The sequence below is a fragment of the Lissotriton helveticus genome, chromosome 1_1 (assembly GCF_964261635.1).
Source record: "Lissotriton helveticus chromosome 1_1, aLisHel1.1, whole genome shotgun sequence".
Classification (NCBI taxonomy): Eukaryota; Metazoa; Chordata; class Amphibia; order Caudata; family Salamandridae; genus Lissotriton; species Lissotriton helveticus.
In genome coordinates this window covers 1,799,468,038-1,799,612,216 of record NC_136057.1, presented here as the reverse complement: position 1 = coordinate 1,799,612,216, position 144,179 = coordinate 1,799,468,038, and the positions used below count along the sequence as shown (strand labels likewise).

Genomic DNA, 144,179 nt, shown 5'->3' with positions numbered 1-144,179 from the left:
CAACATGTGTTAAGGTGTCAGTAATCCAAAACTAGGCGATATGAATTGTCTGGTTTGGAGACCGGAAACAAAGGATTGTTCATTTGTGAGGTGCAAGTTTCAATCACCCCCTGGTATTCTAGCTGATCTAGTATTTCATTTACTTGTTTTTTAGCTTCTTGCTTGATTGGGTACTGCCTTTGTGCAGTTGGTTGTGATTTTAACTGGACTTTGTGAGGAGGAGAATCCTCATCCCATCCTACATGATTTTTATATAAAGCAGGTGCTAAGGCCACTGCCCACTTTCTAGCAAGTGTATATTTTTTATGAATCGGTATTTGATTCGAGAAGGCAGGCATAATTACTTCTTCGCCATGAGGGCACTCCCTGACAAACTCTGGTGGCCAGTCTTTTTCAGCTAGAAGGATGTCATAGCCTTTGGAGAGGTTATCCCAAAATAGTCCCCTAATTTTCCTAGTCTTATCTCCCTCTATACGTAATGTTATCTCGTATATTTTGTGGGGCTTGCTAACTCTGGTATCTGCAGTTTCCACTTGAAGGTATTCATTCGTGTCCACTGTCTCCAGATGATTCATAAGGACTTTGCGAGCTATGCTCACCTCTGCTGCGCTGTCTAGCATTGTCTGAGCCCACTCTCCGTTTTTCAGTTGTGTCCTCAGTATTCTCGGCATTGTTAACTACCTTGATACTGGCTACCTTCTTTTTTGGAAATTGTGATTTCTTTTTCAGTTGAGCAGGTTCCTTGTCTTTGGACTTGGCGTGCTCTTCTGATCGTCCTCTTCTTTCCGATTTCTGCGAGGAATTCTGAAAAGATTGAGAGGGACGTGTATCAATGTCTTGATATCTATCAGGTTTTTTAATATTATCCCTATTTCTAAGGTTATATCTATTCCCAGAGGGGTCACTCTGGGGTGACCTTTGTCTCGGGTTTGGAGATTTCTCTCTTCGCCTAGGAGACCTTCCTCTGGACTGGAATTTCTTTTCTTTAGGATTGGATTGTTTATTTCCATCCCAGTTCTTTTTTGGTGAATTATTATTATTATTAAAAAACATTTTTTCTGGACTTGTAGTCAGTTGCGGTTTTACTGGTATTCCACCTAGATTATCTCTGCCTAGTTCTTCATAGGATTTTTCTATGATTCTGGCAATTTCAGCTGGTTGGTCTGCTATATCTGTCTCTTTTAACCTCTGGCGGATCGCCACGTTTGCTGCTTCACCTTTTATGTTGGCTAATAATATAGCCGAGACCTGCTTGAAGTCTTTCAGTAGTTTCATACCAAGAGTTAAAGCAGGTTCTGGACCGTATTCATCTTGAATTTGTTTTAGCACATCTGGTATTACCGAAATGGATGGAACACCGTGCGTTTTTGTATAGATGGAAGCAAAGACTGTACCCCAAGTGTCACAGTCCTCAATGTGTGGTGCGATTCCCATTGGGAGACATATAGTCAGAATCCTGTGTTTTTCCAGCGGGGTGGTGTCAGGAAACACCGCCTCTATTTGGGTAATTTTCTGTGCCAACCAGAATGGTATCTGTTCCCGTTTAGCTGGAACTTTACCTAGGCAGGATTGGATGTTCTGTGGTGTAATTTTATTTGTGTTCCCCTGGTGAGGGGTCAGCTGTGGAAGTTTAATCGCTGGCTGAATTGTTGAAGTCCGCATTACATACTGAACTAATTGTCTGTGAATTTTTAGTAGTTGTTTTAGCTGTATTAACAGCTCTGCTGCAGGCATTCTTTCGATGTCTGGATGTGGTGTGTATCCGGCTAAGACCGGCCACGTTGCTCCTGGTCTTCCTAAAGGACCGAGCCTTGTAATGTGAATGTTATGTATTAGGGCGCCATCAAATAAGAGCAAATGCTCTTGGAATTTGAGTGGTACTTCCACCTCCTCGAAAGGAGTGTACGTTTCAGGAGGTTCCTCTACTTTGTAATAGTGGAAGTACTTTGTTACAGCATTTGCTGCTGGAAAATGTATCCATGTATAGTATACCTCTGTCTGCCGATATTCGTGTGCCTCAATTACGAATATGACTGTGCCACCTCTAGGTGTCAGTCCATTTTCTATAAGTTTTAAGGTTATAGATCTCCTTTTAATGACCGGAATGAGTATTATATCCGCGTCTGCTGCTTGCATGGTAGCATCAGCATCTGCTATTTCAGTAGCTAATCTAATTGCCTCTCTTTCTCCATCACTGTCTCCCATTTTACTGACAGGATGGTATTATTTTTGTTTGCAGATCAGGTTTCTTATGGAAACAGAGATTAGATGCACAATATTCTGGAACTGTTTTATCCTTCAACGTTGACTAGACCAAGAACCATACATAGGAGTTCCCTCCTGCGAGGTTTTGGAGGATATAATAACCTTTCACCCACTCCAGACGTCTTTGGAGTATTTGGGAAAAGGGGTCTGAGTGAGAAAGCACGACTGAGTTACTCTAAATGTCTTACGTTAGTTTTATCGCCCTTTCCAAACGCGTTGGGCGCCATGTAGTGTAGTTCCTATTTTCCCAATAGGCTCTGCGCATTGGAATAGTACCTACAGCAGTAAAGGCCTAGGCCAGACGTTAACTAGGTCTACTACTGTCGATACTAGACTTAATTTTTGGGTTTGCCAGCTAAGCTCAGAGTTCGCTAGAAACTTTCTCGAATGTTCAAGGAAGGATTAACTCCCCTGATTAGACAAGAAGGGATTTAGTTTCTGACAACCATAGAACATGACAACTTTGCTCTCCCCTAATCAAGAGTCAATCTCCAGAGTCGTGTGAGCACAAGACAATTATTTTACTCAGTCAGTACGTGCATTCTTAGTCTCATCAGAATGTAGAGAAAAGGAAGAGACGGGCGTGTTCAATAAAAGATGTTATTTATTGATCAGTCTCTTTTCTCGTACAAGAGAAATGGATCGATATTATTGCAATACTTATTGTTAAGTAAAGTGCATACATTAGAAGCAATAGTATAAAATAATACTGTAAAAACATTGATATGGTTTCTGAGCCATATGATGTTTAAAATGATTAAAATATATTTACATACACATATACATTTGACTAAACGTACTCAACTGGTGTTTCTAAATACGCCTACCCCGTGTACCTGACCTAAGTCTAATGCGTGGGCGGGAATAGAAAGTTACAGTTTAAGTTAAGTTTGTTTTTGCCAAGTGAATAACTAAAGAATTCTCTGTGAGGGGTTATTCAGTTCTGTACCTGGAAGTTAGGATGAATGAGGAATGGTATCTCTTTCTCTGCTCTCGATATTCCAGGCTGCCTGCGAGGGCTACCCGGAAGCGCCGGTGCTGGGTCTCTCGGCTTGAGATAGCAGCGCGTCTCTCAGCGCGTCAGGAAGGCGGGGCTGTTGCCTGCGGGGTCTGCTTCTGCTCTCGGCTTCGGCAAGTATGGCTGCTCCGTCTTGTCACCACGCGTGTGTTTGCATAGGGCAAGGTCGGCAATATTTATACCTTAAAGGTGCCGGGATTGACGTAAGGATGGACATAGGTACGTCAATAAAGATGTCATACAACTTGCTCGTTAGCACATTCTTTACTAAAGTTCTCTGTGAAATCAAAACAATGGCCGCACGGATTATCCAGGTTGTCATAGGTTTGATTTGTTATGAGAACGTCGTATGCCTTATCAGGGGCTGGAGGAATGTCGCTTGTCTAATTAGATCTCAAGCGTTATGACCTAATCAGATAACACGTTCCTGTGCCGTAGTGTGACTGCGTCAGATAACGGTATCTGCATCATGGGGGTTTTCTTGCCTCATGGGCTGACTGTTAGTTAACTAGCTAGGTAGTTTAACCAGAATAGGGTCAGGAATAGGGGGATCGATTCAGAACCTATAGAAATACACGACAGTCTCTGGGTATCCAGCGGGCTCTCTTCAATGAGTGTCTCAATAACTTCCGAGGGTATCCTCTCTCTTTAAGTTTGTTGAACAGGGCTTCTGTGGTTAAGTCAAAATCCTTTGTACAACAATTTCGCCTCACTCTTAGACATTGTCCATATGGGAGGTTGTTTTTTAAACTCCTAGGATGATAACTCCGGAAATGAAGGGCATTATTCTTGTCTTTGGGTTTCGTGTGTAAGGTGGACATTAGTCCCTCCGATGTGGGTTTCATCTCCACATCCAAGAAAGGTAGACTCTTGGAATCATATGATAGACTAAATTTGATGTCAGGGCTGCGATTGTTGAGCCATTCATGGAACTCCTTCAGCAATGATATCGACCCTTCCCAGATGCACCACACGTCATCGATGTACCTTAGCCACTGTTAATGTGGGTGTGGTAAGGATTGTTTTGGTACAAAAAAAAATCTACGTACTGGGCCATATACAACTTCATTAGTCGCGATCACGTGCCCTAGCACTAACCACTCACGGCCATTTATTTACTTTCACCGCATTTCCGGACTAACACGCCGATCTGCGGTCAGCGTTTCCAGAAACGCTGTGAACCCTGCTAGAAAAGTAAGTTTTGCACGCCACTTTAGAATTTCTGCATTGCTAGCATTGCTAGTATAGCACGCCTTACCTTTGGGGTTTCACTTTCTCCGTATTGAGCAGTATTTCAAGTTAGTTCCATTACAAGCCACCGGTGAACCACGTTATTTTAACGCTTTGCCGAACTCACCCATTAGTTACCCTCAGATCTAGCATCGCGTAGCTGACACCATTTCTTTCACGTTACCTGGTGAACACCTGGAAATAAGGTTTTATCTTCACTATCACTATCATTTTACAATCACCGTCTTTTAATCTCAATTGACAATCAATTACCACCATATGACAGATATGTTCGTCTTTTGTTTGTATAGGCTCCCCGATGAAGGGCTGTTAGCCCGAAATGCATTGGAGCAGCAACATTAATATGGATTTTGAATATTAATATGCATTTGGCAGTGGATATTTTCTTTTGAAATGAAAATAATGAAAAACTGAAAAATGAAAAATGAAAATTAAACTCAGTTGAAAGAACTTATTTTCCATTGAATTTGTTGGAGGATTTCACCTGTTTTGAGTGCCTAAGGGATGTCATCAAAGTTCTTTTGATTGCACATTCTCCACGATTGTTTCCATATACAACACAGCCATCTCCGGCACGAAGGGACAACCTATGGATGTCCCTTTTATTTGCATGAAAAATTCATCCTCAAACTTGAAACAATTGCATCGAAGTGCTAAGGAAGCCATTTTTAGAATCAATTCAGTTGGGACACGGTGAGGTCTCGGTCTTGTTTCAAAGTACACTCCCATGGCATCCAACCCATCCTTTTGGGGAATTTGGTATATAAAGATGACACGTCCATTGTCACAAGAACATGGATCTCTGGGTCAAAGGCAAATCCTTCTACTTTATTGATAAAATCCATGGTATCCCGCAGATATGAAAGAACTTCCGGCAGGAATGGTTTCACACAAGGACTGGTGTCCTCTGAATTTTTAGGAGGACAGTGTTAATGTGAACGGTGTCCACACATTGTATTTGCTTATCTGTAAGCTTTTCCATTTTGTTTTTGCTTTTTTTCGAACTTGTTTGTAGTATATGTTTTTGTAAAATGTGCAACACTGGAAATTTGATGTCTCTTTCCACGACATGATGAAACGTCTTTTCAAAAAAATGTGAACAGTGTTTAAAATCAATGTGAAATAAATCACATGCACTTTGAATTCTTTGTCTAGGTGCCTATTAATAATTGCTGAATATACCTATCTGGTCATTTGTTTGTTTCTGAGAATTAGAGTGGTCCAGGTCAGGTAGTGATAGGACCCAAGCCTCTATTTGTTTTTACTGCAAGCCCACTAGTAGCATTTGAGTTACCAGCCCTTGCACACTCAGTGCACATTACTAGGGACCTACTGGTAAGACAAATATGCCAATCATGGATAACCAATCACAATGACAATTTACACAGAGAGCATATGCACTTTAGCACTGCTCAGCAGTGATAAAATGCCCAGAATTCTATAGCCAACAACCACAGGTCAGGAAAAGCAAAAGAGGAAGAAGCAAAAAGTTTAGGGATAACCCTGCAAAAAGGGCCATTTCCAACAGACATTATAGGAAGTGGCATCACAATCCATGACCTGACAGGATGTGACATCACATGAACTGACATCAGATCTTAAGACCTCACACATATGTTTAGCAGGTCTATCATGAGTACATTTGGGCGCATTATGAAATTTACAAATTTGATTTTGCATCAGGTTTGTGCCCAAAAAGTAATGCAACCCCGAAGCAAAATCGTGACCTTAAATATAAATTGATGTTTTTTAAAACTCTTCAACAAAGAAATTGGCAACAAGAAGAAATGTGGCATTAAATCTATTCTGCTCAATTGTTTGTAAAGTCTGCATATTAAAATATATTATGGGGTTAAGGCATCTACTGTAGAGATCTTTGTGTGCTCAGAAAATCTCAAGGAATAATAATAATGGAAAGAGGTTAGCACATTTGCTAGAGAGATCTGTTTTATCTAGCCCAAGTTTTGAACCAAAGTAGTATAGCAGGTTAATGTGTCTCACACAAAAACCATCATGTAATATGCAGATGACAGAATTGTATTTCTAGGTAAGTGGGTTACTGCTTTTAAGACCAACACTATTTTGTTACCTGCAGCTCATAAATTGTGATCCTTCTAATATAGAACAGTAAGCTATGTAGGACATGTGACTACTACACCTTGTAACCCTCACAGTTTTATGAAACTGATTCCCCTCCATTATGATTGCATTAAGTGGGAGGCTCCAGGTAGCTCTTAGCCAGGAAACTCCAACAAAAGGAGGCCTGAGGGCCCCTTAACTTGAACCTTTGTTATGGGTCCAGCTGGAATTTGATAAGCCTCCTTCCTACCTGCACGCAGCTGCATGGAACAAAAGCATACAACTTGCAGGTGCTGCTCAATGTGTCCTGATGTCTGAAAATAACACCAGGACGATTTCAGCATATTTCTGTGAGGGCCAACTTCTAGTCAGGGTAGACGGGTCTTTACTGTGAAAATAGTGGTTAGACGCCACCTATCCGGAATTACCCTTGACCGGTGCCCTGATTACAACACTGTGTTTTCTACACTTATTACTATCCCAGGATCTTAGGCCACATCAAGCCTAATAACAACTTCAACTTCTCTGCATTAGAAGCTTCCACATCCACACAACAACTTAAAACATCATCGCAACACAGCACGCAATATCAGCAAAACACCACAAGCTAGACATAAGCAATTGCAAAGTGCACCTTATTAAAAACCTCTCCTCTGCTGTTACAACTTCATTCCAAATTGCAGGAAAACTGCAGCTCCTCCGAATCGGGATGTTGGCTTTGGGATCTGTTAGAACTGGGGGTCTCTAGTTGGCAGAGGTAGGTACCACTGTCCAAATAGGGACCCTTGCTTCTAGTCGGGGCAAGGAGATAACCCTCTGAGATAACCCCTGCTCACCCTCTAGGTAGCTTGGCACGAGCAGTCTAGGCTAACCAAAGGCAATGCGTAAAGTATTTGTACCAACACTCACAGTAACACAGTGAAAACACCACAAACTGACTCCACAACAGTTTAGAAAAATAAAGGTATTTTTAATCTAAACTACACAAGACCCAAACGACAAAAAGCCAACATACACAGTTCAAGAATATGGTTTCAAAAAGAGTTCTTAAGGTTGCGTTAAAATTCTTTAGGTTGCGATAGAATTCTCTACGTTGCGATAGAATTCTCTACTGATGCGTGAAAAGTTCACAGTTGCGTCACGTTTACTCACAGTACCTTTTGGTTGCAACAAAGTTCCAAAAGCAGAAGCTGGTGCGGTGGAAAACGAGCGATGCGTTGCTCCTGAGACAGCCCCGCTGCAGCAGCGGGCGTGTTGCGACGAATCCGGTCTGTATGGGGAGGAAGCCACTTGTATGGATTCCGATGCGTAGGTTCCGTAGGAAGTCTGTTCTCGCAAAGGCACGATGCGACGATCTCGTAGGGGCTGCGACGATCTCCGGGGCGACGATGCACGGTCCAGCGGTGATCCTCTCTCTCGCAGCTCCTCGATGCGTTGATTCTGCGACGATGCTCGCAGCGACGTGATGCGGTCCGCAAGCAAGCGGTGCGGCGTTCTCACCCAGCGACAACAGGCTCTGCGACGATACTCGCAGCGATGTTCGATTCTCCCGCACCGGTCTGGTGCGTCCCGCAAACGAAGGATGCGACGACGATCTCGACCTCCGTAGCGGCGGGAAACTTCTCGCACTGTCGGGGATGCGCTCCGCAAGTGAGCGATGCGACACTTTTCAGTTTCAAAAGTCACTCAAGCTTAGTTTCAAGCTTCCCAGCTCAGGTACAACTTCCAGAGGCCCCACAACTGGATCAAGCACTCTATGAAGGACAGAACTCTCTCAGCAGAGTCCAGGGAAGCTGGGGGCGAAGTCCTTTTGTTCCTGGGACTTCAAAACAGGGAGCCAGCTCTACTCAGGCCCTTGGAGATTCCTTCAAGACAGGGGACACAGCTCAGCAGCAAAGTCCTTCCCCTCTCCTTGGCAGCAAAGCAACAGGTCAGTCCAGCAGAGCAACAGCAGGACAGTCTTCCTTCTTCAGTTCAGCTTTCTCCTTGGCAGAGGTTCCTTCTTGATTTCCAGGATGATCTAATTTTCTGTTGTCAGGGGTCCTGTACTTATACCCCTAAAGTCTTTGTTCTCTTGGTGCATGTGGGCCCTGAGCCTGGTCTGAACCAGTTCTGGGTGGATCCTGAGCACTTTATTTTGCTGGCTGCATCTTTCCTTTCAGAGTGAGGGGCAGGGTGCTCAGCCGCCCAGCAGGGGGGTGGAGCTAGCATTGTGGAAGGCAGGCACAGCCCTATTCAGCCCAGGTGCTAACTCCTCCCACCACTCCAGTTGCAATTGCAGTCATTCAGCCTAGTGCTGACTCATCCAGCCTCCTGGGGAATCCCCCAGCCCCTGTCACTCTCAACCAGACAGTCAATACACAAACAGGCCCAGGCACACAGAAGGGTCAGACAAGAGAACAGCAACTTTCTAAAAGTGCTGTTCTCAAACACAGGATTTAAAAACAACCTTTCCTAAAAGATGTGTTATTAAATTCTGAGTTCAGGGATACTAGATATTTATGTCCTATCTTGTTCCTATGGGAAGAAATGCTGTTAACCACTGTAGCCAGCATCCCCATGTTAACCTATGGAGCAAGATAGCCTTACAATAGTGAAAAACGAAAATGGCTGTAATTCACTACCAGAGCATGTCACCTGGACTAGTACTTGCTCAACCTTTTACATACACTTCACCCTGCCCAGGGGGGTACCTTGGGCCTTCCATAGGGGTGGCTGATGTGCACGAAAAGGGATGGGTTAGGCCTGGTCAGTGGGGACACTGACCAGGAGGACATGGCAGTTCTAAACTGCACACAGGCACTGCAGTGTCAGGCCTGAGGCATCATTTTAGGGCTACTCCTGTGGGTGGCACAATCAGTGATGCAGGCCCACTAGTAGCATTTGCCATCACCAGCCCTGGCACACCCAGTACACTTTACTAGGGACTTCATGGTGATACAAATATGCCAAACATGTATATTCAATCAGAATAACAATTTACACAGAGAGCATATGCACTTTAGCACTGATCAGCAGTGGTAAAGTGCGCAGAGTCCTATTGCCAACAGCCACGGGTCAGGAAAAATAAGGGAGGAAGAAGCAAAAAGTTTGAGGATGACCCTGCAAGAAGGGCCAGTTCCAACAGGATCAAACTGGGCTTGGGCACATCTGGGGCTCTCACAGGGATACAGTAACTCTTTCTATCTCAATAACCAAACCATCCAACAAGCTACCATCTGAGAGTATGGAGGTGCATGATTTAAAATATCTCCTCTGATGGATGTTTTCAAGTTGACTGAGACAACATGGGAGTTACCAATAACAAAACAATTCAATCTTTGTGACGCCCATTTGGTCACAGGATAAGGACCAGTAATCAGTGATCGAGGTTAAGGGATTTTGTTTTCAATTAATAGTCAATCCAAGATATCTGCATGTCAGTAAAATGTTATAAAAATACAAGATTACAGTGGCAAGCTGAAATATCGTAGTTGGTTCAGTCTCAGTAAAATAAGATACAAATTAATCATAGCAATACAAAAAATAAGAATTAGAAACAGGTGCTCCTTAAAGAAGCTCTGGTTTTCCTCCTCAATCATAATTACATTCTAAAATCATCTAATTGTGATTCTAGGTTTAGAATATTTGGATGGGTGGGTTCTAGAGTGGGTTCTCAAGGAAATTTGGATATGCGAGAAGGTGTCAGCATAATGAAGACTCCAGTAGAAGTCTTTCAGAATTAGAAACATTGTTTAATCTAAAGCTTTACACTGGCAAGAATGCAGGAAGCAGAGAGGTCTGTACCCCTCAAAGTCCAAGGAAATCTGCCCTAACTCCTAAGAGCATGAACATTAATAAGCATTTACCATGCAATAGGTCTCGCATTAGCAAGAGTTTGAGCTACTGGCATTGTAAATGACAATGCCTTTTTAGGTCGAGGACTCTGTCGCACTGCGTAAGCAGTGGGCGGAGCTCCGAAGATTTAATGTTTCTTAGAGGGGACTTGGAACCCGCCCCTCTTCTCCATTGGCTGGCTTCCTAAACGGAGGCCAGCCATTGGAGGAGAGGGGCGTCACTCGGTTCAAACCCCGTCTTTTTCTGATTTGTGGGTGTTTTTTTAAGCTTCTTTCTATTTGCTTTCACTCCTCTTCCCATTGGCTGGAATTTTACCTTCCAGCCAATGGGAAGAGGAGAGAACGAAAACACGCCCCTCAATCCGAAAAATGACCGTGCTTTCTCCGAGGCATTTCTGCTTTGCCTCGGAGAAAGATGGTGGTGCTTCAGCCCCTTCCAATGCCCGCCCCCATTTCAGCCGACCCCGTCATCAGAGGCTTGTAATCTGCAGTGAATCTCTGCTCTCCCAGGTCATTTGTCCTGTTTTCGCCACTTCAAAACCTGTCAGTGTTTGCATTCTGTAGGAAGCTTGGAGCCGCTAATGAGCTCGTAAATTGTTAGTGATCCGGGCCGGTGGCCGCTTTGTCTCCCCCAGTTCTCGCGGGATGCTGCATTCCTCCGTCTGTAACGCGAGCCCCCGGGCCTCTCGCCCCCTCTTGAGTTCAGGTCCAGAGCGCTTTCCCTTCAAAAGATTTACGGCATTTGTACTCAAGTGGAAAGAAATGACCCTGCTTACTCCACCAGAAGAAAAGTTCTGTATGTAAGTAGAAAACAAAATGTACCCTTAGTTTAGGCTGAGCTAAGAATTTCTCGGTTTACTCCTCATAAGTTTAAAAACATCCTTTGGGCTTACCATGCTGTGTATCAGCTTCATTATTACCCAAAACGTGACTGTTTTTGTGTCGGATTGCTGACCATGCGGGCAAATTTTTTCTTAAGTGTTCACATTTTCGTGTGTGTATTTATGCCACCCCTACTGGTGGTAAATATTAATTTGTGTCCATGTTTTTGCTGTCGCCTTTAGAGAGCTTTTACCACTGCCGTGACTTCGCAGCGCTGGAATATTCCCTGATTAGAGGCAGCCTGGGGTGGGTCGCTCAGGTTTGATTTGTTGTGGGGTTGTCGTGCATTGGCGTGCGTGAGATTTTGAGTGTGCACTGAGCATGTAGAATAGCTCGGTGAACAGGCATGGGGGTGCGAAGATCATTTGGAGGATACATGTTTGCGCCGTTTTACTTACCTCATGACGTATAAGGAGGGAGTTGAAGGATGTTAGGACTGACTTATCTGGGTCCACTGAATGTTGTCCCGCCGTGACAGGAGTGCAACGAGCGGTAGAAAAGGTGATAGATACGTCTTACATGACAAGGAGTCCAGGCCAGTGGCGTAACACAAAATTATGGGGCCCCTGCAGAATGTGATGAGGGGCCCTCGCGTCTCCCATACCTCGCAGATATGCTTGGCCTGCATGGTGTCCCCTGAATGGTGGGGGGGCTCTTAATTGGGACCACCCCTGCGCCCCTTGTCGAGGGAAAGTACTGTGTGGTTGTTGTGTTTGCTTGAACGTGGAGCCAGGAAGTGACACAATGAGAGAGAAAGCAGCTTCGATCATATTGGGTGTGATGTGTTAAACCATGGGCGATCGAGCCTCAACAGGCCAATCCTCCGCATTTTCTCATGCCTGGGGGCTGTAGTTCCAGATAAGCAGCTGACGTCTGCAAACATCCTCCTCCGAGTCCAGTCAGATGAATTATCACCACTTTACCATTGGTTGTAGACAGAGACTGTCTATAATGGCTGCAGTAATACGTACCTGAGCCTAACACTCAAAAGCCAAGAATCGGAGCGTGAGAGGTGCAGATCTGACAGGTCGTTAGTGGCTATATGGCAGTGTTTTCCCCTTCAAACCGACCCTATACACGGCATTTATTGCATGAAGCATGCCAAACCCCGTAACTGCCTCTCAACTGATCTGCTCTGTGGAAGTTGAGCAAGGGCTTGTTTACCTCACACTACATTTCAGGACACTAAGCACCAGTGACAGTGACGGTGGGGGTCTGTGGAAGGATTTTTTTTGTCAAATATGTGGGGCTCTGTGTGTGTGTGTGTGGGGCTCTGTGTGTGTGTGGAGAAGTGTGGCTCACTGGTTAGAGGAGGCAGACCTGGAAGCAGAGGTCAGCCCGGGACCAGGGCTCAATTCCCGGCTCGGCGGGGTCTTGAGTCCTAAAATGTCCATGGACTCGACAATTCTCGCTCCGGTGCCTACTCGATTCACGGGTTCACACTCTGCGACTCTGGGCAATAGCTTGCTTAATCTCCACAATGGCCCCTCGCGGCGGGATGCCTGGCTTTCACCTTGCGGATACCCTGCCGGGGTTATCTCACAGGGGAATACCAGGACGGGTTCTCTAAGCACGCGCTTAGAAACCGCTTGGTGATTTGCGCTACATAAATTTCTGTACATTTACATTTACATTTACATGTGTGAGTGGCTCTGTGTGTGTGTGTGTCTGTGGCTCTGTGTGGGTGGCTCTGTATTTGTGTGTGGGTGGCTTTGTGTGGGTGGATCTGTCAATCAATCAATCAATCATGACACTTGTATAGCGCGCTACTCACCCGGAAGGGTCTCAAGGCGCTTGGGGAAGGGGTCCGCTACTGCTCGAACAGCCAGGTCTTGAGTTGTCTCCTGGGTCAGCCGAAGGTGGATGGGGAGGGAGTTCCATGTCTTGGCCGCCAGGTAGGAGAAGGATCTGCCTCCGGCGGTGGCTCTACGGATGCGTGGTACGGCGGCGAGGGCGAGGCTAGCAGACCGTAGCTGGCGGGTGGGCGTGTGGAAGGTCAGGCGGTCGTTGAGGTGTTTGGGGCCCAGGTCGTGGAGAGACTTGTGTGTGTGGGTGAGGAGCCTGAACATGATCCTCTTGTTGACGGGGAGCCAGTGCAGGTCCCTCAGGTGGCCGGAGATGTGGCTGCGTCGGGGGATGTCCAGGATGAGTCGGGCGGAGGCGTTCTGGATGTGTTGGAGTCTTCTCTGTAGCTTGGCTGTGGTTCCGGCGTAGAGGGTGTTTCCATAGTCCAGTCGGCTGGTGACGAGGGCCTGGGTGACCGTCTTCCTGGTTTCGGTCGGGATCCATCGGAAGATCTTGCGGAGCATGCGGAGGGTGTGAAAGCATGAAGAGGAGACGGCGTTGACTTGTCTGGTCATCGAGAGGGAGAAGTCCAGGATGAAGCCCAGTTTGCGTGCGTGGTCCGTTGGCTTGGGGGCGGTGCCCAGGGCTGGGGGCCACCAGGAGTCGTCCCAGGCGGAGGGCGAAGGTCCCAGGATGAGGACTTCCGTCTTGTCTGAGTTCAGTTTCAGGCGGCTGTTCTTCATCCACTCGGCGACGTCTTTCATCCCTTCGTGGAGGCTGGTTCTGGCGGTGTCGGGGTCTCTGGTGAGGGAGAGGATCAGCTGGGTGTCGCCGGCGTAGGAGATGATGTTGAGGTTGTGTTGGCGTGCGATGGTGGCGAGATGTCTCATGTAGACGTTGAAGAGGGTGGGGCTGAGTGATGATCCTTGCGGGACGCCGCAGATGTGTGGGTGTAAATGCAATAGGTCATGCATTTGCGAGCGATTAAGCTATTGGCATTGTAAATGACAATGCCATTTATTTAACGATTAAGCTATTGGCAATGTAAATGACAATGCCATTTATTTATGATTTTTAAAAAAAAATGTCATGAGCAATGCCAATAGCTCTACCTTTAATAATGCCGAGACCATTGCATTGTAAATGCTTGTTTTCATGTGTTTTGAAAACCTGCAAGCAGTGCGTAAACATGCACTTTGTAATTATAGTTGTTGCTTCCGAGAAGCTCGGCTGGCAGTGACTGTGCCTCTTTTACTGCCAGCCATGCTTCTCGTAGGCAAGGACTATAAATACAAAGTGTGTGTTTACGCACCGCTTGCACGTGTTCAAAACACATAAGGAAAAGGCATTGCAATTTACAATGCCAATAGCCCAAACACTTGCAAATGCGAGGCCTATTGCATTGCAAATGCTTGTTCTGAAATTTGAGAAGAAAGTTTCCCTATGGGAAAAAAGTGACGCATGAGTAACAGCAGAAAGGAAGGCTTGTGATGACCCCTGTGAAAACATAGGTGTTCATATAACAGCTGTCACTCTTCACACGCCTCGTTGTGCTCAAGCACCTCCCTCCCCTCCACCACCAGCAAACTGAAAGGCACTTCAGAACTGTTAACCAGCATTCTGCCCCTTGTGTGCATGCTCAGTTAAGGTGCCCCTTGCAAAAAAGTCAGTGTCTGTCCTGAAATTGAAACATGTACGTAGGGCGTCTCCCCCTTAAGCCCCTCCGATGTGTACACTTCATGGAGCAGCTGGATTGCAACACCACGTTCTACGTTCATATAAGGAGGCATGTGTCACAATGCCTCGGGCCAACAAAAACACCCATTGGCACAACGGAAATGTTTTCATCAGAGCCTGAGAGAGCCGGAGGGTTGTCTAATAGAAATATGGGAGCTTGCCCACTGTGTGCGGGTCCCTGAAAGGTATATAGTGGGTAAATCTTCTGTACCCTGAGACATGCCATTCCATCTGAAAACTGGTACATTTTTAATACTGATAACGAGCATAAATACAAACAATATGTGTGCCGGAAAATACAGGGATTTCGCTTGTTTTTACAATATATTTCCACTGTGACACCCACAACCGCCACCTCTCTCACAATAACTTAGCAGGCCCACCTAGACATTCAGTGGTAGGGAGAGGGGCACAGCTGGCAAGTGGCTCCGCATATATTGAGTCAGCCTGACTTCTTAGCCAACAGTGCACTGCATTGTGGGACTTGTAGTTTCGCCTTTAACACGAAGTATGGTTAAAAAAACCTGAGGGTGCAAAGTGCTATTAAGCTAACGGAGCCAGGAAATGAGGGCACTTGGCTGCTATCAGCATTTAGTACATAGGCTCTTTAAAGTTGCTTGTGGGTACTGATATTCGCCTTCTTAGCAAACACAGCTCTCAGATACCTAAGGCATCTTTCTGCCTTTTCAGCTTTTGAATCCTTCTCACTCGGGTGTCTGTTTAGAGTGCAACACCCCTAAGAGCAGTAGCTCTGCACTCTTCACCACCCTCTCACCTGGTGCAGGGAGGTCAGTCCATCCACACTGGCAGTGTTGATGTCAATCCCACGAGCCAAGAAGCCGCTTCCCATCCTCTGTATCCCCACTGGAGCAGGAAGCCAGAAATACGGGCCATCCTCAAAACGCACCTGGGGCCTCAGCTCCAGTGTTCAAACATCAGATGCCGATGCTGCCCCGATCTAGGTTTTGGAATGGGGAATACTTCCATCTGGAGACCTGTTAAAGTTTCCTTCTCATAACCTATGAACCCTCTTTGTAATCAGTTCTTTAAATTGTATCAAGTTCCTTCTAATGTTACAGGTATGATGTGCTAATTGCACATTTACTATCACTGCAATAGACTGGACTTGTTTTGGCCTCTTTCTTGCGTCTGCTGGAGAGGACCGCGGTGAGGTTCCCGGACCTTCGCGTTTGCCGCTGAGGCTGTTGGTGCCGTTGGTGCTGTCGCCGTTGCTAAAGTTCCCGAGCCGTGAAGTGGTCATCCTGCTGGGCCGGTCTCGCCCGCCACTGCGTGAGACTTGGGATGGCCGGAGCCGCGCTTAAAGAGTGCGGGGAAGATCCTGGTGGCCTGCTGTACTCGCGTTGCTGCCAGGGCCGGACTGAGAACCAAAACCGGCCCTGGCAAAGTGCTCGGCCGGCCCTCTGGGGGTGCGACCAAGCTCTTTGCCGGGGCCGGTGTATGGCCGATTTTGTTATAGGCCCGATTTTGCAGCTATGCTGCAAAAACGGACCTGTAACAAAAACGGCCCCCAGGGCCCAAAACCGGCCCCCACCCTTGCGGCGCACCGGGGGATTGCCCGGTGCCCACAATGGCCAGTCCAGGCCTGGCTGCTGCCGTTGCTGCGAGAGGAGACCGGCGGGTAACAACACCTCCCTGCCGGAGGCCTATGCGGGTTCCGAAGTGCGGCAGACAACGCAGGAGTCAAGAATGGTGAGTGGGGTTGTGGCCTGGTCTGCGCCCGCGGCTGTGGAGATAGGTGGAGGCCCGGGCGTAAGGCTGACGCCTACGAGCTGCTGGCAGGCGGGAACGGCGTGAAGGGCCCTGCGGCCTGAAGGGGCGGAAGGCACCAAACAGCATGTTAGATGGCTTTTCGGCAGTCCCGAAACTCCGGGATGTGCGGAGAGAAGCGCTGATGAAACTTTAATTAGGGCGCAAAATTGAGAGAAGCGCTGATGAAACTTTTATTGGGGCACAAAATTGAGAGAAGCGCTGATAAAACTTTAATTGGGGCACAAAATTTAGAGCACTCCTCAATACAGCGGGAGGCCTTGTTCACCTAGTTACTAACTGCCACCACAGCTCACAGAGTTCCCTGTAATTTCGGCGGGGATGTGAGGAATACAGGCAGTGTCTTGGGGCTACACAGTTGTGTAAAATAAAACTGAGTTGGTATCATCATCTCAACACCATCAAAATGGCTGATTTCTAAGCAATCCTCTCCATTATTAACCAAGGACTGGCATCCATTTTGTGCTTCCTCTTTCACTATCAGAAATAGAAGAGGTATACAATCTTGACAAATTGGGCATGGAAACAGAAAGAGAAATGTTCTTTCAATCTTTGGTGGCCATCTTGGATTGGGCAACCCTTTTGGTGCTTCCTCTTCTACTATTAGAAATAGAAGAGGTATGCACACATGATACAATGCTGCTTCTCCCCTCTACCTTTCTGCCTGTTTTTAGCCTGGTTAGGTATCTCCCTTTGGTCCTGATTTTACCTCACTCCTATTGGTTTTATTCTCACTTGATTTCTGGAATATGCACACCCCTCTTATTTTACTTCTTTGGGCTATCACTACCCTAGTGGCCCTTTTTTCTATCCACCACACCACGTCTTCACCTCATCTCCTTAACATGGCTTCCAGTCGAATTAAGTCTGGAATCAACTGCTTCAAAGTCATGTATCCCCCTTATCTGTCCAAAGCAGCAGCAAAACGGTTCAAGCATAACACCATTGAGCAATTTCCAGATTCCCTCATTGTTGACCAATTCCATAATGGGCGCCTAGGGAAGATCAAAAATAACTTCATTTTTTTCACTCATGACATCCCTTCCTGGTCCTCTAGCTTCTTCAATTCCTTCAACGTCTCCTCCTCCTCTTCTTTCTCACATGGGAAGCGGTTAAAAATGTCTCCCTCCGCTTGCTTCAATGGCTCTCTCACCATTACACTTTATAACAATAGCACTGTCATGATCCAAGCTTCAGACTCCTGTCTCTTTGACCACCTCTTCCACTTGCTTCGCCCCACCCCTGTGACTACTATCTCTCTAGATTCTTCCTCTTCTTCTTCTTCTAGCTTGTCTACTTTCTCCCTTTCTCCCCCCTTGACCCCCACACATTCCTTCAGACCGCTCTCCCGGGAGTCACAGGTCTACCCCTTATCCTCCCCTTCTCTCGTTCCCTCCCCTCCCATGCTACCCCCTTACCAACTGGATCTCCCCCTTACCTCGTCTGCTTTATACCCAACTTCACCCCTACATCCTGCATCTCCCCATTATTCCACTGCCTTCTCCTGCCTCCTAACTCCCCTATTCCTACCCATTTCCCCCTACTTAATCCACCTTTCTTACAACCTGAACTACTGATCAACTCACCTTACCCTCCCCCCTCCCTCCCCTCTTCTCCTCACCCCTTTCCACTCTTCCCCTTTCCTCGTATCTTCAACTCTGTTCTTACACCTCCTATCTCTCTACAACCTTCACTCCCCCATCCTATGCCTCACACTTCTGCCTCCCCTATGTGTAATTCCCTAATCTTCTCTCCCACTGACCTTACACCTCCCATCTCTCCAGAACTTACACTCCCCTCCTATGCTTCACAACCCTGTTTCCCCTCTTGGTAATTCCTCCCTCGCCCCTCCCTTTGACCGCACAGTCCTTCACTCCTCCCACAACTTTCATTTAGCTCAACCCCCCCACTCTGCCTGGTGCCTGTACCCCTACATTCATTTTTCATTACCCATGGTACCTAGCCAGCACCCTCTCTCTTCTCCCCATTCCTGTGGCCTTCCTTTGACCTCCCTCCCCCCCTCCCTGTACAGCCTTTTCTCCTCTCATCTCACCATATCCATGGCCTTGCCATAACCCCCCTCCCCCCTCCTCCTCTCACCATCCATTTCTACTTCTTAATTTTCTCCTCCTATGTATGATCTCTATTCTTCACCTCTGCTCAACACCAGTAAAAATATCACTGTAACTCCGTCCACTCCTTTCTATCACGATCTTTCCCCGCTCAGACCCTTGCATTACATCTCTCTCCCCAGTCCCCCACAGCCCACAGTCCTCCTTCGCCTACTTCACTTCCTCCCCCACCGTCAAACCCTCACACCCCAACACTCTCACGGTCCCCCACTTCCCCTTGTCCTCATTCGCCTAGGCCACTCCCTCCCTTAACCATTGAGCCACCCTTCACTCCGTGCTCAGCTCACCTCTCTCTGGAAACTAAACTTGATTCTCTCATCTCTTCCATTTCCCAGCTTGAAGCGTCCATTTCACTCTTATGTGCTAAGATATCCCCCTCCCCGAATAACCCCCCGAGGAGTTCCTTGCTCCCGCGCCCCAATAAAGTTAACCCCAGTCTGTCCTCCACAGACATCACCAACTTACTGGCTAGCTACAAGACTACCAACGTCAATTCCCCCCCACTCTCCTCTCATAACAATTCTACTCAATTTACCATTCAGACCATCTCTTCCGTCAGAACTTACCAGCCTCCCCCTCAAGGGGCACCCTCATTCAAGAATCTAATCCCTATCCCCCTTATCAGTCCAGACACTCACATCACCAAAACAGTTGCGTCAGAGCTACACTGTATGCTCCATAACTGCAGATCTGCAACCAAACACAGACTGGAAATCTCTGACACTATCACCCACCACAATCTCGACATGCTCTTTCTCACTGAGACTTGGTTTAATGACTCCTCACACACTTCATATGATTTTGTGATACCTACTGACTACTCTATCCTCAGAAACGACAAAACAGACAAGATCGGGGGAGGTGTTGCGATTATCTTCGGAAACTCCCTTCAAATCAAAGCCTTTCCCACCATCCTCTTTTGTACTTTTGAATGCCTTTCCCTGTAACTCCAAGTTCATCATGGCTCACCCTTCAGGTTCCATGCCATTTACCACCCGCCTGGTAATTGCTCTTCCTTCATGGAGGAACTCATCAACTTCATTAGTGACCAATATTCACAAAGCGACAAGCAGATCTTCCTAGGTGATTTCAATCTCCACTGGGGCTCCGTGGAAGACTCTGCTGCCAACAAGCTTGCAACCTTTCTCTCACCTAACGATCTTGTCCAACACTGTTCAGAAATTACACACGCCAGGGGCTCAATTCTGGACCTTGTTATTTCTAAATCAGACCAGCTTACCACTGCTCCCCCATCCGTGTAGAATGGTCAGATCATTTCCTCATTCCCTTCCGTTTTTACCTCTCGCACATTATAACTCTCGGCCAACCAAAAAGAGCCTCTACTTGGTTCCGCAACACAAAAAACATTGATCATGGGACTCTATGTGATTCTGCTATGCATTCACTTCCTAGTCTAGACCCCAATACGGATGTCAACGATCTCACTCCCCATTGCCTTTCAATCCTTGCAGTCGAAATCTTCAAGGTTGCTCGACTCTAAAGCAAAAGGAAAAGACCCACCCCATCAGCTCCTTGGTTCAATAAAGCTCTCTATGACGAAAGGAAAAATCTTAGAATCTTGGAGAAACATTGGAGACAATCTCCATCCACCTCCAACCTCTGTCTTTTACATTCAGCAAGATCCAAATACCAAAAGCACATTTTCCAGGAAAAAATATCACATTTCAGATCCCTCCTCGATTCAGCTAAAAACAGACCCAAAAAACTTTTCGGCCTCTTCAAAAACCCAAATTGTTCTCCCCAAACCATCAAACCTGAGGATGCTTCAAAGAAAGCAACTGAGTTTGCTATATTCTTTGATCAAAAGGTAAAATCTCTGGTGTAACAGGTCACCCACCCCCATTGAGGAGCAAAAATCCTTAGTCACTTGGCAGAACTTTGCCTCCATCTCGGAAGATGATCTCCTCAAATGCATCCTCGAAACCAAACCCTCCAACCATTCTTCTGACCCCATATCCAGTGTCATCGCCATTGATTTTTATACCAGCACTTTCTCTGATTGGACCAGGCTAGTTAATCTCTTCCTCAGTCAAGGATTCCTCCCAGTTCTCCTAAAAAAAGTTTCAGGTTACCCCTCTTGTAAAAAAAAACTCTGCAGATGCAAACGACCTCAATAACTTCCGCGCCATCACCAATCTCCCTTTTCTTTCAAAGATCACAGAAAAATGCGTTGCAAAACAACATTCCAAACACACTATGGACAATAATCTCCTTGACATGTTCCAGTCTGGCTTTATTCAAAATTGCAGCACTGAAACAGCCCTGCCGCGAGTGATCGATGATGTGCTGCATATACTCAATTCAGGGGAATTGTGCCTGCTGATTCTTCTGCAGCCTTTGACACTGTTAATCACAACACCCTCCTTAACACTCTTCAACAGAGAATGGGCGTGGAAGGCACAGTACTCAAATGGTTTGCCTCATTCCTCTCGGACAGATCCCAAATGATCAAGATTGCGAACAGTCTCTCGACTTCACTGGTGGTTGGTCAAGGCGTCCCTCAAGGTTCTATCCTTGCTCCCACTCTGTTTAATCCCTATCTGGAACCATTGGGGAACCTCCTAAGCAAATCTAGAATCCTCTACCATCTCTATGCGGATGACACCCAAATCTACCTCAAGGTGTCTTCCTCTCATGATCTCTCACTACTCAACTCCATTCACAACTGGATGTTAGTTCACCAACTCATTCTCAATCCCTCCAAAACGGAATTCCTCCGATTATCTAGCTCTCTCTCTCCCCGCCTCCTGTTCAATCCTGGATGGATCAGTTGAATTTACTCAACAGTAAACCCGTCATTGTTGACTGCACTAAATCCTTAGGTGTCATACTTGACAAAAGACTCAACCTAATCTCACACATCAACTCCATTGCCAAGAGTGCACGTTATCAGCTGCGCCTTCTATGGGGGATTCATCGGTTTTTCCCGGAGAATGACCTAAAAACCTTGATCCAATCGCTAGTTCTCTCTAGACTGGATTATTGTAATTCTCTTCTGACTGGCCTTCCCAAATCTCATCTTTCCCCCCTCAAATCCGTCCTCCATTCAGCAGCTCGCTTCATTTCAGGGTCCAAACGAAGTGACCATATCACTCCTATCCTGTCTTCTCTCTGATGGCTTCCCATCGAGGCTAGAGCTATTTACAAAATGGCGTGCATCACCCACAAAGCTTTGCACTCTTCCTCCCCTTGCTATCTGGTGAATAAACTGAAATTGTCTGGAGGCTCAAGACTTTCTCGGAACGCGGAAAAGTTCCTGCTTGAGCCCCCCTCATTCAAAAGAGAAAAATTGATGGTGCAATCGTTCTCAGGTAATGTGATGAGAATCTGGAACTCGCTTCCTCCTTTGCTCCGTGCCATCACCTCCATCCAGATCTTCAAAGTGGACCTCAAGTCTCTTCTATTCCAAAGACACTTTCAGAACTAATTCCCTCCTTCTCAGACCCCGCCAGGAAGTTCTTTAGTCATTGTAAATTTGTCATATATATTTATATTTTTGTTTGTACATTCTGTGCTTGCTGCATTTGATATTGTGTTCCTCTCGCCTGCGTTGTTTTGATTCAATGGCCTGCTATTTTTCACCAAGAAGTTCTTTAGTCATTGTAATTTTGTCATATAGATTTATATTTATGTTTGTACATTGTGTGCCTGCTGTGTTTGATATTGTGTTCCTTTTGCCTGCGTTGTTTTGATTCTATGGCCTGCTATTTTTGTTCGTTCCATTTTTGTAATAGTTCTCTCATGTAACGTAACTGGTTCTATTGTACAGTGCACTGACACCTTCGGGTAAACTCTGCGCTTTATAAAAATGTATTACATAAAATAAATAAATAAAATAAACATCGCCCACAGTTACGGCTGTGCGGGACACTGGTGAGCACGGGAGGGGGGTGTGCTAAAAGGCAACACAAAGTATGGCGGTAGGGGGTGGGAAGAACGGCAACAAGGACAACAGGTTAGGGGGAAGAAAGACAACATAGACAACGGGAGGGGGCGGGAAAAAGGCAACACAAAGTGCAGCTGGAGGGGGGCGGGAACAAAGACAACACGGACAACCGCAGGGGGTGGGAAGAAAGACATAATGGACACCAGGAGTGGGCAGGAAGAAAGACAACGCAAACTACGGCAGGAAGGGGACAGGACAGAGACATCTCGCTAACTCCTGAGCCAGATATGAGCCTAGAGTAGCAACCCATGTGTCTGTGTGTAATTTTACGTATTTTCCAGTATGTCCACGTCCTCATCTTCCATTTCTATGTTACATTAGCTCAGCCACTGCTGCCAGACTTTCCTAAACTTTCTCGGGCAACCCCTCACTTTATATACTCTATTTTTGGCTCCCATGTACATATCCATACCAATCCGCCACTCTTTCAACGTGGGAGGTTCTGGTCTCCCCCAATATTTGGCTATATCACGTTTTGCCACTACAAGGCCTAGGTTACTCAACAGAAGTTGATATCCGGGGATGTCAACATCCCTGTGGATGCCCAATAGCACATATTTAGGTTCCATTGGGATTTGTGCATGCAGTATGTTATTGAGTTCCTGAACTATCCGTGATCAGTAGTTATGGATTTGGCGACAGTCCCATAAAGTGTGATTGAAGGATCCACATTCTATTCTACAACATAGACAGTCCGGCATCTCAGCTCTACCCATCGTATGTAACTTGACCCTGTAGTAGTATACCTTGTGTAGGATTTTAAATTGAACAAGTCATAGCCGCGGCTTAATGGCCACCTCCCTATGATGCAGTAGTGCAGTCTCCCAGTCTGTGTCCTCTAGTGTACCTACCAGGTCCTCCCATTTGCCCCAGAGTGTTAGCAGGTTGTCTGGCACGTTGTTTAGTAGGGTCTTATACGTCCATGAGACTGCTTTCTCCGGTATCTCTTCCTGTAGCAACCGGCCCTTCAGTGGGGCATATTCTGGGAGGTCTATAGTGTCAGGTTTTTGCGCCTGCCATGCGTGACAGAGTTGAATATACTTGTAATACTGCGTATCTGTCAGGCTATAAGCCGTTTGCAACTCCACAAACATTAGCAGGGCACCCTGTAGTGTTATATCCCGAAGGGTGGTAATACCAATAGCATCCCATCTTTGAAACCCCTGTAGCTTTGCTAATTCAGGCCCAAAGAGGTGTAGACCTGGTCAGTCTCATGTCCCATTCATCACTCGTTCAGCCTCCCTCTATGCCTCAATCTTTCTCTGTGTTGCTGGCAGCAAGCCAGCTGCACTCCCGGGACCCCATATATGTAGTGATGGTAAGAATATTTCTGAGATTGGAGCCTCTCCAGGGCGTATGATGGGTGGTCCTGGGGGGCATGACAACCACTAGGTGTGCCGCTCTGTAGCATGCCCAGACATCACGGAAGCGCTATTCCCCCATTATATTGGCTGTGTTGCAGCGTTTGCAGCATCACTCGAGGGGGGCCCCCGTCCCACAGCAAAGTACGTTGTTCATTATTTATGGCCCTAAGGAGAGCCTCAGGTATTCTGTAGTATGTGTTTTGGAATATGTAAAATAACTTGGGTAGCGTGATCATTTTGAACATAGCGGCCCTTACCAGTAAAGTCAGGGGGAGACGCCGTCACCTAGTCGCGTCATTTCGAAAGTCCGCTAAAACGCCCTGGATGTTATGGGTGAGGCAGCTCATTACATTTTCAGAAATGAAGAGCCCTAGATATTTGAAGCGCTCTGTTGCTATGGGAAGGTGTGTCGGTATGGAGCATTCGTCTATGCGGCCCTCTATTGGGTATATGGTTGAGTTCCCCCAATTAAATTTGTGACCCGCCTGCTTACCGTAGTTTTTGACTACCTGGAAAATGATCGGGAGTGTCGTATCAAGGTTAGTTATGTATAGAAGGATGTCGTCTGCATACAGCGAGATTTGTTCATCCCGCAGCTGCGTCTTGGGGTTCCGGAGCCCTGTTAGGTCAGGGTGTGCTCTGATCTGACATGCAAGGGGTTCTAGAACAAGCGCAAAGAGCAGAGGGGAAAGTGGACAACCTTGTCTGGTCCCCGCTGGATGGGAAACTCGGCTGATTTAACGCCGTTGACTCTTACTCTAGTCCTGTGGTTCAAGTATAAGAGATCGACCCATGTCCGGAAGTTATGCCCGAAGCCCAGTTTTACGAGGACCTGCCTCATGAAGGGCCAGTGCACCTTATTGAATGTCTTGTCGGCGTCGAGTGAAAGTAGCAAATGGGGAGTCTCCCTCCCTTGGGCCGCGTCCAGCCAGTTCACCAGCCTACGGAGGTTTAGGTGCGTGGCACGTTTGGGCATACAGCCTGACTGATCCTTATATACCAGGGACATAATAACCATCAAGAGACGTGTGGCGAGTATGGACGCCAAAATCTTGGGTTCAACATTAAGAAGTGAAATTGGTCAATAGGAGCCTGAGTTTTCTGGGGGTTTGACTGATTTTGGTATTACGATGACTGTGCCCTGACAGAAGTCCGGTGGGAGTGCTCCCTCCTCTTTTGCCGCTAGGAACATGGTAAGAGACGTGGAGTTAAACTAGTAGGGTTTAGTTTGAAGAATTCCCCTGGAAGTCCATTTGGCCCTGGGGTTTTTCTCGACTTCTGTTTGGCAATGGCCGTAGAGACTTCTTCTAGACTGATCTCGGTTTCTAGGGCTGCTGAGTCTTCAGCTTGCAGGACGTGCATTTCTACGGCCTTAAAATAATCATCTATGCCATTGTCATTAGTTGTCAACCGGGCAGCATATAAGTTAGTGTAGTAGTCAGAGAATGCTGTTGCAATCGCTTGTGCTGTTGAATGTATTGTCCCTGCCTCTTCTATCTGGTTCACCCAATTTGCTTCCCTTTCCTTCAGGCTTAACCAGGCTAGCAACTTCCCCGCTTTATCCCCAGACTCGTACAGTCTGTATTGAGGGGCCTGAATTTGAATGCATACTTCTCCCTCTGCTAAAGCACGGAGATCCCTCCACGTGACCTCAATTTGCCTTAGCATACTTTCCTCTATATCTGGGGACTGTTTATTTTCTAGTTCGAGCAGTTTGCCTTCTAAATCTTGTATTTGTATTGTTTCTTCTCTACGCTTTCGTGCAATTACATCTTGTAGCCTCCCCCTAAGGACTGCCTTATATGCCTCCCAAAGGGTGGCCTCCGAGGTAACGGAGCCTTCATTATATTGGAAGAATAATTTAGTCTCAATGTCAACAATATCTGCTACTGTCTTGTTCCGTAGCTCCCGAGCATTAAGTTTCCAGTCTGACTTGGGCCTATGTGCATTGCCCCCCACCTTCAACATTAGTGGCGAGTGATCCAAGATACCTCTAGCTAGGTACTCTATATCCACAATCGCTTATATTTCCCCCGCCGGGGCAAAGAGGTAGTCGATTCAGGAGATGGCCTTAAGAGCCCATGAGAAAAAGGAATAGCTACGATCAAGTGGGTAGTGCTGGCGCCAAAGATCTGTCAATCCCAGTGATCTTGCAAAGTTGGCCAATGGGGTGGGTGTCTGGGTACCCGTAGCTACCCGGGACCTATACAAATTTGGGTTCATTACATCCTTGAAGTTGCCCCCTATAATGTGGGTTGAAGAGTTTGAGTCTAACAGGATCCTGGCTACTGCCTGGAGTGTCTGGGACTGTAATCGCGGGGGGCGTAGACACTGGCCAGGGTGATCTCTCTCCGCCCCAAGTACCCCGAACCTCTGCATATGTGCCCCCCAGGTCTACCCAGCTATCCGAAAGTTTTTTTTTTTTTATAAGGACAGCCACTCTATGGGCTCCAGGGAAAAATCCGGCATGGGCCAATGTGACGTAGGCCCCTATCCCAATAAATGCACATCTAGTGCCTCGGAGGTGGGTCTCCTGCAGGAGGACCACGTCCGACTTAATCCATTTTATGTACCTGTTCACTAGGCCCCTCTTAATATTACTGGCCAGTCCGTTGACGTTCCACGTCAACACGGTGTATGGTATGTCATGCATTGCGTACGCGGTTCATTTGGTTTGTATAAGAGGTGCTCCCTAACCTGCCAACCCCAATCCCGCTGTATCCAGTTCTTCAATTGAAGACATCCTACTGTAACTCAGAACCAAAACAAAGAGAATCGAAAAATTCCAAACTCCCTCTTCATCCCCTCCCTTCGCCCCCAACCCACATCCTCTCGTACACTACGTCTAACCCATCAACTGTCAACATGACAACAGGCGTATGAGTCCACTGAGGAGTCTGTTGGACCCTCCCTTTCCCTACCACGTAACCACCAAAGAAAAGGAACAAAGCAACAAAGGATATTATTCCAGTTGAGGAGAGTAAGTCACAGTCTCTCCCTGATACAAACAGGTCTGGGGGGGAGGTGTCTCTCAGCAGTCGCTGGTTGGCCGCCATGTTCTTTGCTCACACCCTCGTTTCAAATTTCTTTGCCACTCTTGTTCGTTTGCGGTTGGTGGTCGGGTACCTTTTCCGGGGTCATTGCCCCAGATCCTTCAACATTATGGATGGCCTTGAGTAGGGGGTGATCACCGTCAGATTCCTCTGTGGAGTTTTGATCCGAATGATCAGCATGGGTGCAGTCCCCCTTGATCGAGCCTCTGGTGGCGGCCCGAGTCCCCCCGCCATGGGGGCTCCTCTCCGCCGTTATGGTGTCCCGGGCTGTATGGTCCCTAAGCGCTTTGGATTTGTCCCAGTGAGGCGCCTCCTTGTTCTTGTTCTCTGTGGTCTAGGCTCCCATCGTGATTGCGAGTCATCAGGTCGCGTCTCACTGCCACTCATCTCGGGTCTGGGCCTCCGGCATTCCTCTATCCAGGCCCAGGCGTCTTCAGGCATTTGAAAGAATTGGGTTGAGTCTTGGAAGATGACTTTCAGTTTGGTCGTAAAGAGAAGCATATATTGGATGTGTAGAGCTCGAGTTTAATTTTCACGGGGTCAAAGGACCTCCGCATCTTCTACACCTCCCTGGAATAGTCAGGGAAGATCATAATTCTAGTGTTTGCCAACTTAAGCTCTCCTATTTTCCGTGCCTCTCTTAGAACCATATCTCGGTCTTGATAGCTCAGGAATTGCACAATCAGGGGACACGAGGGGCCCCACGCGGAGGCCTCATAGACGGCATCCTATGTGCCCCGTTCGATGAAAAAATAGGTGGCAAACTTGGCGCCCGGCAGGGCCTCTCTCAAATGTCAAACGTTCTTGTATAGCATGCAGCTCACCGTGAGGTCTCATGGCGCTAGCAGCTAAAGGAACGGTGGATCATACAGCAATCCGAGACTAGTAGGCTACTAAGGGAAAAGCCAGTTTTGTTAATTTCTTACGGAAACATTGGTAATCAGTTGTGGAAGAAATGTGTTCATGTAATTTATTCCATAACAAGGCGGCGAGATAGGCCACGTTGTCAGGAAGGCGATGCGGTCCTCTTTCTCCTTTCCCTCAGGTACCCCAACAAAGTGTAGATTGTTTCTCTGAGCTCGGTTTTCAGCATCATCAACCTTCTGCATCACCTTTCTCATGCTGGCCTGGAGCTCCTTGATGTCTCCTTGGGATCTGTGTGCCGTGTCTTCAACCTTTGATATGCAAGCCTCTGCTTGCGTGACTCGGTCCGTGATGTTGCGTACATCCTGTCGGAGGAGAGACACCTCGGTTCGTATCTCGGCCATTTTGCCTTTGATTGCTTCTCTTGATGCATGGATCGCCTGGAGGATAGCTGTATTATCCGGTGCACTGGCATTCTCTCCTTCGAATTCAGTGGGCGAGGGGAGGGGAGCACCATAGTATACTTATCCATTTTCCCTGTTTTTGGGTCCTGGGTTCCTTATCTATGGCCATGGTCGGCTATGGCAGTTGAGTATACTCGTCAACACTTCCAGAGACCAGCAGCACCAGCGGGAGGCTCACAAACTTACTGTGAGGGGGCTGTCGTGGAGGGGTAGAGTCTGAGATTTGCGGTCGTATCACCCCTCCTGAGTACAATAGAAGCTGAGGGGCCACCAGTCTGTGTCTTCTTTCCCCACCACAGTGCCACCTCTCTGATTGCTAGATCAGTGCACAATGACGCCTCCTGGCACTTGTTACAGTTTGACTGCTGAGGGCCTCTCCCAAGTGATCACCAGGAGTCTCTTTCCCTGTAGTAGGTCTCCCTGGCCTACCCCACGCTCTCCCACTGGTGTTCTGTTCTCGAGTGCCTCCGCTGGGCCAACTAGCACTCTGGGGCCTCCTCGCCATCTCAGGCTTTGCCAATATCTATAGCGGTGCGGGCACCGAATGGTCCTCTTTGAGGGAGAAGAAATTACTAATTTTAATGCGGAGATATTCAGCTCAAGCACCCCAAGGAACTCACAGATGGCTGGTGTATTCACAGACTCTCAGGAGATCCAGGCTGTTATGATAGCGTTTCCCCAGGGACCATTATTGCAAGCTCTCCCATGGTGTGCCACTATGCTCAGGGACTGGGAGGGCCCAAACAGCATGGGATATCCCCAGGCCCATTTTACACAAAGGAGGGGAGAGGGTCAATAACTAAACTCCACCACCCCAAACCCCCTAATCAAATATATAGACACACAAAGAGGGGTGGGGAGGAGTAAACCCAATAAAGACGAAGAAAAGAGGCTATGAAAAATATATACGTTTTGAAAAACTGCCCTCACTCACACACAAATGTGTGTGACATGCTTCATCATCGGGCCTGCTTACAAAACGCCCCCGCGTAGCCACGCAGGGGGCGGAGCATAGGGAGGGGGAAACACAAAACACAAAAAGAACAGGGACAAACACAAATGTGACTAACAATGATCACAACAACAAGTGTTACCCTTTAAAGACTGGGTAAGTGATAGACAGAAAGTGCAGTTAGGTAGTGCTCATTACAACTGGCTCGTGGATACCTGCTAAACCCTTTATTCATAGGTTCCATGGTCAGGATTAAAATAAGTGAAGGATGAAAAGTGTTTAGGCAGGAGGTCAAGATCCTAAAACACTTTTCCTTAGACTGCGGTGGTCAACATGTTTCGACCGTATTAAGGTGCCCTCTTTTTAATGGGTCACGTTGGTCTTCTTCAGGACAGTCTATCTGTCCCAGTCATTATTTTCCTCTTACCTCAATTTGGCAATTTAAAGGAAACCCACGTGGAGGAAACTTCCACCAACATGGAATATCATTACGAGTCTATTAACTCATAAGGCTCGTACTGGCGTCAGGCGGGGGAGTTGCAAAGAACACAACTGTTCCGAAGGAGACTCCAGCACCACTCGTGCCCGCTCTGTGACCTGCCGCGAATATCCCCAGGACCCTCTTTGCATCTAACAGAACTCACCCCAAGTCCCAGAGTCTTTGTCACCGCTTCATGTCCTCTGCAGTTTGCCCAGCCAGAGGCTGCCCCCCGTCTCCAGGCGCTCTCGGGCCCGCTCGACAAAGGGGCCCGTTCCTGGAATTTTAGCCTCGGGAGGGGTAGCGTGTTCGGACAGGACCATCTGTAGCGTCTTGCTCCCCTGGATCACCACGGGTGCCGACTCTTGGCTCGGACTTGGGGGGGGGAACAGCAAAGAGGAGGGAGGCTCAACCCCCGCTGTGTAGGAGGCCGGCCGCTCCCACGGCCTCTCGGCCTGATGTGGACGGCTCCGGCGTCCCGCTCTAATCGGCCCCGGGCTGCCTGCGGCCCCTCACCAGCTCCGGGTGCATCCACAGGCCAGAGTGCTCGACAGTCAATCGAGACGAGCCTCTCCTCAGCTCGTATGCCGGCAGGATAAATGTGATGCATTCAGCATCGCCGCAGGTCAAGGGGAAAGGAAAGGGGGCTTGCCCTCACAGCACGAGAAAAGGAACAGGAGTAAACTCGTTGACCCAGCTGAGATCGGGTAGGCTATATAACAAACAACAATGTCTCAACTGTTATATCATTCAGGGGGGACTTTTCATAGAAGGTGTAGTAATCACACAGGGGAATCGAGGGAGACCAAGGTAGAGTGAAAGGGTTGTTATTTGCATGTAGTTATAATAGCAATATGATACAAATAGATTGCAGTAACCATAACAACCAATTGTGCACTGGACGTGTTGCTGTGAGTAAACGGCACAGTGACACAAGTGATTAAAGAACAACATGAAGCGGTGAAGAAACAATAAAACAATAAATTGTGGAGGTCAAGCAAATGTTTGTTACAATCACAAATACAATTTCATTTTTGCAAATGACCCTTTGGCGGCCGCGAATGGTGGTGTGGAGTCTACGGCGTTTCGAACTATTTAAATCAAGGTCATCATCAGGACGGTGGTTACTTAAATTCAGGAATAGTGCTATATAGAATCAGAAAAGAAAAGAAAGTAATCAGAATAAGTAGAGCCCAGAGAAAATGGATAAAACATAGAAGGCACTAGATAAGTAATTAAGGAACACCTGATGGCACTTTGAGAGAAGAATAAGCCAGGGGAGAGAATCTGTTGGGCTAGAACTGCTGTAAAAACAGGGGGGACATCAGGTAAGGGTAAGGGAGTGAGGATGCAGTGTGTCGATAAAAAGCCTTCTATGTTTTATACCCTCATCAGTGCCGGGAGCAGCCACAGGGCAACGTCGCTGAGTCACTGGGTCTCGTTGGTCATTTTTGCGGCCGGGCCTGTCGGCTTGTAGGTTACAGTTCCTCCCCACAGGATTTCACTCTAGCGCCAGGGGCAGTGTCTTCCACCGGGCTAGGATTCAAAGCACACTTGGCTTGAAGGAGTGTGTGCTATGTGTGGTTGAAAGACAGGACTTAGCACAGTATTTGTGGCGGGCAAACAGAGCCTCGGCGAGTACGACTACTCAGCCATGCTGCTGGCCGCGCCCCCCAATTTAGACCATTTTTAAAGCATTTTTTGAAACCATGTTGTAATCCATATTTTATTCCATGAGTTTGTCAATATTCTTACAGAGGTAATGCAATTCCACACTTTTAATGCTGCAGAAATGCCCATCTAGGCCTTATTCTGTAACATGTTAGGATTCCTGTTACATCCTTGGGAACCATGCATGTATAACCCCAATGCATTTCGGGCAGATGCGCCCTTCGTCAGGGGTATGGAATGTAAATCAAAATAAAACACATTGGTTAACCCAATTGATCACAAATGTATGACTAAGCATGCATCCATCATTACCTGACTTGCTAGTGTACCCTATCCTACAGTGTGCTCTGTGTTAATATTTAATGTGAAACAAACACCCTTTCACATAACTTTCCTGTTTATACACACCATTGATGTGAACTTGATTTAGTACCCAAACGAATTAATCACCGATCTGAACACATACTGACCTATTTATGTCTCTCTACTACAAACAAAAAAACTGAAACAATCCTAATCCACTCACCATTATCCTTGTATAATTGCAATCTTCATTATTCCGCCCTGCAACCGGCAGTGTGGCTGTTAGTTACCAACCCTCTCGCAAAAAATTCGCTGGTTTAAAAGTGACTGATACTCCCCCTCAGATGCAAACAATTAAATACAATGTTAAAAAAATGAATAAAATATAGATTACAACATGGTTTTAAAAAATGCTTTAAAATTGTCTAGATTGGTTTTTGAGTGTTTATTTCCTTTAATGGAACATTTGTGTAGCTGTAGCGGCTTGAATTCTGGAGGGCGTTCCCCTACCAATTTCAATAGTGAACTTTTTGCTGTGCTACCCGGACAGAGCATGGGTCAAGCCAGCGCGCTAAATTTTCAAAGTCTTTGAGCAGTGGTTGATAGAAGTTCAAAAAACGATTATAATGGAGTACACCATATCGAAAGCATCCATGTAGCAGTGGCAGTCCGCAGGACAGAAACAAAACAGCCACAAGGCAGTACAAATGTACTCTTTTCATGAACAAAAACTATGGAATTTATAAAGGCAGACCAAGCAACTAATGAAAAGCAGCGGGCGAGTGGTGGATGTGTTCAAACTCCACAGAGGGGGATTACAACATGCCTCGCAGCGCATGTACGCTGCCTCTAGGCTAGACCTAAAAACAACAGAGATTTCATCAACAGTCGTATTAGACGTGCCCGGATGGGAGGACGGTCCTTCCGGTACCTGGCGGCATGCCGCTGGAATGAGCTCCCTATTGCCCTTTGTAAAGCCAACAGTCTCCTTTCTTTTAGAAGGGAGCTGAAGACTTGGCTTTTTTCTTCATAATTCTTGTGACTACTGTGAGCTGCCGTGTTGTGTTTTTCGGTTTCAGGTCTCTTTGCCAAAGCGCCGGGACACCCTTCGGGGTAGCCGTGCGCTATAGAAGAGATAGTACATAACATCTCCTCCCACCCCTCCAGGAACCAATCGTTTCAATTTTTTCATTGTGCATTTGCAACATTACCAGACTTTCCCATGCCACAAAACTTTGGCAGTTACTCTAAGCTTGAGCATTCTCTGTTCCTGATACACGATGAATAAGAGGCTTCATCTGCTCATTAAGTCTCCAGGTTTCTTGCCAAGATTTCCTTTCTCCGGCCTTACTATCAAGAAACTAATACCGGCAACAATGCTCATTTCTCTGGCTAATGCAACTTTGAGAATGCACTGGCAAAAGAAAGAGCATGCTAACCAGGCAAAATACATTTCAATAGCCAGGCCTTTAATTAGGCCTACTTAACTAAGCATTTAATGTGCACTTCTATTTCATGGGTTATACATTCTCATGTGTAATTTCTAATAAACTGCAAAACGTGAGCAAAAGAATACATTTTTAGTTAAACATAACTTGAAGTGTAAATGTAAAAAGTGAGTAAATACATGGTCATGTAATGTCGAACTTTAGTGCACACGTTTATAAATCTCCAACTTTTACATTGAATACATTTCAGTAATGCGTGTAAATGTGTGACACAAGTTAATATTAATAAGGCACACAGTGAATATAATGTCAAGTGCACATTTAGAATTGCACTTCCGTGACGTGTAAGGGTGGAGACTCAATAATGCTGATCCAGCAGTATGCAGCACATAGTGGCTTCTCCAACAAGCTCTCTTAGCCAGTTACTGTCTCAGTCCCTCCCGTCATCACATTCCATTCTTCGAAGCAAGATTGGAATGTGATGACATAGGGTCGGAACAAAGCAAATCGCAACATAAGTTAGTAAAGTCATGTGGCATGGTGTTTATTTTTTATTGTTTGCGCGTTATGTTGCCTGCGTGTGTCGCTTACCAAATCAGTTAAGTGTAATGGTTATTTACTTATTAGTTACATGGTATTTTGTCGTTCTATTTGATGCTATTATTGTGACAGGTTATTTGCATTGTTAGTTGTATGTATTTGGGTATGTTGTCCCCAAGTTAAGGGGCGTTTTTGTAATCTATTTTAATAGTGACGTGGCGCGTTGGTTATTTGCTTTGCCAGTTACGGTATGAAGTTTATTAGGGCTTAGTGAGTACATGGGGTGATTTGTGATGGGGCTTGGGCTGCCTGCACAGGTGCACCCCTGGCGTGGCCCCTCTCCTCCACGCCGGGCTTGCCGCTTCTAGTGGCCAGAAGTGCTCGCCTGCGTAACCAAGTGCGCTTCTTCTGAGCACGAGTCGCGCTTCCTGCCTGCACCGGCCCCCCCAAGGCGCTGCTTTTTTTCTCAGCCAACTTCCTTCCTCTTTCAACTGCCGATTGCGAGAGGAGAGCACCAGGGACACCGAGAGGAACGGGGTGTTGAGAGGATCCGGACAACTAAAGGAGCACGAGAGTGCTGCGACGACCCTGCCCCGAGGAGAGCGCCTTCGACCCAGAAAGGAGCACCGCCGAAGAGCGTAAGCCCAGAAACCAGTGGGTATGTACAGCGGGCACAGAACTGTGTCGTAGTTTATTGCTCGTTCGCGGGAAACGGACCCCATCCAAAAGAGTTTATTTTTACAGGCGTTTTGTCGAGTCCCACTGAAAGATTACTAGGCGCTCGGAAATGAGAAAATCCGGAATAAAGTTCAGAAACGGTAGAGGATATGTAGGGTGAGGTCGAATGAGAGGGGCGTGGCGCACCGACTACAGCCCCGTTCTCTGTCGCAGTAAGAGTAATCCCCGTGCCAGCCCAGGGAGTTCTGTCTCTTCTCACTGGGGTGGTTTCATGAAGGCGCGCGGGGGGGGGGGGGGGGGGCTGGTCACCCAGAGATTTGCCGTCATGAGTCTGTCGTTTCGGTGTCCGGTGGGGCTGAAGTGCAGACTACATCCATCTAAACTTCCAGTTTCCAAATATCAATAGTAGTGTATACACTGAAGGCGAGAGGTTTATAGCCGGGCGTAGAAGCGGCGAGGGGGTTTGCAATGCAGGCTTTGAGGGGAGCGTGCAGTAACGAGAGACAGATTATATGTAGGTTTTCGTGTAATATAAATCTCTCCGACCCCCTGGAACCAACTTCGCGCAAATATAAATAAACAAACACATAAATAGCCAGGCGGGCGGCCAGCGGGTTGCTAAATGCACGGAAGTGTGGGACAGGTGGGTGTTACGAACAGCGGGCGGGGCAGGGGCCGTCCTTACAGGCAGCCAGGAGGTTACTGGTAGGTGTGGCTGGGGAACCGGAGTGGCCAAAGGTGGATACACAATTCATGCAGCTGCGATAGGTTAATCACGAAGGCGTGGCTTGGCGCAGGTACAACCAAGGTGGGTGTCTGGTTCCAGGTAGCAAAACAGTGTCTCTGCTTCGCTCATTTAATCCGTCACCGGCCTGAAAATGACAAAAACCTATGTGTAATTGGAAATGCCCTGCTTTGTATGAGTCCTGGTTGGTGAGGGAAGTAAGCCCCCGAGGGCCACTGGTCATGAAGATACAGACTGGAGTCTGTTCCCTCGTGGGGCTGGGCAGGGATCCACGTGCCTGACTGCGAGGGGCGGGGGCTAATTTCACCCCACTAATCCTCTCTGTCTCCGTGTACTTTTCCCTAATGAGATTATCTGGAACCAGCTGCAGAGTTTGGGGGAAGGGAGGTCAGAGGGCGTGGGCAGAGCACCAGCCTCTCTATGTACTTCCTATTCTGAGGGAGGGGGGGCATGTCTCACAGGGATTTAGCTCGAATTATGGTGAACCCGGCATTTTGAAAGGTAATCTGCTGTCCCATTATGGGTGACCTTTGACCTTTGTCCTTCTCAATAAAGTATAACATATATATCTACAGCTTTTTGTGGCTGCACCAGCACAGAAGGGGGTCTGTGAACTTCTTTTTGGTGTCTTGAGAGACTCCATTAGCTGCATGTTTTGCTGAAAGCAGAGCTTGAAACAAACATAAATGCCAACAATTTGTAAAAGTGGAAGATAAAAAAAATAATCGGAGAATGTATTTCTCCAATTGACTTCTATTGCGGCCTGCATTGGGCCTATCAGCGTGTATGTGACTTGCAAGCGTGGCGCTGCAGTATCGGAGATCAGAAATGCAAATATAAGTTGTTTCCATACCTGAACGGAGCAGGGAGAAAGCGCAAAGGCAGGAAGAAAAGGCGTGACAAAAATGTTGTGCGCTTGCTTGCCGGAGCAGATTATTGGTCGTGCATAATCCGAGTCGCACGAGACCAGTCCCTGCCATCTGAAGTCCGCTGAGGAATCGGGTTTTAGATGCAGGAATCAGGAGGTGGGAGACTAGCCTTGAGATCGGTGGTCTCCCGCCGAAATCATGAGATTTGACATGTATGAACAAATGGCAATAATTGCCTGTTTGTGGTTCCAGGCTGTGCTGTCAGACGAACATGCATTTCCTGTCTCATGAGTTCTTGCAAACACCCTCCCAGGGGCCAAAAAGTTTGGTATGTGGTGTGACTGAGTGCCACAATGAGGCCAGCAGGTTGCAGTCGTTGGGAGAGGGTTCTTACGGGCTTGTAAGGGGAGCTTTGGGGAAGTGAAGCAAGAACATCTAGTGGCTGAATTGCACAGTCTGAAACCAGACAATCTGGATCAATCCACCTCCCCCCCTTGACTAAATTGTGTGATCCTAGGCAACTGTTTAATTTCACCTTGCCTCTTTTCCTTAATTATCACATATAAGATGACCTTGAAATACATGACGTTAGGATGTGCGCTACACAAAACCTTGTCTTGGGTTTGTTCATGTATAATAGCAATCCAACCCACCCAAGGGGTACACATAAGAAATTACTTGGCCCATAGTTCACTATTTGCACCGGTGTCAAGGTAGGGGGAGCACAAATGTTTCTGAATTCAAGTTTGAAAACTATCACTTTAAAAAATATATTTTGCAACACGCTCATATAATCTGTGGTATTAAGGTGAAATACTTTTGTATGTAAATGAAATACACTTTTTGAATTTTGAGGAGACTTTATCAGATTTTTTACATATGTGTTGCAAGATGTTTTTAAGAGTGAAGGTGCTGCTAAAGTTAAATGGTGCAGGACACCTTAGTTACTTCCTTTCTATAACTTAATTTAACCTGTAAAAAAAGTTTGCCCGTTCGTCTAACATGTTTCTGAATGTTAGTGTTCAGTCATGGTAATAGCTACCCAGTGTTGCTGTTGACCAGGAGGCCGCAAGTATAGGCTAGGAGGGAGGCCCACAAGCGAGCCCTGGTCCGTACTTTGAATATCACCATCCTATTTGGTCTCCACTGGTCCTCGCCTCTTTTAGTGTGGTACCTGATTCGTAGTCCCCCTCGTCCCTTTCCTTACTGAATGCTGTCAGCAGAGCATGCATGAACTCAAAGGACTGCACAAGTCCATTCTGCGTTGGCGTGATGCCGAAAACAATATTGTTTTGCTGCCGCAATACAGAGCTGAGCTCCTGTTTTACGCGCCAGCTGAGTTTAAAGTCATCTCATTTAACCTGATATTTCTCAGAGTTAGGGCATTATTTTAGACAGCACAGCTTAAAAACCGTGCAAGGCAGAACTTGCTCACAGTTTCTTAGCTGTACTATTGGGAGATACAGCACAAACTCCAAAAGTAGTTTAAATGAATTCACTTTGCTCACTGGAGTTTTCTCCGTAACAGCTCGGATGATATCTAAAATGATATTGCAGTAACTGAATCTATTAACCATTTGCATTTGGTTAACAGGACATTTCCAGAAAGGAAGCCCCTCTACCACTGCATGCCCTTTACTCACAGATTGAGCTCCTTCTAAAACTCTCAAAGTGATTACCCCGCCAATGTCACTGGCACGCACACACTGAGGGGAGCAGAGCCAGGGGGCATAGCTTCCATAGGTGCAGCAGGGGCAGTGGCACTGGGGCACAGAGGCCAGAGGGGGCCACTAAACCCTGGGTATTTCTGTATCTTACCATTCAGACAGCAGCCACAGGACCCATTTCCATCCTAGGGCCCGTGACACACTGGCTAGGCCACTGAGCAGAGCCCGCCTGCCCCAGAGAGCGGGCATTCTACCTGAAAATGCCCCATGGATTTTGAGACCTCCAGGAGAGCAGATACCCCTCCTACAGACGAGAGACCGTCTGTTGCAGAAGTAAGACAGAAGTTCCCTGTGGGTTCTGACACCAGAGCAGAGATCTGCGAGAGAGGACATGCCATCAGGAAGTGCCCCCTGGGCTCTAATACCTGGCAGAGACCAGAGATCACCTTCCACAGAGAGAGGGGGAGTCCACTAGTGAACTTCTAATACCTGCCAGAGAGTAAGCCCCCCCCCCCTCTGCCACAGAAGGAAGGCATCCCCCCACACAGTGCCACATAGATTCCAAGACCCCAGGAGAGGAGATACCCCTTGCAGAGTGGGCATCCCACCAGGGAGTGGCAAAAGAGAGGCCCCTTGACAGACATATAGGACAACCCACTAGGTAGTGCCCATGTATACACAGTTAGAGAAAGGGTGGAAAACCCAATAAACCCTTGCGAGCTTGGGTCAGTGTAAATAATCAAGAAAGGAGTACCAGCAAGGGAATTCGTTTGTCAATTGTTTATCAAAATATTAATTCTGTGTTAAAACTAATCACAGAAAATGTAAGAAATCAATCACGTATTGAAATAATTAAATTGGGGAATGTTATTATTTAAAACATTCAATCAAATAATTTGAGAAACTGCTCTACATAGTAGAGAAAGACACAGAGGAATTATTCTTTTGAAAATAATATTTTTATATATAGATTATTTAATCAATCATAAGGGTACAAATCAACATTGAGGTTGAAATATAGTGCTATACAAATGAAAAAACGAAAAGTGAAAACAACCTGTAGTTCATTTGCAACACAGTCCAATCATGTATCAATAAAAATATGACATCTATTTAAATCCAATAAAAAAAATCTATGAAGGTTTAATCATAAGCAAAGAAAAGGACTGAGTAGTCGATGTTTCGGTCTCCGATGGAACTGATCCTTAAGACCTTCTTCAGGACAATACAGTATGCAAACAGTTTTGACCCTTTTTACTGCGATGTTCGCAAGTGACCTTTAAAGACTTAGAAATGGATAATTTCTTCTGATGGTCTTAGATATTCCTGTTAAAATGGGGCTGTCAGGGGTTCGTGGTAACCAATACCCGCGATGACCTCGAGGTCTTGTTTACCACGAACCCCTGACAGCCTTTGCTGGAGGATAAGACTTTGCAAATCAGAAGAATTTGACGCATACAGTTCATTCAAATTGGACATCTCAAAAAACCACTAGAATAATTCAAAGTGGCCTTGTTCATTTTAACAGGAATATCTAAGACCATCAGAAGAAATCATCCATTTCTAAGTCGGACATTTGTGTGTCAAGTATTCATGCATTTGAGATCGATTACCAAGGACTAGTTCCACCCCGGCGCAGGCCGGCTATTGGTAGGATCTGATTCAATGATTGTCCTGCCTGTGCCCCCAGGAATTGCTGCAATGCCGCCCGGCAACAGAACACCTGTCCGACCCAGGGAGCGTGGCCGGATCAGGATGTTTAATTTCCTTCCTGTGCCCGGGCCCACAGGACTTTTCTTGCGACAGTGCACTGCCGCCCGGCAACTGAACAATCATGTGCTGAGTGACTCAACGACCAGAGAGGTGCGGAGTGACTTTAAAAGGCTCTCTCAACAGCGGAGCCACCGGTTTAACTTCGCCGCTGAGAGCTCCTCTCACCGCGGACTGAGACAGCCAATGTCTCATCTCTACAGCAGCTGAGCCAAGTGTCTGCACCCGGCCGTGAGTCTGATCTAGGTCAATAAAGGAAGCACTAGGTCAGCGCCCATCCATTTCTGGTGCTTTGCAGGAGTTTCAAAATCTCAGACTTTCTCGTTGCTCAAATGGCTGTCATTTCTGATTTTAAGATGTTTCCCTGGTCTTCATTGCTTGATTTTGCTCGCTAGAAGGTGCCACTCTGCAGAGCAGCGCAAGAGTCATTGAGGCCCTCACCAGTGAAGCTCTCTGCCTGGCAGACACACTCCCCCAGGCACTTGTGAACCAGCACCCTGGGTGAGTCACCCACTCTCTCTGACTCTGTACTGAAGTTCAATCTGGCCGCTGCTAGCATATCTTTTAACAATAGTATGCCGTCATTCCGAATCGTTTACATCAAAGTAAGGCAGATTTTTCTTAATTTGTATTTCAGACCTAAGAAACTCACATAGATGTCATGGGGTTAGGTTAACTTGCTCCATCCACAAACAGCGAATGAATCGCATGAAATAATTTTAGATGAACCCTGTGTGTCAATTTCTAACTCCTTGCAGTTGTAAAACCTAAGCTGTCAGTATCCCATGGTCTATGGTGCTGCTCTGATGCCCCACACTAAAGCCAGTCTTCACATAAGTATCTGGCGCAATTTGTCGAGGTCATAAGGCAATAAATGGGCTTTAGGTCTGACAGCTGGAGCAGCCAATGCAGCCTAGATCTCACAACAGCAGAACAGAAACAAGGAAAGAACAAGGAAAATGAACTCTTTTACATGATAAAATCTCAATTGGTAAATGCAATCACTGCAGATGTATTGCGTGTAAACAGAGAGAACTAGAATTCAGTCCTGGCACAAGGGGAATAATTACCTGCATTACAGTACTGTGAGCTGCCAGCCTGTAACTGAAACCACTGTGAATATCTAGGTTATTGTTTTAAAATTGTATTGTACACAATATACAAGAGGAGTTGCACTGTACAGGCATCCGTTTCAGGGGGTGTGTAGCAGTACATATATTTTTAAAGCTTCTCATTGCTCAAAAGTGTATATTTTCTTGTATTTATCTCTTTCCATGCACTCTGTGCTTGGTTTAATACACAAGAAAGTATCACTCAAAGGATCACACATTTGACAGTTCAATGTCTAGCGCCGGGACGCCTCTTTGCTGGGGCAGCTGTTGCGCTCTTACAAACTAATAACATAACATAACACTCGTGAGTGTATGGAAACTATGGAAACCTAGGCAATTTGAAAACGTGGCTGATATGGCCTGTAAGTAAAGTCAGTGTCTGAGCTGAGCTCTGCATTGCAGTCACTGTCTGCACAAAGTTGAGTTCAGTGTCAGTGAGGCTGGCTCAGGCTCCGCGCTGGGGCCTCTCTCAGATCCTATTGTAGCAGTTTTAAGATCCAAGGGCCATATGTATCAACACATTTCCCCATAGACACAGAATGGGAAAAACCCTTTGATACATCTGGCCCTAAATCTCTTGTTTCTCAAATAGGTATAATTTCTAATATTTATGTTTCCCTCGTCTTCATTAGTTGATTTTGCTCTTGAGAAAGTGTCACGCATAGTCATTGAATGTCACTCATAATTGCACGAAAAAAATGAAAATGTCGCACATAAGCAATCTTAAACCGTGGCAGCTATGTGCAAGCCTTTGGTGAGGTGTGGCGAATCCGGGCACGGAGGAACTTAGAAGCACTCACTCGCTGCTGCCAAGTGACACCTAGTCACATGTGGTATTTTGATCCCGTCCTGATACGTCTCATGCTAGCACTGGTGACGTTTTACTTATAATGGAAACAATTAGAAAAAAAATCGACTACTTGTACCAAGTGCAAAGTGCTCTTGGTAGGTCAGGACCAGGGCTGTACTGGGACCCCAAAGCAGCCCTGGCAATATTCTCGGACTGGTCCCTGAAGAAGAACTGCCTGGGCCCCAGAGGCAGGAAATGCTTGCCTGCTGCTGTGGTTACTGAGGGCTGATATTTCCGCACCACTGCAAAACCGGCCCTAAATAACAAAACTGACCCCCTCCGCTACAAAACCGGCCCACCCTTTCAGTCTCTCGGGGGAAAAGCCTGATGCCTGCTATTGCCAGTCTGGCCGTGGTCAGGACTGGATAGTAGTGCCGCATATCTCGTGGCTGCATTGGCAGTCTTGCGTCGTCCTGACCCAGCTCTCTTCCCTGTTGACATCAACCACCTTCATACAGAATGTGTGATCACGCCTTGCAGTGGGTGAGACATGCAGCTAAGCTTCTTCCAGTGGAGGAGCAATGGGGCTCTAGAAGGGAAATGAGCGAAATGGCATCGGTGTTTGAGCAAGCGATAAGAGGCCATGGATCACATGGTGTGTCTTTTGGTGGTTAAGATTTTCTGAGTTTCTCCACCACTTCCTGTTTCTAGCTGCTTTCCTCTCTTGGGTCTTGCACCACTGAACTTCTTTTGAAATGAAATGCTCCAAAAATGGGTAGAAGATTTTTAAGAACTTGAGCCTCCAGTCCATGGTCGTATTGCCACTGAAAATTGGCCCAGGCACCGGATTAAATGTGGCCCACATTAGCAAATCAGATAGCAGAGAAATGCTCCACATTTGCGAATCAGGTCAACTATAAACGTTTAAAGGCGAGCTGTAAAAAGTGTTTTACAAGGTTGAGTGTCTACATACATTTGTGCTTACTGCAGTCAATATTTGTAGTAATATCAGACAAATCAACAATAAAAACGACCCACCAGACCTTAAAAGAGGCCCACAACCAGCAAAAAGCAAACTCCAAAACAGCCCAGATACTGATCTGGGAGACTAGCCCATAGGGCACTTCAAGATTGTCATATAGGTCAGTCTTACCCTGCTAAAGGCTCTTTTTCCAAAACGTCTGAGAGTATTCTAATTTCTCTACCATGATCTTGGAAAGTTCTCTGAGCTGTTGTGCTCAAAAGCTTTTAAATTGAAGCATTTTAAATTGTCCGAGGACTTATTGCAGGTCCCAGGAAACTTTTTGCAGATTTCTGAAAAGTTGTTATGGGTCCCTAAGAAGTTCTTGCAGGTTTCTGAACAGTTCTTGCAGATCCCCAAATGTTTTCTAAGTAGGAACTTTTTGCAGGTCTGCGAAATTATAGCAAGCCTAAGACCTTGCAGCTTCCTGATGGTTCCATGAACTTCTGCCAAGTTTTTGTAGGCCCTGAAAAGTTAGATGAAGTCCATGCAGGTCACTGAACGTTTTCCAGGTCTGAACTTAGTGCAACGTTTTGAATTTCTTCATGATCTCTGTTACCTTTTTGCAGGTGAATTCCTTGTGTCTCTGAGAAGTTTGTTTGGGTGTCTCAGAACCTCTAACCGGCTTTTAAAATCACTTGCTGATATTTAAGAAGATTTTACAGCGAATTTAAGAAGATCTTGTGGGTCTCTTATTCTGGGCTTCATATGAGTTCTTGTAGGCCTCTGATGCACTTGTAGGTCCATGAACGTGTGGCTGGCCTTTAAAGTTCTTACAGGTCTCTGAGAACATTCAGATTTCAGAAACGTTTGCAAATCTCTGAATCTCTTGCATGTCTTTGATCTTTTATCAGGTTTCTAAACCTTCTTGGAGTTTTGTGAACGTGTTAGATGCTTATGAGAGGTTTTTGCATGGGCCTGACGTTCTTGAAAGGCTGTGAGATTTTTCTGTGGACCACTGAGCATCTTGCGGACCTCTAAAAAGTTCTTGCAGGTCCCTTAACTTTTTGGATGTCTCTGAGAAGTTACTCTAGTTGTTGTGAGACGGTTTTATTGGTTTCTGAGTTTCTTGCAGGTCTCTGAGATACTCATCCTTTTGCGGTCTGGAGAGCGCTTGTTCAGTGATGTGATGTACCGTAGGTATCTACTCTGCCCAGTTTCATGCCTAGTGTGTTACCATAGCTCTGTCTCTGCCCATTCACCATGCTTACAGTCTGTTTGCTCCTACCAGAGGCCGCCATGACGGAACCAGCACCTGAGACTCCAGAATTGGCAGAGGAAGATGAGTTGGACGGGAAGCTGAATTATAAGCCCCCACCACCGAAGAGCCTGCAGGAGATTCAAGAGCTGGACAAGGATGATGAGAGTCTGGCCAAGTACAAGAAGACGCTGCTGGGTGACGGACCTGTGGCAGTTGGTACGTGATAGTGGCCCTAGGGGTGAAGCCTTTGGGTATGAAGTAAGGGGGCTAGGGCACTGGTGTGAGAATAGTGGGTGTACGGAAATATTGCCCTATAAAAATAGCATAGCCAGAATATTGACTACCACAATATTCTAAAAGTAAGTGTACGTTGGTGCAACTTTGCAGTAGTAGTTACCCTGGCTGTGATATTTTTGCAGGCTGACCTTTAAATGACATTATTCTGGTAGAATGCTGCCCAGGGAACTAGGTATGCAGTGAGGGCGTTGGAATAAGGTCCTGGGTATGAATGAAGGGGACTAGGCCCTAAATACCAGGGGAAGAGTTTTGGGACGGGAAGGCCAAGTGCAAGAAGACCCCATAGGCCAGTAAGCAGCTATGACCCACATAGGGGCCTCCGTTCCTCCGCAAGAGCGTCACAGAAGTACGGGCTAAGTACAAAAGGCGCTGTTCTGTAATGCACCTGTGGTGTTAGGAAGGTGGCCGTGGAAACTGGTATGGAAGTCCTTGAGTATGAAGCATGGGAGTGAGGGTGGGGTCCCAGGGCCATAAATAAGAGGAACATGCAGGGTGAGGGGTTGGCCAATTACAAGGACACCCCCTGGGCAATGCCTCTGTTGGAGTGAGTGAACAGCAGTGGAATTGAATCCTGGGTATGGAGGAAGAGGGAGTTGAAGCCCTAGAAACTAAAGAAGGGGCCTGAATAGAAGGTAAGAACGTTAGGGGAGCGACCCCAAGTACAAGGTGCAAACCAGTTCATTATCTGATCCGTCCATTAACATGTATACAAATTACAATTAGATGCCAGATAAATTGCATTTTACTCTAAGAAGTCAACATAGCATTTTTAACTTCAATGGGTCAATCATTTTGTATAAGATATTTAGGACACTGTTTCTGTCAGCAAATATTTTGTTTACAGTATTCTGGTACTATAGAGTGTAGGCCTGGCAGCATAAGATTTAGTGCCGTGAGAGATGGTCTGATTGAGGTAAGACACAAGACAAACGTATATACATACTATAACAGAAAAGAGGAAACTCCCAGCGATGTTACCCAGTGGGGTACAACCCTTACCCCTGTTACCCATCTGCTTCACCATGCTCTGCTTCACCGACCCCAGCTGGAGCCGTCGGTACCCCCTAGAAATATATGTCAAGGGTCACGCCATTTTATTTTGCAACAGTTCTGTGGCAGAGTGGGAGGTTTTCGTGCCTCATATCTCTCTGTGACAAAAAGTAATGCAGAGGCATCCTTGCTTGTGTACACCTGAATGCTAGACTTAGCTGCATAACTCTTTTAGAACAAGTAACACCTCCCGGGCTAGAGGACAAACGCTTGACCGTGCCAGCCGTATTTTTATTTCAATTCCAAAATATTGAAACCACTCCTAGGTACGTGTTCATTAATTAATTCAACCCCCTCTCTATCGAACTAGCAAGGTTCTCTTCAGCTATGTTTCCCAAAAGCAATATTCTAAAGGAAACTCGCTTCAACAGACTCCTTGCACGAACCCTTCCCAGGCGCCTCTGGGTTTTGAAACCTTTTTCAGCCTCATGGAGTCACTGGTGGCTCTGTCCGGCACCAGGGCTCGCGCCTGGCATCTTCAATAGAAATGACACAGCCCCGTCATGTAAAGCAGTTGCGTCACTGTCTCCGTTTTGAGCTCTTCCACAGATTCAGGCTAAACAAGCATTTATTTTACAATGCAATACTAGGTCTCGCGAGTTTGAACTATTGACATAGCAAATAACAATGCCTTTTATTTTTGTATTCGTTTTTAAAACATAAATAAAAGGCATTGTCATTTACAGTGCCAATAGCTTAAACTCTCGTAAATGCGAGACCTATTGCATTGCAAATGCTTGTTTCTTCTCCGTGAAACTCCTTAAGTACAAATGGCCTTAGTACGCAAAATTTGAGAACATCTTTGGGGCTGCTTCTGTTTCCATTGAGAGGTGATATGTCTGGACTGTTCCTGCCTGAGCAAAACCAAGACTGATTTGCTTAAAGTGCATCCCTACGCTTTTTCGTTTTTTTCAGTAGAGCAAAAGAGAAAATATTCTTAAAAGAACCTTTTTGGATTAAACTATTTGGAACAATAAAAGTCCTTGATGAACTGATGAGGTAAAACATTTCAAATTGGCCTAAGTGAGCAGATAATAAAAATAATGGTGGAGAGACTATAATATAATTGAGAGAATATAATATATTGACATAGCTGCCACCGATAGAATTGAAATTAGGGAAGCAAAGGAAAGCTACTTCTTTAATTATATCTCCCAAGTTTTGATCTTTTCGAAAGAGCTATTCCATATTGTATCAATACTACAATCTCTTTCAGCTTCCTGTGCTACCTTATACATCTCCAAACAACTGTTTGATTATCTTGCTCAATTTGTCTTCAAGATTAAACTGTGACAGCATCCAGGTAGAAAAAAATCCTACAAATGATGACCTTTCTATGACAACTCATTAATCAAGTCCAAAGTGTGATTACTTAAAATCCTGAACATAAAATTGGTATATGGGGGGGGTCATACATAGATTAGTACCACAACGAATACTTAAATTAGTCACTGGTATAGAAGGGTGATTTTAAAGTACACATTTTATTTGCTTAATTGTGGCATCATCGTTACTCCTAACACTTAATACCTGGAATATCTGTTAAAACTAAATAAAGGAAAGCAATCACCATGATTTTAAACACAAAAACATGTAACAACTAAAATGCAAACAATCTTGCTTCAGTTTTCTGTTTGTTTTGACCAACGTGATTACACCCCTTATTTACTGTGCGGTCCACATGGGCGGTAGTTATTTGAATGGGTCACATACAGGACACTCCTGTCCTTAGGCTATTGGTTATGTGTCCATAAAGTTATTTAGTATATTCAAGATAGGATTACTCCTCTGAAGAAAAATGTTGATGCATTTCAGCCCCTCGTTAGTGTGAGCCTCCTCAGGACTTTGGAAGAAGGAAGTTCCTATTGATCAGATAACATGTACAATATAAAGTCACTGTCGGTGCTATACTTAAAGGTATCGATACCTGGTTCTTCACGCAAGGTGCAAGATTAAGTGTAATCCACGCAGAGCCAAAATTAAAATACACGTGTCTGAAATACTCTCATGCAGCTTGTATTGTCTTAAGGCGAGAATTGATATTGTTATAAAAGTCTGCCGCTATAGGTGTGTGTCCCTATTAAAAATGCAACCTGCTGTTCGAAGTGTCTTAATGCTGTGAAGTGCTATGTGCTTACCCATGCTCATATTCCACCTTGCTTCAAAACTAGTGCATGGAGCATTCTTAATTAGAAGTGCACAAGAAAAAAACTGCGCGCCCTATCGCCAGCAGTGAAAATAAGAAAGTTACCTTTTTGACGTGTTAGCTGAATGTCGTATATGTGCTTTGCTGAAGCAGTGTGCAGGGCGCTGCCTCGCTTTACTGTAATGACAACGCCTCTCAATAACTGCGGCTTAGTCTGAAACTTATTGCTAGAGTCAGGGGCAGAGCAAACAAACAACATGAGTATGCCAAGCCGTGTGGACAAAGACTCATGTAAGTGGAGGGCCTGGGTGTTCATCTGAGTTGGAACTGTAAAGAAAAAAAAAGATTGCTGAGTCAGCTGTGGAATGGCACGCCTGAGTGCTGTGTATGGCATTATGACTGCGCCCATAGTCGGGTTGCAACAGGACTTACTAGTACAGCTGGAAGCAGCGAAGTTCTACGTCTGCTTGTGCCGGTCCCCGACTGTTCCGGAAGTTAATAGGAGTGGGAGCTGAAATGAACAAGCAGCAGCTGAGCTCACCAGGGTTTACTGTCTGCGAACGTGCAGCAAGGCAGAAGAGACACTGTGCACGAGCAAAAGAGATGCCATGCACGAGCAAAATATCCAGTCTGGGTAGGCAAGGGTCAAAAGGAGACGGCGGGAATAAACAGGGCTCACTCCAAATCAAAAGCGAGTGTTTAACATAAAGTGTGATGCGCGCCAATGAAAAGCATGGGCGCAGATTCGACCCCACTTCCAAAAGCAACTCGACGACAATAGATCTTGCAGAGCGAGCAGAACATGCGCTGCGATGCTATGCAAGACCTAAAAAGACTGGGCATTTTCTCCGTTATTTTCCGACATTTCTTGTATATGTAACGTTCTGTATTTGAAGACCAATACCCCCTTCTGCGTCTTCATCGTCCCAGTGAGTATGAATGTAAGTCCTGACTCTCTGAGTATGGCAACCTTTTCCATAAGTGGGTGTAAGCCTGTCCTGTTTTCCCCTTTACATTTAGTGGCTTGTCCTTCTTCTCTTTCTGCACTCTAGCCCCCAACCCCCTCTACCATTAACACAGCCCCTCACCACATGCCAGATTTTTTTTTCTTCCTCCTTCCAGAGATGAAAACCTGACATTTCAAATCGCAGCTTTTATTACCTGTTTATAAAGTTTGTTACGTTTTCCTTGTAGTATGTTTTCCTTGTTTCACCTGCTGTGCATTAGTAGGATGTGTCAGGTTGTGCAGTTGCCTGTTTGAGCGTGTTCGAGACTGACCAGGGCCAGCAATGCTGCCCAATATACTTACCTCCATTATGCATGTATATACTTTCAATGTACTTATGGATCTATATATTTATCACTTTCTTCTAATTTAGCATTTCCAATGCACATCCCTATTTCTCAGCCTATACTTTGCTCAATATATCCTCTACATCCACTCTCTCATTTAACCCCATACCACTACTATGATCCCCAAAATAACCCTTTCTAGACTCTCTCCTACTCTACCCCTCCTTGCATCATCTTACACCTCTTACTATACCGATCTCCCAAAACAAACTTTCTAAACTCTTCCCACTTTTCTACCCCTCCCCAACCCTTCTCAATCCAAATAACTGACTAACATATCCACCACTAAAATTACTTTCAAGTTTCACCATACTAATCCAACACTAATCCTGAGGGGTTCCAGAGTAGCGTGCTACTTGCGCTTCAAAACCCCATCAGGCGTAGCAAGCTCTATATTAATACAAACCTCTTTCCCTTCACTATCCCGCCACCTACCCTTCTCTACCCAAATAACTGAATAACATATCCACTACTCAAATTTCTCCATATTTTACTATACTAATTTTCAACACTAATCCTTTGAGTTCCGGAGTGGCGTGATACTCGCCAGAAAAGCTCTTCAACATCCATCAGGGGTAACCAGTGCTATATGAATGCAAACCGTTCTTCCCCTTTTATCCCTCCGCTATCCTTCTCACTCCAAATAACTGACTAATATCCACCACTGAAATTACTTTCATATTTCACCATATTAATTCACCATTAATCCTTTATGGGCTTCCTGAATAGCATGTTTCAACACCCCATCAGGGGTAACAAGCGCTATATAAATACAAACCTTTTTTTCCTCCTCTATCCTTCTGCTATCATTCCAAATCCAAATAACTGACTCACATATCCACCACTTAAAATGTACTTGCATGTTTACTGTAGCGCTCTAGTGCTCCGAGGGTCTCTCCTGAGCCCCGGAAGCACTAGCACACATTGTTGCACCTTCTGGCCAGGCGTGGCCAGAGGGATATAAAATAAACTGGCGGAAGTGGCACGGCACTTTCCGTCCAGACCAGCATCACGTGTGCGTGTCCCCTCTGTGTGTGTATGCCTCGCATGTATGCAGTGACCCCCAAGGCCTACGGGGTGCCCGTCCCCACACTGGCGACAAGGGTGGGATACACCTAAACCCACAAAAGAAACAGCGGACGGAGGCGCTGAAGACGCCGAACCCCGAAGCGGCCTAGACCGCCGGCCCAGCACCAACACGAGGGACCCAGCGACGAGAAAAGAAAGAAATCGCCTACCGGTAAGCAGCATATGCAAGGAGCTGCGTGGGGACCGGTATCGGCGACGCTCTGAAGCAAGGCGAAGGAGCGCTGGAGAAAGGCCCGGCCGGCCGACTGGAAAGTGCGCGCATGCGCAGACGAGTGAGGCCGACACAGGTTTCAAGCCGGCATCGCGTGAGCACGCGAGCTGAAGAGAGGCAGCACGCAGGCCCGGCAACGCTAGACGCTGGGAGACAGAGGCACCGACAGAGCGTGCACCCAGCAATCCAAAGGGACACCGAGCCACACGAGGAAAGAAAAAAAAACAAGCACAAGGCAAGCCAACAGTCCTAGCAAACACAGGACCAACAAGCACAAGGCAAGCCAAACCAGCACCAGGACAGTAATTGGGACATCGCAGTCCAACAGTCCTAGCAAACACAGGACCAACAAGCACAAGGCAAGCCAAACCAGCACCAGGACAGTAATTAGGACATCGCCCACGTAGGCATGTCTCAAGGCCAAGGAGGAGCCACCGGAGGAGCCACCGGAGGGGCCACCGGAGGAGCCACCGGAGGTGCCCCACAGGTGGCAGCGCCCCCTATAGCTCAGGCCCCGACGCCCTCCACACACGCACAGTTACAGGCACTACCGCCTTTCAGCGAGCTGATTGACCCAGGGACAGCAGCGCCCCGATGGGCAGTGTGGCTGGGGCAACTCAACAATTACTTCACAGCTACCCGAGAGAAAGACAATGAGGTGAAGCGCTCTTTACTTCTCCACTTCGGAGGCACAGAACTATACAAGTTGTTTAGACATCTCCCCAACACAGGTGCCGCCAATGACTTTGATGCTGCCGTCAATGCGCTAAATGCCCATTTCGACCCCCAGCTGAACCCCCACTACGAGAGGTTCAAATTTAGACAAGCCAAACAACGCAAAGGGGAAACAATGGACGCGTTTCACGCACGTCTAAGAGATCTGATAAGCACGTGCACCGAAGACGACGAAAAGAAGGAAGTCACGGCACAACTCATCCAGGGCTGTCGAAACAAACACCTACGAACATTAATCCTGAGACAGCCGCGAATATCCCTCGACGAAATCCTGATCCTTGCACGGTCCCATGAGCTGTCTGACGCCCGCGCCACCGCGATGGAGGCGGCCCTTAACCCACACCGTGAAACAGGAACGGTGATCAAAACAGAACGGGTAGATACTGTGCGCGTGTCGAACCGAGGAAGCAGAGGTCGAGGGCCGACGCGAACACGACGCCAAACGCCGTGCGGCTACTGCGGCAGGGATGAACACACCCAAGATGGCTGCCCAGCACGTGGAAAGACGTGTTCCAAATGCGGCATTCCCAACCACTTTGCCAGCGTGTGTAGAGGAGGGTCCCGAGGACGGAACCCTTCGGGAAGGCGATCAGCAGCAGGAGCAGTCAAACAACTGTCACTAGATGAGCACTCAACGTCACGCTCCACTAGGTCACACAGATCACAGCAACCGCAGTACGATGACTCATCTACAGACGATGAAGACGAGTGCTATTTCGTGTCTTTCATCAAGGAGCTGAAGAGAAACCGACGACCGCAACCCAAGTGCCAGATACAGATCCACGGATCGCCAGCGATCGGAGTCATCGACACCGGAGCCACGGTGAATGTGATGGGAATTCAGCATTACAAGGCACTAAATCCGAAACCCGCACTCGTTCCCTCCAAAGCCAGGATTTTCACCTATGGCAGTCAGGATCCCCTCCCACTACGAGGCAAGATGGTAGTGCAGGTCCGGGCAGAAGACCAGGAAGTCACAACCACGTTCCATGTGATCGACAAAGAGGCCGACCTGTTAGTAGGGAGCAACACGGCGGAAGACCTAGGCCTCATTGCCTTCGCAAACGCAGTGCGAGCGCTGCAGGTTGAAGATATCCTCCTAATGTTCCCCAAGCTATTCACAGGCCTTGGCACCATCAAGCACCCACCCATCAAGCTCCACATAGACCCCACGGTGCAACCAATTGCACTCCGACACCGGAGAGTGCCATTTCACCTGCGTGCCGCAGTCGAGCAAGAACTGAACCTGCTAGAAACACAAGGAGTGATCGAGAAGGTGTCCGGACCGACGCCATGGGTGTCCCCCATGGTCATAGCTGAGAAACCGAAACAACCGGGAAAAATCCGAATTTGCATTGACATGAGGATCCCTAACAAAGCCATTCGCCGTGAACGACATCTCACACCTACAGTCGACGACATCCTGACTGGCCTGAACGGCGCCCAATGGTTTTCCAAACTGGACCTCAATGCAGGATATCACCAGCTGAGGCTAGCTGAGGAAAGCCGATACATCACAACCTTCTCGACACACCTTGGATTGAGACGTTACAAGAGGTTGAACTTCGGGATCTCATCTGCAGCTGAGATCTTCCAGAACACTATCAAAGAAATCCTCTCTGGGCTGCAGGGAGTGCTGAACATCAGCGACGATATCCTAATCCATGCCAAGACGAGCGAAGAACACCACCACCGGCTAAAGGCGACGCTACATAGGCTGGCACAGTATGGCGTAACCCTCCACAAAGACAAGTGCCAATTTTTCAAAAAGTCCATCGAATTCTTCGGCTACGTGTTCGGATCTGAAGGAGTCGCTGTTGACCCACGCAAATCAGTGGCTATCAAGAATGCCCCTGCACCCACCACGGCGTCGGAAGTGCGAAGTTTCCTGGGGATGGCGCAATACTGTGCGAGGTTCATCCCCAACTTGGCCACAATTGCGGAGCCATTGAGGAACCTAACGAAGAAAGAGAACGCATGGCGATGGACAGAGATCGAAGCCAAAGCATTCGACCAGATAAAAACAGCACTGCTAGACAGCACCACGATGGCCTACTTTGACACCTCCAAACCCACCGAAATAGTAGTAGACGCCAGCCCGGTTGGTCTAGGAGCCCTGATATCTCAAGAAACCGAGCCCGGCACATGGTCGCCGCTAGCATTTGCGAGCAAATCACTGACCTCGACTGAATCAAGGTACTCACAGGTCGAGAGAGAGGCCCTGGCAGTGAAGTGGGCATGTGCCCATTTCCACTTATACATCTCAGGACACCCATTCCGCATGATAACAGACCATCAGCCTCTGATACCCTTGTTCAAGGGCACCGCTCCTCATCCACCCCCGAGGATAGAACGCTGGGCAATCCAAGTGCAGCAGTACCAAATGGACCTTGCTTACCGCCCTGGGGCAAAGAACCCCGCAGACTTTCTATCTAGACATCCCGGACCAGAGGAGTGCCGACACACAGAACTTGAAGGCCCCACTGAAGACTTTGTAGACATGCTGTCGGCTGCCTCGTGCCCACAAGCCCTCACAGCAGACGCCATCGTCCCTGAGTATGTGAACGACGTGGTCGTCCAGCGAGTGGCAGATGCCATACAGTCGGGGTCCTGGGAGAACTTCCTGCGCAATGTCAGCACGTGGGGCGAGGAAGACCGTGCACGCCTGACACAATTCTGGAGAGTGCGACATGACCTGAGCCAGGCAAGCAATGGCCTCATCCTCAGAGGTCACCGGGTGATCATCCCCAAGACTCTACAAGAAAGGGCGATCATCCTAGCGCATGAAGGACACCAGGGCACCCGCCGGATGAAGGCCAGGATGCGAGAGAAGGTCTGGTTCCCAAACCTCGAAGAAGCTGTTGACACCGTGGTGCGCCAGTGCCGAGCATGCCAGATAACCAGCTCTGCGGACGCTCCCGCGCCAATCATCACAGAAGAACATGCCCCTTCGCCGTGGTCGTGGCTCAGTCTAGACTTTGGAAGTTTCCCGGATGGGAGAGTCACTGTCGTGCTGATTGACAATTACACAAAATACCCGATTGTAGATCTTGCCACTTCAACTAGCTTTGCCAACATCCGCCCACTCCTGAGTAAGTCCTTTGCCATGTTTGGAATTCCTCTTGTCGTCAAGACAGACAATGGGCCCCCATTCCAGGGGAGTGAGTTCCGAGAGTTCCTCCACAACCTGGGCATCCGGCACCACCGAATCACGCCCCAATGGCCCCAAGCAAACGGGGAGGTGGAGCGGTTCATGAGGACAACCAACAAGATCCTGCGAATCGCCACCGCTGAAGGTAAAGACCCAGAGGAAGCTCTTCAACTGTTTCTACGGGAGTACAGAAGCACACCCCACAGCACCACGCAACAGTCACCGTGGGCGCTGATGTTTGCCGGACCAAGAAGAGACCTTCTTTCCATGGCCGACAACTGGGCACCAACACCCTACTTCCCCGGGCGCACTCAGGAACGGCGAAGGAGAACGAATGAGAAAGCAAGCCACAAGAGGCGTGCTCAGTCCCGAAATGTAATACCAGGCGAGACTGTGCTAATCCGGACCAGAAGGCCCGGAGGGAAATTCAACACAATGTTTGAGCCAGAGCCGTGGGTTGTCAAAGAAACGCGGGGCACTGCGGTCACAGCTCGCCGGGACGGAGAGGAAGTAACTAGGAATGTCTCCTGGTTCAAACAAATACCGGCTGCTCGACAGTGCACCCCTGACCAAGCAGAACCGGCAGGAGATGAGTCTGAGACCGGGACCGGAAGGTCCAATGATGAAAACACACCTCTGAACACTACAGACCAGGGCGAAGCAAGCATTTCAACATCCAGCCCGAGAGCTGATCAGGTACCAGCCCGAGGACGATGGAGGTATGATCTCAGACCTAATCCAAAGCCAAGCCAGAAGCTGGCTGATTTCAGATGCTGAACTATACATACTTTTGTTTTCAATCCAAGTTTTCAAAATCCAAGTTGGGGAGGGATGTAGCGCTCTAGTGCTCCGAGGGTCTCTCCTGAGCCCCGGAAGCACTAGCACACATTGTTGCACCTTCTGGCCAGGCGTGGCCAGAGGGATATAAAATAAACGGGCGGAAGTGGCACGGCACTTTCCGTCCAGACCAGCATCACGTGTGCGTGTCCCCTCTGTGTGTGTATGCCTCGCATGTATGCAGTGACCCCCAAGGCCTACGGGGTGCCCGTCCCCACATTTACTATACTAATTCAACACTAATCCTCTATGGGTCCCGGGGTAGCGTGCTAGTGCTACCCGCCGAAAAAGCGCTTCGACGCCTCGTCAGGGGTAGTAAGAGCTATATAAAGGCAATTACAATACAATACAATACAAACACTTAATGGAGATCGCCTGGGCCCGTCTTCCATTTTTGTCAGGTTCCTGAAGAACCTGTTGTAGGTATTAAAAAATTTAATCCAGGCGAAGAGAACAAAAAGGCATCTAGCACCATCTAGTGGTATAGTTGCATAGGCTCTCCTGTTATCAATTAAAGTAGCATGCTTTCATTCAACATCTATCAAAATTGCTTTAGGGGTGTGGGTCGTGAAAAACGCCGCACCGGGGGCCCGATGCCCACTCCTCGTGACAGCTTTGGCTTGATCTGACGCTTCATCGGCAGGCATGCCTCGGCTCTGATTCTGTCTCCTCTCACGGTTCAGAAAGCAAGTCCTCTCAGCTTTCTGGGAGAATTACCACAATATCGCTTGTGACATACATCTTACTTTTCACCCTTCTGTGTTTGGTAAACTGTACCTTTAGATTGAGGGCCTGGGCCTGAGTACTCCTCTGTGCTCGAGTTCCAAAGCGCTACGCCGGATTCAAATGCGTTTACATGTGCATTTTTAGGTTATGTTGTCTGCCCATGGAATTTCTTTGGCTGGGGCGACCCCTTCCCGCGTTGCAGGTACTCTGCTGTCTTGTTTTCGTCTGTCAGATTCCTTCTGACAGTGGTGAGTTTTTGGATACCGAGGCAGTAGCCTCATTACTCCACAATCATTTTGAATTTTTTAGTCGCTGTTTAGATTGTCTTATTGATGTGTGACGCTTTGTCACAGTTGAGGTTGCATCACATGGTCATCTCAGTGATGGGCCGCGGGTAGCGGTCGATTGAGTATGCAGAATTGTCAGCATGTTTCCTCAGAGGGTCTTGTCTTTGTCCATCAAGTTCCTTCTGATAGTGTTGAGTTTTGGTTGCTTGCCGAGGCTGTTATGCCATCTGGCAGCGGTGGGTTTTGTGTACCTGCCGGCGTTTGCCTTCAAGCAGTGCTGAGTTTTTGGATGCTGCGTTTCTGTTTCAGTTTCGCATGGTTAGCGCTTCAATGGGACGCGGGTAGCGGTCAAATGGGTTCGTAGAGATGTCTGCGAGTTTCCTGATCAGTGGGTTTTCCTTTTGATCTAATCCTGTGTAGAATTTCCTGTTGAGTTTGAGGAGATGGTCGTCCAACATCTCAATCCCTAAGTCTCTGTGGAGGTCTGCTGTTCGTGTGAACATAGGTGCACCTGCTGCAATCCGTAAGGCCTTGTTCTGTACTTTCTGTAGGTCCATCCGAAGCTGTGGGCGGCAGCCACTCCAAACTGGTGAGGCGTATGTCATAGTTGGTCGAATTATTGCAGTGACTACTCGCACCTTGCTCTGCATGGGCATCGACTTAGTCTTCAGGAGTGGGTATAATGCAGCCAGTTTGGATGCTGCTTTCTGGCAGGTCTTCTCTATGTGGTTTCTCCAGCTGAGTTTAGAGTCCAGAGTCACCCCCAGGTAGGAGCTGCTGTTTTCCCATTTGACCTCGTCCCCGTTGAGGAGGATCTGTGGGTGTTTCCTGTTCTGCTTCCTGGTAAATAATGTTGCAGTGGTTTTGCCCGTGTTCAAGGTGATCTGCCAGTCGCTGTACCATTCGGAGAGTCTGCAGAGCGATGTCTCCAGGTTCTTAGCCACTTCCTTGTCGCTGAAGGATTGAGAGATGACCGCAACATCATCTGCGTAAAGGGCAAGATCAGTCTTCTTTAGGTCCGTGGGGATGTCGTTTGTGAATATGTTGAAGAGGAATGGTCCTAGGATTGATCCCTGAGGCACTCCAGCAAGAATTTGTTGCAGGTACTGTTTCCATCCCGGGATTTATAAGCACCACCATAGTGCATTCTGGGTTTTGTAGTCCTGGTTTGCATCATGGACTGATTATAATAGTACGCCTAATTATGGTTATTTGTAGGAGGGCTTCACAGGGCACGGGTGAGTATCTTCCGGCGCGCCCTTGCAGGGTTTCTCGGGCTTCTACTTATGCCCTGGATTGAATGTGTTTTGATATGTCCTGGAAGGGATTTTAAGGCTGCTGGTTAGGTCCTTGTTTTAGGTTTCCGTTTGACTGGATTTTTGCAGGATGTTCGCTTTTATTTTCTTCTCTGCTTCCACTTTCCCATGCACAGCATATTGTAAGTTGTTTGGGTGCCTACAGTCTGATTGCTGAGCTACTTATACCCTAATATACATAAGGACTGGTACAATGAAGATGGATGTGGGGTTAGCAGACATTTGATGTCTCCATGCTGCACAGGGTTGCAAGCGTAATGATTTTGGAAGAGGCACGTGCAGATTACTTCCGGCTAATCTTCATGAGCCCTAGACTTCCTTGCTAGAGTTATTGTGTACACAAGTAGTCGTTGCCCTGTGACAGATATTCCTATATTCCATGACTGCAAACAAGGCCATGGAATCTTTGTATGTTAAAGAAATAGCAATTACAGGCCCGCACTCTGACTGCTTCTGGTATCTGGTACATGTGTTCCCACATACCCCAAAGGCCAAACTGTTGAAGGCTTCCTTGAAGGGCATACCACGGTCCTGTTTGGACCCAGAACCCATTCCTACTCTATTCCCGGAGCTGTCTTTAAAAACACAAGTGTAGGCAGCAAAAGAAGGCCCATGAATTGTAAAGAGCACTCGACTTCAGAGCATATCACAGAGCTGCAGCCTGTACAGTAGGTAGGATTTCTTCCCGCTTCCTCAGAGGAGACTCAAGCCTTGCAAGTTATGCATCACATCCCTCTGGCGCACCTCCCTCGATGCCTCAGGGTTCATCAGCGTTGAAGTTGAAGCTGTGTCCGAGGCAGGTCTCGCCTTTGAAGTCTGTCGCTGAGAATGTTATAAGCACAGCCACATCCAAAACTGAGGCATATATGAGATCCCTCAAGTATTCCTTAACAGAGAGGACATTTTGCAATGTCCTTGTGGTCTCTTTGGTTCTGACTCTGACGTAGATTTTAAAGGGTCAGATATCCAAGTATTCAGGAAGCAGACTATCTAAAGATGGCTGCCGTATTAGTGAGACGCATTTACAAGCTTACAGTAAAGTCTATACCTGATCGATTTTGGGTCCATTCTACTAATGTCAATGTGGAAGGCCACATGATATGCCAGGCAGGCATTAGGTTCTTCCTTAACATCTAAGCAGAAGAGTAACACTACATTCCCTAGATACTGACCTACCAAATAGTATTCTTACAATGACCTACACTGCCCTCTGCTCAGTTTTAGCGCCGTGATGTCCTTTTGGGATGAATGTCGCGCTATACAAATATCTATAAATACAAATACAATTCCTTAGCGGTATAATTAACAACAGGGATATCCTACACCCACTTCTTTCATGGATGCTATTGAAGACGTTCATGTAAGGAACCTGTAAGAATGACTATCCATAACAAGCATTGGTATAGTCAATAGGTCTCGCCTTTGGGACTTAATAAGTGTTGAGCCGGAGCTATTGGCTTCGCCAATGTCTTTAAGCCAGAGGTCTTCAAACTTTTTTGCTCAGAGCCCCCCTAGACAAAATGTTTTGAGGTCGGGCCCCCCTCCAAAATTTATTGCAAGGATTGGGGAGCAGGAGGGCATGGCTGTGCGCAGGGGGCAGGGCTTACGAGATGATTTCAGGAGAACTTTTTCTATAGCTTATAAACCGCACTAGCTATGAGATTTATAAAACAGCAAATACATCAAACAAACGCATGTATTATCCCGAACATACTTATTCCCATAATTGGGGTGTTGTGAGCCCCTCACACTCTTGGACCCCAATGCAACTACACCTGCTGCACTAATAACTGCAGTCCTGAGTAGCAGGCTATCTCCTCTGCATCCTTTACCTCTTCCCCACCATGACGGACCATCACCTCGGTCCTATTGCTAGAAAGGAAATTAAGCCGCCAGGCCCTTTTTAGGTCTCGCGACCTGTCAATGCGCATGCGCATTGAGCAGAGCGAGACTATAGGGGCTTAAATAAGCTTTACCTAGACTGGCGATTTGATGCTGTGCCCGTGCGCTTTTAGGTCAATGCGCAAGCGCATTGACCTAAAATGCGTGTGCACATCATCAAATCGCCAGTCAATCACTAGCAGCACTCCTCCCACACCTTTGAAGTGAAGCTTAGCTTCACTTCAAAGGCCCCTGCTGCTTCACGCCCTCATGCCGCTCTCCCCGCTCCGCCCCCTCCCCTGCCCGCCGTGTCGCATTTCTCCCCCCCCCCCCTTCCCCACAGCAATGCCCGTACTTTCACTTTGACGGCCGCAGGCCGTCTCTCGTGTTTCTCCTCCCCCCTCCCCTTCTCTGCCTTCCCTCTGTCTTGTTTACTCTATCACTCCTAGGTATGGAAAACCAGTGACAGTCACCCGGTCATAAGTAGGGAAGTGAGGGGCGCAGCAGGGAGAGCAGCTCGTCCATCCCTCTTGATCTCAAGGGGTTTGTTAAAAACTTTGTAATGAGCCCTTAATGGTACGAATTTTAGCAATAATGAAAAGCTGCGGGGGGACACCAAGATTCGGGCCAGAGTCTTGCAGGTTGCACACAGACCTTAGAAGCAATGCCCATACATGAAAGCACGTGTGAAGTAGCGCAAATCTAGCTGTAAAGCAAAACAACTCCCTACACAAGCCGCATCAAGTGGATCTGCAATGTCCTCAAATGTCCTGCATTAATGCCGTAATTGCTCCCATTTACAATGATATTAAAAATTCTGACCCACTCTGAAGTCGCGGTTGATCTATCCCATCTGCTTTTTATTCTTTTTAACTGATGAATATATGAAATTATTTGATATTAATTTGACTGATTATATTTTTTTACAGACCTTTTGCTCTAACATCGATGATTTGTAAGAGGAGCGCTCGCTGCTCTTATTTGTGCATGACTTGCGCGCCACGACTTTAAATCTTAACAGGACCGACCCAGCCTCTCATCTTTCCGAGGTCTACTAATCGGTAATAAGTATCAGGTGCGATTTTCAGCTCTTGGGAACAGCAAAACTGCGGGCACCCCCCCCCCCCCTTCCCCCACCCCTCTCCCCTCCGCGCACACACAAGCAGACACACTCTCTCTATACACGTCCAGGCACACAACACACACAATTCCTTGCTCCTTCGTATACCTCAGCTATGTGCCTTTCTTGCACCCCACCGACCCATTCACTACTGTTTTGCATGCCTGTGTTCTATTTGGATGCAATCTAAGGCGCTTCAACTTCCCCTGAGGGAAGTAAGCGCTATATAGATGCAATTACAAACACAATAGAATCAGCAAGAACCCTTTGTCCCGCCCTCTCTACAGCCAAGGTGGCAACACAGCAAGCAGTCCAAGGGCAACTGCTTGCGTGCTCACAACAGAGGTGAATCCTTCACACGTTAATGGTGATGTTTTACCATAAGAAAGCCAGGCCCGGGCTCATCTTACCTCTCATAAGAGGCTTGTAAAGCAATTTAAGAGAGAGGAAATGATACAAGTACTGTTCGATCTTGAGAAAGGGGACATTCATGCTTAAGCTCATTAGGAATTGCAGAATTGGCTGATATTCCACATTGTCACCAACATGTGGAATAATAAAGCTCTTTCCGGGGTAATTTACATTCATCGTGACTGTGACTGCAATTTAGAGGAAAAAAAGCAGGGGGTTGAAACAGAATGCTCTCGTATTCCTGTATATTTTATTTAGAAGCGGTTTCATAGCAGCAAAGTGGCATCATCATATTGTCATTCTTGTCACCTTTAGACAGTTTTCGTTTTTTAGGCCACAGAAGGCTGCACTCTGGCACGTGTAGTAAAAACATTTTAACGCTGAAAACGTCAATCTTTCAAGGAGCTGCTAACTAAAAATACAGGGACTAGTTAATGGCAGTTTTCAGTCAAAACGGATTACACGTTTTGCAGGAACACAAGAAGACATTTTCACCAGGTAAATACTGAAAAAAATGTCTGCGTGGAAAAGCAGCCACGTATTTATGGAACACACTGTGGAAAGTTGTGTGCAGAATCACCGATTGTCGTTCATATCTCAATTGCGAACATTACAAGAAAAAGCGCCTCACCGGTAAATCTTGGCAGATCAAATCTGCCAATAACTTTCGGGTAGAAACTTCCGTTTAAATACAGGGGCATGCGGATTTTAGAGTGGTCAATGCCAAAAGCTGCATGTTATTTCCAATTTTCAGTGAAACATTTTAATTGGGTGCTATTTATTGCTCCTGGTAAATTCCCACTCTGCAGAGTCAGATTGTGTCTGCTGCTATAAAGATCGCGCCTTTGCCTCCACGTTCTTCTTCCTGGCTCTAGTCCTTATTACAAAATGTTAGATTTTTACGTTGCTGCACTCTCCTGCTCTCTAGAGATGTGGCCTAACGGCCAGAGCTGCCATCTAAGTCACGTAAATACAAAACATGTTGCATTCCAAATGCTATAGGTGTCACATTCGCGAAAGTTATAACTATTGGCATTGTAAATGACAAAGCTATCAATTTAGCTATTTTAAAAACCAGCAAATAAATAAAATATGTGTCATTTACAATACCAATTGCTCAAACTTTCCTAATGTGAGACCTATTGCATTTCCAATGCTTGTTTTTAAAGGTACAAAGCCATAATTGTGATGCAGCAGGCCCCTTAAACCCCTGGGCCCCAGTCCTGCTTCATCTGCTTCCTTAATGATAACCAGCAGTGGCCACTTACACACCTGGCATCAGTTCCAGTTCAACTAGTCAACTGCCCTTCTTTTTTAAAAAAAAAAAGAGAGACCACGTATATTGTCCCCTTCTTTGGAGTATCTCTTTGAAGAAGATGTCTCTAGCCATTTGTAAACATAAAAATAAGTTCCCATACAGTGCTCCATATTCTGGGCCTTCTCTTTGACAATACCTACGAATCTCAATCCTTTCCTCTGTCTCCTAGACCATTACTGATTAAAGTGAGGCCCCAGGGGTCGAAAGGATTAGGGATCTGCATCTGAATGCAACCGTGCTGGCCTTCTACCGGCCACCCCATGGACTCAGATTTAACACAAAAACTGCCCCTGAATGGTTAATGCTGACTTTGAGGAGCCTCTGCCTGAAAGTGAAAGGTGTGGTGGTAGTGCAGAAAGTTAAAGAAGAAACCCCCGTTAATTGATTAAGTCCCTTAAAGTCGGGGCCACTGGACTTATGGGTTTTTGCAGCAGCAGCGTTTTCCACATAATTATGAGTTGGCTACATAATCCATACTCTGCAGAATCCAACCGAAAAACTTGATTCTAGTTCAAACGGAACAAAAGTTACTTAAACGTGGCAAAGTGTTCGGGAGCAGTGGAAGGACCTTTACAAAGATTGACCGGTAATCTTGTAGTTGCTTATTGCTGTATTTGGGTGTTAAACTGGAACTAATGAGGTGAAATATTTCCCTTGACAGTGTTGCCATGAGTTAAAATGACAAAATAATAAAGTAATGCTAACCACATAACGTGCCGCATTGTTCCGTATAATTTACCTGTTCCTGCTGCATAATTTAGTAAAACCTGCGGCATAATGTGGTCCTCTCCTGATGAGTTATTGCAGCAGCTCTGCTAAAAAATTCTTGTTTGAAAAGATTTGAATTTCACACATTTCTAAACCCACCAATTCTCTCACCCCAATCCCTTGCTAACTTACTCTCTGCAGGAAACAAGCAGAAGTTACCCTGGTGTGCACCAAATGTCAGTTGCAATGAAATACACTGGAGAGTGTGGTAAAACCAAGTACAATTCACACTTGCTGAGATTGCATTCAGATGTGGCGCACTGTGAAAGGCCTAGTGTTATTAACAGTTGTAAAAGAGCACCCAGAAAAGGCAGTATTTAATTTTACAGAACACTGAATATAATATTGCTCTGTTTTGGTCATAAACGTAAAAAAAAGAACGAAAAAAGTTGACATAGTATAGACATGGATGATACAAGCAGCAAGAACATGGAAGTTTTGGCGTTTGAAGAAAGAAGAAAAGCCGGTAAATATGTGATATTAGTTTTCTACCAACAAATTAGTATGGTGGATGCAGCTCAATTTACTGAAGTCAGTCGTTTTCCAGGTTAGTTTAATCACACTCCAATTATTCCACTGGTCAAATGTTTTCTGTCACGAATGGAAAACCTCTGGCACACGTTTCATTATTTTTGCCAATAATCAGAAAATAATATTTCTTTTATTTTGAAGAGCCCAAACAATGCTCACAAATGAGGGCAATGGGCTCCCAAACGAAGCGCAATGGCTAGAATATTCTTATGGAGTAACAAACTTCCAGACTGTCGCCAAATAACCATAGACACATTTGTTGAAAGTAAAACACTGTTTTTTGGTAGTTTTCAAAATGTGTTATTCACATACAACAACTGACTGTGGGCCTGCTCGTGCCCTCCAGTGCTGGCCCTCTGGAGTGAGAAAGGACATGCAGACGAGGCCTCACAGTGGCCCTGGGACTCGATCTCACCACGCTGCTAACTCGCAGAGCCTTCAAAACAATCGCTGATGACGTGCACTGGCAAGGCAGCTTGGACTTGCTGGTGAGTGCTCCTTTCACAACATGCAGAGAATAAATCTTCTCTAAACAGCTGCACCACATTAAGGGGGACCTATAAAGACTATTCGGCACTAAATAGCTAGTTTGGGAAGCACCCACAGAACAGACTTCGCCTCTGTGGCACCTTGTAATCTCAGACCCCTTTTAACTGCTACTACATACAGTCAATGGAAAAACATAGAACACACCGAGCGAACATTCTTTTACAGAGCGTGTTAACAAGTAGCAACACAAAAATAGCCTACACTGCAACAACTTGGAGGCTAGATCGGGCTTTTAAGCACATTCTTTGACCCTGCCAGCACACTCCCTGACCCCCACGCCACTGATCACAGTTCACAGCCTGGAAATGCAGCAAATTAACATCTCTGCACTTCCAGACCATCTTCATTTACATGTACTTTAAGAGGCATTTGCGCCCCCCCAGGGGGGCGCCCCCCACAGTTTGAAGACATCTGCTTTAAGCTATATTGTAGAGGGCTGTTTGACAGCATATCGCAGGCAAGTACTTTGCATGCCTTTTACACACAGTTTTTTAGTGCTCATGTTTTTACCTCAAATGCATTTAAAACGCATGCCAATACCACGCATTGTTTTTATATTTAAAAACAATGTATTTGTGTGGGGAGCCCCCCTAACTTACCTTAAATGCGTTGTTTTGGCATGCGTTTTAAATGCATATTCACTGTAAAATATCTGCGCTAAAAATGCGTTGTAAAGGCTTAACGAGGTAAAAAAAACTCATTGTAAAGGCTGTCTCCCTTTGTATAGCATTGCGACTATTGTGTAGCATGTAGAAAAGTTATAATAAAAAAGTGTTATAAGCATTTTCTTTACCTTGTATATAATCAAGAAGACATGATGTACAACTGAAAAACCTTATTTTTAAAAAAAACATAAAAAATGTCTTCTTGTGTTTTTGTCTTTATAATGCTGGTGAATACTTCCTGCCTGTTCTAATGCTTTTTTGTTATAGCCTTTTTTTTTGGTGGTGGGGGATATAAACCACAGGAAGGTGTAGGTTGGAATTTAGTACCTGAATTACAACATGAGAAGCGGACGGACACTAGGGGAAAATCAACAGATGAAAGATTCCGAGGGCAGACTGAGGTGGTGCTGAGTGATGCTGAGGAGGTGGTGTGCTGGTGTGGACGTGAATCTCAAGTGATGCTGAGTAATACTGGGTTGGTGTTGAGTCATGCTGAGGTGGAGCTGAGTGATGCTGTGGTGCTAACTCATGCTGAGGTGGTTGCGCTGCATTGGTGCTGAGTTGGTGCTGTGCTGAAAGGATGCTCGCTGATCCTGAGATGGTGCTGGGTTGATACTGAAGTGGTGCACTAATGGTGAAGTGGTGTTGAGGTGGGGCAGAGCTGGTGTTGAAGTGGAGCGGCACTAGTGCTGAGGTGGGGCTGCACTGGTTGTGGTGCACTGATGCAGAGGTGGTACTTTGCTGATGCTGAGATGGTCCTGTGCTGATGTAGAGGTGGTGTGGCGCTGATGCTGAGTTGGTACTACAGTAGCAGTGGTGCACTGATGAGGAAGCAGTGTTGTGCAGATGCTGAGATGATGCTGTGCTGATGCCATGTGGTTCTGTGGTTCTACTTAGGTAGTGCTGTGCTAATGCTGTGCTGAGGTGATGCTCAGGGGATGCAATGCTGGTGTTCTGGTGGTGCAGAGTTGGTGCTATGCTGGTGCTTAGGTGATGCCGTACTGGTGCTGTGCTAATGCTTAAGTGGTGCTGAGGTGGTGGTGCGTTGATGCTGTGGTGGGCTGCGCTAATTCTGAGTTGGTGCTGCGCTGGTGTGGTGTTGTGCTTATGCTGCTGTGGTTGTTTTGAGTGATCCTGAGGACATGCTGCTCTGGTGCTGAATGATGTTGTGATGCTGCAGAGTCATGCTGAGGCTGTGGTGCTGCTCTGGTGCTAAGGTGGTGCTGAGTGCTGCTGAGTTGGAGCTGTGCTGTGGTGATACTGCGGTGATGCTGAAGTGGTGCTGAGGTGGGCTGCGCTGTTGGTGGTGCACTGATGCAGAGGTGGTGCTGCGCTGGTTCTGCACTGATGCTGAGTTGGTGCTGCAGCTGTGGCGATGTACTTATTAGGAGGGGGTGCTGTGCTGATGTGGAGGTGGTGCTGCACTGATGCTGAGATGGTTCTGTCCTGAGGTGGTGCTGAGTGATACTGAGGTGGTGTGCATGTTCAGAAATGGTGCTGAGTAATGCTTTGGCGGTGCTGTACTGGTGCTCAGGTGGTAATACTGCACTGACGCTGAGGTAGGTCTGCACTGGTAGTGAAGTGGTCCTGAAGTGATGCGCTGGTGCTGAAGTGTTGCGCTGGTGCTGAGGTGGGGCTGCGCTGATGCTGAGTTGGTACTGCAGAGGTGATGCTGTGGTAGTGTTTCAGTGATCCTGAGCAGATGTTGCTCTGGTGCTGAGGTGGTGCTGACTGATGCTGTGGTGGCGCTGAGGTGGTGATACTGCACTGATGCTGAGGTAGGTCTGCACTGGTAGTGAGGTGGTGCTGAAGTGAGCGCTGGTGCTGAGATGGTGCTCTGCCTGGGCTGAGGTAGTGCTGCACTGGGGTTGAGTGATGCAGAGGTGGTGCTGTGCTGATGTTCTGGCGGTGCTCAAGTACTGATGAGTGATGTTCAGGTGGTGCTGCTGAAGTGGTGCTGAATGTTGCTGACTGGGGCTGAAGTGGTACTTCATGCATGCTGTGGTGGTGTTGTCTTGTCTACTTGCAGGATATATTGTTAAGTAACCTCACATTACATGCTGCGTTTGGAGAGCACAAGGAGGTATTCCCATGATATTGGTTTTATTTCGGCAGTGATTGAAACCTAAAAGAAAGCATCAAAAATTGAAAGCGCGCAACTTAAAGCTGCTTCCATTTTCATAAAACGGAGCACTAACAGCATGTTTACCTCTTTAATTGTATCAAAATAATCAGGCTGTCAAAAGCACATTGTAAATAGGTTGTTCCTACTGTCAGTCGTCTTCTTTAACTACACGTCCATTAAGTAAGTATATTAAGTAAGGTTTGGACATTTGAGTTAATGGAGCCAAAAATGTAATAGAATGAAAAACAACATAGCTCCTGGCTGAAAAGGCTCTTGTGAAACCAAAGACAGTGGAAATCAAGATAAGGACATGATTTGAAGCCCTCGGCTGAGCGCTTTTGGAAAGCCAAACCAGACCCAGGCAAAAGAAAAATAGTGCACCGAAACTAACTTTTATGGCCGGTACTAAAATGTTCCATGTAATAGGGCCGGTCTCGTGGGTCCGACCAAAACCGCAAAAGGACGATCAAATGTAAACTCTTGACCAACAAAAACGTAGGAATTTTTAAAGGCATGTGAAGGAACAGATCAAAACAGATGAGTGTGCTGAAAGCCCGTAGAGTAGATTCAGCATGTCTTGAGAGACCGTGCATGCGCTGCCTAGGTGAGACCTAAAAAAGGACAAGTTACGTTTTGTTAATGTTCTTTCTGAAGGAAATAACGGCTCACTCAGAATCGATACCACATTCTGGCATCTCATCTTGATAACTACTTTTCTTATAGTTTATTATTAGAAAAAAAAAAAGAAACAAAATATTAAAACCACGCTGCCGCAGCACCAGAGTTGTAATCCTTACACTAACACAGTAGCAAAAAGACAATACACGTTTCATCTGTTGATGGGCAAAATTCAGTATAATTTATGAGTAAAACTTGGATAGTTTTCCAGATGAAATGAGTTATGTCAGCCAAAGTCAATCTCCTTGAAGGAGCATTCAAAATTTTACATAACTCTCCTTTTTAGCTCAAGCCATTTTAGGTTGCAAAAGACCTAATGTGGGCTTACCAAAAACTCCCAAGAACTTGCAAGGGCTTAGGGCCCTTCCATTGCTTACTAATGGTTGGCTTTGTTGTCTCTCTCATCTGCTTGCTTCTTATTTGATGGACATCCTTGTCCATTCTGTTTTTGGTGCCTGAATGGTTGGTGGAAGGAGATGTAGCTGTTCAGATAAGCTGGGCCTGTGTTGAATAGTGCTTTGAAAGTGCGGGTGAGAAGCTTGAACTGTGCGTTTTTGTATCAGGAGCCAGTGGAGCTCCCCCATGTGTGGTGTGATGGTGGTCCAGTGTGGGAGGCTGAGGATTAGACTAGCCACTGCATTTTGGTTGGTTAGTAGTCATCTGGTGAGATGTTTGGTGATCCCGGCACACAAAGTTCCATATTCTAGCCTGCTGGTGATTAGCGTGTAGGCAGGGGACGGTTCCTCTGTGTTGATGTGTGGGTCCTTTAGGTGTCAAGGGTCGATGGAGAGCCCCATGGGTGGCTTCTTGTCGCCCTATTTGAAGGAAACTGTGGGTTGTACTGCAGAATAATGGGAGCACAATGGAGTTATGTCGCTCAATTTTTTGTTTTATATTTCCAGACCAGAAGTACTTTAGTTCCAAGAAACATATTCTTATAGAAATACTTACACATTTCTCATTCATAAAAAAAAGCAAAGATAAAAACAGACAGTTTTCGTAAAGTAAAACAATTCATGTCGTTCACTGGTATAACAAATGGTGGACGAATCATCTGTGTAACGGGAGAGATTGATTGAATTTTCGTGGCTTATAGTTATAGGTAAGATTGGGTGGGTGGTCTTTTGGAAATGGAGGGTCTGGGTCATTGTTACTCATACTCAATGAGGGTCTTTGTGGATAGTGTTATGTAAAAGGGAGGGCTGGGTGAATATTGTGTATCAGGAGATATTGTGAAAAGCTTTATGTATAATGGAGGAAGGCTTGGATGGTGCCTCCACCCTGGGTTGGTTATGCCCCAGGACATAAATCGATCTCTTCCTGTCTCTTTAGACCCCACAGCTTCGAACGTGACGGTCACGCGGCTTACACTGGTCTGTGCCGAGGCTCCAGGGCCAATCACCATGGACCTGACAGGTAGGTGAAGACTACACTTTCTAAGGTTATTCTATCAGGGCTGGATCCGTGTTCGAAGGTTCTCTTGGGCGCTTCCATGTGCTCAAGATCTACCCCAGGGGTGGATCTATCTTTTACAGGTCTGTTACTCTGGTGGGTCCATGTTCTAAGGTTCTTCTCCCTCTCTTTGGAGTGAATCCAAGTTCTATATCTCACTTTCGGGGTGAATGCATGTGCTGAGGTTTCTCTCTGTGTGGGACATCAATGTTCTAAAGGGTTCTCCATATACTTTATTTTGGGTTTCAACATAGGTAAGACCCACACATTGACATTGCTTGCATTTACAGTGTGCAGTATATAGATACACTTGTACAAGATATTATGTTCCCCCAAGAGGCCAACATGGCATTGTTCAGTGAGGAGGCAGGCCTGACGGAATCAGCATCTCCTGATCTTGTCAGGGTTATTCAGCTGTGATGGTGGCATTTTAGCATGGGTATGTAGTTTGGGAGAACTGACCTTTGGTGTCAAAGGTGGTCATTTCACATTGCCTGATGCTCACAAAGTCTAGGACATCATCATAAGCATGCCTCCTGTTCGCTGTCTGCAAGTTAGGTAGGTAGCGAATCGATGCCATGTTCTATCGAATTTAGTGGCCCTATTGCGTAATAGTGCAGTGAGTTTCTCCATTGCGTATATTGACCATATCTTCCCCCACCACATCTTGAGTGTCGGTGTCTCTTGTTGTTTCCACCTGGATCAATGCTCTAAGTTTCTCCTCCTCTGGGTAGAACAACGATTACAGCTTATTTTGCTCCCCTGCAGGAGACATTGCAGCCCTCAAGAAAGAAACATTCGTCATGAAGGAGGGAGTCTCGTACAGAGCCAAAATCAATTTCAGAGTGAGTACTATGTGTGGAACCGAGATCATTCTGTCACTTTTTGGTGATGAAGTCTGGCTCTCCCCAATATCAGAGTTTGTCTCTCTCAAGCATCCGAACTTCATGCCTGTCGCTGGTACCCTAGCCTCTCCATCTCATGCCTGTCGCTGGTACCCTAGCCTCTCCATCTCATGCCTGTCGCTGGTATCTCAGTCTGTCGCTCCCCAGTGTCGATATCTCGGCCTCTGGTATCTCGGTCTGTCTCACCCTGGCCTCTGTTTGTCTTTCTCTCGAAACCTGGTCTGTCTCTACCCTGTATCCTAGAAGATCTCCCCTGGCATCTCAGCCCATCTCACCCTACCACCAAGTCTTTATCTCCTTGTGCCCCCACATTAGCTCTACCGGGTACCACATTGTCGCTCCGCTCGATATTCCAGACTGTCTCTCCCTGGTATTTTGGTCAGCATGTCTCTTTCTGCAGCATCGGATTGGCAGGGTGGGCAATCGGGAAGTGCCCGAGGGGCCTAAGGAAAAGGCCAGCTGGTGGGCCGTTTTTTCCAGCCTATGGATAGTCATTTTGTCCTGGACCGGTGTGGCCACTGGAGCTTGATCTTAAAGGCTGCGGTGGCCTTAGAATGGCTGGCTCATTGTCTTGTGCAGTAGGACAATGGGCCAAACTGAGCAGGCGCAGCATGTGGTGGTGGGTCTCCTCCTGTCACGAGGCTCTCAACCTCACAGGGAGTCCACTGGGAGTGGCTGGGCTCTTTTTCAGCATCGACAGCCAGCTCTAATGTTAGCTGGGATGGAGTGAAAGGGGGCTGTGCAGGGAGAAAGATTTAAGTGTGATGGCCATCTAAAAGGCCCTACTTTTGTTTACAGCAGCAGCCCTCTGCCACCTTGTTATCTGGGATGGGGACTGCCATTCACCAGTGAAAGAAAATAAAGCAATAATGCAAGCAACCAAAATGAACATAAAAATGTCTTTGACGACATAAAATATATATATTGTTTTAAACATAACTGTGAAAAACGTTAATTGAGGGCCAAAATGACAAAGGGAAGGGAGAATAGAAATGGCAGGACAGTAACAAAATGGACTGAGCGAGGATAGCAATGTGCGGCTAGGCAAAGGTAAAAGCGAGACAGCAGAGTGGAGAACAATGAAAAAAATATGGGAATGTGGAAAACAAATGAGGATGAAAGGAAAGGTAGAGGAGAGTGGTGAAGAGTGCTAGAGATGCAGACAAATGGAGGGAGTGAGGGGAAGAGATTAGGGAGAAGAAGTGATGAAAGACAGTAGAGAGATGTGTAGAAATTGTTAAAGAGCGAGAGAAAGCTGGAAAGCGAAAGTGGAGAAGAGGGAGGCAGGAAAGTGGTAGAGGATGTGACATAATAACCAGAGCTGCCGACTTTGGAACTTGAGAACCAGGTTTGAGTCTCTGTGCCAACTCAACATTCTGTGATTTTGGGCATATTACTAAATATCCCAGTGCCTTAACAAAATTAATGTGTACCTGTAAAGGACTTGAATACCTTTTGGGTAGAGTGTACGATCTATACAACTACAAAAAAAGTGAATGGCAAAGGAAATGATGGACAGGGGAGGAAAGCAGACGAGGGTGTCAAACGTTTCCTGGTCTACAAGAAAAAAGGAAGGATGGTTACTACTCCTATGCACCCCTTATTCTCTCCCTCAGTCTAGGGCTTAGTTTATAGGTTTTTGGCATTCCAGGAGATAGTGCTAAATGTAGATTACAATCCACCAGTGGAATTTCCTTAATCAAAGGAATGGAATCGTAAACGAAATTCCACCTGTGGATTCTCCATTGGTGTAAACGCTGACTCCAGACCCATGAGGACTTTGTTACTGTCTGCAGCAAAGCAATAAAGGGGACACATATATATAACATTAAGTATAGTACAAAGAAATTCAAGGGGCAGAGGAACGTGAAAGAGGCTGACGTGAGAGCAAGACGGGAGAAAAGGGAAAGGTATGCAAGACTGAAAAATGTGATTTAACTTCGAGAGATAAAAAGGGAGGACTAAGGGCCTGAAAGATATACAAATAACTGAAGAAAGAGCCCACAGGGGAGGCAAGAGTGGGAGCGAGATGGGGATTTGTAGACAGAGAGAAAGATAGAAAAAGAAAGAGGGAAATTGTGAGAGACTGAGTGAAGTACATAGGTAGAATGAGAGACACCAAGGAGAGGAAAATATTAGAGTATGAGAGAAAAAGAAAGAACAAGAGAGAGGGCCAAACAGTGATAGTGGATGCAAGAGAGATGCACGCAGCAAGTAAGAAAGGGGTACAGAGACAAAGAGAAAGAAAGGCATTTGGAGTGAATTCCTGCAGCTTTTCCATATTCGGATCAAGTCTCTACCCACAATACAAAAGAAATCAGGTACGAAATTGTATGCAATTCCTAAGGACATTGCTTACGGACAGGCTCCTCATTGACAACTAAAAGAGGAAGACCCCTGGTTCTTTGAGGGTGAACAGAAGCCCCCATTCACAAATGATGCACATGGTTCTATTACTTATGTCAGGCTATAATACAGGATACTAAGGGATCTTTGAGATGGGAATCACAGACTAAGGCATCAATAGGTGACTAACACATTCAAGCACCCAAAGTAGAGAACTTTATAGGCCTGAAGATCAGGTGAGGAGACCAGTGGATGAGTTGCAGTGGAATAAGGGTGTGCCAAATGGTGCATCTATTGGTAATGTTACTGACCCCATGAGTTTAGAAAGCTTAATTTATCAGAGATTCTCCCAACATTTCTCCTAATACTAAGTAATGTTTCATGAAAGGTCATTATCCTCAAATGTGGGGCACTTTTTCTTTGGGTGCCCAGGCCTAATTGTGTTCCCATTCCGACCCTGTCTTTCTAGCATATGTCTGTCTCTTCCCTGTATCGTGAGCTATCTCTGCTACGATTCTCAGTCTACCTCTGGTATCCTGGGGTTTCTCACCCTAGCATTTCAGTCTCTCGAGTATTTAGGCTGCATCGCTCCAGAATCCAAGCCCCCAACCCCCTTTCCCCCCTGATCATAGTCTGTCTGCTCCAGGTGTCTCAGTCTTTCACACACTGGCCTCTCCTCTGTATGCCAGACTCTCGAATATACCAGTCTGCTCTCTCAGGTATATCAGTCTGTTGCACCTGGTAATTGTCAGTCTCTCTCTCTCTCTCTCTCTCTCTCTCGTATTCTAGTCTATGTCTCTCCTGTATCTCAGTCGGACTATCCCTGGTTTCTCAGCCTATCTCTCTCTGGTATTGCAGTTGTCTCTCCCTGGAGTCTCAGTCTGTCTCTTCCGATGTCTCGTTCTGTTTCTCTCAGGTATCCCAGTCCTTCTCTCCGCAGTATCCCAGGTGTCTGATTGCTCAGTGGACTAATGCACCCACTCCAGGAATCTGTGTTTTACCTGGTGATCACAGATGCAAATCCTAAATCCAGTCAGTGCTCATCCCCCTCTGAGGTGTGTAACAATGAATGTCTCTCATCAGTTAATCCTAGTCAGTCTCTCCCCTGCATCTGTCTATTTATCCCCTGCATCCCAGTTTATTTATCCCCTGCATCCCAGTTTACTTATACCCTGCATCCTAGTCAGTCTCTCCTCTGCATCCCAGTTTATTTATCCCCTGCATTCCAGTTTGTTCCCTGCATCCTAGTCAGTCCCTCCCCTGTATCCCAGTTGATTTATCCCCTGCATCTTGGTCTGTTTATCCCCTGAATCCCAGTCAGTCTCTCCCACATCCCAGTATATTTATCCCCTTTGCATCCCAGTTTATTTATCTCCTGCATCCTTGTTTATTTATTCCCTGTATCCAAGTTAGTTTCATCCCTGCATCCCAGTCCATTTATCCCCTGCATCCCAGTCTATTTATCCCCTGCATCCCGGTCTGTCTCGCTCTTGCATCCCAGTTTATTTATCCCCTGCATCCCAGTCAGTTGATCCCCTGAATCCCAGTCAGTTTCTTCTTTCTATCTCAGTCGATTTATCCTTTGTATTCCAGTCAGTCTCTCCCCTGCTGCCTAGTCTGTGTATCCCCTGCATCCCATTCAGTCTTTCCCCTGCATCTCAGTCTATTTATCCCCTGCATTCTCATGACTGTGCATTCTCCGCATCCCAGTCTGTCTCTCCCCTATATCCTAAACTCTCTCCCTTGTATTGGAGACTGCCTCTCCCCAGTACCCCAACACGCCTGTCTCCTTATTTTGAGACTGTCTCTCTTGCATCCGAGTTATGCCCCTTCCCTGTATTCGTGTCTGATTTGCCTAAGTATTCCTGTCTGTCTATCCCCGTTATCCCAGTCTGTCTGTCCTTGTATCAGAGTCTGTCTGCCCTTTAGGCAGCCAAGTTTGCCAGTCTGTCCCATTGCCCTGCGTCTCCCTCTTCACTGGATGTGATTTACTGCAAGGCACCCTGGGACCCTCGTCTCAGATGTGCGGGGTGGTGAGGCTGTGTAAAATCGTGGGCCCTAGACCACAAGCTATAGAAATGATTGACACAGACATTGTGGGTATGCTTAGTTAACTGGTCACAAGCACGTGCACTCTGGCCCTTTTATTAGAAGATCCACATCACTCGTGATGCCTGTGGCAGATAGGTGTGTGTGTGTGTGTGTGTGAACAGCCCTCAAGGGAGTGGCGGTAAACTTGTGCCTGCTGAGACACTAGAACATCTCCAGCTGAAGGAAGTGGCCTGATTAGGGTCACCCGGGTCACTCACGACCACCTCTCAGCCTTCCATACCAAATGAAGAGTTGGTCAACAATGGATACCCAGAATCGGTGAACCACTGAGGGCACGGGACCCCCTAGACATTCGCTGGGCATCCAAATACGACCTTGTACGGTGACAATCCTGTCCTAGAATGTGTTGTTGTTCTCGTTGACAATAGAGCTAACGGTAAAGCACCTGGCCACTGTAACCCTGAGGTCTCTTGAATTTTTGCCAATTTGAGCTTGATAGTACCATTGTACTTCTCAATCAAACCTGCTGACTGTGGATGATTTGGCAGCATGAAAAATCGGCTTAATGCATAAACCATCACAAATCAATTGAATCACTTTGGCATTGCAATGACTTCCGTTATCACTCCAAATGAAACTGGGCAAGCTGAATCGAGGAAAGAACTCCTTCAGGAGTAAATTTGCATTTGTAATGGCTGTATTTTCCTTAGTGGGATAAGCCTCAACTCATTTACTGAATGCACAGACAACCACCAAAACATACTTAAATTGTTGCACCTTTCTAACTATGTAATCCATCTGAAGGACCTCAAAAGGGAAAGTGGGTGGTGCAAAAATTTCCAGCCGGTGTAGGGGTAACCATTCCAGGAGTGTGCATCATGCACACCATACAGCACTTCACTAAATGTGCAGCTGTCTTCGAAATGTTGTAATTTTGCCATACAGGGTCTAACAACTTACAAATACCCTTAGCACTAATATGGGCTGGGCCATGGGCCATCGTGACTACAGGATGAACATATGCATCAGGCAACATTCATCTCTGCTTTCCTGACTTATCAACCCAACATCCCTCATCATTCAATTGTGCTGCACTTTCTTGCCACCTACTAACTCTTTTATTGTGGCCTCACTTTGTATCTCTTTCACATTCTCAAGTGTGTCCTCAAACATGGTAACTTCAGGCACCCACCTAGTGGGACCTGCTACAAACATTCTTTTCATTTTAGTCTGTGCTGTTTCCTTCGCTGTCTGATCTGCAAAAGCATTTCCCCTACCTACATCATCAGCGATGTTTCCGTTTGGCCCTACACTTTACTATGGCCAATTTCTTATGGAGTGTCAAAGCAGACAAAAGCGTCAATATAAGGTGCCCATGCTGAATTTTAGTTCCATGCGAAATAAGAAACCCTCTCTCATCCCAGAGTCCGCACCAAAATTTTGCGCAACTCCAAATGCATACTGGCTGTTAGTATAAATATTGACAACCTGTTCCTCACTCAATTCGCAAGCTCGTATTAGGGCAACAAGCTCAGCAGTTTGAGCAGATTGATAGGGGACCCGTGATGTCTCTACTACTGTGCACATAGTGGTGATAGCATAAGCAGCAGTTGTAGTGCCATCTGGTAATTTTAAACAAGAGCCATTGACATATAGTTCCACTTGTGGGCCAGATAAGGGAACATCAGTCAAGTCTACTCGTCCTTTCGTCTCTTCTTCCATCCGGAAGAGACAGTCATATTTGTCGACTTCATCACTTTCCGAAGGGAGGGGCAGTAACATGGCTGGATTCAGAGTGGCACATCTTTTGATTGTGATATGTTTAGCAAACAAAGTCAATTCATAGCCAGTCAGACGCGCACTGGTGAGGTGCTGTGTTAGTCTTATTTAAAAGTGTATCCACAGCATGGGGTACCATGACTGTGAGGTCAGTATCAAGTACAAGTTCAGCCGATTGTCTGATCGAAGTGGCCACGGCCGCGATCACTCTTAGACAACTCGGGAGGGCTTTTGCGACAGTGTCAAGACCAGCAGAGAAATAAGCACACAGTTGTTGCTTATCTCCAAATTTTTGTGTTAAAACAGAAAGCGAGAAGCCAGCCATCTCTTAGACGTACAACATAAATGATTTATTATAATCCGGGGTGCCAAGTACTGGAGCCCAACAAAGCGTAGTTTTCAATTGCTCAAAATACTACTGACATTTAGGTGTCTAAGGCAAGGGCTCATGCACTTCTTTACTCGTTAGTGCAAGCAAGGGTTTGATTAGTAAGGAATAGTTGGATATCCACTGGAGACAGTAAGAAGTAATACCTATAAAAGAGCACACATCTTTTTGAGTTTGTGGAATGGGCATTTTAACAATGGTACTGATGCATTCCGGGGTTAGTCTCCTACCTTCCTTTGACAGTAGGTGATCTAAATAGGTAACCTCCTGTTGACAATACTGAAATTTAGAAAGAGAAACCTTGTCCATGCTGAGCCAAATGTAACAATAATTTGACTGTACTATCTTTACAATCTTGCTCTGAATCGAAAGCGATAAGTAAGTCATCAAGACACTGCACCAATGCATTACCTGTAGGGAGCAAAAGGAAATCAAATTGACTCTTTAAAGCCTGACTGTAAATACTTGGACTCTCAGTATAGCCATGAGGAGAGGGAGCTCGTGAGCGGTGAATCGACAGGACAGGACGCCAGAACGCCATTGCCTCGAGGCGGACGCGGGCGTCTCTATGGCTGCCGCTACCGCTGCTGCTGCCGCTGCCGCAAAGGGAAACAGAGGGACACAGAAAATGGCAAACGGTAAACGGATTAACTGCCACAACCGAAAAGAAAGTGGGCCACCGGCCGGCCAGTCGCTGGCTCCCATCTGCTGTCGGCTTGGCTGTCGGCTTTGCTCTCTGTGCCGACGGGGGAGCTGGGTCCGCTTTTTCCAGCGGAGGTGCCGTGGACCGGCCACGTGTACGAGGAGCAGCAACTACAGGCGGGTGTGAGCGCTGAGTCAAGCGCTGTAACAACAACACCGCTGTAGCCTTGCCCCGCCACACCTGGCCCCCCTACCAAAATCTACCAGCCCGTTGAAGGTGCCGAACCCGCACCCGCTCTGGTTGCAGCACAGCAGTACAGCCGACCGGCCATGTGCGAGAGGAACAGCAGCTGCTGGCGGGTGTGAGCGCTGAGTTAAGCGCTGTGATAACAACACTGCAGTAGCTTTGCCTCGTCGCGCCTGGCCCCCTTACCAGCCCCACCGCTGATGAACTGAGAAAGTCCAGGGGAAACCAGGAGCCCGGAGTGAGTGATAAGAGCATCTGCGAGCCGGTGAGTCAGCACCAAGGCGGCAAGGCACAGGGGCGGTGTAATCTACTGACCAGGTTGTTGGCTGAGACTGGTACTGCCTCAGTCGCTTGGAGGTGAGACGTTTGCCACGGAGCCTGTTGCCAGCTGCTAAGACTGCCCCTGGGCTGTCGCTGGTTTTGCAGCTTCGCAGCCCCTGTCCATTACTTCTGGGCATTCAACACTCATGAGAGGGGTCAGGAGTTGTCGAAGATTCGGCCCCGCCTAGCCCGCAAATAACACCTTGTGGACTCACCATGGAAAACATCAAGCCGCCTAAAAGACTACCACGGAGAAAGGGTACTACTCTCAGCTCCGCCTCTCCCGGGGAGGTTCAACAGGAGTCGCCACCACCTCAAGACACAACGTTAAACTCAGGCGGCCTACCATCGCAATCTCGGATCAGCGACTTCTATGGAAAAACTCCTCTCCAAAAGGGCTCTCCTTCCACTCATCCACTACGACCCGACGCAGATTTTAATGCTCTCACTCAGAGCGAAAACTATTGCTCTCCTAGCCCCGTTCACATTAAAAACTCAATTCTGGAGAAACCTTCTCTGTCTTCGCCCAAATCCTCTGCCTTACATGAGACATACCAGCTGCATACGCTCTCTCAGGAGGTCGCTTCTACGACCCAGGACAGTCTCTCTGCCTCACTGAGCGCCTCCTCTGCAGCCCTGGGAAATTCATTCTCACCTGTTTTCAGCTCACTCCTTAAATACTACTGTATTAAACACAGCGACCAAGCTGCAAGTCCAAGCCCAGGTCTATGGCAGCGCCCAGTTGACACCACCAGAACACCTTGATAACTGCAACGCGGCTAATCCAACTTTGAAGCCCCAACTTCAACACAGCCCAAGCTTACGTTCAGGGGCTCCCTTAATTGGACATAATGACCATTCATCTTCAAACAAGAGTTTTAACTATGACGATTCTTCCTTACCTAACAAACTATCCAACCGATTCCTGGCCTCCTTAGAAGCCCGAATTGAAGATTCACTTGCTCACTCACCGGGCTTTAGCCTGCTCTCAAACCCTCTTAGAACGTTAACGGAGGACGGGGAATCTCCAGTGTTTACCTCCTTGGACACCACAAACTCTATCTTGGTCTCACTGACGTCTCTGCATGCAAAGCAAGACGCAATAGCTAAAGCCACGTTATGGCAGTCGCAGAAAATGGAGCTGCAGATCGAGTTAATGCAAACTCTGGCCTCAGCACTATCGGACCTGGGCTCCAGGATAACCTCTCTTGAAGGCTTGGTGGCGCTAATGGGCACTCCGAATTCTTGCCCTTGCTCTCCAATAATCAACAAACTTGCATCTCTCCCCGAAATCCTGAGTGCAATCTTGAAAAGTGTGAAGTGCCACAACAACGGAGAAGGACCAATAGAGCCCACACGAGAGTCTCATCTTTCACTCACCGTTGAAGAGCCCTCATGCTCTGCCATAGTTCCCAGTCCATCCCCAGAGAGAAAAAATACTTCCCCTTGTGTCGGCCCAGTCACAATAAGTCCAGCCCGCTTTACACCGGGGACTAGTCCATGCCCCCCCAAAGCGGGCTTTGAACCCACTGAAGTTACTAGTCGAAAACCAACGCAATTACTAACTACACGATCTGTCTGCTCCGACACTGTCCATATGGACATGGCCCACAGCTTCCCTAATGCCTCATTGAAACCTTCATTGTCAAGGAGGGAGAAAAAGAAACTCTAAAACAATCTAAAAAACAACGCTTAGCGAAAAGGAGAGCGGGGCTTGAAGGCTCGGCAGCACTCAGTTTGCCAGCCATTAAATCAAGTGGTCTCCCTTATTGCCCCATCTTCAAGTTGCCTTCAAAATCCAAACCAAAAACGACTGAAACAAGCACGACTGCCGTGGGTTTAAAGGTCACCAGTGAACAGCCCGGTCTATCAATCCTGCGAGGTCCTGGGGACACAACAGCCATCGAATTAAGCTTCCCACCAACAGTGAATGATCCATTGTCTAACAAAATCTCAGCATCAATTATTCACGATCAAAGACTTAGGAATCAGACCATCACTGTACAGTCTGCTGCAGCAATACCAGAAACTCGGAAGAGTCCACTTAAATGTCAGGTAATGGCGAAATCATCGAACGCGGACCCGCAAAGTGCAATAGAGGGCGATGCAACAAGCCGCTGTGCTTATCATCTATCTGAGGACCCATCCAGAGCCGGTTGGCTCTCCACTGTGCACATGCAGAGGCCCTGTCCGCCCCAAATGCCACAAGTATAAGAAACGGTAAGCCACCCGGGGGGAATAATCACCCACCTGAAGCTCGCTTCCAACTTCTGGCGGCGCCAGCACCTTCAAATGACCCAGCTAGGACCCAGAATCACCAGAACCTGGAAAAGGGAGCAGAACTAGTCTTTTTTCCTCACTACGAGCATAAGGGCTCATATGACGTCCTCAATAGAGGCAATCTCATCCGTCTATTCAACTGTGTTCCAGCGTTGTCTGGGGTCACCTCCTCAGACCTTATATCGGTCAAGTTTTTTACAATACCAGGACAAGGGGGCTCAGAGGCCATCACTACATCGTGGTCCCAGGAATCCATTAGGAATGCAATCCTTAGGGAAGCCAATTTATTTGAAAATTGGGGCATCGAAATGTGGATTCCTACCAATCAAAAATATCCCCACGTTCCGGGCGGCGGGGATACCGGCGGCTCTTCAATTGGCCGACATAGATAGGGCCTTTGACTCATTAAGCTGGGTCTACCTCCGCGCACTCCTGTCCCGCCTGAACCTCGGGCCACACTTTCTATCGTATCTGAAGCTGCTCTACACGGATCTGACGGCATCGGTGAGAGTGGCTGGGGCAGTGTCTTGTCCCTTCTCTATAGGACGGGGCACCAGACAGGATGCCCCCTATCGCCATATTTATTTGCCCTGGCCATGGAGCCGTTAGCGGCGTGGGTACGGGTGGATGTCCAAATGCGAGGCATCGAGTGGGAGGCGGGACCTTCTGATAGAATCGCACTCTATGCTGATGACGTCCTCTTTTTCCTCACAGACCTGAATAGATCTGGACCGCGGGTTCTTGACATCATGCGAATATTCGGGGAGGTGTCGGGCCTTCATCTGAACTTACGAAAGTCTGTGTTGTGGGTGCTGGGAGAGCGCGGGGGCCTGGGGTCCTGGGCGCGGCGTTGCAGGAAGCGACTGGAGGCCTTAAATATCTGGGTGTATTTTTGACGGACCTGCGTGGGGTCTCCTGGACGTGCAATGTTGTGCCTGTGTGGGACCGAGTCCGATCTGACATGGCAACATGGTCCCACATGCCCCTGAACGTGTACGGCCGCTCGGCCATATTCAAGATGGTAGCCCTCCCGCGTCTATTATACCAACTGCAAAATCACCCGTATCCTGTTCCACCGCAGTGGTTTGAACAGGTGGATTCGGCGCTCAGCCAATTTCTCTGGGCTGGGGGAGCGGCGAGAGTAGCACTCCGCACGTTTCCTCTCCACGTATTGTGGTGGCCTGGCAACGTCGGACATTCGGTCCTATTATCAAGCTCCCCACCTATTGATACTGAATTAATGGTGGTATGGGGACCGGGGTGACCCGGCCTATGCTCTGGAGAGATATCTGATGGACCCTGACACGCTACATACTATACTTTACTCAGTGACTAAGAGAAAGAGGCTCCCAGTGGCTACTCAAGTAGTGTTTCACGTATGGCGCGGGGCACTACACCGTATGGGGTGGTGGAACAGACTGACGAGGGAAACTCCATTGTGGCAGAATGGGCAATTGCCGGCGCTGATGTCTCTGCAGGGGTTCCGTGGCTGGGACGCGATTGGCATATCAGCCTTAGGCCATGTTATGAAGAGCACGGCCCTCAAATCATTCCAGGAGTTACGGGAGGAATACGACATGCCCCAAACCCAGTTCTTTAGGTACTTGCAGTTCCGCCACGCTATTGCACCCACCCTGAACGGCCTAGACTCATTGCCCGAATTCAGCCCATTGGAAGCTAAGGTGTTCATGGGGGAATTGGAAAGTAGGAAAATATCAACTATCTACCAAACGCTGGTTACGCATTGCTCCTCTTCCCTAGACAAACTGCGGACTAAATGGGAGGGAGACGTAGGTGCACTAGAGGAGGAAGACTGGAGAGAAGCGCTTGAGGCTCCAAGAGGAGCGGCTATTGCGGTACGCCTGCGATTTATTCAGTTCAAATATCTACATAGAGCCTATTTTACTAGGGAACGGCTGTGGAAGGCTGGCTTGATTGCGTCTCCTGATTGCTTGAGGTGTGGTCGAGAGGTGGGCATTTTTGTGCATACGGTGTGGTCATGTGATGGGCTGCAGAGGTTTTGGTCGGGAGTGTGGGACTGCCTGTCGGAGGTGTTGGGCTGGGAGCTCCCCCGCTCGCCACAGCTGGGTCTGCTGCACGTCCTAGAACAAGTGGGGGAAACACCTACAAACGGCATTTGCTACTTCTGGGCCTCAGGGATGTGGCCAAGAGGGATGTGGCTCGAGCCTGGAAGGGCCCCCCTGGTGGGAGTGTGGAAAAGGGGATTAGACTTTTATATGGGACTTGAGCGCCCGATCTTTGAGGCCAGGGGCTGCCCTCGGAAGCATTATAAGATATGGAAGAGATGGGCAGACTATAGAGGACTGTGGCTGGAACCGCCAGTGCAAGATGAAGCTGAAGTAAGACAATTGGACACTGATCCCGGTTGATGAGGAGTACACACTGAATGTTTCTTGACATGCTTTTTGTTTGTAGACTAACTAGACGCTGTGCAGGGACCTCGGGGGTGGATCCGGGTAGGGGGAGTGGGAGGGAGATGGGAGGGGGGATATAGGAATGTTATTTTATTTCAAACTGTTGCTTGAATTGCCTATATATGATTTGTACTCTAATGCTCACAGCCCCTCCGGTGTCCGGAGCGCTGTGCCTTTCTTGCAATTTTTCAACATCACAATAAAATTTTGTTCTGAAGAAAAAAATATCCCCACGTTATCCTCCCCCAGGCCCCAGTGAAGCAGTACACTAGCGTACTGAAGGGGTCCCGGGGCGCAACCCATGCTTGGCTTCCGGAAGCGTCGAAAGTGGACAATCTCTTAAACATCGCATGTCATAACAACCAACGTCTGATAAGCTGCAAACCTAACTGCTCTGCCTTCTATGCAAACGATATCCGCCACGGCTACCCTGCCCTTGAGCCTCTTACTAACTTGGTCCAGCAGCGCCCTTCCTAACACGGGCGCCAGCCGGTTCAACCCTAAATTAATTCTTGCCTCAAAATCAGCCGTGGATTTCCTGAACAAAAGCGATATCATATGTCTCCAGGAGACTTGGTCTCTTTCTCCATCGCCTCTGCTTGGCTATCACAAACTTTTTCAACGAGCCGTCCAGGCCAACCCCCACGGAAGACCCTCTGGGGGCCTCTCAATTTACATTAAGCACAGCTGCAAGATAACAGTCACGCCTATTCCTCGGAACCTGACAACAGGGCAGACAGTACTTATCACCGGCCTCTCATTGTCAGGTAGGGCCCTCCCAATTCTCCTAATCAATTGTTACCATAATACAGCGAAAACCACCAAATCAACTGCAACTGACCTACTGGTAAAACATCTGGAAGATCTTCTACTGGAATTCGCACTTACGGAGGTACTGTTACTAGGAGACTTTAACATCAAAGACCTTGCAATTAATGGTCTCCTAGCAAGGAAAACCAAAGAGCAGGAAGCGATGACCATTTTTCTAACAACATACAACCTCCGGTCAGCTCAGCAAATTATACTGGAACAGCACCCGGGTGTTCATTTTTTGCCTACGTTAAGAAACATCTCAACTATTGATTATATTTTCTTATCACCGCTTTTGGGCAATAACCTGGCCAGGATGGAAATTCTCGATCATATGGAGAGTGACCACAACCCCCTAACGGTAACAATGCATCTGCTAACGCTGGTTGCCGCGGAAACAACAGAAGTGGGGCAATCATCGCGGGCCGAACTCCACACCTTGGCTAGAAGAATCAAATGGGATTCACTAGGCTCTGCCAAGGTGGGAATTTGGCTCAAGGCCGAAATACCTAACTTCAGACTAGAGGCCCCCACAGAGTTACATTGCCTGTGGGATAATGCCATCGTTAAATTACAGGATCTCTTGGTAGGCCGCGTGGTTCTGCCCAGATCATCTGAGCCACGTCCGAAGCAAATTCATGAGCCAGCACTAGCCTCCCAAAGAAAGACCCTCAGGAGGGCTGTGCGCCGGCACAAACTGATCGGAACTGTACATACTGCCAACAACGTGGCATCGCTGCGAAAGACCTTCAAGAAATCCTTATGGGAAACCAAGAGACAAAAAGAACACTCTGAGTTGCTAAAAATATTCAACCTGCTCAAGGGCAATAGCCAGTCCAAGTTTTGGACCTACATGAACAAACTCCGTTCCACGAACAAGATGAGAAGAAACGCGGTTTGTGAAGAAGATTGTGCCCTGCACGTGTCCCAATTATATCGCAGTGATACCTCGGACCCATTGGTGATTGGACTAGGAGATCGTGTTGAATCCACTCAAACAGAAACTCATGAGCTGACCACTGCAGCCGAGGTCACAATGCATCTGCGAAATATGAAAAACGATGGTGCTCCAGGGCCCAACGGTCTTCCGGCTGGGGTATTTAAATGTGCCCTGGAAGAGTGGGCGGTCTTCTTGACTCCTCTATACAACAACGTGTTCAGGACATGCCAGCTACCAGACTCATGGTTAGGCTCGATTCTTTGCCCCATATTCAAGAAAGGAGACCCCACGCTTCCGGCTAAATACCGACTCATCGCACTGTTAGATCTTGAGGCAAAGGCATACGCCCGATGTCTTCTTAGGGTGCTTGAAAAATGGGTTGCTGACAATAACATAATACCATACTTCCAAACGGGGTTTCGGGCATCGGCCTCCACAATAGACAATATCACCACTCTAGCCATCCTGAGTCAACAAGCAGCCCAAAAAAACCATCTTCCACTTTATTGCTGCTTTATTGACTACAGCGCGGCTTTCGACAAAGTGTCTCGGAATACCCTGTGGAGGAAACTGAACAAGTGGGGTATCCCACAGAGCCTCCTGGGAGCACTCATCTCCCTGCACAAGAACACATGGGTGCAAATCAAAACTGTCCCAAAGACAGTCTCTTCAAGAACTAGTGTCGCTGACGGGCTAAAGCAAGGCTGCGTTCTCGCCCCTCCCTTATTCAATCTTTACACAGCCGATCTTGGACCATTTTTAGAGAACAGCAATCTCCTCCCGCCAAAACTCGGCCCTGTTAAAAAGTCTCTGCATATATTACAATATGCGGATGACATTGTAATAATGGACCAAGCCAAATCGGGTCTCCAACGAGCGTTAAGTACGCTCCATATATACAACATCGCCAACGCCTTGAAAATCAATCAGGCAAAGACTAAGGTACTGATATTTGGCAGATGTAAGAATAAGAAAAGCTTAAGGTGGAACATTGGGCCTGCCAGGATCAATAGAACCGTAAAATACAATTATCTGGGAGTCTGGTTCAACCAGACGGCTAGACCTGCAGCTCATCTAGCTGCCTTGCAAAAGAGAGCAGGAGCAATCACATATTCCCTGACTCGGCTAAACCTGTCCCTGTGCAGTCCCTCTGCAGAAGCCATTCTGAAGGTGATCAAAGCTACTCTTCTTCCTGCCTTAACCTATGGGCATCAGGCCTTTCCCGGGGCATGCTCTGCTAGTCTTGATCTCGCCCAAATCTCCACCTATAAAAAACAAATTCCACCTCCCAAGTTTCATTCAGCGAGCATGACTACGTTTGGAGCTGGGCCTACAAAGACAATCAATTTACTGCGAGGCCGATACCCTGAAATATTTCATAAGGTCATTAAAAGCCGGTGACAATACTTTAAAATCTCAGCTAAAAGAAACCTTTTCCAGTCCTGGCAACCCTTGGAACACTCAGATTGCAAAGGCCATAAGAGTGCTAGAGATGGACAACGCATCCCTTCTTTTAGATACCATTCCATACTCAGCCTGGAAAAATGCCATCAACAGACAGGTCAAATTAATTTCCCATTGCATGGATCTGCACTCCGTAAAAACATCTTCCATTTTGCTCCCATTGAACTCTTCGTATCTTCCCGGGAAACCGCAAGCCTATTTCCAGGAAAACTTAAATGCAGTGGCACGGAAGAATATTATGTTAATGCGACTTCTTGGCTTGCGTTCTACGGCTTTTAACAGATGGGCTCCAACAAGGGAGGGGGGGCCTGCAGACTGTGCAATTACCACTCTGAGTCATGGCTGCATCTCCTGTGTTGCTGCCTGGCCCTAGCTGCCCCAAGAAAGTCTCTCTTAAATCCCTTGTATTTAAGATGGGGCATTAGGACATGCTGGGAGGCTTCGGCCTTTTGTTTCGCGTCTACTGACACTCAAGTGCTTGCAAGGTCGGGAAAATTTGTGAGACTCGTGGACAATCTTCTTTTACCTTCTTCAGCCCCCGCTCTCCTACGTCTTCCCCCTCAAACACTCATTACAGACCTTTTCTCCCCCGTGGTTTAGCACTTTTTGTTTTTATTATCTTTATTTTGGTTTTGCATAGCAAAATGTTTATATCGGCAATCACAAGACTGTTTTTCTTAGAAGCACAACGGACACTAAGCTCTGTGAGCTGTTTCTCAGCTTTGTGTCTTTGTTTTCTTCCTTTTATCTTAAACATGACAAATGTGTTAACGCTGATTTTTTATATATGTGCTAATGCTGTCTTTTATAGCAATGGTTTTAAGCAACTGTGCTAAATTAATGAAACTTCAAACTTCAAACCATGAGGAGCGCAGCAGAAGCTAAAGCTCCTGCCAGCTAGTGTAAACCCAAACAAATACCTATGATCTGGATGAATAGGAATACAGAAAAATGCATTCTTCAAATTAATGACAGAAAAGAATTTAGCAGTAGAAGGAATCGTCGTCAAAAGTGTAGTACTGTCTAGGACCACTGGAAACTGGGGAACCACTATTTTATTAACTTCGCGCAAATCAATAACAAAACGATAAACATCTTCATGATCCTCAAGGGAACCTAAGGGTGTCTGTTTAAGAATTGGAAGAATGGGGCTATTACAAATATTGGCAGATGTCTCCCCAACCACCCCCTTCTTGATCAAATCCTGAATAATTTGCAAAAAGGCACGCTCTCCTACCTGTGGTATTTTATACTGAGGAATACAAGTCAAAAGAGCATTGTCCTTAACTCTTATCGAAACCAGTGGTATGTGTAGCAGTCCCACATCGGTATCACCTGTCGCCCACAAAGTAGGTGGCACATCAACAAATTCCGCAGGGAGATGCGCATCCTTGGACAAACACTGTTAAGCACCAACTACGTCTGGGCCCATTGTCATATAAACACCTGCCGGAGAACAATAAATTGTAGCATGCAATTTCTTCAGCAAGTCTAAACCCATCAAATTCTCACCACAATTAGATGTCCACAAAAATGGCGAATCCACAGTAAAGAGACTAATAGTCAATGTAACGGGTCTTGAAATGGGGCTTACAACCGGTACACCAGAAAAACCTACAGAAACAATATGGCCAGACAGAGCTGCCCCAGGGACCATCTTTCGAGAAACAGAACTTTTTGTCACACCTGTATCCACCAAAAATTCCTTTGTCGAACCGTTCCACTATCACATAAGGGCCACCCTTGTCTACAGGTATTGGAACTGGTCCCCCACTCTGTCCCTGGCTGTCCTAGATGTAAGACATTCCTGTGGCTTCATCCATATCATAATCATCATGATAGTACTGTTCATCCCTAGGGTCATCAAAGTAATTATCAGAGTGACCCTATGAGGCGGCAGCGTTCTGAGCCCTGCCAGCCCCACCTGCTCCAAAACCCCGTCCTCTAGGGACCGCCGCCTTCTGCAAAAGCACAGGGCACTCACTACGTCAATGACCCTCCTCTTTACAATACGCACACTGATTTGGCCCCAGAGGCGTCATGTTTGGCTACCTACTAGTACTTGAAAGCTGTCTGGCAGGACCACCACATTCTCTGCCATTCCCTCTAAAAGCCTGCTGCAACAACACTTTTGTCTTTAAATCCTTCTGCTTTTTCTCTCTCCTTTTTTTTCCTCATTGTCTCGATGTTCATAATATTGGGCCATATTTAAAATAACAGAATGGGACGAGGTGGACCAGGTACTTTCAGAAGCCTGCACTCGAGTCACAGTTTCAGGAAGTAAATTAGAAAAAAATCTATTAACAAACAACCAAACACCCCCCCTCAATAGACAAATCATGCCCACTGTAATCCAAAAATGTATCCTCGAACGAGTGAAAAAATCAAACACACTCTCATCTTTCTTTTGTCTACAAGCCGACAATTTATCCCAGTCCACTTTTCTCGGTGGAATAAGAGAATACATATAGGTAATATGAGGCCTGGCAACACTAACATTTCCGCTCTGGGCTTATCATCTTGTTTTCTCTCCTGGTCCCATGTTTTAATTTTATCCCAATTACCACTCAACTCCGGAACACGATCTAGAGTATGAACCTGCCTCCAAATATCAACCGGAACAAGAAAACCAAAAAACATTTCAATATCAGCGAGAGTCATTACCGTTGAGGAAGCAGTTTCAGTCAGTTCCTTATAATAAGCAGTAAGATTTTCTCTAGGATCGGGCAAATGAGTCTTAAGGGACAAAACCTCACTTCTTTTCCAAGGTTTATAAACCCATTGTTCCTGAAACCTGGCCGCCACTGCAGCTCGAGTAACATTACCAAGTTGGTCCGTCATACCGGGATCTCTGGGTGATATATAGGATGAACTTCTCGTATTGGAAACTGACACACTGTAGTAGGACTCTTATCATGCAACCTGTCCCTATAGGCAACCAATGTGGTAATGTTACTAAGAACTTCACCTGGGTCCATACTGTTAGTATACACACGATCTTTAATATCAAATAACATTTGCAGCACAGCATGCCCAAAGTGTTGCTTCCAAAGACCAATTAACGTAGAAGACATATGCTTAACAGAATGCTGCTGTATAAAAGGCTCACAATCTTTCATCACATCCCAGACATCCTCCACACTGTAAATGGGATTCCGACCCCACTGTGCAGGTTGATTAGCAACTACCTTCTTCTCTTCAACCCCCACCACAGACCGTACAAGAGGACCCAAATGCTCCTTAAATTTTGCCAAGTCTCTATCCTCAAACCTGCAAACTGGCATCTTGGAGCCTACAAATGTCGGGGGATGGAGAACCATAAAGGGAGAAGCAACAGAAGTAACTGGCACTATCGTCGCTGGCAGTTGCATTGCAGGAGTAAGGGCTGGAGACAAGGATGCTGTGACAATAGGTGTGGCAGGACTACTAACAGTCCCTGTTGCCACAGACGGCGGGAAAAAAAAATAGAAGAAGCTGAAGCCATTGAAACGACAGCAGTTGACACGGGAACAGAGAGGACAGCTGCAACAGGCGGCTGTGATAGCACAGGGACAGTAGGATATATCCTTTGTGGAGCAGATGAGGGTCGGGAGTCCAAAAACTCTTCCACAAAAGTTTCAGTTTCCTCCTGAGCCAAATAGGATTGATCAATATGTAATCAAAACCTCTTATCTTCGCATTCAACTCCTTTTCTTGTTTTTCTCTGTCATATGCCACAGCTTTCTGAGTCAATGTCTGCATTTTCCCTTTCCGGGCCTCTTTCTCGGACTTCCGTCGTTTCTGCCTAGCTGCCTTCTGCCGTGTTCTGAGGGAATCAAACATAGACTGTCTACTTCGTCTTTTAAATAACTGTTCCTGTTAATACCCAATCTTTTGTTCATCGAAAGTGACCGTTAACGGCCACTGCAACTTTGCATTGTCCCTTGTATATTTGTGCCATAATGTACTAAACATAATAGGGCCAAGGCCATGCTTCACATACATATCAAAATTTGGAGTGCCTTCTGGAGGCGTCAGCTGAGCTTTTTCCAATTGAATATCTGCAGAACAAAGACAGCACGTAGAGAACAACTTGCTGAATCCAGGGCTTTTGTTTTATTTTTTCAAAAAGTAAACAAGTTCACTATTTTGTGCCTGCAAAAACAATTGCAAAAGGTTTTATCCCAAAGACGATCTTCAGACTGTACCAGATGCAAACCAAAATTGTACCATATCCACAAAGAACCAAAACCAACTCCCCTGATATATACAGGTCAAACAAATTAATTCTCCACTGCCGACTCTTCAGACTAAACGGTCAGATCCAAGGGTTTTGCCGTTTAGGACTCAAGTCGGGATGACCGCTGGGTGAGGCACCGTCCGGCAGACGGAAGGGGCACCTGCAAGCAATCAATGCTCCTCGTAGAGGGATCCCTGAACCGTCAGTCCGACCCGACGATGGCCTCGACCTCCCCAGGTCCGCGGTAGGGTCACTCACGACCACCTCTCAGCCTTCCATACCAAATGAAGAGTTGGTCAGACAGTAGAGAATACAAACCAATATCTATTTATTCAGGTATACTCAGAGTGGAGCCTAGTCTGCCCAGTCGGTTAGGAGTGCTGCACAGGAACTGACGTCAGCAAGCATAAAGATACATTATGTACATTTCAGGATCAATGAAAGCACACCCACAATGGAATTTTCCAGGCAGATGCAGCTGAACAGAGAAATACAAGGAGTAAGTTTTGATTCTGAAGCTGGGCACATTCTATCAGTCAAGGTCATTCTGCCCGTGCCCGCCACTAGACAAGTCGGAGAAGACCTCTATCTAAAGGGAAAGGTATGCGCTAATAAGAACAGTGCATTCACTAGTGTAGCAAAACTCATCTTTAAAGAAACATAACATAGAAAAGTCTGTTTCTCGGAAATAGCCATGGATTAGTTTCAATCATGATTCAAAATAGCACCCAAATACAGAATGGTGCCGCAAATGCTAACTTACATAGAGGAATACCAAAATCACTTCAATTCTAACACAGCAGGCCACTACATTCCTCCCAAAATGTATTAAAACAAAAACAAGTCCAACCTATGGAAATAAAACTATGCACACAAGACACCACTTTGCCTCTCAGGCAGTCCACAGGACAATGGTCGACAGGTGCAACTGGGAGTACCCGGGCATCTCGCCACATGTCCTTAATTTAACCAGCTACCACTGGGCACGAACACTGTGTAGATGGAGTCTGGATTCGTTGACAGCTTGTCTGTTGGATCAGTGTCCACTTATGCACTGTTGGATGGGCCTGCGTGCTCTCACCGTGATACTGTTGGTATCAAACAGCTCAACCATGGTGCATCGGGCGTTTGTGGAGACCCGCATCAGAGTCTTCTCTAGGGACATCTGCGCACTGTGATGACAAGTCTTGCCAGGGGCGCCTCAGTCTCTTGGTGGTTTGCAGGTGCAAGGCTCCACCCTGGTGATGAGTTGCTCCTTCGCTGGATTGGGTGATGCACATGGCAATGATGATGTGGTTGCCATTAGACCTGGACAACAGGTGTTGATGACTTGACTGGTGTGAAAATGACTGGGGGTCTTTGCAGCCATGTAGCTCGGTGTTTTTGCTGGTGCTGTTCCTCTCCCCGTGGCATTTGAGGTCGCAAGCAGGGATGCCATCGGACTCAAATTGCCAACGCTCGGAAACTGACGTAGTGGGAGAGACACAGTTTGCGCTTGCTGGCGGCTTCCATGTGGTTCTCCCATTGAGCTGTTTCCAGGGACGTCGCTCCACCTTGGTGGCTGTCTTGTGTCTGCGGATGCACTCTTTAAGTGGTGTGAGTCCTCATACTATCCCCTTGTTGATCTCTCTAACGCATCTGTGGTTGTCTGGTTCTTCAGGGTGACATGAATGTCACTCTTTTTTTCTTCATGATGTGGCGTCGTGCCACATTCTCTTCGTCGTGTGGCGGTGGTAGCCGTTTGCCACTTGGGGATGTGCGACTCTCGACATGCCTGTAATGGGCCAATGTGCGACACAGTCTTAAGGTAGTGTCGTGGGCACTCCCTGCTTAGTCTCTGGCCTACTGCGGGACTGTGCTTCTGCAGTTAAGATGTAGACGCTCATCCTGCACTCAGGCAATGCTAGGCCTTTACTCCCCTCTTTTTTCCGGGGAGTGCTGGGCACGTGCAGCATCTCATTTGCAGGCACCTGACGGGCAACCAGGCTCTTTGTGTAACTTGCTTTGTTTCTGTGAGGGTGCCCCTGCTCTTCTTGTGGTGGTGGCAATTCATCTCAATGGGGCATGCAGCGCCGTCTTCTGGACTGTGCATGTGCAGCGCAGTTTTCTTTGTAGCTTGCTAGCTATCCAGCAGAGCTTCTTTGCTGTTGTATACAGTCCTTCTCCTCTTCAGGTAATAGGCAGTCCTCAGGGGAGTGGCTGGTAAACTTGTGCCAGAGGGCAAGGGAGGTGACCTGTCAAGCCTAAGTGGTGTGCCTAGAATCTCCCATGTGCTTGGCTCCCTTTTCTACTCATTGATTAACCTTTATAACCTTTACTTCTGGTTTCAGGTCAATAAGGAGATCGTGTCGGGGCTGAAATATGTACAGCACACCTATCGGACTGGGGTCAAAGGTGAGTGCCAATGGGTCTCAGCATTAATGACCGGCTAGGAAAGAATGTAGAGTTCAGTGGCACAGGGGCCCAGAGGCATGAGGGCACAACTGAACCCCGATTATTGCTGGCTTTGCCTACCCAACAAGCGGCCAGGGTCCTCGGCGCCCTATTTACGCCACTGGTAGGATGTGATCATGTATCATAGATTATAGCGAACTGGGGTTGCAAATAAGAATGGTGCTGGGGCTTTTTCTGGCATAGGAGGGTGAATGCACAGCTCAGTGTGAAGGGTGCTAGGTAGTCACGGATTAGGAAAGGGGGGGATAACAGGACACGGTAGCTACCAACTCGAAGTCAGATTGGTCTGGTAGCCCCGGTACCATCTCCTGGCTGGGCATGGTGGTCACTTCTCCTGACTGCTGGGCAAACAAGTGATGGGTTGAATGCCTCAGATCCACAATTGAGGCTCAGGGCAAAGCACACCCTATGAGCAGGCTCGATACATATTTAGGCCACCACCGCAAGCCCATAGGAGGTCAGGCTGAAAATGAGTCTAGCTGCTAACACTGACCCCCACCCACCCATGGGTAGAGTCCTTGGAGCAGTAGGACACTGTCTGGGCAAGGCCCAGGTAGATCAGTATGGTGAAGAGGTCATGAAGAAAAAACACAACTGGGCTGGAAATGTATCATTTATTCACCCACCACATGAATATGAAGCTGTGCTCACTAGTTCATGACATGGCAGGAAATTATTTCATGGCTTTCTTTTAATAGTCTTTTTTACTACAAGTGGATTTTATTGATATACACAAAATGTTATAGAAAGATACAAAAACTAACACTATTTACATACCCTTGCATGGAGGTAATAGTTTGCTGACATTCACACAGTATACCATTTTTGTTCTGAAAAGTATATGCAAACCAGCATTGCCAAAGCCAATAGGTCTCAACTTTAATTCGTGGGCACAAACCCATTGGCTTTGCCAGTGCTCACGTGCTTTGTGATACTTCATCTCCAGAAGCATTGGGTTTTGTTATTAAGTATAACAAAGCATTCCAAGAGGGTCAGCGGTGCATCCACAGGAATGTGCACGGGCCGACAACCATCTTGGAATGATCTTGTTAGACTTTGACAAAAAAGCATTCCAAGATAGCCGCCCATGTGTGACCATGTACGCCCTGATTTGATTAAAAAAATATTGCCACGTAGACAGTGCAGGGGCAGGAAGGGGAGGGGTGGAAGAGCCGGCGAAGTGGAAAGGGGAAAGAGCGAGCAGATTCTAGAGAGCAAGGGAGAGCTCAGGAAGAGTGGGTAAGTATTGGACAAGAGGGGAGCAGGGGAGAGAGTGAACAGAAGAGTGGAAGACAGCTGGGGCAATTAGGTTTGGGAGAGCATTAGACACATGGATAAGGATGAGATACTAATGGCAGAGCTCTCCTACAGATTTGTTCCGATCAAACCATGAAAAATTAACACGGTAAAATGGGACCAAAAAAGTTCCTGATGTGACAAGTGCAGGAATAGATATTTACACCAATGAAAATTGGTAAGAAAGCAATACTCCACAGTGCAGACAACATCAGAAACTGACAACAAAGCCATCAAATGAATAACAGGAGCTGAATCAACTATGCAATTAGCAGTAAGAAGTACACTCACGCCAGCTTTATAAATATTGTAAACACTAAGGGGCCCATTAGGATGTCGGGCGGATTGCCCCCGCCAGACTGGCAGTAGCCACCGCCAGACTGGCGGGGGCAATCCGCCCGACATCCTAAGGGGCCCATTAGGCTGTCGGGCGGATTGCCCCCGCCAGGCTGGCGGTAGCCACCGCCGGCCTGGCAGGGGCAATCCGTCCGACATCCGCAAGTGAATTCCCCCCCGCCATATTAGTATGGCGGGGGGACCGCGGCGGACGGAAAGACCGTCTGCCGCTTTTCCGCCCCGGTCGCCTTGCGGCCGGGGCGGAAATGGATTAATATGGTGGCGGTGTCTAATAGACACCGCCAGCCATATTACGATGGGCCAATTCCGATGCCTTTCCGTGGCGGCATCGGCATGCGGTCTTCACTCTGGGGGACCCAGTGGGCCCCCAGAGTGAAGGAGGGGTGGGGGTGCACACAGGGGTACCCCCCAACATTTGCATACACAAAGCAGCAGGCACGGCGCGGTGCCTGCCGCTTCGTGTATGCAAATGCATGCATGCATTTCTGACATTGTGGCGGGCGGTGCAGTGAGCACCACCCGCTACAATGTTAGAAATGAGGGATGCGCCCGTCACTGTGGCGGGTGCATCCTACTGCTAACGTTGCGACCCCCGTTCTTAAGGCGGGCGGTCCCGTTTTCCACAAGGGTGGCGGGCAGGCAAAGTCCGCCCGCCATCCTAATGGGGGGCCTAAGGGCCTTACTCACAAAGATAAACTTACAGTTTTTTGTAAGTTTATGATTTTTTGTAATTTGCAAAGCAGTTTTATAAGAAGTATCTTCATGACTGCCTATTTTTTTATATGCAGAGTCTCTGCAATCGTAAAGATGCTACTCATAACATTACTTTGTGAATTATATAAAAATCGTAAACTCACACAAAAATGTACGTTTACCTTTGTGAATCAGGCCCATTGTCTTTGACAACAGACTACTAAAGCCGTCTGTAGTTGAGACCTAAAACATGCAAATATAATATCTACATACACTACTAGCTTCTAACCTTACATCCTGCGTCCACACTTGCTCACTAAATATTTCAACATGTTTCATCCAATCTTCTCTTGTGTCAGACTTCCTTAGTGGACTCTTTTCATGTCCAGGAACTATAGTCTTGTGAGGCATTATGCCTTTAGTTAGTGGCTGAGTATGGTGGACGAGCTTTTCTTTTGAATGGTGAGTAGGCAGTAATGGGTGGGTGGTAATGGTGCAAGTATGGACTCGGGATGCCAAAGTATCTGGTGAGCAGTCACCTGAGGAAGGTAAGCTCGGTTTAGAGGATCCCACATGTTTTAGAAAGGAGTTGTAAAACCATTAAGTAGAGATCAACTCCAAGACTCAAGTCATGACCACTTCGTGACTTAGTACTTGCTCACCAGAATTTCCCAGTAGCCTTGAGCGTGAGGCGTAGGAGTTGGAGAATATCTTCATATTAGTCTGTGGTTCAGGTGGTATCTGCTACATTAAGGCTGGTAGTGAGTTGTATAAATGCTGATTGGATCATGATTTACTGCAGAACTGTTAATGACAATCCCTCCACTTTCTCTCTTTCCACAGTGGACAAAGCTACCTTTATGGTGGGCAGTTACGGGCCACGACCAGAGGAATATGAGTTCCTGACGCCAGTGGAGGAGGCACCCAAAGGCATGATCTCACGTGGAACTTACCACAACAAGTCCTGTTTCACTGACGATGACAAGCATGACCACCTATCCTGGGAGTGGAACCTGTCCATCCGCAAAGAATGGACTGACTGAGTACAGCCCCTCAGTCCCACCACGCAGACATCCCAGCAAGAACACCACATTCTGTCTGTCCATCAACTGCCCCATATCTGTCTGGGCACCAGAGATGCTGTTATCTGTCTGTTCATCAAAGATGATGATTCTGCCTGTCAATCAAATATGCTGTGTCCTGTCTGTCCAGCACCTTGTTTGTCTGTCCAACAGAGATACTACATTGCATCCATCCATCAAAGACGCTATGCAATGTCTTGTCGGTAATCCACAAACTCTTTTCATTGTGTCCACCAAATCTTCTGTTTTGATCAGTGATCAGGACAATGTCCTGCCTGTCCACCTAAGGCATCCTATTTTTTTTCTATGTCCTAGTGGCCATTCCATTCTGACTAGTAGCCAGGGTCAGCTATATGTCCTGGTGCTTTTTCCAGGACTCCTTTTTTACATCCTCAGTCACTCCCAGGACTCAGGTTCATTGTAGTACCCTCCAGAGGTACATAGGCTCTTCATACCCTATTCCTCTTCACGCCAGGTAATATAAGGCATGTGAAGTTGATACTCGACTTGATCTGCATTAGTACACTCCACTGCACTCCAGAGACTGTGCTGTGCCCCCCTCCACCCCCCGTATATGCTGTGCACCTGAAGACATTGCTGATCATACCCACACTGCAGCCATAGACGGTGCCGTACACTTCTGGAATGTGCCACGAAGCTCTGTGTGATCCAAGTACCTGCCCGTTGGCCATCTATGTACCCTTGACCTACCCTATGGATCAGCCAATGTTCAAATAGACTGGGTTTAGATTGCCTCAGTTATGTATTACTGTGCATAAATATTTGAAAGTGTTAGATATATATATCGATATGAGGCTGCACCCCTGAATATTACATGTGTTAAGCAAAAATGCCTTTGGAATGGAATGGATCTTAACTTATCCTGCCTATTATTATCGCTAAAGATAGTACACCCCTTGCCTACATTTTGTCATATCTCTTCCCCAGGCAATCACCTCCAAATAGTCCTATGAGAATGTAACCGCTTGGCACGCTGAAACATGCACTTCCTCTGGCTCCATGATTTTACTGCAGTGGAAGGAACCAGTCAATTACATGATGTCCACCAAACTCACTAAGTGCTTCAGATACTTTAGTCGGCTACTAGTCCGCTTTCCCTGTCTTTACTATACCCGTCTCAACATGGCACAGTGTTCGCGAAAATAAAGAGATTGCTGCTTATTTTCACCAATGTGGTGTGGTATTCTTAGTTTCAGAACCCGAGGGCCATGATGTCATATTGTTATGTTATTCAGAATTGGTGAGCGCACTATCACCTTGGAGGGTATCCTGGTGTTGGAGTCTATGCTCACCTAGTGCCTTGTGGGACTACTTCGAAAAGCCAGGTCTTCAACTTCTTGTGATATTTAAGAAGTGAGGAGGAGGCTCTAATTTGTAGTGGCAGGGTCGTTTCATGCTTTAGGAGCGATGAAGATTAAGGCTCGACCGCCAGATCTGATTTTTTGTATTTGTGCAAGTAAGAGTCTGTAGTAATAACCCTACGGAGCCAGGTTTGTATCATTAATGTTTTATTGTAAGGTACAAAGGTAGAAAGCACCCCGAGCTGCTGGCCATGTAGACACCATACGCCTCAGCTCTTCCAACTCCTAATCTGTTCAAAACCCACCTGTTTTATCCCACAGGAGTGTTATATAGTGGGCGTCACAAGGCAGTGAGGAGCCCAGACTACTGCATGGGTCTTTTCCTTTCATAGGAAAACTTTTTCCGCACAGCTTTCAATATACTAATTGAAACTATTAAAACATGTCAACATATATGTAAAAGCACCAAACATGGAGACTATAGTACACCCAAAAAAGTGACTAAGTAGAAATAAATTAAACTATATGGATAATACAGTGCCTGACATAGAAGCAAATCAAGTCATCGACATTAGTAAAAAAAAAAAACTAAGAAGCTTGTTTGCATAACCTATTGGAAACAAAATCTGCAATAAATATCAAAAGGGAATTACTGCGGATCACCTCACCTGAAGTCTACTCTCTTGTACACTTCTCCGCACAGGTTGAGAATCCTCCTGCTCACTGCATCTTTGTTCACAGTTTTTTGTTAAACTGTTACCATGTTCAGAATTACCCTGTGGAGACACGTTTTTCCCAACAATGGAAAGTTGCAACTTATCCTGTCTGTGTAAAACTTTTAGCACTCTAGCAAGATTCCACCAATGACAACCCTCAACACAAAAGGCACTGCCACATATTTTGTCAGCCACCACAGGTTCAGAGAACTTTGCATCCCCCTTCTTTTTTCATATCATAAATTTCACATTATTTCTCACAAGCATGGTAAAACCTTCAATCAGCCACGGTCTGTGAAGGTAATAGAGGTGGGGCTAGGTAAGGGGGGATTTCGAGGGACGATGCAGAGGGAAACATAATTATTTAATTCATTTTCCCTCTGAATCGTCCCTTAAAATCCCCCCTTACGGGGCTCTACCGCTGTTACCTGCATGGACTGCGGCTGCCTTCAATAGACACTTTCTGTTTCAACAATCTTCACATCCATGCAGGTCTGAATTGAGTTGTAGATTTCCTACCCTTAAGCAGCTTGAAGGGGGAGATGTTGGTTGATGCCTGAGACGTGGTCCTGTAGAACCACAACATGGTTTGCATCGCTGTGTTCACAAGATACCTGTTATACAAAGCCCAGCACACATTCACTGCCAACACACAGCTGAAATACTCAAGTAGACCGTTGGTTTGGAGGTAATAGAGTGAGCTTGTGAGATGCCTACTATTGCTAATTTCCAGAAATTCTTCTGTCAGCTTAAACAAATTGTACTTCATTGTCAAAAAACAAGATTTCTGGAAAACCTTCTCTCCATACATCTTTAAGAAAATTCAGCACTGATTTGGAATCCGGTTCTCCAACAAATCGAATCTCTGGCCACTTGGAGTAGTAATCAATGAGAACTAAAGCGTCACATGAAAAACTGGGAAGAAAATTGAATGGTCCCATTAAATCAATTCCAAAGTTTGACCATTGCCCAGCGGGTTGTTTAAGGGGAGTTAGAGGGGGATTAGACGTTTTCAGAGCTTTGGTCACTTGTTGAGCAAACAACCTTTAACCAGCAGTTCAACCTCCCTGACAATCTGCGGCTATCAGAATGTACGCTAAGAATGGTAAATGTGGCTCCCAAATTACCTTCATGGGCACTTTTTATTATCAACATCCTGAGTCTCTTGGGAGGAACCGATTTGTCAAGTCTCATAATTAACCCATTCTCCAGACACAATTCTTCAGACGCTTTACTAAACGGCTGGATACTGAAAGCAAGAGTTTTATCCTTAGGCCAACCCTTCTTGATATATTTGGATACTAAGCATAGCCTCTTGACTAGTGGCAGCCTTCCATTCTGCATCTGAAAAGGACATTACTTCCCCACCTTTACTGCTGAGATAATACAACCTTCATCCTCAACGCCATCTTTGACAGATTCAAGTTCATGTTCCTCCTGCTCATGCATGTGCACTTTACTATGAACAGTCTGCCTTGATGTTCCCCTGCCCACTCCCCCAGGAATGAGTTCAACAACAAATTGAAACTGTAAAAGTCATGTGGAAAACCTGGATATGTTTTTTTTTTTTAAGTGTTACCTCCAACAATGAACACCAATATCTTGTGATCAATTTGCAACACAAAACGCCTACCTACAGATAGCTCAGAATTTCTCAATGAGCCACCATCATGCTAACAACTACTTGTCAGTGACCGAATAGTGTAATCCAACATCTTTAAGCACTCTGGAAGAAAACGCAATGGTGTGTTCTTCCTTCCCCAATCACTGTGTCAATACAACCCCTAATTCTAGGTTGCTTGCATCAACCACCAAGATACATTTGAGTAAGGGATCATCGGCTTGAGAGGCTTGACGATCGTTAACTGAGCCTTCACCCAGTCAAACGCTGCCTTGCATTTTTCATCCTAACAAAGCTGAACGCTCTTTTTTAGTAGATTAGAAATGGGTCTAACCATAAATGAGTAGTCCGGGATAAAACTTGAATAAAAATCTGTCAGTTCAAGGAAAATCCTTAACCTCAACTTTGTCAGGGGGAAGTGGTGCTACTAGAATAGCACTGACTAACCCAGGTTTAGGTTGTATAACAGAACTAGAAATCACATGGCCAAAATACTGTCCTTTCTTTTAAAAATCTATATTTCTCCCTTTTTTAAAACAACGCCCACTGTTGAAAAATGTTGAGCACTTGGTTCAATACTGCATCATGCGTTTGTCGATCATGGGCATATATCAAAACATCATCCTGAAAGATGGCTACATTTCTAGTCCCCTTGAGTAAAGTAAACATCACCCATTGGAATACTGAAGCAGCTGACACCAGGCCAGACTGCAGTACAGTACTGATGTGTTTCCCACAGGGAGATGAAAGCAGTAAAATGATGGGATTCCGGATCTAACTCAATCTGGGGGTATGCAGATGCTAAATCAAGCTTGGTTAAGAACTTTGCACCAGTGACTGAGGTCAGTATTTTGTTTATCTTTGAAGAGAATGAGAGTCCACCCATATCTTTTTGTTGAGATCGCAAAGTTCAACACATACCCTCAACTCCCTTATCTTCTTGCATGCCACCCCCAATGGGGAGAGCCAGAGTGATGACTCCACAGGCTCTCAGATGTCTCTTTTTCACAAAGTTTCCAGTTCTTTCTCTAAGTCATCGCTCACACTGAAAGGTACCCCTCTCAATTTGTTTAACGTGTACCACCCTCTTTGATTTTAATCCTATTTTTAAAAACGTTATTCTTACCTAGTTCCCCTGAGGAAACCCTTGGGACAAGATTCAGCATTTCTTCGACTATGCTGGTGTTTCTGATCGCTAAAACCTGTTCCTGTGCTCCAGACGTTAAAACCATGCTAAACATAACCAGATGGAAGCTCCCAAGTATGTTTAGACCTCTAACTGCCACCTGGATTTTAACTTGAATGTGCCTTCCATTAAAAACCAAAATGTCTTCTAAATAACCTAGCAACTAAATCCTATGTTCATCAGTCACTGGTGATTGGTCTGGAGGTAAGAATGGGTTGTCTTGCGAAATCATGGTGATGCTCGCACTTGAGTAACCAGTACACACAAGTCTTTGCCTCCTACTTGAATATCTACATAGGGATCTACACACTCAGCCATATCACCACTTTTCACTTCACAGTCACACACCACAAAGACCATATCTTGCATTTCACTAGTAAGATCTTCAGAATCACTCTCCTTGTCTTCAGACACCACAGCTTCTTTGACCTCCTCTTTGGCGCCTTGCCACACCTCAGCAAAATGCCCCAACTTATTACAGAGTCCGCAACATGTTTTTAGCTGGAAATGGTTTGCCACTTTTTGTGTGAGATTGATTCCCACACCTGAAGCATATATCAGTCTGTTTAAAAATTGAATTAGACTGACTGAACACATTTTTTTGCTGATGTTTTTTCCCTCTTCACCTTTTCCTTTACAGTGAACAGGATTCACATGTTCACTGCTTCTATCATTTAATTTATTAGCAGATTTAAAAGATGTTTCAATATTTTTAGCTATTTGAATGGTCTCCAACGACAAGCGGTTACCTAAAGGAAGACGTTTCTGCCATATACTTTTATCAGTACAATTGCTGATGAATTGGTCACAAATAAGTTGGCCACAGAATGTTTTCAATTGACATTCAACAACTAGTTTGCATAAAGCAGAGATGCATGTATCCACTTTCTCAATGGGGTTTTGGGTTCTCCTAAAAAACGTAGGCCTAGGTACCACTGACTTAGGTGGCACATCTCAAAAGCGTCAAACAACTGCCTCCAGGGAGTGGGTGGCTCCCATGGATTGGGAAAATTGTCAGGGGGGCGGGGTTTCACTGACTGCAAAGTGAAGAGTAATCACAGTAAAATTAAAAATGGGAGAGAATACAATCTCTGTAGGTTGCTGTCCCAGAGGAAACTGTACAGGTTACTTCAAAGCTTGTATTTCACAACACCTATAAAGGTAGACACATCGCCATGTGTAATATCCAGAATGTATGTACTACTAGTTGTTAGGTGTGCACGTCACTGTTGCTTCAAAACATGAATATGAAAATTAAGTGGTTCATTACGGTCTGCAATTTACCATAATGGCTCATGGTAGAGCTACAATATCTGTACAACAATGCCTCCCAGTTCAAAATGCTGACTTTGTTGTGGTATTCACGTCTAATGCTTCATTATTTAATATGTCTGGCACATTGAAGCAAAATACTCAAAGTACTTCCTTATTCAACATGGCTGCCGCTTTTCAATATAAGTTATAAATGTAAACAGAGTCCAGGAGATTTATTCCAACATATGATGAGTAAAATGGCAGCCGCCTGTGCATTGCCTGCGTTGATTAAATCAGTTGTGTTGTATTTGCCGATGCGGCTGCCCATTAAGCATGGCTGCTGCTTGATTGTTCTTTTCCTTGATGCCGGACCCTCTAAAATGGCTGCCGGACCTACTCATGAGGAAGAAAAGGTCTTCCAGGTATGACCTCAAATTCCGGCTGTGCCTGCACTGCACATACCCCACACACAAATACCATCCTGAACCATCATCTGCAAAACTGGAACCAGAGCCTTTAAAACCAGAACCTCCCTCATGAGGAGTCTGTTCCGAGTACTCTAGACTACAATCACCACCACACTCACAATGTGCACAGCAGCCACTTTTCTCAGCGGACTTTTCTTTACTATAGTCCTGCTGCCTTCCTTTCCAGCAGATGGACGACCCTCCTGAAGATGCCAAGCGATGACAGGCGGTGAGCGAATGATCACCGTCATCAGGTACGCATAGGTTCTATATTGAGGAGTGGTTTCTTCAAGCTCGTCATCAGAAAGATGGAGTAATAATCCTATGGAGCCAGGTTTGTAGCATTGATGTTTTATTGTAAGATTTGAAGCTGGAAATCACCACGAGCTACTGGCCAGGTAGACTACATTCGCCTCCGCTCTTCCAACTCCAAATTCATCAAAACGTAGATGTTCTATCAAATGTTAGCTTCACACCAACCTTCTACAAGGGGTTTTGCAAAGCGGTGTGATACCAAGAATACTAAAGAGTCTGGACAAGCGGAGGCGTCTGGAAAGTTTGCAAAAGCAGATGCAATTGTTATGAAATGCTAATCCAGTGTTCTATAGTGCCTTGAAAGTGAGGGTGAGGACTTTTGTGACTGGGGAGCCAGTGGAGCTCCTTCAGATGTGTTGTGATGTGAGTGTGGAGTGGGAGGTTGAGAGTGATTTTGGCCACAATGCTGTACAGCCTGCTGGTGAGTTTGTTCTTGATCCGGGCGGAGTGTTCACATAGTCCAGCTCGCTTGTGATCAGGGCCTGCATGACAGTTTTCTGGGTGCTTATTGGGAGCTATTTTAACATTTTCTCCAGCATCTTCAGGTTATGGAAGCATGAGGCGATGACGGTATTGACATGGACAGTCATGTTGAGTTTCCTGTTGATGATGATCCTAAAGTTCTTGGTGTGGGTGGTGCAGTGCCCTGCTCAAAGTGCTGCTGGGTTCAGATAGTGACGTGGTGTCCTTGAGTTTAAAGTTTTACAGGTTCTTGTGGAAATATGAATACCCACTGCATCTTCATTGATCCCAGTGCCTAATTGTTTGACAGAAAACTTCAAGGGGCTGTGTATTTTTAAAATGTGTGCGCAGAGTGTACACAGTGTAGTACTTAATTGCAATGACTAGTAAATATTTAGTATACTGTAATTTAGTGGAAGTTTAATAGACGTGCATGACATGTAGTGCAAGGCTTACCCGGCACTTCTGCCGACTACCTCTGGATGGCAAAAGACTGTCTTTTGTTGCTTTAGTACAGTGCTGTTGCTAAGGGTCCACACCTCAAGATAATCAATGTAATACATATGGCTTCGTTCTTAGGTTCTCACTACAAGTGTCCCATTAATTGTAATGAGACCATCAAAATTATGAGGTCTGCGGAAACTCCATGAGCATGTCTTGTTTGCTCCAAAACTTTCAGCTTTTCAAATCAACAGATAACTCTGGGGGAAAACTCTGAAAGTAATGGAGATTTACTTGGTGAATTAAACTCTGGATTGCAATTCAGCCAGTAATTCTAAATTTCTGCGTGGAACCTCGCACTTCCACTCAGAATGCCCACTAACTTCACACCGCTATCGTTAATAGGAGCCCTGGTAACATTACCTCCTGGGGTCTGTCCGTAAAGGGTGGTGGTCCCCAGGGTATTCACAATGACACCATACGGCCCTCATTTCATAACTAGTGACTACTTAATTCCGATGATGCTTGTAACAGTTCCGTTCCCATGGGAATGCTGCGATCCAGAGTGGTACCACAGATTTAGTTTCTTTCACCCTGAGCTTTTGACGCAAAAAGCAGCCGAAATCCCTGGGTGAAAGTCTTCTGCAAAATGAGGCATGGCTGGAGGAATCGGATTCAGAATTACCAATTATTTCTTAGAATCCAGCTCTAAAGCTGATTGTCCTCGATCAGTAACTCTGCAGGAGGGACAATACCTGCTCATTTTCCAGGCCAAACGTAATGAGGGCCTAAGTCTGTAAAACGTATTAGCACTAAAAAGAGTTATTACCTTATTGAAGTAAAGGCCATTTGCTTCTTGTTGGGGAATAAGAAAGTTTTTAGCAATTTCCCAAATTTTAATTTAATTTAAATCTGGGCCTTAATTATTACCATTTTATTTTGCGACTCTCTAATGGCCAGATACCATGGCAGAGAACCATGGGTTAGCATTTGATGAAGATGATGTACAGAGAGTTCTCAATGACCATCCCAATCTTCTGGACTCTATACCCACAGTCGTGAGTAACAGCGTAGATGACTGGGGGAAAGTTTTGGGTTTGAAAAAATCACAAACACGTACCATCTTACATGGAGCCATTATGGCTCAGTATTTAAGGAAAAATTGTGCTCCCTCTGGTCTGATTGTGACCAATGCCCCAAGATTATTCGTAAAGGATAAAGAATTTTTGAAAAACTGGTCCCTAATTGCCTGGAGGTGCACCAGAGACTGGTTGGTTCTAATCATACAGACTTCACAACGTGCGGCTGATGCAATCTTAGTCGAGATTAAAGTTCTTGAATCTCAAATAAAAACAACATTAACATCAAAACTCTTTAAACAGAATCAAGATGAAACAAACAAAAGTAATCAACACTTCAAAGATTTCACTCTGTTTACGAAGATGGAAAAATTCAAGAAGGATCTCGATAAATTTAGCTTTGAAAAGGTGTATCCCTACACAAGTGAATCCTATACACCCCCAGAGTTTAACAACAAGGGCCATAGGATCGGGTCATCATATGGGTCATCAACCTCTGAAGACAACTCCAGTGATTCAGATACCTCGAACCAAAGTAATTTCCAACAAAGAGCTCGGGGTAAACGATACCAGAGAAACTGGAAAGGTAACCAGAATCAAAATCAGTCATGGTGGCAACCTGCCCCTTGGCAGTTTGGAGGCCCCGTATTTCCCCAACAAATGGGGCCTTATCCGCAACAAATGGGGCCCTTTCCACCACCTCCATTTGGAGGACAGCCGCCTTTTTTAGGGTTTGGCCGGGGCAGATCACGCGGACGGAGAAGAGGCCCACAGCCACAAGTTCACTTCAGCCCCCCGTCCACCTCAGGGAGGAACTTGAGGAGCACTACGATGAAGAACAAGACAACGGGATCAGCTCAAGCGAACACGGAGGCGGGCTCGTCTTCAACTTGAGCTCACACACCATTACTCCGATGGAGGACAAAGCACTCAACAGAGGCCTAGGTTTTGTGCCAACTTTTAAAAATGATTATTTTGAAACCAACATTGAGATGGCTAAGTTCTTCCGAAAGATTCGCCTTCAGTTCTTCTTCTCTAAATCCAACCAGAAAGAACCAGACCAAGAAAATTTGAATACAGGTCTAAAGAAAAAATCAACGTTCAACCCTGGATCTCAAATGGTTCCGGTGCAAGTGCTTGCATTTGAACAAGCTATAGAGAAGGATATTGCAATTTTATTTTCAAAAGAACAAGACACCTTTTGCAATTTCTCAAAGGCTGAACAAGTGGCTTTGAAATCATTGGCTTCCAATACTGAATTGACCATTAAACCAGCAGACAAAGGGGGTGCGATTGTCCTCATGGACACTGTGGATTATCGCACCGAATGCTTACGACAACTTAACAACAGACAAGCAAATTGCCCTTTAGCTCAAGATCCTACAGCAGACATGTGTAAGAAGATCCATGAGATGGTAGAGGAAGCACTATCAGAAGGATGGATTACTCGCCAAGAATCTGCTTTTTTGTGTACAGAACATCCAACAATGCCTTATTTTTACTGTCTTCCGAAGGTGCACAAAGCCATGAGGCCACCACCAGGCCGCCCGATAATTTCGGGCATTGGTTCCATTCTGGAACCACTGTCCACCTTCGTTGATCATTTCCTGCGCCCTATGGTGCAAGAAATGCCCACGTACCTGAAAGACACCACAGATGTGTTGCGGCTTCTTCCTGATATAGAATTCGATACAGAGAAAGATCTTCTTGTCTCTTTCGACGTAGAATCACTCTACACGTCGATTCCTCAAGACGAAACACTAGAAGTTATCTCTTCCCTTTTAATGGCTCGTGATCTGGAAAGCATAACACCTGCTAGTTTTATCATGGATTGCGCCACCTTGGTCATGAAGAAGAACTTCTTCAAATCTGAAGACACGGTCTATTTGCAAACGTCCGGGACGAGCATGGGGAGCATTTTTGCCCCCAGCTTGGCAAATCTCTACGTACATCCCTTCGAGCAAGAGCATGTCCTCACGAGTGACAACCCCTACATCACATCAATAAAATTGTGGACGAGGTATATCGATGATATACTAGTGATATGAAGAGGCTCCCATGAAGATCTGGTGGATTTCCACAGTTGGTTAAACAGTAGGAACAACTATCTTCGCTTTACTGTAGAGGCCAGCAAAATCAGTATTGCTTTTTTGGATTTGAAGATTTTTTTCCACACCGACAGGACTCCAATCAGAGCTCTACAGAAAGCCGATGGCGAAAAATTACTTACTTTGTTTTGACAGCCACCACCCTAAGTCCCTCAGAGAGAATCTGCACTATGGTCAGTTCCTTAGGGTACAGAGGAACTGTTCAACCCAAGCGGGATTTAAGACACACACTACAACTCTACAACACCAACTTCATTGTAGAAAATACCCTCCTAAGCTGGTACGAAAATCTATGAAGCGTGCCCGAAATAACAACAGGTTGGCACTTTTGGAACCCTCAGTCCCGAAAGTTGTATCGAACAGATTGAAGTGCGTGAGTACCTTTGGGACTCTGTCCAACAAAATTCAGAAAATAGTAAAAAAGCATTGGCGTATTCTGAATTCTGGACAAGTAAGCATCGAAGCACCACTTTTTTCCTTCAAGAGGGGGCCTAATTTAAGGGACCGACTTGTCCATACTAGACCTCACATTCGGATGCCAAGGGCTCTTGGCACGATCTGGGACCTTCCACCGGTAGTAGGTCACCACCCATGTGGGTCATGCCAGGCTTGCCCACAAACAAGCAAGTCAACTGAGATCGACATTGGTACCAACAGACCATGGAAACAAATGAAATTCACCAACTGTAACAGCGAGAAGTTAATCTACCTCATCACCTGTCCATGCGGTCTAAAGTACGTGGGGATGACTACTCGGAAAATAAAAATTCGTATTTCCGAGCACAAAAGCACTATTCGTTGTAAAAGACAGGCAACCAAACTGACAAATCACTTTTTGGAAAAACAACATCCACCCACAGCGTTTGTTTGGACTGTCCTCGAACAACCCTACATTCCTTCCCACATTACAGATCATTCCACCTTTCTTTTTCGCAAAGAACAAAAGTGGGTGTTCAAGTTGGGAACTAACAGAGTTGGATTAAATGATGATATACCTTGGTCCACTCTTTAATTAGTACATATATATGTAGAGTGATCATGTTTTCTGAGTAGTCCTTCAGTGTTATGATTTCGCTATCAATATGATCTGAATACAATATTCCTTTGTAAATGATTTGCCATGCCACTCTTTTGTTATGATCTTGCCTCTGATATTATCAGAATAGCTATAAACCCTTAACATTTCAGAGGTTAGAGAACTCTGTACTTTTCAATATTTCATTCTTTTCAACATTTTCTATGCAGAAAGGATGACTTCGTACGTTGTTAAACCCACGAGTTTTTACCTTCGGTTTCCGTCAGTTTTCGGGCGGAACACTGTTTACAAACTCTGTATCTAGGCAACTAGTCCCATCACGTGATCGCACATATGCCCAATAGAACGCACGGCATGGTCCGCTCACGTGGCCAGTTATAGACCAATCAGTGACTTACTTATAATTACCATCAGCCCGACTGATTCCTGATTGCACGATGCAATCACATGATCGGCAGCGGGCCAATTAGCGAAGTGCTTTTAACCGTAGCCCCTTCTCCAGTTCGGTACCTCCCCAACTGGCTTGGAAGACGGCGTAGAGGTACCGACGGAGAGGTGAGGGACATTACCATGGTTCATTTGGCATTTCTGCTTTTTGTAACACACTCTGCGCTGCGACCAGGTTAAACTCGGCTCTCATTCTATAGACGGTTTTATTCATTTTCGGCGTTACAAAGCGGATTTATTTAAGCGCTATGGAACCATGCTTGACGATGGTTTATGGGTAGCGGTTGCTGAATCTTCGCGTAACTTGACACTATTGATTATAATCAAGACACTTACTTTACCATCATGAACCAGGGTCTTTTCTATTATGTGTTTTTTACATAATGTGTGTTTTTTACGAAATTTTTGGAAACAATCATCTGGTGACATATATCTCTTGAAGTACGGGTTTGTATAACTCTTAGTTGACACGGAAGCAATTACATGCTCTTGTTCTTGCTTCCTTTTTATTAGAGCGGGGCCTTCCTTGATCCCTGAGCCGTTGCCAGGTGAGGTGGGGTCAAATACTTCGACTAAAATGGTAAGACGAAGTACATGATGTCTCATGTAAGAACTACATCTAAGTGTCTTCATGTTTAAAAAATGGTAGAACCGATGTGTTTTTCTACTAAACAATAAGGTCACAGTTAAATGTGGATTGATTACACGTTAATATATCTATGTTTGTGGTTGTTTTACTATTTTTGTGTCTGTGTCTTTTTTCTTCCCATTAGTGACATATAATACACCTGCAAGCAAATTCTACACCTAGGAACCCAGGTGATCTTTTTTCATGTTGCAGTATGTCAATGATATAGTCACTTTCCAATGTAATTCTTCACCATAACTTTGCAGTAGCACCTTTAGTTATCTAGGTCCTGATGAAAGCATTGGACTCATCTGTCCCTCTGTAATGCTGAAACATGTTGACCATTTTCAGGTAGATATTTGTTTAATCTACCTTTGCTGCTCTCTTTTTTAATGTTGGAGGAGCGAGCAAGAAAACAGAATAAATATTTTTCATTGTTGCTCCCTCACCCAATTTTATTATCACTAAACACATTTCTTTCACTAGCACTGCAAATCAGTCACCCCCATATTTACTTATTGGCACTTCTTGACTCTCTAAACATATCGGTCACTATCAGGTTAATCAAAGGTTACACCATTTGACCTTTTATCTTTTCCGATAGTGGACCCAAGATATGAAGTACAGGAATCCCAAATGATGAAGGGCGGTTCCGAGTGGTGACTGATGGGTATCCTGTTAGGGTTCACAGGACACTCATTTATGTTTTCATTTATGTCTTCACTTAGTCTTCGATTGGGTTGACACAGTCCTCTTCTAGTCTAATGTACCACACATAGCTTTTGGTTTAGACCCTTTGACATTTTTTGTGTTTCTCGTTTTTTTGCGACTCACAAAATGAAATGTAGTAATATGTATCAGATTCCCAATGGGGTTGCAATGGACCTGCCTCGTCCATATTCATGAGGCAGGTCGCATTTCTAAAAGAAAAGATAAACATTTCTCTTTCATTTTTTAGGAGTAAGCAGTTTTCCATAGGGCCACTGCCTGCTCTTAAAAAACGTTTTTGCTTCCAGTCAGTTTTGCTGCCAGTCCTGTTTGAGACCGACTTACCTCCTACTTGAAGTAGGCGGTAATCTGTGATTGTTTTGTAACTGCATTATGGGGGCAACACAATTGTACATCCTCCTGCGACTTGCTATTAGGAAGGGATGCCCTTGGCACTGCCTTCCTAATAGTTACCCACAAACCCTATTTTGCAGGTCAGTAATAGGTTACCTACTCACAAAATAGGGTATGTACATAGTAAAATGCATTTTATCAGTCACAACTAGCCTGATGGGCTGTTTGTAAGTGCTAAAATACATCGTACATCTGACTCCAAGTCTGGAGAGACAAAGAAATACAAATGTTGGCTGCAACCAAAGAGAGCTCCCTGTCACTATGAGTCACTGTACGAATTTTTATATTATTTGTAGACAGTGTAGAGCTGAATGGATATCTGCAGGGCATTTACCAAGAAAATGTGTTGCCCATAAAATCTGAGACCTGTTGATAGATGGCATGATGGAAAATCACCATGAGTTCTCACAAAAGTTTGCAACAAATTGGAAGTTAATGCTGCTGTTCTGAGATAGGAGTAATATGTTCATGATCATTCCAAGGTATGTTAGCAGCTCTAGTAAAACCAAGGTATTTCACTGGAAGCTGTATCTGGTTTTTCACAACCACATGCTGGCTGAAAGTGATGCAGCGGAAATTGTGTATTTTTATTACCATATATGATATCACTGATTTCAATATTACTAGATTCTTTATACCCAGGAGTTTGGGCTCATAAGAACTCAATAAACATTTACAAAACCAGTGATCCAGCAAAAGGCCAGGAATAAACATTTCACAATTCAACAAACTTTTACAAATGGGCCCATATTCGCATTCAAATTTCCTGGCTGTTGAACTTAGAAGCAAGTTTTATATTCACTTTGATCTTGATTAGTTAATGCCTATCTAATCTTCACAGATCAACACTCTTCCTTTGGTCAATGGACCATTAGTCGAGTAGTTGATGGTGATATTAACAAAGTAATTTATTGACTTATAACTCTTAATGAAATTACCACAAACTATGGATAATATTTAATCGATTTTATCTAAATCTCAGTCATAAATGAACGCTCATTTGTACAAATTCACAGTACAAACTCCATCAACTTTCATGGGAGAGAAAATTCATTCATCAAATACTTTAAATTCACAGACTCATTCAACAATTCAATGCATTGGGAGTGGATAGATGAAGAGACAAAAGACAATAAGTCATATATTTGCAAAAGATTTGCAAATTTAAGACAGAATAATAATCACCCAATGGTGAAACGGGAAACCCAACCCTCTGGCCAAAGGACTGGTGGAGGACTGGTGGAGGTCTCCTTGTTAAGAATCGGGAGACAAAGACTATAGGACAGGATCAGCATGAGAAGTTGGCATGGCATATGCTGTCCACTATTCTAGTGGGCACCTTGCACCAGTCCAAACGACCCTTATTGATGGTAGGTTAAAGACAACCTTTATAGAAAGCTATCCTAGTGGTAGCTGTGGAGAGCAGCCTTCAGTCTAAAGTCTTGGAGGAAACTAAGCAGCTTGTTTAACCAGTCTATAATCTCGTGAATGACCAAATGAAAGGAACCACACCAGGTATATATATATGTATCTCCAACCCAAGCTCCAACTCCAACGACATCCCCCCCTCACAGGACCTCTGCGACTCCCTCGCAGCCTTTTTCCACCGCAAGATCGCCGACATACACGGCAGCTTCGCAAACCAGACGCCTCCACCAGCCGCAGAACCAACGCCCCCCACCGCCCTCCTCAGTCGCTGGACCCCCATCAACACCGAAGACGTCACCCAGATCATGAACACCATCCACTCCGGCTCTCCATCCGACCCCTGCCCTCACCACATCTTCAACAAAGCAGACACCATCATCGCACCCTACCTCCGAGACATCATCAACAGCTCCTTCGAATCTGCCACCTTCCCTGAGAGTTGGAAACACGCTGAAATCAGCGCCCTCCTTAAGAAGCCGACAGCAGACCCCAAGGACCTCAAGAATTTTCGGCCCATCTCCCTGCTCCCCTTCCCGGCGAAGGTCACCGAGAAAGCAGTCAACATGAAACTGACCAACTTCCTTGAAACCAACGGCTCCCTCGACCCATCCCAGTCGGGCTTCCTCAGCAATCACAGCACCGAGACCGCCCTCATCGCCACCACCGACGACATTGGAACCCTGCTCGACAATGGAGAAACCGCAGCCCTCATCCTCCTAGACCTCTCAGCTGCCTTCGACACGGTCTGCCACCGCGCCCTAAAAACACGTCTCCACAACACAGGGATCCAGGGAAAGGCCCTGGACTGGATCTACTCCTTCCTCACCGACAGAACCCAGAGAGTCCGCCCACCCCCGTTCCACTCAGAGGCTACCAAGATCATCTGTGGCGTACCCCAAGGCTCATCACTCAGCCCGACGCTCTTCAACATCTACATGAGCCCCCTCGCCGACATCGTCCGCGCACACGACCTCAACATCATCTCCTAGGCCGACGACACCCAGCTGATCCTCTCCCTGACCAAAGACCCAGTCACCGCCAAATCCAACTTCCAAGAAGGAATGAGGGCCGTCGGCGAATGGATGAAGAACAATCGCCTGAAACTGAACACAGACAAGACGGAGGTCCTCATCCTTGGACCATCCCCCTCCGCCTGGAACGACTCCTGGTGGCCCGCCGCCCTGGGCATAGCACCGACTCCCACCAACCACGCACACAACCTTGGGTTCGTCCTGGACTCATCGCTCACTATGACCAAGCAAGTCCTCCTCCTGCTTCAACACCCTCCGCATGCTACGAAAGATCTTCAAATGGATCCCCACGGAAACAAGAAGGACTGTCACCCAAGCCCTCGTCCCAAGCCGGCTCGACTATGGCAACGCACTCTATGCAGGGACAACGGCCAAGCTACAGAAAAGACTACAACGCATACAGAAAGCCTCCGCACGCCTCATCCTGGACATCCCCCGCCACAGCCACATCACCACCCACCTGAGAGACCTGCACTGGCTCACCGTCAACAAGAGGATCACATTCAAGCTCCTCACCCACGCACACAAAGCGCTCCACAACGCCGGACCCGAATACCTCAACAAACGCCTCTCCTTCTACGCCCCGACTCACCAACTTAGATCAGCCAGCCTCACCCTCGCCACTGTACCACGCACCAGAAGAACAACAACAGGCAGCAGATCTTTCTCCTACCTCGCCGCCAAGACCTGGAACTCCCTCCCCACCCACCTCCGACTGACCCAAGACCTTCTCACCTTCAGGAGACACCTCAAGACCTGGCTGTTCGAGCAGTAGCAGCACCCCCCCCCCCACCCTCAGCGCCTAGAAACCCTCGCGGGTGAGTAGTGCGCTCTATAAATGTACTGATTGATTGATTGATTGATAGATATATAAAATACATGTATTTATTCTAAACACATCCCACTAGTCTCTTTAGGAGGCTAGAGGCAAAAGTACATACTGAAAACTCAATAGTACACAATAAATTAGCACAATAAATGTTGAGCCCTAGGGGTGTACCAAACCATATATTAAGAAAGTGGTATAAGAACCACGACTTGACTAGACACAAGGCCTAGAGCCTGTAGAAGTGCTGCGGCCACAAGGAACCACCCAACGTAGTGACACAGGGGACCCACAGAGGACGCGTGCAGTGTCTAAACACAGCCGCGAATTACCATTAACTTCTATGGGGAAAGTCGCGGTTGGAAATTTAAAGATAAAGGATACTGAGGAGAGGTTTTGGAGCAAACCCCTTTAGACTTAAGGGGTTCTAGGGTCAACACCCACTGGAGCACTGGAGTACTCGAGTTACCTCACCCAGGGAAAAAGCGCTGCGAGGCCTCAGGGCAGTTATGCGCTATACAAATGCAATTTTTCATTTCATTTCATTTTCATTTCAGGGAAGCCGGGTGCATAGGTGTCTTTTGGAGTCGGGAATCGTCGTCGTTTCCAATGGCGATCTGCTGCAAAGTGCTGTTCCCGGAAAGTGTCCGGTGTGATCCAAGCCTGGATCGAAGATAAGAAGAACCTTAAAGTAGAGGCGACAGAGTCTGGGTCACTAGCCAGTGACCAGGGGCACGATGGTCTCATGCCCCCAGATGTCGGGTGATTTCAGGTGAAAGAGGTGAAGCTTGTCTCTTTACCCACGAGGACCAGGAGGCGTCAACAATGACCAAGAGCTGGATTCGAGCTGTCCCATAAAGGATGTTGAGTGCTGCAGTGTTGGTGCCTGGATTGGACCCAACAAGCCTTGGCAACAGCAACCCATGCAGGAATAAAAGAAATACTTTGGTGCAGACCAGCAAGGTCTGAGGGACACAGCACTCAGTGGGGAGTCAGAGCATGTCTGGAGCAATCAGGGAAGCCCAAGGAAAATCAGAGTGGCCTTCACTGGGACCCACCAGTTCACGGGGCAGGGATCGCAAAGGAGCCTTAAGTGGAAATGAAAGAACCGGGCTCACGGAACTCTCGTGGAGTGTAGACCCACAATCTTTGGTGCAGAAGGTGCTCGGGGCTTGGGCTACAAATAACCCAAAGCACAACTTCAAGAGACGTCAAGAAGTCAATGCACTAGCAAAGGTGCATGGAGTCCAGGAGTTCCGGTTCCACGTCACTCACGAGGGCTGCCGGTCTCAGCTTTGCTAGGGACTCGGGTCGGCCTCTCAGAGGTTTGGAAATCCTCTACCTGTGTTGCAAATACTTCGGAGTCCAGCGAGAGCTTCAGAAATGCAGACCAGCAAGATGATTCGTTGGTGCCTGCCAAGCAGGGAAGTCACTCCTTGACCCCAAGGGAGATTCTTCCATCCTATAGTCTTTAGTAGAGCGTTGAAGTTCCAGGATTCAGTTTCAGAGTTTCATCTAGGTGGAATCTAAAATCCTGTTGCCAGGGGTTCCTTACTTATACTAAAGAAACGGGTTGGATATACTCTGGGGAGCCTCCTATGGGAGGGCCTGGAAAGAAGGGTGGCTACACCCATTTCCTTTGTCCAGTTTTGCACCACAGCAGGGGCTAGTAGTCCCTGCAACCAGTTTGAACTGGACTAGACACAAGGACACCAAATGTGCCCCGTGCTGATTTCAAAGCACTCTAAGAGTGCACCCACCCAGCCCCAATACACTAAAGCCTGTCTGGGAGGCGGTTACACCTCCCTGTGACAGGAAACCTATTGTCCAAGCCTCCCTTGCCCGGAGTTTCGGTCAGCAGCAGGAGGCCAGACGCGTGTCTGTGGCTGCAGCATCCATTTTGTGTTTCCAGGGCTCTTTTTAAACTATTACCGGTCAGACCAGTGTGTACATGTCTCTCCCTCTAGAAGGGTGGAATTCTACCCCTGCCACCAGGACTGGCGGTGGGCTAGGATTCCGAAGTGTTTGGTACCAAACACGACATGTTTCCGCGCAGCCATTCCAAAGTTACATTTACCGCAAGGTTATAATGCACTTAAGAGTATATGGACTGGCTGCATCACAGAACAGCCCCAGAGAATAGATTCCGAAGGCTGCAGGGGGGTCCTGCTCATGCATGGGCACCTTCGCACATGAAACCAAGCACCCTGCCTTCAGGATTGATAAGTCCTGCCATAGGGGTGACTGATAGGTTTCTATGTGCAGTGATTTAAGGTAGATATAGGTAACCTATATCTTAGTAAGGGGTGCATGCACCACCTTACCCAGGCTGCAGTAGCAGTCATGTGGTATCATTGTTTAAGGCTTCATAGGGGTGGCATAATACATGCTGCAGCCCCTGTTAGGCCTCTGGGGTACCTATGCCCTTAGTACCTAGTGTACCATATACTAGGGACTCACAAGGGTACCCCAGTAACCAAACTGGAGTGTACCTAAAGTACAGGCAATCAATTTAGAGAGGAAGCAGCTAGGCTGGGGTCCTGGACAGCAGGGCCCCAGCCAGACTAAAGTCGAAGAACAGTGAAATACCAGCAAAAAGTGGGGGAAACCATAGTAAGAAGATCCTGCTCTCCTACAATCAGTGTAGGATAATACTTACTAAAACCTCTCTAGAACCCAGATGCACCGGAACGCAACACTCTCTTACTCTTTCTCCCTCCTCGACATTCTTCCACAATCTTCAATCTAATCAGGCTGTCTTTCAGGAAATTAATCTTCCGAGTCTGTTCTCTTCTTTTCAGCAGCAGCTCTAGCCCACACCTCACTCAGCATCGGCATCAGAACTTTTCTCTCAACTTAAGTCACTTCTAGTTATACTCTTTATTTCTGCATGTCCCACCCTCAAAAGTTGCAAATATCAGTGGATCATGGACTGTGATTGGGCAGGGGTGTTGTCATCACCTCATGCTGTCAGACTCAATTTCTTAATGAATCCTTTTCTTTAATAAACCCTTCCCATTTAACTTATTTATTTTTCTGTTCCTTTTCCTTTCACACACATCTAAAGTAACAGATTAGGTACAAATTCATATGTAATTCCACAGTTGAAAAGAGTTTTCATGGCTTCTGTCCTTGGCTCTTGGCAGCCTGTCAATGGTCCGGTCAGCAGGTCAAATCATAACTCTAGTGCGCAGACTCAGCTTGTTTACATTTCCACCGCCATCTTTTCCCTTGGCTTATCACATCAGACCCAAACGTACACCATTAATAAAGGAATCACAAACAGATGTTAATTTCTCAAATATGTGATTGTCACTGTTCACCACCCACTTCTACTCTATCCCATGTTATATTTTCTTCCTTTAAGCAAAAGCATTAGCAGCAACATCTTCTTTTAAAGTTCAGGCAAGCATATGCCAAGCATGCGGTGCCTCAAGACCTACATTTAGCAACTCTTGCGCATGCATGAGAGTTTTCCCTCTCAAACGGGTTAGTCACATGGTTATTTACGTAATTCTAGTTCACACATGCGCAAAAACGTTTTTCAGTTTCATGCGGGATTTGGCCGCGTTGCAAATCATTCTTTGTTATTTAAGCATGCTTAAAGCTCTTTCCCCATATGTGAATGTCAGGATCTAGCATAGCGGCACCTGCCTGGCCTCTTAAACTACATATCCCATGAGTCCATGGCAATGACGCACGCTATGTAAGGAAGGCGGGCTTGGAGGGCGTCGTGCGTTATTCTGATTGTTTCGGCTGTTCCGGGAGGTGTGGTCGCGTGGCGATCAAGAAACCGGAGAAGAAGCCTGGCATATGGTTCGGAAGATCTGACTTAAGCTCGGAAGGTGCAAGCATTTGTTTGGCGGATGGCCCCTACTTCGTTGGTCTGAGTAAACAGGGATCTGTTTTCAGAGAGAGGTGAGCGGGCGCGTTACAGTTTTATTTATTTATTTGTGAGTTTATATAGCGCTTGAATCACTCCGCCAGGAGTATCTCTGCGCTCTATGACCGGTAAAACAGCAGATATACAAAGGGATGGGGTTTAAATTTCATTTTTGAACAAGATAGTTTTTAACTGTTTGTGGAAAGTAAGGTGCTCTTTGCATAATCTTAGAGCCAAAGGTAATTTGTTCCACATCTTTGGACCCATTGTGGACAGGGCTCTACCTCCATGTCTGGCTCTTTTGACATGGGGGACCACGAGGAGGAGATTGTTGCTTGATCTGAGAGATCGTACTGGAACATAGGGGATAAATCTCCTTTCAAGATAGACGGGTCCTTGTCCATTCAAACACTTATGAATTAGGCAACATATTTTAAATTTTGCCCTTTGTCTGACTGGGAGCCAGTGCAATTGTTCAAGGAGGGGTTTGGAGGCAGTTCTCGGAGGGGCATTCAGAACAAGGCGAGCTGCCGTGTTCTGAATAACCTGTATTTTATCTAACCCTCCTTCGTTAACAAAGAGTAGCAGACCGTTGCAATAATCGATCCGACTCAGAATAAGTGCTTGAACGAGAGTTTTTCTTATTGAATTAGGTAGGAGTGGAAAGATTTTGCGGAGCAAGCCAATGGTATGGAAGCATATCCCTGAGATGTAGCTGATATGTTGTTTTAGTGACAGGTCGTGATCAAATCGAATACCCAAATTCTTCACGACCTGTTTAGGTTCAGGGACTGCTCCTAGCTCAGATGGCCACCAATCCGGAGTCCAAAGTATCTTGGCTTCCCCAAATAACATGATTTCCGTTTTGCTGACGTTGCATTGGAGATAGTTGTTGGACATCCAGTTTGCCACTTCTTTCATACCAGACGAGAAAGAGTTTTTAACCTCAGCGGAAAGAGTTTTGAAGGGGAACAGGAGCTGTGTATCATCTGCGTAAGATACGGGGACAAAGCCGTATCTACGCAGCACTCCTGCCAGGGGTGCCACATAGATATTAAAAAGCGTGGGGCTCAGACATGAGCCCTGTGGCACCCCCTTGGAAATCTCAATTTCCGTCGAGCGATATGCACCCATGGTGACTCTCTGGGTGCGATCTGCTAAGAAACTCTTTAACCATTCAAGGGCTTTGTTCTTAAGGCCAGCGTTCGACAACCGTTGAGTCAAGATGGAATGAGACACGGTGTCGAACGCTGCCGATAGATCTAATAGAACCAAGATGACTGAGAGGCCCTTGTCCTGGTAAGCGTGGAGATCATCAGTAACAGACAGCAAGGTGGATTCTGTACTGTATTTGGGCGGAATCCTGATTGGGATTCATCTAGGGCTTGTACTTGTTCAATGTATATGGACAGGTGACGGTTGACATGTTTTTCTATAACTTTCCCCAAGAACGCTAGCAGAGAAATGGGTCTTAAGTTAGTCAAGTCAGACCAAGGTAAGGCGGTGTTTTTCCTTGTGGGTCTGACGAGTGCTCGCTTCCATTCCTTGGGGACAGTACCTGAGGTGAGTGACAGATTTACTAATTCTGTGATCAGTGGGCTTAAGTGTTCCTCCAAAGTGGGCATTAATCTAGCAGGGATGACATCCTCTGGACTTCCACTTTTAATCCGTTTTATGTTGCTCCATGCAACGTGGAAATATTGCAGGTTCGGGCATTGTACGGCGGTACTGATTTCACGATAAATTGAGAGCAGGATGCAGTGGTTCATACCACACATCACCGTTACGAAGCAACATGAAAATTAATGTTATATCGTGACTAACGGATTATAAATACCAAAGCGGGAGGCAGTGGTAGGCTTACTACACCTCGCCGTGTTTGGGGGACTTCTGTAAGGATTGTGTAGCCTTCTTCTTAGCATTGTGGATTATAAGTACCAAAGCGGGAGGCAGTGGTACCAGTTACCATACCTTTCCGTATTTGGGGGTTTGGTTTATTTTCAAAGAACTAACATTCATAATAGCTTGGTGTGGTGATGGAACCACAGTTGGCCTAGTAGTTTTGTTTGGAGGATACTAAGGATGTCATTAGTAGGTTACTCCACCAAGTTTGGATTACGATTCTCTGCCTCATACGGAGTAGATGTATCCTAAATTATGGGAACTCTGGCCAGAGAGTATAAGTTCCCGGTTTGATCTTCTTTTCCTGAATTCTAGAGCGGGGGTAGGTTGCTGTCTCACCCAAGTAATATTGTATTCCAGTTCTTCCTCAAATGTCATGGTTTACTGATATGTTTCTGTTACCTAGGTGAGGAAGTACCTTTGGTAGATTGAAGCATCATTGAGACAGGAATCAAAGGAGTTGCAAGGTGAATTGAAATTCCATAGTGAGAAACTACGAGTGTAGGCTGTATTCTTGAATGTACATTTATGGTGTGTTCTCTCTTGCAGGTTTCCCTTTCCCTGCTGTTCCCTTCCTACCCTTTCCCTCGCCTGATCGCTCGAACACTCTTTATTTCTATAAGTCAGTGTGTTGGTGAGGTCAGGAGGTGGGCCTTTATTGCTACATCCAGATCCTGCGGAGTGCGACCTGACAGTCAATGTCGTGCTCATGTTAATTTTCATTTCTTTTCTATTCTAGTGGTTAGTACTTGTTAATGAGAGATTGATCTGAACAAGTTTCATTTTTTTGAATCCTTACCCCACAATCACCCCCCTGATGGCATTTCAGAGCCATCATAAAATACCCATCATTACCAAGTGCCAACTTCATCATTTAGTCTTGGTATCTACATTGTTCTCTAAGCATTCTTTATTTCTCTCTTTTATGTTCATTTCTTTAATCTTGCCATACAGATTATCTCTTATTTCCTCTAGCTCTATTTCTTACCTTTTTCTCTTTCTTCCCATTTTTCTATTCTTGATTTCAATCATTGATCCAGATCTCGTTTTTCCCTTGCAACATTTATAGGTCATTATTGTCATTAATATTGCCAATGCTATTGAAATTACGGGCATTCATAGTTTTTCTAATAAACTACTTCCAAAAGTGGAAAACCAGCAACCTATAATGGAAAGACTTTTACACATTTTTTCCCAAACACCGTCAACCTCCAGTTGGGTCAAATCTTTATGAATCTTCATAATATACTTGATATATCCCTCAATATCTTTACTTTTGTCTGGGATATATGTACAGCAGTGTTGAACTTTCAACATGCCACAGACTCCACTCTCTTTTGCCAATAGAATATCAAGGGCAAGTCTATTTTGCAACCATTTCAGTATTGATCATTAAGAACCATCCAGCAATATCTGTTGATAAACAATCAACTACTGTGGACAATTGATGTATTTCTTGTGAATTCAATAGGACTCTAACTGACGGTATCAGTGCACCAAATATATCCCCTACTATTTCTGAAAAACTTGCTCTTTTATTTCTTGTTAGTCCTTTACTTATTTCATTCATTTCATTGTTCTTAGTGACATGGTATACCTTCGGAAATACAATGGCAATATAGCAGCTACCATACCATCATGCCGGTAACCTATGATAAGCATTTTTACCACCTACATATTAAATTCCTGGGAATTCAGGATCAGTTCCCCCTTTTAGTCCCCATCCCCCCATGATTAGGAAGGCATGCTCACTTTCACTAGTACCAATGAAGACGCTATTATATTCAGTTTTTAGTCTATGTAGACATGATGTTCCCAATTTTGACAAATCTAGGGACATTGCCGCATGAGTCTCACCTTTCTTATAGTCCCCTCAACTGCTTTCTTTTGGAAATCCTGCTTTCTTTCTTCTACTAAGTTTAAAAAATCTTTTTCTTTATCACGCTAAAGACATGTAAGGTTATTTTTATGAGCGTGTGTTATATCTATGGGATTCGTTGTTAGGAGAAATTCACCCATAAATTCTGCGTTCTTGCTACTAAGTTCAGGATTTACTTTTCTACGGATAGGGATTTCTGAAAAGACTAAATCCATGTAACTATAATAGTATTGTAACTTACCAGTAACATAGAACAAACTAGACATAACACTATAAGTCACACCATCAGTTAATGGAAGATAGTGATAGGTCACACCCTCCAAGACAGATGTAGGTAGCTTCATGCAGACATAATAATCACTCACATCTATTGTATCTACGTAATGGTAAAGGAGTTTAGTGAATACAAATGACAAATCACTACTTGATTTGTCATGATAATACATGCGTTTATCCATTTGTTCTAAGTCTGTAGTAGTAGTACTCTTAGTAACCACACTCACTCTTTCACTAGTATTTGTGTTATTCTGATTATTAGTTACCATTAGTACAGGTATCACGACTGTTAGCAATAACCACATCAATATTAGTATTGTAATACTACATAAGCAACATTTAACACACCTTTGTTTTAAGTTAGATTTTGGGTGTTCAGTCACTTTTACTTCTCCCATTTTAGTATCTAAAATGTATTCCCAAAATGTATTATTTTCTAAAAATAAATTTGGAAAATTGTAAAAAGGTAAAATCTGTGTGTGATTCCCACACTTCAAAGGCTTTCAACTTTCAATCAGTTCCTTTTCCCTTTCGATCTATTCTTCTTTTTGCTTGATAATTTCTCAATAATCCACCCTTTGTATAAAAATCTTTTCTTTAAGGTGGTCTCAATTCCCTTTCATCAGATCCTTCAACAATATGTTTTTCTGATTCTTCATTTAGATCAAGATTTTCGAAGTCTTCGAATATAATATAGGTCCACTCTGGAGCCTTATATTTTCTACTTGGTACTATTCCTCTCTTTGACAACCTCAATGATCTTCTTCTTGATTGTTCTTGTTCTACTTGACTTGGCAACTCATTTACCTTTTCGAATTCTTTCCCTGTTTTTCTTTTCAGAATGTATCTCAGTCTTTTCACTCTACTCGGCCAGTGATCACCCTTTCTGACCCTCTTTGACTGTAGTGCCTCTTCACCTTCTTCACCTATTTTAAATGTTCTTTTATTTTCTATTTCTTTTGGTTGGATTGGTTCAGAATTCCCTACTTTTTCTTCTTCTGTTGGTTGTTTTTGTTCTGGACTTTCTACTCTTCTATTTTCTTCTTCTGACCGTCTTTGATCTAAATTGTCTACAATTTATTCTTTCGCTTTTCCTAAATGAGCTGGATCTGAATTTTCTGCAATGGATTCCTTTTCCTTTTCTTCTTGTAACTGATTCTGTTCTAAATTTTCTACAATGAGTTCTTCTATTTCTGACTGAGTTGAATCTGGGTTTTCGGCAATGAGTTATTTTTCTTTTTGCTTGCTTTGTTCTGGTCTTTCAAATTCAAGCTCTCCTTTGGTCTTTACATCAGCCTCTTCAGTCCCAGTAGCTGGTGCCCACTCTACTTGACTTGTACTTGGTTGTTCATCATCAATGCGCTCTTCAAAGTCTGTTTCTGTGGTTTCTTCAACTTCACAACTTTCAGCTTCCGGCTCTTTTCTGTGTTCTACCAGTTGCTGTTTTTGTTGTTCTAATGGACTTGGGACTCTTTGGGTATGACTGGCATGGATCCAGTTTCGCAAACCAGCACACTTTACTGCTGTTATCGTGTCCAATATGATTGATGTGGTCCCTTCCACCTGGGCTCCAAACACGATTTCCTTGTGTACTTCTTTACCATGACCCAATCTCCAGGACACAAATCATGAGCTTAGTTTGGCTGTGCTGTGATTGCATTTTCTCCAACCTGGCGAGACACAGAACCTACCAGATCAGCCAGTCCCTTACAATAGTCCAACACTAGATCATAAGTTATATTCATCAATTTGTTTCCAGGTACAAATGCTTATCTCATTGCTCTTCCCATGAGGATTTTGTGTGGACTTAATCCTGTTTTTTGGTCAAGAATCCTTCTAAGACTCATCAATACAAGTGGCAAACTATCAGGCCATTTCAGTAAAGTGGATGCACACACTTTCCCTAACCTGGATTTTATTGTGCCATTAGGCTGCTCAACCACTCCGGAAGCTTCTGGTCGATAGGCACAATGTAATTTCTGCTCAATTTTGAAAGCTTCACAAATCAGTTTTATTATCTCATCATTAAAACGAGGTTCTCTATCCGATTCCAAAGTGACTGGAAATCCAAATCGCGGAATGAGCTCTCTCAACAGTAGTTTGGCAACTGGGAGACTGTAATTCCTCCTCGTGGGATAGGCTTCTACCCATCAAGAAAACAGACATACAATGACAAGGACATACTTCAAACCGTGCACGGTGGCAACCCAATGAAGTCTAATTGCAATCTTGTGAATGGTCCTTCTGCTTTTCCAATTTTTCCCCAACCGACCACTGTCTTTCTCCCTGGATTTTGCAGTTGGCAGCTCAAACATCTTTGGCAGAGACTCTCTGCAACTACCCTAAACTTGGTATTAAACCAGGACTGTCTGAAATGTCTAATCATGGCATCCCTCCCAATGTGTGTGGTTTCATGACATACCCTAGCCATTTGTGATAACAAGCTATCTGGCATTATTGGTCTACCATCTGGACACACCCATACTTCAACGTCAGCTCTTCTTGTGCAAACTGTTTTGATCTAGTGTTCCTTCTCTTTTGTGGCTGCCTCATCCCGTGGGAAGATCAACGATTAAGTCCATAGAGACTGTGTGCCAAGGGTAAGGGGGAGTAGGTATAGGGATTAAAAAACCTTGTGGGGCGAACTGATCTGATTTTTCCTTTAAACATCTCTCGCAGGTGGAAACATATTGGCTTATCTGAGCTTTCATATCCGGCCACCAAAACTTCTGCTCAACCAACTCTGTGGTCTTATGGATTCCTTTATGACCAGCAAGCAATCCATTGTGACAGCACTTAAGGGCTTTATCTTGTAAAGCTTTCGTGGGAAGATAGAGTCTTTGGTTCTGATATGGAAGACCTTCTCTAATTTCTCTTCCTGGTAGTTCTCTCATCCACTTTCGCATCTCTTCTTCCAAAATTGAACCTTTAAAGAACTAGAGATCATGACAATAATTTTCACGGCAGGCATTATATTCTGTTTTGCTTCTTGAGTTTCTGAAACACTAGTATCAATTCTAGACAATGTGTCTGCTTTGGCATTACTTACTCCTGGTCTGAAGGTGAGTACAAAATCAAAATCAATAAAAACCAATGACCAACTTAATTTTCGTGCCGTCAAGGTACGGACTGATTTCAAGAATTGCAAATTGTGGTGATCAGTATAAACTGTGACCTTGTGTTTAGCTCTAAGTAAATAGTGTCTCTACTCCAAAAATGCACACTTGACAGACCACAACTTCTTGTCAGCTATCGAGTAATTACATTCAGGCGGAGTCAGCTTTCTGGAATAATAGGCCACCGGATGAAATTGGCCTGTATCACTGTGTCGCTGGGATAACATTCCACCTACAGCGATGCCAGAATCATCCGCTTCAACAAAAAACGGTTCCTCTATTCTGGGATGCAGCAAAATTGGTGCCTGGGTAAAGTAACTCTTCAAAAAGTGAAATGCTTCTTCAGCTTCTTTTGACCAGTCGAATTTAACTCCTTTCTTCAAGATCCGAGTGATGGGACTTACTTTGAGTGAAAAATCAGAGATAAATCTTCGATAGGAATTTGAAAATCCTATAAAACTCTGGATTTCCTTCACATTCTTTGGGGGTGGCCAATCCTACACTGCCTTGGTCTTGGAAGTGTCCATGCTAACACCTTCAGGAGAAAGGACAAAACCCAGGAACTCCACCTTCTTCACAAGAAAGGCGCATTTCTCAAGTTTTACATAAAGATGATTTTCCAATAGCTTGGTTAGAATGGATTTCACATGAGAAACATGTTCTTCAACATTATTTTTAAAAATCAATATATTGTCAATGTACACCACAGCAATTCTATCCAAAAACTCTCTGAGCACATCATTGACAAAGTGTTGAAATGCTGCCGGGGTATTACACAACCCGTACGGCATTACTTGGTGTTCAAAAAGGCCATAACATGTGCAAAAGGCCATCTTCCACTTATCTCCTGGGGCTATGCGAATTAAATGATACGCTCCACGGAAGTCCAATTTGGTATACATTTTGGCGTCTTGACTTGGTCTAATAAGACAGATATCAAAGGTAAGGGTAACGATTTTTTATGGTCACCCGATTGAGAGCTCTATAATCGATGCAAGTCCTGAGATCTCCATCCTTCTTAGGAATGAAAAACAAAGGGGATGAGACCGGAGATTGGGAGGGGCGGATGAAACCATTTGCTGGATACTGCTCTAGATAGGTCTTAAGGTATTGATTCTCAGATTCTGTCAATGTGTAGATTCTGCTGCAAGGTAATATGGCTACGGGTTCAATCTCAATCTTGCAATCATGAGGACGGTGGGGGAGAGTTTTTCTGCTTCCTTCTTGTCAAACACTGAAGCTAATTCTGTATATTCTGATGGAATTTCTTTTGTTTCTAAAGAACAAATTACAGCGGGATCATTAGCTAACTTCTTGGCCGGTGATTCCTTGTGTTTATGGGTTGGCTCATTGAAACAGTTCTCTTTACAATAAGAAGAATTAATTTGCACAGTTCTTTGATTCCAGTCAATACTAGGGTTATGGTCTGTGAGCCATGGTAATCCCAAAATTAACTGGAATTGGGGAGCATCACTAAGATTAAAGGTAATCAATTCTGTATGCCCCTGGAGGCCAGACAACCAAATCAGTTCTGTCTCATGAGTGATGGGCCCAGAGGAAAAATTGGTTCAATCCACTGCTCAAACGGCTTCCAAAACTTGTGTCTTCACAAATTTAATTCCAACTCATTGTGCATATTTTATATCACAAAAGTTACCTGTCGCTCCTGAGTCTATCATCACTGAAACACCTTGTAACTCCAAATCTCAAACCTTTACTGTGAATGTTACCACAAGGTGAGGTGCAGATGACTGTAACGTATTAGCAATTTGTTGGGAATCTGGAGCTGTCTTGAGATTCGCTTCCACCTGGGCAACTCTGTCTACAGGTGGAGCCTACCTTTTACCAGTTGAGAGGTCTTTGGATTTTTTTCGGACACCCTTTCACGAAATGACCTGCTTGTCCACAATATAAACACAATTGACTTGATCTGCGTCTCTCTTTCTCTTCCTTCGTTAAAGGACCACAAATAGATCCAATCTGCATGGGCTCATCATTGGTTTGAGATTCCGAGGAGTGATGACTTTCTGTTCTTACCCGATCTAGTCGAGGCGAAAACAGGAGAGTGTCTCTTCTTTTATCATTACGCCGCTCACTGATTCAATGATCTAATTGCAAAACCAAGTCCATTAATTCTGATACTTCGGAGGGTCTACCTGGAATTTGAGCCAAGACATCCTTTAGCTCATCTCTTAATCCCAGATAAAATATTGCTGCTCTTTTGGATTCTGGCCAATTAGTCTCTACTATTAATTTATTGAAGTGAGCGATGTATCCCACCAAATCCTTGTTGCCCTGTCTCAACTCCAATAACTCGTTGTCTGTGGCTTGAGACGCTGATCGGTGATCAAATATTCTTAAAAACTCCACCTTGAAGTTCTCACAATTAAACAACAATGGATCATTCTGAGTTACCAGAGACATAGACCATGCCGCTGCATCGCCAGTAAGATGAGACAGCATGAATGCCACCTTTGATTGATCCTTTGAAAAAAATCACTGGTCTACACAAAAAATGCAGTGAACACTGAGTTAGGAATATTTGGGCCTTTTGAGGGTCCCCACTGAATCTTTCTGGAGGGGCCACAGGAATGATCTGGAAAACTGCATGTATAACTTGGGTAGAGACTTCTGAAGGGGATTGGATACCTGAAAAAACTTGAGGACCCTTAACTCCTGGCCCGATGCCATCCCAGTTGTAAATTCTTCAAATGTTTGCTTAATTTGACCCGACTCTTGACTAGTTCTTCTAATTTCTGATCTTAAGGCCTTATTCTCTTCCACTGAATCATTTAATTGCTTCTGCATTCCTTCTAAGATGGTGGCTAAGGCCTTCAAGTCTATTCCTTCTGCCATCTTGCTCGGGAGAAGATCTGTATCCTCAATAAAGAGGCTGGCACTTCAAACTGTCAGACCTGAATGTGTGATCTCCTCAGAAGCCCATGACAGTTCCGCAATTCCCACCAACTGACGTCAGGAACAGTCTAGATAAACTGCCACTAAACTCAGCTCGGGGGAAAGGGGAATGGGAAAAACAAATAAGAGAGACAGCCTCAGGTAATGGCCCTCCTCCTGGATTATGGTTCAGGTGCCTGCAAATAAACACACACAATTAATGATGTCCCTGAACTAATATTGGCTTTTAACATGAACTAATTCTCTGTCCCTTATTACCTTGTGTACCCTGAGGGGAAGCCTCTCTCTAAATGAGTTGATTGTACTTCTAATTAACTGGAAGTATTCTTGGTCAACTCACACTGCGCACACTAATTCTTGTCTTTTCAGCAGCGCAGAAAGAATAACATTTTATTTCGGTAGTTCAATGTTAATCATACAAAAGTTCTTTAGAAACTGGTTTCTAATAAGAATTGTCTCTCATAAACGTTCTTTTATGTTTTGCTTAATGGCTGATTAAAGTTCTGGATCATTAATTGTGGAGATGCTCAAAAACAGAAGTTCTGTCAAGAAATGATTGTCCAAAAGGCTTAATTCCTTCTACTAGCAGTGCTGAACTACTCGTTAGCAAGTTGAGCCTAACAGTAGCAAAGTCTCTAATACACTTCTCGCTGATGCACTAACTGGAAAGCTGACAAGCACGTTTTTTCAATGTCTAAATTTTTTACTTGACTCATTGAGATTATATACTGCTCACTGACGCGCTAAATAGAATGCTGAATAGCGCATTTCAAAAAGCAAAAATTCTTACATACTCGTTGAGATCACTTCTCTTCACAGAAGCTCTCTCTCACCGTACTCAGTTCAACGATACCTGTAGTTTCCACTCGACCATGCTGACAACCGCAGCAGAAGAAAAACGGCACTTCTGAGGAAAAAATAAATAATACCATTTCAACCAGAAAACATCTTGACGCTCGAAATTGGGATGAGAAGTGTTGAAGAAATATATAGGAGAATAAGATTCTTACGTGCCTCCAAATAATTAAACGCTGTGAAGAGTTCCTATCAGAGCACTGAGTAAACTTTACCGCTCCTGACAGAAAACAGTTGAAGTGCGCCACTAATTGCTTGCGCATGCGCATTGATTCTGTTTGGGAATCTCGAGTCTCAACAACTAGACCAAGAACCCAAACAGGAAGTGACTTGACTTCTTTTACTGTGACGACTGTGCAAGACTTGCATTTTCCACAAAATGGATTGTATTGCCGCTTTCCACACCAGACTCAGTCTTCGCCAGTGTGGGTATTTCTTCAAGTTCAATCTTTTTAAAGTTGTGCTCAAGCAAGAACAAGCACTTACAAGGGGGGTCTTGACAGCCAACTAGGGGTCAAATGTTGAGTACGAGTCCTTGTTAAAAGGATCTCAACTAAATGTGGAACATACACCTTTATAAGATGTCCCATCACAATCGATTCACTCTGTTCCAGACTCACACAAGTAGCAGCTACCGCTTTTAAGCAGCCAGGTAATGCTGCAGCCACTGAATCCAGAGTAGCAGAAAAGTATGCTACTGGGCGTCAAGACAATCCATGTCTCTGGGTTTACACTCAAAGTGCACAACCTTCCCTTTCTCAACAGAATAAAGCAAACTCCTTTGTATAGTCTGGCATTCCTAGTGCTGGTGCTTGACACAAACAACTTCTCAATTTTATGAATGCTTCCTCACTTTCATCATCCCATTCAATCGGATCGGTCATATCTTTTCATGTCAACCTTATTAAAGGTTTTGCAAGAGTGAAAATCCACTTATCCATTGACAACAGTATCCAACCACACCCAAAAACATTTACACTACTTTTTTAGTTTTGGGCAGGCTCATTTGTCGAATCACTTTTATTCTTTCTGGTGTCACTTTTCTGACTCCTCTCTCTATCTTATGTCTGAGATATTGAACTTCTTGTTTGAAAAACTGTAATTTTTCTGGGGACACCTTGTGTCCTCCCTCCGCCAAATGGTTCAGTAAAGCTATTGTGTCAGTGACACAAGGTTCTCGTGTTTTTGATGACACCAATAGGTCATCAATGTACTGAACAAAGAATGAATTTACGGGCATTACCAAATTTTCTAAAACACATTTCAGAATCTGATTGAAAATCGAAGGACTGTCTGTGTACCCTTGAGGAACTAGGCACCATGCCAAAACACAGTCTCCGAACCGGAAAGCTAAAAGATATTGGCTATCCGGACGCAATGGAATCGAAAGGAATGCTTGGCACAAATCAATCACAGTATACCAATGAGCATCCCACGGTATCTTGTAAAGAATCACTGCAGGGGTTGTTACTACAGGACAGCAGGATATTACTATTTTATACATTTTCCTCAAATCTTGCACTATTCTATATTTTCCACTAGGCTTTTTAAGTTCCATGATTGGCAAATTACAAGGACTGCTCAATATTTCTTTTAGAATACCCTGTTCAATCATTTGATCAATTACTGGGGCAACTCCTGCTTTGACTTCCGGGCTCATTTTTTATTGTGGTGTGTTTGGATATATTGCACCTTCTTTTAACACAATTTTAACTGGGTCTATTTTAGCCATTAGACCAATTTCCTTTCCGGTAAAATCCCATACATCTGACCTCACTGTATTTCTTAATTCATCAGGAAAATAAACTTCGGTAAGAAGTGAAAACATCTCATCCACTTCTGTTCCCTGTTTCGCTAGCATCATTTTGAAAGCCACATCTTCATTCGGTGTTTGGAAAGCCACACCATCAGGTGTACAAAAGATGTTGCAATTCATTTTGCACAATAAGTTCCTACCTAATAGGTTTACTGGACTCGAGTCGCATACCACAAACTGATGCATGTCTTTGAAATTCCCAATACTCATTTCTATTTGTTTTGTGACTGGGTTCCTAATCTGTTTATTTGAGACTCCTACAAACTGGATACTTTCTCCCGAGAGGGGTTGGTTTGGGATTTCTGCTGTTCTTACATTAGAATGGGTAGCGCCGGTATCCACTAGGAAAGTGATATAATTTCCTTCAACCTTCCCATTAACAAAAGGACCTGAGTGATCTACCGCCAAGGATGCACCAGACACACACTCCTCCTCTCCCCTCAGGCACCGTCATTGTTACATTTTCAATTCACTTGCATCACTTTTCATCCAATATTGTTGAACTGTCTGTGTATTCTTACCACTTTCTCCACTGAATCGGGTATTCACACTGTATCTCTGTACCTGAACGTTCAAATTGTTAGGCAAAGGGGCTTGTGGCACCTGCAACTGAGGAGTAACTATCTGTTGCTTTTGGTTCACACCACCTCATTCTGCATCTGCGGATTTAAAATTTGATTTACCCCATTACTCTGTTGTATATTTCTAAACTCATTCTTCCAATGTCCAAGCTTTCCGCATCCATGACAAGGATATTTCTTTTTCGCTTCATCTCATTCGACCTCTTCCTTTATTTCCATTCAATACTTGACTGTTCTGATTCTGCGCGTTTGTCTGGTTATGATTTTGAGAACCAGAAGTTGCCTCTTGGTGTTCCGCCAACTTCACTTGTGCCCACATCATTTTCTCTTTTAACTTTTTATGTTTCGCATCAATGTCATCACTACAGTACTTTGGATACTTTAGGATCGGGAAATAACCTATACAATGCAGTCATCACATCTCACTACATTTATAACGTAGTCATTACTTCGCAACATCCTTTATAATGCATGTCACTGCAACGCAGCCATTATACTGCATGTCACTACAACGCATGACACTACAACGCATGTCACTACAATGCAGGCATTACATCGCATGTCATTACAATGCATATCATTACAACGCATAGTATTCCTACACTATCAACACTTGCCCTACTGTTGCACCCCCTGGAGTTAGAATAGGAATTTTTACCCCTACACTGTCCAACACTTACCCTACTGTTGCACCCCCTGGAGTTAGAATAGTAATTTCTACCTCTACACTATTAAAACACTTACCCTAAATGCAATGTAATGGTATGTGTTGTAGTGGTATGCGTTGTAAAGGTATTATGCGATGTAATGGAATGCTTTATAAATGTAGTTTAAAAAATTTGTTGTAATGGCATGAGATGTAAATGTATGCATGGTAAGGGATGTTGCAGAGTAAAAACTGTGTTGTAAAGGCATGCGTTGTAAATGTATGCGTTGTAACGTCATATACTCTTTAGGATGTCATTGTTTGACTTGCTTTGCCAACAGAGCATATGCTGTTGAATCATCTGACTAATGTCTGATCTTAGCCCATACACAAACCTATATACGAAATGTCCCATATCTTTATCACCAATGTTCTCAAATCCACTATATTGCTTAAACACCTGCAACAATCTTTCATAATATGCATGCACTGACTCCTTAGGTTCTTGAGTTGTTCTGTCGATTTTAACCCAATTTGTTTCATTTGGGGGGAATTTTCCCTTTCAGAAAGGTAATCACTTGATTATAATTTTTCATTACATCCTTTGAAGGTGCACCTGTCTTTGCGTCTCAGGGTACTCTTCAGTTGGCCAATCAACTGTGATTTTACATTCTGTCCACAAATCCCTTGGTACCACTATGTCGAACAGGCCGTCCAAATCTTTTAATAAAACTTTTGAAACCTTAACAAATCTCTCTACCTGCTTGTACCATTCAATTGGTTTCTCTCTCAATCTAGGGAAGTCACTTGTAAAGGATAAAATATCCTGTCTACTCATGGAACATGAACATATCCACCACCAGGGACTTCTCTCATCGGACACATTCTTTCAACTTTTTCTACCTCCCTCAATGGAAATGTAGATACTTCCTTTGTAGCTGCTTTACCTCTTTTTTTTGTCCATCTACTTCTCCGTTTATCTAGATCTCCCCATTTCTTTAAAATGTGCATTAATTAATTCCTTTATTTGCAATCTTCTTCCTGATGCATTCAAACTTTCTAAGTCCTTTTAAGTAAACTCTGATCTACAGGATTTTTGTAGTATTTTTGACTTCTCAATATCTATTCCAAATTCTAAAGCAGCATCTGTAATCTTCTCATGAAGATTCTTTGTCATCCAAGTTATACTTTTGCACAGAAACTACTCTTCATCTCCATATGAACCTAATCTGTCAAGACTTATAGTACCAATGATCATTTCTTCCAAATCCACCCTCAACTTGCTTACATCTATAGTTTTTGGCGGGGTTTTCTGCTTTCCTAATCCTTTTGCCCATTCCTACATATCTTCAGGAGAAAATAGAGCAGAACTTCCTGCCACTGGAGTGACAGTTGTTACTTTCCTCCTTACATCTATGGGTGAAATTCTTTTAGGGGTCTCAGTCACAGTCTCAATATTTGAGAGATCTAATAATGAAACATTCGAATCACTCCCACTAGTTTGCTCTTCTAGCATAACTATTTCCTTTATAGTACTATTCTGTGTGATTACCACATTCTGTGATTTTGGTGTACCTCGTTTATCACCATACAACGGAATAACAGGACCAATAGTTACTGGTACTGTCACTGCTTCAGCATTCTAACCTAACTGATTTATTTTCCAAATTATCTCTTCTTTAGTTTTATTCAATGCATCCCTTTCTTTTTCTTGTGATGCTCGAATGACTGTTGGATCATATAGAACTTGTGGAACCAATGGAGTTCCCATCATAGGGGCACTGGGAGTTGTATCTCTAACACTTTCTTGGTAAGGTGGAGGTCTTTTTACTAGAATATACACTAACAACTCATCATCTGAATCATCACACCCTATTCCTGTCACACCCATGTGTTTTGTTTTTTCCTTACTTTTGCTCCCTTCTTTGTTTCAGCCATCAGTACTGGATACAAACCCTCTGTTACTACAGCTCTTCTCCATCTTTTCATTTGATCTCCTCGGGTGTCAAATCGGTATCTGGGTAAAAATCCTCTATTTATTCTTCTGCCTCCTCTGTACTTCTCTCGTTCAAAGGCCTCTACTTCCCATTCTTCCAAAGCCTCATAATGTGTTAACCTGCAATTTGGTTCTAACAAATTCATCCAGTTTCTCAAATTCTGAAGAATCCTTACATTAAATGTACCATATTCCGGAAAAGCTAGAACACCATCACCTTTTGTATACTCCACCCAATTCTCCAACCATACACACGTATGATATCCACTTTCCATCACCATAAAGGAAGCTGGCATATTAGGAGGTGACAGAAGAACTCCTTCCCTGGTCACTACTCTATTGTCCTTTTTAAGAAATTCTTGATTTTAAAAATCGGTTTTATTCTTCCGATTCTTGTAACTTAACTAATTCAGTTGGAAAAATCCCAAAACTCTTTCGTGTTTTCACAGACTTTTAGTTAACGCTCGTCCTGTACCAGCGTGACTCACACCAACAGTCCAATCTGGGCTCAAAATGTATTCCTCTCTTCAGCCAATGCCAGCACTATACCTTCTTACTGGCCAATCAAGGCTTAGCACACCCAATCGTCTGACCAATGCCAGCGCAGTGCTTTGTGACGTCAGTATTGCTCCTACTACTGCCCCTCCCTTTACAAGGTAATACGACAATGTCTTTTTTAACTTTTCTTTATAAATGTTCTTTTTTAATAGTAACAACGTAAAAACAGCACTACTCTGTCTGCTCCGCTAAACCAAAGATAGTTTCTCCACTCGCTTCAAAGAGAAAGTTCCTTCCTCTCACTATGAGTAAAAAACACTGTTTACCCTTCAATTAAGCTTGAGGAGAGCCCCACCGCCCCACGACCGATGGACCGACACAACCAATAGACCACCACATCCCGCGACCGATTGACCGACACTGCGTCATGACCGCTGGACAGACACCACGTCACGACCGATGGACCCACACCACTTCTCGCAACAGATCTGTGAGCAACACCAAAGTAATGGTTTGTTTAAACATACAAAGTAATGGGTAAATCTGTACATGAAAAACATTAGGCTTTCCTAAAGCCAGTGGTTTATGCATTAAATGTGTCACTCATTAGGGATTTGAAATAAATGGCATGCACACACACGTATATACAAGCACAGGTTCACCCATAGGTATCTTGGCGCTGAATAACAGATATTTATTGCTACCCAACTCATTTTATCAACCTCAGATGGATGAAAGGCACGACCCACCAGGATTTGAACCTGTGAGAATGAGGTAGAACACGGGCCCCTGCAGCAGACGCATTAGTCCACTGCTCCACCAGACCCAACATGCACACAGTACAAGGATACAGAGTAGAATACATATGGAAGGACCTAATCTGGAAAGCGCTATTTGGTGTGAAGCACCTGTCAAACTAAAGGAATCTGAAAGGCTCAGATACAATGGTCAGGTCTGTAGAGAGGGGATGGGCGAGGGGAGGGGCAGGTTTCAGGTGGGGGTTAGTAGAGCAGGCGGAGAATCAGAGGGCAGGACAACCAGAAGATTGGGCCAGTGGGCAGAGTCAGGTGTGGCCAGAAAGAGCAAAACATCCCATTTGTTAGTATTTGTTTGGCATTTCATTGCCCAGTTACAGCTTATTACGTTATATAATTCAACAATGCAGCTTCTTAAATATCTCCAGCTAGCTGAAAGTACAAACAAGGAAGCAAGCATTAGCAAAGCCAAAAGGTCTAGCCTTGGCAAGATTGCAATGAATTGAGAGCTTGATGCCGTCTTTGGCCCAGTCACTAAACGTGCACAGGTGCACTCGCCTAAATTCTCAATGTGTTTACATTTTATAATCATGGCTAGTAACAGTGTTTTCAATATTGTAACACAGCAGTAGCTCACTAATATTACTGCAAGTAATGTCTGTGACTCCACTCCCATTTTTCATATGTGAGTTCCTGTTTTGATCTAACATTATTACAATGGCATGTGAGACAGGTGGGGAGAAAGAGAGATGATATTCACAGCCGGCATTCCTACCACCCTTCCACCCAGACTTAATGCTTTTCCATTGTATTGAATAACGCACAACTTGTAGATAGGAAATACTCTGCATAATAAGAGTAGAAATGCAGCAGCAGGGCGGGACACGTCACCATCATCATAAAGCTCCCTTCAACTGCCAACCTTACATCACTTAGAATGCCCATACGACGTCACCTATTATTACATAACAACAATCGTAACCTAAGCATCAAGCCCACAGTATTTTCTGTTTATTATCTGTAAGCCTCTGTATCTTACCTACTGTAATACAGCTTGTGAACAAGATGAGGCCTCTTTGCTAAACAAATATGGACTTTTAAGATGTTAGCATCCTTTCTTGCCAAGTTGTGCTGTTTGTAAATTACAGTGTGCTACCATGCTATGTTATAGTAATATATTTGCAACAGTTTACTACCAAATGCACTCCTGGCTACATGCCACACCTCCTTAACCACGCTTAAGCTGAATAGATATGGCTCATCTACTGTACTTATTCTCTGTGAAAAGCTTGTATTTTCCACAATCCTTATGCCTTCAGTGATATTGCTTGATGAGAGCATCCCCACTCTTAAAATTGGTCTGGCATCACTTACCATACCTGGACAGTGTTGTCAGCCCTGCCCCCGTACTGCATTTAGTAAGCAAGAACGCGGGCCGTACTATGAGTACCCCAGGCTTAGTGCAATTAAGGGGAACCACCGCAACTACAAACATTAAAAGTTTGCACAAATAGTTTTAGAAGGATCATTGGAAAAAGCATTAGCAACTTCTTTACACAGTATGGTTTTTAATAACATTAGCACTTATATAGCGCTTACTACCTGCTGCGTGGCGCTTCAAACAAAAAAACAGAGCGCATTTCTCAATTTAACTACTTCTGAAAAATATCTAGCTTTTTATTTTAGAAACTTTCACCAAGACACTGATGGATACAAATTTCCAAAGTAAAAGATTTCAAACCTCTTGAAAAATGTAATATCAAAAATTGGAAATGAAACGTGTGGAGAAGTTACCACTTCGAAACTAAACACGCCCCTCCAAATAACTTGTCACTAGATAGCATGCACTGCTGTACTTTCTGAGTGTCAGGCCATTTATATATAGTATGGAGCATGAAATGGAAAGTTATGCAGCCTAGTGGTCTGCATTTGGCACACTGACTACAAGACAACAGTGTTCCCCCTGGAGATCGAAACCACACTATCGATGGGTGCAAGGCAGAGGGGAGTAGTGTGTAGAGAGGAACAGGGTGCAAGGCAGAGGGGAGAATGGTGCAAGGTAGAAAATGGTGCAGGGCGGAGGTGGAGAAGGGTACAAGGGGCAGGGGGAGAAGGGTGCAAAGGGGAGGGCGAGAAGGGTGCAAGGCGGAGGGGAGAAGGGTGCAAGGCAGAGGGAAGAAGGGTGCAAGGCGGAAGGGAAAAGGGTGCAAGGCAGAGGGGGAGAAGGGCGCAAGGTAGAGAAGGGTGCAAGGCAGAGGGGAAGAAGGGTGCAAGGCAGAGAGGAGAAGGGTGCAAGGCAGAGAAGGGTGCAAGGCGGAGGGGGAGAAGGGTGCAAGGCAAAGAGGAGAATGGTGCAAGGTAGAAAAGGGTGCAAGGCGGAGGTGGAGAAGGGTACAAGGGAGAGGGCGAGAAGGGTGCAAGGCAGAGGGAAGAAGGGTGCAAGGCAGAGGGGAGAAGGGTGCAAGGCAAAGGGGAGAAGGGTGCAAGGCAGATCGGAGAAGGGTGCAAGGCAGAGAGGAGAAGGGTGCAAGGCAGAGAGGAGAAAGGTGCAAGGCAGAGAGGGAGAAGGGTGCAAGGCAGAGGGGAGTAGGATGCAAGGCAGAGGGGAGAAGGATGCAAGGCAGAGAGGAGAATGGTGCAAGGCAGAGAGGAGAATGGTGCAAGGCAGAGAGGAAAATGGTGCAAGGCAGAGGGGAGAATCAGAAACCACCCTGGCAGCACTATCACTGTGATGTGAAAGGTGTGATTGAGGCCAAGGTAAGACATCACAGTTTAAAGTATTAAAACCCTTTTCAAGTGAAAAGTATGACTTCTTTTTTTATTTTTCTAAAATATCAATGTGAAGTTCTGCAGTTTTTATTTTGTGTTAAGAAGTGAGAAATTCTGGTATCACTGCTTCTTTTAAAGACCCTTCAAGTAAAGCCTTCTATCCTCTCGTACATCATCAATCAACATGCCCCATGTTTCCAGTTCAATTTGTGGGAGCCTTGAAACATTCCACAACTAGTACAGATCATTGCACTTTTAAGGGCCCACCAAACAATATTCAGAACTGCAAGATACTTAGTTCAATATTGTGAATTAGCCATGAACAAATAGGCTGCTACTTTTTAATAATTTTGTTTCGTAGAATAAGCATAATTGCTAAATTCCCAAATTAAATGTGCTGCCACTTCTCAACAAAAAGAATCCCCCAAAAACGTACATCTCTTACCCCTGCCCCCTACAACAAAACAGCACCGCTGGGACTTTAACATAACTAGAGCTTGGGGCTCGGCTGCAGAAATTCGAGAAAAAGCCTCAGCCCGGAGAGATCACACAAGGGGGAGAGAGGGGGGGCAGCTTCAGAGGAGGGCAGCGCGGCATCCCAGCCAGGACAAGGGCATGTAGATAACAAAAGACAAAAGGCAAGACATAAGGTAGCCAACGATACATTACAAAAGGAAAAAGTGACATATGTCCACTGTAACAAAGTAGGATTTCCATAAGATTATGTTCATCAAGTAATATTTATTCAGCCTCAACCAACAGTCAGCTAACAACTGACACTTATGGAATTTACAAGTAGAGGAAGATTGGTGTGATATGGTTCCAAGCTCTAGGTTCCAACATGGAACCAGAACACCCAGGGAGACAGGTCATCACACTTCTCCCTCTTAATCACTAAACCGGTTTACATGTCCAGCAATAAAATGGGCAACAGAAAAATAAGGAAAAACAAAGAAGAAACTACCTAGACATAATCACGCAAGTGAACAGGAGACCTGCGTACTCTCACACTCTTGCGAGTATATTTAGAACACAGATCAGGAACAACAACAAAGTCATCATATTTCCCTTTTCCCCCAAAGTGAGAAACACGACTATTGTTCCAGATACGACCATCCTCCGTCTTTACAGCATTTTTGAAAATTTTCACAATGGTTCTAGGAACAGAGAACTTCGACCAGTTTTGACAGCCCACAGGAGCCCTGATCTTTACTACTTCCCCCACCATGAATTTGGAATCCTTTGCAGAATTTCTCCTATCTACATATATTTTCCTTTTCCTCTGTAGCTTCAATTCCCTTTCTCTCCATGCACCCAGATCATTATTTTTTACACCCTTGTCTGCAGCCATCCAAGCAGGACATAAACAAGTGTTAGGAGCTCTTCCCTTGAAAAGCTCAAATGGAGTTTTTCCTGTAGTTGAGTGAGGAGAGAAATGATATGCTGAAATTCTGTTCTGTAACTCCTTTCTCCAGTCCAAATTGTTAACCCTTGCCAACTGAATGCTTTCCTTCAAAGTTTTGTTGAGTCTCTCCAAAGCACCATTTGCCTCAGGATGATACAAAGAAATCCTCTTGTGAATTATGCCACACTTACTGAGATACTCCTCAACTTTCCCTGAACAAAATTGATGCCCATTGTCAGAAAGAATGGAGTTCGGAAAACTCTCGCGTTTAAATACAGACTCCAAAAAAGAAATAACAGACTCACTTGTGATCTCCCTTACCAAACTAACCTCAACCCACCTAGAATACAAATCCAATAAAACCAACATAAATGGAGTTTGATGCTCACCAGGTAAAGGCCCCACAATATCAACTGCAATTTCATCCCAGGGGGACCTTGGCAACCTCCTGCAAACCATTGGAGAAGACCTCGTCCTCAAAACTTTATCACTTGCCTGACAAGAAGAGCAATCCCTAACGGTGCGTTCTACCAACAAATCAATACCTGGTCACCAGAAGTCCATTCGTATACGTTTTTTCGTCTTTGAGATACCCAAGTGTCCCTCATGAGACATGTCCACCAAAACACTCCTGAGATTAACAGGTGGGACTAGCCTAGTACCTCTCATGAGTAAACCATCTACTACTGCCAACTCATCAGCAATCAAAGACCAAGGTTTCTTTAAAGAACGAGACCTACCACCTTCCAACAACCTAATGACTTCCTTTAAATCTTCATCCTTACTCAGCTCTTCTCTCCAAGCATCTTCCTTCACCGCCCCCAAAGTAACGTCACACACCTTTAACTGACCCTCAAAATCATCAGCCAAAGCTTCCTTACCATTCTCTACAACATCCACCAGCCTAGACAGACAATCAGCCGAGACATTAGTTTTGCCTGGAATATACTCTAACCTGAACACAAACTCCTGCCTAGAAATTACCCATCTCCTAATTCTCGCTGAGATTGAGTCTAACCCCTTCTTTTCAAACACTTCTTTAAGAGGCTTGTGATCAGATCTTACGGTAAAGGAGGAACCCCAAACAAACTTCCTGAATTTATTCACAGCCCAATATATACCTAGCGCCTCTTTCTCTATGACAGAGTAATTCAACTCCGCCCCCTTCAAGCATCTCGAAGCACAAGCTATTAGGACCTCTTTGTCTTTCCTCGCCTGTAACAACAAAGCACCCAGACCCTTACTGCTAGCATCCGTTACAATAAACGTCGGATCGCCTGGAACAAACGCCTGCAAATTTGGTGCATTCCTCAGATCCATCTTCACCTGATCAAACTCTCTGCTACACTCCTCAGTCCAATTAAACACAGAACTTTTACACATATTTTTCCTAAGATTAACAGTCTTATCTGCGAAATTTCTGACAAACTTATTATAGAACTCTGCCATGCCCAGAAATGATGACACCTCTTCTTTTGAACATGGCTCCTTCAACTTTTCAATTGTTTCTACAAGATCCTTCTTTGGACAAATGCCCTTCCTTGAAATGTGGTGGCCCAAATAATCTAGCTCATTGACACCAAACTTGCACTTGCTTTGTCGTAGAGTTAATCCAACATCCATCATTTTCTTCAACACAAGACAAACCCTCTCATCATGTTCTTGTTCATTCTTACCAGAAATAAGAACATCGTCCTGGTAACATCTTACCCCCGGTATTCCTTTGACCAGATCTTCCATAATTCTCTGGAATACCGAGGCTGCCGAAACCAGCCCAAAAGGCATTCTTAAAAACTTGAATGCACCCATTGGTGTGATAAAACTAGTGAGCTCTTGACATTCTTCTTTTAGCGGAACCTGGTGATAGGCCGAAGCCATATCTAAGGTGGTGAAATAGCATGCCCCATCTAATGTAGAAACCAACTCCTCTATGTTTGGCAAAGGGTACTTGTCAACTATTACCTCTTTATTTAAAGCGCGGAGGTCAACACACAGCCGAATCTCATTATTAGGCTTCCTCGCGACCACAATTGGTGCGAGCCATTCAGTAGCTTCTACTGGTTGTATGACCCCAGTCGACAACAACTTCTCAATCTCTTTACCCACAGCATCCTTTACACAAATTGGAATGCGCCTTACTTTAGCAACAACAGGCACCGCACCCAACTTCAGTTTGATGTTGTGATTGTAACCCTTTATACATCCCAATTGTTCACTGAACAACTCTTTAAAATTCTTTATGAACTTGTTCTCACCATTGTCTACAGCCTGTACTTGAATAACTGGATGAGCATTTGGATTGAGACTCACACCCAATCTTGCCTGATGAGGCCAACTCAACAAGTTGTCTCCCCTGTTTACCACATAAATCTTTGCTTCCGCATACCTCCCCTTATATTCAATGCAGTCAAAAAAGTAACCCATTATTTTTATGGGATGTTCTTGATAACCTGTTGGTCTTATATCCGGTTTACACAAAGTCTTTTCTTTTCCAAACACATTTTCAAACACTTCGTTTGAAATGAAAGTAACATGTGAGCATGAATCAAATTTCATCAACACACTTTTTTCCCCAATCAACACATAATCAGAAGGATGTTCTACAACATCATCATTAATCTGAAAACTAACTAACTTAGTCTCAGTCCTCGTATCTCTCCCAACTCTTGTTCTACAATTTCTACCAATGTGTCCCTTTTTACCACACACATTACAATTGAACTTAAGGGCAGGACACTCTCTCGCATTTGCCATATGCCCATATTTCCCACATCTATAACAAGTTCCTTGAAAAGGTGTTGTGAATTTCTTACTTGACTGTATTTTAGGAATACCACCGTCAACCTCCTCTTTCAATTTTTCGCCCTCGCACCCTTCTTTTTTCTTTCTCTCATCATCTCTCTTTACAGCCTGACACACCACTTCTTGTGTTGAGGAACTACTAGGCTTTTCATCCTTTTTTTCCTTGCTCAGTTCTCCAACGCATTTTAACATGTGTTCAACCCTTTTTGCAATACCTACCACTTCTTCAAGTGCCGGTTCGTCCTTTAGCCATAACTCTTCCCTTATTTTATCACTCACACATCTCAAAACAAACTGATCCCTAATTCGTTCTTCCACCAAACCCCCAAACTTGCAACTAGATGCCACCTTTCTTAATGCAGTAATGTACTCCTCAACACTCTCTTCCTTACCCTGCTCTCGTAACCCAAAATAATACCTTTCCATGATGGTACTCACTTTAGGAAGATAATGTTAATCCAACTGCCGAGCACATACCTCATACTCATTCAATCCTCTTTGTTCTGCTTGTGGAATAACTGGAAGAGTCTCTAAAATCTCCTGGCCTTCTCCGCCCAAACAATGCATCAATAAGGCATGTTTCCTCTCACCACTCAAATTTGCACCACACACTCTCGCGTAATTTTCAAAAATTTTCTTCCATTTCTTCCACCTAATCAGTGGTTCGCCAGGTTCCATCAAAAAGAAAGGAGGTGCAGTTACATTCTGCATTATGCTGCCCTTATTCTACTTAACACACTATAACCTTATTCACCTTTGAACTCTTAATAACAATGTTCTTCCTCCCTTCCCTCAAAATGGTGTGCCCATCACCGTTGACAGGCTCCAGGGTCTCAATGTAGGACTAAAAAATCGAGTCTGGTTTTCCTTTTCAGCACCTCACGTCAATTCTTCAAGTGTGTGTCACTTACTCTGTCCAACAAGCTCCTCCAACATTGCTCTTCCTCCCGTTTTCACTCGTTTTTTGTTTTTAGAACAAGTCTCTCAGTCCTCCTTTATCAGTAGAATTGGTGTTCCTACGATGTCACGCTCCAAACCGCCGCTTCACCCGTTCTAGTCTTCTTGAAATTATAAGAAAAACGAAAAAAAACGAGAAAATAAAAATCCAAAATGGCCGCCACTAATCCATCACAAACATTCAGTCTTGTTTCCAAAATGGATTGAGCTTCTTTTTTTTTTTTTTTAACCAAGTCAAAATGGCCGCCACGAAACCAAAATGTTTCTTTCTTTGACTATTCGAGCTTGTTTTCTTTTTTTTCGATTCAAAATGGCCGCCAAGAAACAATTGTATCACTTTTTGTCGCTAATCTCGCTTGTTTTTCTCTTATTGGAAACGCTCCCATTCAAAGATGTCAGCCAACTTTTCTTCAAACAAAAAGTCTTTTTTCTTAGGGAAATTTCCCTCGAAAATCGACGTCACTTTCAAACTCCGTTTTTTCTCTATTTCCTTTCAAAAAACATTGAAAATGACTACCTTTGCCGATTTTCGTCACGTTTTCGCCTTTCTTGACTTTCTTCACCGCGTTTCCTTCGCTGAGCCACAGCTGACCCTTGAAGATGGGGATTAATCTTCCTTCCTCGAAACAGCAGTCATGTGAGTTCTTTTCTTGACGTTCAGCTATTCACCTGTTGTTGAGGCTAACTTGCACAAGTAGATCCTACCCTCCAACGTCGTCAGTGTAACAAAGTAGGATTTCCATAAGATTATGTTCATCAAGTAATATTTATTCAGCCTCAACCAACAGTCAGCTAACAACTGACACTTATGGAATTTACAAGTAGAGGAACATTGGTGTGATATGGTTCCAAGCTCTAGGTTCCAACATGGAACCAGAACACCCAGGGAGACAGGTCATCACACCCACGGTTACACTTACCTGCAGCTAAACTAGTGACGCTGAAGGCTTTCCGGCTGCTGTGAAGATTCTCCGGGGCTGGGGGCTGCGAGGACGTCAGTGAAGATTCACCGGGGCTGCAAGGAAGTCGATGAAGATTCTCTGGGGCTGCGGGCTGCGAGGACGTCGACGTCGTCACCACAGACACAGGTAGCTTCTTAACAGGTCCTTTAAAAGTCAGCTGTAAAAGCGCTAGTTACAGCTGACTTTTAAAGGGCCCGTGCTTTGCGCCGGGTGTGACATCATAGAGGCTCAGTCCAATCAGAGGCAAGCAGAAGCAAAGAAGATGGTCGGAGGAGCAAACGTTGTGAATACGTATTAAATACATATTCACAACAAAAGCGCCTGCGGCCATCTTCTCTGTTTAACTTTAAACTTTACCCATGAAGGACTCGTATAGCAACATGGTCCGTGGGCCACCAATTAAGGCCGGGCGGGCCGCCAGCGGCCCGCGGCCATACTATGAGTACCTCTGCCCTAGAACAACAGTGACTCTGTCACTGAGGTCACAGGGCCCATGAGAAGGGCCAGCTATAGGGCGTTGTGACCGGTGTGACCGCTCTGGGCACTGACTTTGGGTGGGGGGCGTCTTGTTTGCAAGTATATTTTAGTTTTAAAGGCCCTTGCTGCCTCCTTCCTGGCCTACATGAATTTTCGGCAACAATAAAAATGTCACAATAACTCCAGTGATTAATACTCTTCCTAGAGAGAGATTGGAGTTCTGTCTAATGGAAGTTTTGACTCATGGAAAGGTGGGACAGTGGGTTAATGTGCCTGTTGCAAAGAACATGTACCATGCATATCACAAAGTGCACATAATGTGAATAGGTCAGTGGATTACTGCTTTTGTCTGAGAGATACTTTTGTTACTTGCAGTTTGTAAGTTGAAATCCTAACATAGAACTGTGCACCATTAACTGTCATCTAAGAACTGCATACAAATTTCAAGATATAAATTAGAGCGTTATGTTTTTTACCCCCAGTCTTTGATTATCCTAATGCTGCAAAAAGTGTTCATTTGGACAGAAATCAATGGTGATTATTAAAAAGAACCCCCAACCATGGTATTACGCTTTAAATTCTGAGTTTGCGTTTCTTCAAACCAATCACTATTAAACTATACTTCCTACTAGTATGGTTGTCATGGGACTCCTACACCTTGTAGTGCTTAGTCTTATGTAAAATGTCCTATACAGTGTTTTCCACATGTATGATTGATTATCTCTGTGTAATGTGGGTGATATGAAGTGTTCTGATACCTTAGACTTGTATGAGTGGTGCTGTAAATCAAATTCAATGCATCAGAGAGAGAGCGTGGTTATGGAGACTTGAGGGGCACTGTTAAAGGGTGGAGGTGAGGCAATCCCTGGCGGAGGTGGTCATTGGAGGGCACCAACAAACATTGTTGCACAGGGCGCCACCAGTGCTAAAGCCGCCCCTGCCCTTGAGGCCAGCCCGCCTCACTCATTGGTACCTCAATTGGCCTTGATTCAGCAGTAGTAGATGCAACTCACAAGGGATCGGCAATGCAAGATTTGCACACACACCAAACTAAGTTCGTAAA

General features: G+C 45.5%; 1 protein-coding gene across 2 annotated transcripts; it reads left to right on the top strand.

The window, feature by feature from the left end:
• The first annotated feature begins 34,167 nt into the window (after nucleotides 1-34,167).
• Nucleotides 34,168-96,328, top strand: ARHGDIB (Rho GDP dissociation inhibitor beta). 2 transcript variants are annotated; one of them, XM_078640815.1, is made up of 6 exons: nucleotides 34,168-34,535; nucleotides 43,761-43,946; nucleotides 68,307-68,390; nucleotides 69,195-69,271; nucleotides 91,585-91,648; nucleotides 94,898-96,328. In XM_078640815.1, exons 2-6 carry the CDS (start codon nucleotides 43,769-43,771, stop codon nucleotides 95,095-95,097), a joined length of 603 nt encoding a protein of 200 aa, XP_078496941.1. In that variant the 5' UTR covers nucleotides 34,168-34,535; nucleotides 43,761-43,768; the 3' UTR covers nucleotides 95,098-96,328. The 2 variants fall into 2 exon arrangements, with proteins under 2 accessions (XP_078496941.1, XP_078496947.1); XM_078640821.1 differs by having other exon boundaries at nucleotides 34,342-34,515.
• Nucleotides 96,329-144,179: the final 47,851 nt, after the last annotated feature.

Coding starts and splice junctions, on each gene's coding strand:
- ARHGDIB (XM_078640815.1), top strand. CDS start 43,769: ATGACGGAACCAGCACCTGAGACTCCAGAATTGGCAGAGGAAGATGAG. Junction 68,391..69,194: donor AATCACCATGGACCTGACAG/GTAGGTGAAGAC, acceptor GCTCCCCTGCAG/GAGACATTGCAGCCCTCAAG. Junction 91,649..94,897: donor CTATCGGACTGGGGTCAAAG/GTGAGTGCCAAT, acceptor CTCTTTCCACAG/TGGACAAAGCTACCTTTATG.